This window comes from Spea bombifrons, chromosome 4, assembly GCF_027358695.1.
Source record: "Spea bombifrons isolate aSpeBom1 chromosome 4, aSpeBom1.2.pri, whole genome shotgun sequence".
Classification (NCBI taxonomy): domain Eukaryota; kingdom Metazoa; phylum Chordata; class Amphibia; order Anura; family Pelobatidae; genus Spea; species Spea bombifrons.
The window spans coordinates 81,685,039-81,829,217 of record NC_071090.1 but is presented as its reverse complement, the minus strand read 5'-3'; the positions used below and the strand labels follow the sequence as shown (position 1 = coordinate 81,829,217).

The window sequence follows — 144,179 nt, the reverse complement described above, 5'->3', positions numbered from 1 at the left end:
GTCATATGAATTCATTAAAAGTTTTATATAAAATGGCAAACTGGAAGTAAACACGGATAAAGTTTAATAATGTCTCCAGCCATCTGCTTATCTATGGACACTGCATTGAAGATGTGCTGGAGAATTAGCAAAATACTCAAGCAATTATAACAGTGGCATATCCCTTGGGTTCATTGTACATAATAGTGTAAGAGGAAATGGAGTTAACCAGAACGTAAAGATAAGCAGTATGGAACCCTTCAAGGTCCAGAAAAGTTCAAAGTATAATTTTAGAATAACATTCTGAATGCCATTCAACTGAACTTCAGTAACAATTTCTCCTTTATGTTTCAGTATATGGATTTTTATTTAATTCTGTTGTTGATTAAGGTTGGGTCTAAAGTTAGACTTCAGTAAACAAGTGTCTAACTCACAGATTCAATAGAGCCAACTAGCACTAGTACCCGCAAGAGGGTCCATGCCCCTCCAAAGTTTTTTTGTTTTTTTTGGATATTTTTTTTTAATATTATTTAACCCCTCAAGCACATTGGCATGGGATGGGGAGGGGTTAAACAGGCATGTACAGTTATTACCTCTCATCCCACATTAGGTGAGGGAAGAAGGGGAGAAATCATTGAACTCACATGCCCTTGCATGTAACTTGCAAAATATTGAGTCACAAGCACTCACCTGCAAGCTTTTATGAAAGTGATTTGACTGAAGTCAAGTCTGGTCAGCCGCATAATCATTAACCCTTAAAGGGAAAGTCTGGTGGCCAAAATGTATCCTTAAAACTTTTATCCACATTAAAGTACCTTTAAAGTACATATTTTTTTACATTTTGCATTGCTTACAATTAGAAAAAAAAATAAAACAAAACTTACAGTTAGATGAAGATTGAACTTTGCTAGGTTTGCAGCTATTGAAGAGCGCCAACTCTCTTTGGCTGTGTGAAAGATTTTTTTTTTATCTGGCAGCAGGAACTAATAGAAACCATTTCTGTTTCCATAGTGATGTCACCAGACTGAATCTTGCACTGTCAGGGCCGCCACTCTACAAGACCACAAAAAATGAGATCCCTATCACATGCAAAGTGCAGTTCTCTGCTCCAGTTCTCTGCTTTGAAGCAGAGAATGAGCACTGGGGAGAGCTTGAGCAAAATAATAAAAACATGATTACTATGAAATGCTTGCATCAAGTTCCTTTGTAAAAACAGGTGAATGTCCGCCAAATTGTGGTGCCTTCGGTGACGTCTGATCCGGGGATAAGACATCACCCAAAGCATTGCTATTTTGGTGGTAGTTCGTGCTAGGTTATGTTGATGGAGATGAAAGAGAGAAGATGAAAGAGAAAAGATAGAAGATGAAGAACAAGAAGATGCAGAAGCGGAAGTGTAAGGAGACAGGTAGAGAAGGTAAGGAAACATTTAGAGAGCGTTAATTAAAAATGCCCCCCCCGATTTTTGTCGGAACCAAAAACAAGTTGCTATATATATATATATATATATATTACGGAATTTTTTTATATTTACTATAACCAATATTATAATTCAATCATTCATTTTCACAATTTACAGGGATTTAAATATTGTAGACAAGCACACAATTTCAAACTGATAACATTCTTACAGATAACAAGATCAAAATGAAAAATATATTTGGCTAAAATAAACATTTTCAAACAGACTCTTCCTGAAAAATGTATTTCGGCTTCATGCACCAAAATTACAATCCATCAATCAGTTTTGCTGTGACCTTATGAATTTTTCAGTTCTGCCAATCAACACTGACCTGTAACACAAGCGTTCATCATTGTAGAAATCCTTGTCAAGGCATTGTTGCCTTTAGGGGAATATATACATGAAGAAGAAAGCGTGTTGGCAGAAAAACTACTAACGTGTAAGAAGGTCAAGAAAGTGTTAAACAGCTAAAATATTCATCCAAGCTATACAAAATATTTGTCAAGTTGCATTTTGTAAAAAGTTCAAATGAATGAGAAAAGTACACTGTTTTATTCTGTTTACATATTCTTTATACCTAGGAACTCTATAAATGAGCAAATCGTAAACTTTTAATAGTCAATCACAAAGATCCTGTTGTGCAGATCTGATAACAGTAACAACCAACTAATTGTATTAGAAGTCTACTATCAGCTAGGCAACCTGTATTCAAGCAGGGATTTTAATTGCAATATACCAATGAGAAGCACCCACTGTGATGTTATAACAATAATAATTAGCGTAGACTATAAAAGCATGAACTCCACTACTGACTCTGTGGCATTGAAAATCCATTTGTAGGTATTTAAGGGCCTCGTTACAGCTAATTCAAATAATAGTTCAAATATATTTTTTTTTAAATCTTTTCACATTTCGGTACACAGCACAAGGAAATTATTGGTTCTGTATTTCCGAAAATACATTGCAAGATGAGTCTTTTCAAGCCAAGCATTTTTAAAGTATATTTTATTACAAATATGGTTTGTAACCTCTACTTTCATAAAAAAAGTCATGTATGTTGCAAGTGAAAAGTATATTCAATGCCATAATAAACAGAGAATGAAATAATATGTAAAAAGTATTTTACAATTATGCCTCCATTTCTTTGGCTTTTATTATGGGGATTATTATTATGTGCCGATGGCTTTTTCATCACCAGCATGATTAAACAAGCAGCCAGTAATTACTGGTCACTTGAAGTCCAAAGGTTATGTTTTAAGAAAGAACGCATTTATGCCAAATGAATACTAGTCACGATTTCCTATTTTAAATTCTATCTGTAGAGCTACTGAGCAACAATGTCACTGCATAGGATAAAGATATATCTTTGATGAGAAACATATGAGATTTCAGATACAGTTCTGAAGAGGATAACAAAGACATCATTTTGCCTTCAGTGGCATCCACTGGCTTTGAATCTAAATCTAAATGTATCCTTAGATGGGAAACATGCAGAGCTGCCTTATTGATGTTTCTTCAAATTCCCAAACTTTCTAGTGTAATATTTATTTTCCCAAGCACACTGTATAGAATGGATTTCCATACATTTTCAAAATGCATCTTTTTTATATTTGACATAGCCTTGTGGTTAATTATGTAGGAATGGCGCTATGGTCCCCATCAGTTATTGTAAATGTACTGTTATCGTATCATGTATTCTTTCTTTATTATGATACATTCAATGGACTCAGTTTCATGAATTATGTGCTATCTAGTAACATCGAACTAAGGATTTAAGCATTTTTAATCATCCATAGCAAAGTCCTTAACTACATAGATGAATCAGGGGTAAATCCTAAACAAGAAAATAGATCAGGGGGTCTATCTTAAACTCTTGCACAGGAGGAACGTAATATACACAGCCCCACTTCTTTGCCTTAGCCCTCTGTTACCCCTTCCCCACTATTTTCATTAATCCTTTGTGTGCCATCTCTCTTTCCCCATTAACCATTATATTTAACCCTTGTCTGTTCGCACTTTTTAAAAACTGTCTCTGTCCCAACACTTTAACAATTTCTCATTTCCCCATCCTTCCTCTGCCCTTTATATCTCTTTCACTTCTTTAATTCTTTTGGTTTTAATCCTTCTAATTAACCTTCCTCTATTTCTTCTCCATTTAGCATATTATCCTTAGCTGTTCACCATGCATTCTTTTTCCTCTTTTCCCTTAAGTTTATTTTTTTTGAATATATCTACAGTACTGTGCAAAAGTCTTAGGTGTGAAAAAATGCTGTAAAGTAAGAATGCTTTTAAAAATAGACACATCAATAGATTATTTTTATCGTTTTGCAAAATGAGTAAATAGAAGAAAAATCTAGATCAAATCAATATTTGGCGTAACAACCCTTTGCCTTTGAACAACAAAAGAAGTTCCCCTGTGCTCCCAGGGCAAGAAGAGGCCCTAAAAAATGATCCATGACCCAAGTATGGTATTATGTGCCTGGATCTGTATGTTTTGCCTGGGGATGCTTTCCAAAAGCTTGCTTAACTGGGTCTGGTGGGGAGGTTTAAGCTAATGGTTAACTTGAACTTGAAAAATACTTCATTGTGGGGTCAAAACTTTGTGTGCCTTGAGTGCCTCAAGCCTTTATTTGCCTACCGGATTTACTGGGGAACTGGCCCTTTCTGGTACAGTTAAGCACCTGGGTTTCATTGGAGTGTGCAGATTCCTCATTCTGGTTAAGCTAATGGTTAAGCTGGAAGTATCTGCCAGCAAAACATAGCCAGAGAGGGCTCCATTTGGGAGCTAGGCTTTTATTTTATACATATACCACTTTTGTGGTATCCGTTATGTTCTCTTGCAAACAAAAGTCCCACTTTACCAGAATATTGTTGTTTTGGGGGGCTATTACCCTAGAAGACCTTAGAAGTGACTCATAAGACCTCAGCTACAAGGGAGTTTATCACATATATTTTCATTTGTCAGAGGACCCGAGGACACTGCAAAAAAAAACACCTTAGCGACATGTCTGGATAACTATTAACAGAATTACAATGTTTACCAGTATTATGTGCCTGCAATTAACATTGAATCTTTTTTTCCTCTTTTTTGTATTATTGGAAACTATACAACTGTCAGTCTAACTAGATAATGCCAAGTCCTGAAACAATGAGTATTCTGTACAGCGGTCTTGGTTGAGTTATTAAAAAGGGGTGCTAGACACTGGAGAGACATTCCACAGTTAGGCTATTATGTGGAAAAACCTGTCATGTCAATTAAAGTCCTTGAATTAACAAATCAATGGTATAAAATAGCAGAAAAAAATAAACAGAACCATAAACAGACAATAAATACACCAAAAAAAGAATGAACTGCATACCCAACAAATACTGTATAAAAAACACCTATCTATTCCATAAATATTGGGGATTCCTCACACTATTTGGCCATGTGTTGCTTAGTCCGCCACTACGTCAAAGTACCCCACAGTAGCAGCTCAGAAAAGTAAGCAACTTGTTTTTGTGAATATTGAAACTTAATTATATTAGACACTTAATTATAAAAATGTTAGCTCTTTTGTAATGCCATTTAATTTAAAGTAAAATACAATCCTCTGACCTCCAAAGAACCTCCCGGGTGAGCATACATAACTGATCATCTTTTCTGAAGGATCAATAATTAATTCAACAGGAAAATCAATGACATGAACTAACAAACATATCGTGGTAAAGAAACTGAGGTAATTATAGAAACACATCTTCCAATCCATATTTTGACAGTCTGACAGTGCCTGTCACAGGTGTGCAATGTATTTTTCTGATGTCGGCTTAAGAGCTGTTATATCATTATGAATTTACCACTGATGAAGCTTTCCAAGATGTTCTTTATCCATTCCTATGGCAATTGGTTTAACATAGAATGCTATAAAATAAATAGGGAATTTCCACACTAGGACTTGGCCTTGTCATTTTCAAGTATTTTCCACTATAATATTAAACAAAAATGAGTGCCATTAAAATCATGGACCATTCTCCTTGCGGAGGTGGTTGCCACTCATGGGCTTTGTAAGATCCAGCTTTAGAAACTTCAGTTCCTCCTGGGGAATCCTTGCATATAGGATTATACTTATGGGCCCAACTGGGGTGGGGGAAAATATGTTTCTTTAAATCCTTTAAACACTAATAATATCAGAACTGCTGTAAAACTTAAATGCAAGATTATAAGAAATATCCTTTCTTCCAGCTCCAACACTCTCCATATAGCCTGCTGTGCGCATCCATACTGAGTAATAATTCTGTTTGATTCATCTGTATGCAACATTTTGCACATGCGCCACAGCCATTTTGGTTAGTGGAACTGGCATTACAATAAGTTGCTGTGGCCATTTTGGTTATTGGCTGTGGTCATTTTGCGCATGGCTGATTAATCTTTATACACAGAGCTTGATCCCAAACTCATCTGCTCAACTATACACATGTAACAAAGTACCTTTATACATAATTACCATAAAATAGCACTAACCGGGGAACATTTTTGTTTGTATAACATATGTTTAACAGAAAAAATATTCATGCACATTTTTATAATATTAAATGATTTATGTAACACTATTAGATTAATAATGTATTAATGAATTAGTGTGTACCTGTCATTTTTGGGGGTGCAGTGACAAGTCCTTTAGGTGCAACATGGGTGCAATTGCAATTTATGCAGGTGTAAAGTGGGTGCAGTGGCTGATCGGCCATTTGTATGATTTTTAGGCTCAACAGTGGGCGGCAGCACGACAGTCCTGCCAGGGGGGAATATGTTGTGTTCAGGTCCTTCCAGAGCTGGTTCAGCTGCCCCGGCTGTTGTGTGTGCCAGATGTGTTGGTAATCCACCTGGGGGATGATTTGAGCTCGGTCCCTTTATGGGGGCTATGTGATTACATTAAGCAAGACATGGCCAGGTTGTTGGTTTTGTTTCCTAATGTATGTTTAGTCTGGTCTGAGGTGGTCTAACAGAACTATTTGCGTTGTGCACGCATTCAGAAGGCCTTTGAGCATTGCAGGGTTATGTTGAAAAGACGTGTTTCAAAGTTTGTGTTAAGGGTGTAACTTTTGACATAGGATGTTTGAGTGCCGCGGTTGATTTGTGGCGGGAGTGTGGGTCCTTGCCAGTCTGGGTTAGTCATGGAAGGGGAGGGAATGGTCAAAAAGAAGTATAATTGGGGGATCGGCCCTCCCGTGACCTTTGCATTGTATTGGATGTGCCCACTGAGCTAGCAGGGCCAATTATTGAATGTCTGGCAGGCATTTGTTGTTTATCTTGGGGTGTCTTTTTGATGTTAATTAATTGCGATAAGGGAATTTTGGGAGGTGTGGGTGGTGTGTCTGGGTTTAGGATAACACACTCCCAACTACCCTTATACATGGTGTGTTTAATAAAGCAAATCTGCCTTAGGGAATAAAAATCTACCTCTATTATCATAATAATGGAACCTTACTAGCATTCCCTTTTAGCATATCCTCTCATTTTGAGAAATATTGTAAAAGTTAAGCCGAGCCAATAAAAAAATACTATAAGACTTCTTTTTTTATCATAATATAACTAATTAAACACAGATTTGGAGCTTATTATTAACACCAGCCAACTAAACTATAAACTGAATGTTTAGTGTAATATGTTATAACCCCCCACCTTTATTACTATTTCCACAATACATATTTGCATTTTCTAATTAAGTTAAAGGACATTGCTCATTCTAATTATAGTCCTGTTGGTTTTATTGAGCCCAGTTGTACCTGATAGCCAGTGACAAATCTTTATAAAATGGTGCCTGAATTTTCAGTAATTATAATGCAGTCAAAAAGGACTACAGCAAAGAGATGAATAAGTCCCCTTGAGATTACTCCACCTTCAGTAATCAGAAGAGGTCAATTGGGTCAATTACTGTTTCAGTTTGGCCTGTACCTGCTGAATGTAAATCAGCTTAGTATAAGCCTAGAAAGTGCTTTGATAATAACACTTACTTAATAGTCTTTATCTTTACAATTGCACACATTTCCAGTACAGAATAATGAAATCCACAAGCCGGAAACACACCATTGTAGTTTTGATAGCTCTTAGAAACTCTAGATGTAACTATTTTGTGCATAGATGTCTTCTTCATGTCATGTTGAATGGAAACGTGTGCCATTCTTTTCTCGGTTTGTAGGTTAGTTTATTTCTCAAAAATAAATTAATCAGAAACTGCTCTGTCATCTTGTTGGTCAAGGATTGCATGGGCCACTTATTCATCCTTGTCAACAGCAAAGCTTAAACATAGATGATAATAAATGCATTTGAACATAAACCTGTTCAGAGAAAAATTACATTTGCTTAGGCGAACCAAACTAAATAAAATCACCATGACGTTAATCAATAAATGACCTGTATTAAAATGTGTAAAACTGTTGATTGCTTATTATTGGTTTTAACCTCTTCATGACAAAGCCCGTACATGACAAGACAACCCATTGCAAAGTTATTCAGAGTCAGAGGTTTGTGTTAGCAAATACTAAAATATATATGTGAATGGAAATATCAAACATATCTAAACATAGGTTGACTTAACAAGAAATAACAATAAAACAAAGTGAATTAAGGCGCTTCAAAAAAAATGTGTGAATTAGAATAAAGTTCTATATAGAAAAATGTGCTATGCAATCTTCATTATACTAACACCAATACAACTAACCAATACAACTATACACCAATAGTGAATAAAGTACACTTGAATAAAGAAATTGTCTTCTGTAGAACTCTCAGCAGATTCACATATAAGCAAAATAGAAAATGTACACTAGTGTAATTCTGTATGTGCAAAGAGGGTTCTGATTTCCCCTATAAGATAAGGTATTTAAAAACAGGAATAACAATTTATTGCTCTGAAGTAATCGTATTGGTTATTTTTTGTGCAAGTCCCTCTGTTTATTGGTTAATGTAGTTTAAAGCCTAAGTTAAATAGTTATCCATTGTTTAATCATCCCCCTGTTCTGATTTATATAAAAAAAACATTGTTTTGTACAAAATATACTATAAACATAGACTCTGCAGCAGAAAAGAACCATTGGAACCATCTCGTCTGTCCATTTTTCCTGATTTTAGAATCAGGTCTTAATCAGTCCTTTGTCTTGTCTTAGAATGTGTTTGAATTTGCTTAATGTATTAGCCTCTACCACTTCTGATGGGAATCTGTTCCATTAATATTCCACCCTTTCAGTAAAGTGTTCCAGTATACCTGCCTGGCATGTTTTTCTGTGTGGATGGTCTCAAGAATCCTTTGCTTCCCATCCCTGTAAGACCCCTGATTTGAACCAACACCGCTACCCCTGTAGACAATTAACAGAGAGAAAAAACACAACAATGCCATGGATGTCACTGTAGACCCCTGGTACGCGCAATACTTTTTACACCATTATATTCTTTTAAAATGTTATTTATAATATTTATTATTCACAAGCCAACTCTTTTTTTTTCTATACAATTTGCAGTAAAATTATTAAGTCAGCAGACCTTATGTTAATAAGTCAAAGTTTTTCACCTTTGCAAAGTCTCTAGAAAGAACAGTTTGCTGTTTAATTATGATAATGTTTCATTTGTCTTCGTGAAACGCTTCAAACATTATTCACAACTGTTCAAAACATGTGTTAATTGGGCTTTGTGCAAACATTACTTCTCAATACACATCATTCATTTTGCCTTTTTTTCCTAATCCGCTCATTAATATTTCCCATGTTAATAATTAAGATTTTTTTTTAAAAAAAAACAAGTGTGCGTGTTTAAAGAACATCTATGAATTAATTTCTTGGAACACACATACAAGAATCTATCAAAAATGACAGGCTACAAAATGCAGCAAAGTTTTTGGCCACAAATAACAGCAAATTAGCTATTTATTTTAAGCAGGTTAGCCAGGGGGAAGTAGCGACCCAGTATAAAAATCAATATCATTGAACTTGGACAATTGAGTTTTCATTTTAGTACCAACAAATCTAAGTAACTTTCATTCATTTTGTTAATGCCCTTTTGAGACAGAAAACGGGTCATAAAATGTGCACATTAATATCCCAAAACTTTGTATTCTTTGTGTTATGTTTTCTTTCACTAGTTATTACCCATTGAATCTGTTCTTTACACATTTATTACTAGATGTTTAAGAAATATTACATCTAGATTCTGGGGAACCTTGTGCTGTAATAAAAACTGTGATATAGCAGAGGTTATGACACTGAAACGGATGACCCTTTCACTTCCATGCCTTGCATTATATTTGGAAACTTTGAAGAACTGACTAGAGCCAGTGTTTACGTTTGTCATTAATATTATTAATGACATGTAATGGTCACAGTGTGAGGGGCTGCTGAATAATTAGCCATGAGGGCCTCCCTTCTCAGAACCACTAATGCAGGCCCACTGGTAAAGCAAACAGTCTGTCTCCAAAAGGACAGGCCTCTTCAATTCACCGTATCGCATATGATAGCTGAGAGGTTCCTTTAAATTTTCATGATGCCCCCATTGAAAATACATGGGGGATTCTGCAGAATGCCACCATATGCATTTGCCCCTTTGACCACCTCCCAGCTATTTTCTATGCAGGAGATGTGTCTGGCCAAACATATCTCATGATCTGCTGGCATGCGCAGAAAGCATTCCCTTTGATTTGAAGTAGCCAATCACAGGAGAGAACCATCGCACCATGAGTTGGATAGAAAAAAGGTAAGTCTTATATTTTTTATGTTCAAATATGCATTCTTTTGTAATGAGGTTGCCAGGGATAGTAAACTGTTATTTTACTTATTGTAACATTTACATATTGTAACATTTGCTTCAATCCAAATGTGTGCTAAATCTTTTCCATCTGTTTGTTATGTTCAATGTGTATCTTAACCCTAGCCATAGGGGGGGTTAGAATGGGCACCATGAATCCCCAAACTATACATGTTTGTAGAATTCAAAGGTATCCACTCAGCTGTGCTGAAGTTATACTGAGTGTAAATGCAGGTTGGACAAAATGTGCAAATAGTGCAGCTGCAAATTCTCCTCAACTGCCAACTCCTACTCAACTTTTATTGAATAAAAACAATTATTTCTGTATTTTAACCCCTTAAGGACAATGGGTGGTCCCTAACCCCTTTTAAATCAATGTATTTTGAGCCCGTACATGTACAGGCTTTGTCATTAAGGGGTTAAACTTGCACAGACAGCATTCTAGGCATAGCTGTACCATTATCAGGATCAAGGTAGCACATGAAGTAAAGGGACTTGTAGTTTAATAAAATCAAATGCCCTGTAGTTGCCTCTTTTCTTAATATCTCTGTCAGGTAATTTACTTAAAAAATTAACTTTCCAAAATGATTGAACAATTGCTCATTCCCAGAACACAAATGTCTTGTTCTCGCTGTTTTTTTTTTTTTTTTTTGCAGAGTTTATCTTCCGTGACAATTGCTACATTAATAAAGTCAAGCATCATACAAGGCCCATTGCTATTATAGTTAATGGAATTGTTTCAATGTTAAGAGGAATTCAACTCATTCTACATAATGAACCAGCTTCCCAAGAAATTGCTTCAGTCATTTAAAAAAAATGATAAAAGGTAACATTTTAAAAATCCTCGGATGTTCATCTGAGTATATCGGAGAATATTATACTTCTTATACTTTTTTTTCAATTAAAGAGAGTTGCCACATTCCATATGTCACATTCCATATAACCCCGACCCTACTTCTTTGGGTTAGTTTATATTTCCTTTGTCACTTAAAAATTAATATAAATATCGGCCTGTTGAGCTGTAGAAGGGAGCTACCATATTGCTTCCTTGTCACATGCTTTACTTTGCTGCCTTGCCAAATTTGTAATAATAGCTTTAAAGGGGATCAGTGCGGCTGTAAGTAGTCCCTCATGCTCAAGGCTCACAAGCAGTCTTCTAGAACAATACAAATAGAGTCTAGGATGCATGTTACAAGTTTCTTCCACTAGGTAGGTTTCCACTACAGTCTTTAGGCCATTGAGGGATCATGGGATACATACAAATATTTGCATGAAGTGCATTTGCTATAACTTTGGTGCATGTCACAGCGTGGAAATTCAACTTTGCAAAACTAAGAACATCCTTGGTTTTTAGATCTTATATGACACTTTGCCTACAGTAGCTCACAATATCCCACAAAATCATGGATCATTAATAGAGACAAAAATGTTAACCTTATTTGCATATGCCTAACCAGAATCCCTTGCAATGGTGGAAGTACTACATGTTTAGGATTTCTGGGTGGTGTATGTAGATTAGTTTTTGATAATGTCTCTGCTACTCTATTAATTTCAAGTGGAGGGATTTTCCATCACCCTTACCCCACCATAACTTGTGTGTACCATGGATTGGGTAATAATAACATCTATTATTCAGCTTCTGATTCGGTTATTTCTGTGCGATTTAAGTCCCACTTGGAGAAAGACACTATAAATACTAGTTGTTGTTTTATATGAATGTGTGCATTTATATGAACCTCCACGTCATTAGACATATCATAAAAACTGTGTAAATTGCCTTGCATTATGAAGATACGTTCACACACCACCTTGCACTTCAGTTACCATGAATTAATACCAATTCTAGTATTTCAAGCTGAAACAAATATTTGTCATGTATATGGCAAACATTTCTTCATTGTATTTAAATGAAATGTCCAAAAGATTGAACATGTTTACCAGAAAGAGAATGTGAGTAGAATACTGTATGTAGTGAGATATTCCTTGTATAATTCCTTTTTGATGTTAGACTTCCTTAAACTAGCTAAGAAGAGGCTGTACATGTGTAGAATGCGCGATATCTAAATCAAATCAGATTCCATAATGTACTTGCAGAGTAAAATGCAGATATTATTCATTACAGGATGCCATAAGGATGAATGACCACACTCTTCGATAAGACATGTAATTTTGAAAAAGAACATATATATGAGTTTTATTTTACTTAAGCCAAGGATTTGTTCTTTTTTTCTATACATTTATCTTGATATGCCTGAATGCATTTATGGTTTAATCAGTTACAATGACAGTGGGATTTACTATTTTTCATAGCTTCTTTTTTCTCTTATTAATCCTTAGGAAGCTGATCACATTTCAACAAATGAACACCGTATTCAACACAACATTTGAGATACTCTCTTTGCCCCTGCCTGCTCCTTCATTGTGAGTGTGGCTGAAAAACATGGTATAACTGCTAGGAAAGTTAATTTGAAAATGCAACTAAGCCTTTTAAATATTTATGAATACTTTCATTCAACTTTAACAGAGTTTTACTATAGTGACTGTCTTTCTCTTACTGGTTAATCTGTGAATTTATTTGTAACATTGTTTCTGGAGTTTTTTTTTTCATTCTTATTTTGTGACCTTAAACTCTCCTTAAAGACAAAGCCTGTACATGTACGAGCTCACAATGCATTGTCATTAATGGGTTTAAGGACAACCCATTGTCCTTAAGGGGCTAATCAATTATTAATATTTGGTATGAAACATGTGCAAATGCATCTCAAACTATTTTTTTTCAGATCATTTCAGTTCATTTCAGATAAAAATTAGGGCCCATATTCAGGGAACAATAACCTCCAGGACAACTTTTGGCAAAATGACAGAGCTTCCAGTAACCTCCTCACCCCCAAATCCTCCAATCAGGGGGGAGAGGATGTCACCAGAAGCTCTGTCATTTTGCCAGAAGTCCACACAATGTTATCGTAGTGCAAAATGGCGGAGCTTCCATTGATATCCGTACCCTGATTCTCCAACCCGGGGGAGAGGACGTCACAGGAAGTACGCTGGAATGTTATGCCTGCCAAAATCCCTCTTTCCGACCCTAAAGTCCTTCTTTTACAGGGTTAGGTTCTTATCAGTATATCACAGTGGTCTACATTCCTTAAAGTCATAATAAAGTGTATAGAAATAGCACACAAGGTTATACATAAAACATGCTTAGCGGCATTACTAGGGAACAGTTATTTATGAGGAATTTATAAGAATATATGAGGAATTTAGAAGAATATATAATAGTCACACAATTTTCTTTACAACTGCACATATACATATATTATTATGATTTTTAGGACTGTAGAATACTGGGATACACTCATCCGCTCCAAACATCCTGAAAACCTAGAAAACGAGGACATCAGGGGAGCAAAGAGGCTTTCTGGTCCCTCCAAAAGGCCAGGGATTTTTAGCAGCCCAATTAAAGCAGCTGAAATTGATTAAAACACATGTCCAACAAAGGAAATACAGAATTCCTGGGCTTGAGGCCCTAAAGGCACAGAGTTTGACAGCCCTGCACTACAAAGCTAAATTATTTTTAATTCTTTAAAGAAAAACTTATATTTTATTATACATTATTAACAGTATTATACAATCATTTTTGTGGATTGGATTCCACTAACATTTTAATTTTATAAGTGTAACAAGGGATAGCGTGAGCAATCACACAAGATAAACAAGTCTGTCAAGGCTTTATTTTCCAAGCTGGCGTGTTGGGATTATCTGAAACTTTATCATTCATGCAGCAAATTACCAAGAACTACATTAAAAATGTGTATAGTCATTTTCATTTTAGAAAGATTGAAGACTATACATAATTAAACAGGGAGGACATCTGTTATTTATGAGGTGGAATGACAGTTTTAATTTACACCCTTATTTAGCAGTGGCTTATGTATATAGAATCATGAATAAAAGCAAAATTGGTTCAATATTACAAATTTAAAGGCCCTTAGCATCACAATACAGAAACTAATTTTCATCACCAGTTATTGGTTTAAAGCAACAGTCACATGACTTCTACCCCGCTTCCCTGATCTTTGCAAAAGGTTTTCAGAGCTGCTTGGTTCCCTACCGTAAGATAGTGATTAGTGATAAGTGATAAGTGATTAGTTGCCAGTACTTCCATTGATTTCAATAGGAAAGGTACAGGACTGGTGCTGGAGTTTTAGTTGAGTATGCTTTCTGTTTTCAAGCAAAGAAAATGAGACAGAGAAATATTTTTTTAACTCCAGTACCTTGGGAATGCATGCACCAATTTGCATGCAGTACAATGCATTGGAATCTGTGCAAAATGGACTCTTGTATGTATCTCACATAAAACTAGGCTATTGTGTTCCTTTAATATTCTTTTGTGTGCTGCTTTTGGCAGTCTCAATTACATTACAATTCCTATTTATTACAATGGCTCAGTTGTAGTTCTAAGACCACTTAACCACATAGTTGGATGAGTTCGGTGTGTGAGAACTTACCTGGTTTGCACATAACCCCAACTCCAAACCCATTGAACACCTTTGGGATGAACTGGAAAGGAAATTGCGAGCCTGGCTTTCTCATCTAACATCAGTGCCTGACCTCACAAATGCTCTACTGGATGAATGGTCAAAAATTCCCACAAAATCTTTTGGAAAGTGGAAGCTGTTATAGGGAACCAACTTCATATTAATGTCTACACAGTTAGAATGCAATCTCTTGGTTTAATGGTCAGGTGTCCCAATACTTTTGTACATATGGTGTTTATAAGGTGTATATATATTGATATATATATACAGAGGTCTTATGGAGGAACTAACATATATTTAACAGTAATATTAGCAGAAAAGTGTAAAATGAATGATATTTGGAGTTTAGAAATCAACAGTACAAACGTTATATACTGATTTATTTATATCCAGTCCTAGTTTAATGTTCAACAAACGACCAATTTGTGTCATGAAAAAAACTGTGACTGTCAGATCATATCCATAAACAGTAGGAACATCATAAAGCCATTTACGTGCATTGCTTCCCACACAGATACTGTTTAAACAAGGTCAAACTACAGGGTCACAGGTTTTTCATAAATCATCTATACTCATGCAAGGACTCATTATTCTGCATATAATTTTATTATGTTATTAGAGCTGAAAGCATCAAGTATAAAGATAACGGGGGCCCAGCCTTCTAGATATATTTGTTCCCATTATTTTACCATTCAAATGATTTGCAAAATAATTCTACTTGTGGGTTATCAGAAAATGACTATTATGGTGTGAATCTTTAGAGGTCTTCTGTTGCATCAATAACATATTATATAATGTGTTAGGAACTAATTTCAGCTTATATAATAACAGTGGTTAAGATAACAGCATTCTCTGATAAAGTACATCCTTGGTAATCATGAAATGCTCTGAAACATGATGTTTCCATAATTATCAATATTTTTGCCCATCACAAGGCACATTAGATTTAAGAAGAAGCGGCTAACCATTGGTGAAATTCAAGTCTTTTGCTTGTGACAATGGAGAGCTCCACTGTTAGCCATGATAATAGCACCAGCAGATTAAAATATTAAATAGGGTAGAGTGCAATCTATTAGGAGGTTGAGGTGGAAAGAGACAGAAGGTGTGAGGCTGCTTGGGTGTTTTCGATTTGATTGCATTGAAGGTCATGTGGAGTAATCACTGGACAAGATATCTTGAAGGTGGAGCGAATAGATATCATTATTATCTTTGTATTTATTAAGCGCCAACAAATTATGCAGCACTGTACCATTTAAGTGGGCTAGTTAACATACATTACAAATATACATTAATAGATAAAGACACATCAGGAGAAGAGAACCCTCCCTGTGAGTTTAGCCTGCCCATCTAGTTTTACGGTACTTTATATGGTGGGTTTCTGAGGGCCCCGCTCAAGAGCTTACAATCTAAAGTTTCTATCAGAATGTAGACTGTGGGTATTAGGAGTATTGACTGTATACTTTGAACCTATTTTAGTTAGAAAAAGTAGGGAAAGCCCACGTACTGTCTGTAAGTTAACATGCCACTTTTATATTATGGATCAACGCACTAAATATTCACATCTCAGCTGTTTGTTTAAGGAAACGTATACATGTGACATGCCACCTGACAGCAGGAGCCACACCAGGACTGGCTTCTACATCGTCTTTTCCTATAGAACTGTGTATGTTTTTTCCTGAACTCTGGAGACCTCAATAGTCCTGCACGAGAGTGTGGAATACAATGCTAGTCCTTATGGCTGTGACCCCTTAATGTGGTATCCTACAAAGATGCTATAATAGGCCTTTTTGTTTTCTTTTAATCTTTTAGTTCATCATGTAGCGTTGTGCATCTAAACTCCAAACCTCAGCTCTTCTACATCAAGTGCTATAAAATAGCACTTTGCATCAACACAACTCTAGAAACTTGTTTTGCAATAATAATTTTTTCATGTTTACATTTTTAATACAACTGCTATTTCAAAGTGTTATTCATGCTAGGATTTCTTTCTCTTTAAACTTTGAAACACAAATGCTCAGAATACCTGTCAAAATGTTATGAAAGATGTACGAATATTTTTGAGAAAGGGGTTGTTTCACGTTTTTTTCATTAGGCTTTCATTTTAGTGAATACAATTATTTGTTATAGTAAAATAAGGAAAAGGTAATGTACCATACATATACCAAAAGCTTGATGATTTAGAAATACCTTCCAAGCACAAAAGGTATTTAAAGAAAAAAATATTTTGATGAACTAGGTGTAGATTTCTAAAACTGATATCTCCTAAATATCGGGTTCACAGCAATTGTGGGAATGTGATATTTCACTGAAGGTGTGTTGTTAATGTAGCCGTCTCCAGTTGCAGATTGCTAGAATGGCAATAAATAAAGTTGGTGACAGCTTTAGACTATTATAAAACAAAAGAGAATGAGAGTTCTATACCATATAAACTACAAACCCTTTTAACACCATCAAACATCATCTACTACTTGATGAGTAACCCCACATTGAAACATAACGACTAGATCAATTGTGAGTTGTGTAGTAATGTAAATAAAAATGTTTATATTGTCACCTTACAAAAGAGCATGCTATATCAGAACATGACTAGCATCTAGTTTGTTCCTAGACACAAAAAACAGCTAACGACAGGTTTGCCTGTGGGAGAGTTTAGCAGGAAATTTATAAGATTCCTCTGTTGCTCGACTTGATGGTAAACCATGCACGGCTGTTTTGAGGCCGTTGCTTACAAATCCAGATGAGCCGAAACACGATGCAAAGACAATAATTGTCAGCCAGCTCTGCAGGAATCCCGTACCATTCTAGCACCTAGTGAGGAGCATAGCATTTTGCTTGCTTTGTGTAAGACAATGCGACAAATGGAAACTATCCCTATCAGCTGAGTACTTAAAAATAATCTGCACCATTACAACTTAGATGTAATTGCTAATGGGTTGCACCTGCATCAATAGATACAGTTATCACTTCAGCTGATTTTGTTCTTTTTTTGGCATGATTCAAAATTGTATAAATGAAAGCATTTGGGTAATTTCCAGAAAAGAGCTATTTCTGCAATGACTAGTAGGCATACCTCCCAACAGCAGTTCTAGTTGTCGTGGGATAGGTCTCATTTTCGGGCATGGCCTACTGTTTTAGGTAGCTTCCCCATTGTCCCGTTTTGGAGGCAGTAAGGAGAAAGGTCTGGTTGGAGAAACCCCACGATCCCCAAGGAGACTATTCAGGTGGCCACACCAACCAGCTGTCTTCTTCTGGTACTGACCTTGCCCATTTCTGATGCCTACCTGCCTCTTTGCCACTCCCATAACAGAGGTGTCTGTATTTTGGCACTTTGGTAGATTTTTAAAATGACATTATAATAGGATATTCCAGTGTGCATTTTTATAAAGAGAGATTATAAAATTAGGGAATAAGGAGTCTCTAGATGTTAATGATTCCTTATTCAGAGAGTAAGATGTAGAGTCATAAACGATTTTAAGAGAGTGTTGCTGAATTCGATGTCACAAGGCCTGCAACCAGTTCACAACATTTATACAAAATATGAACGCTTTCCCCAATTTCCTATAATTTAGCGGTTCTTAATTCTAGAAGGACAAAACACGCTGACAGGACCTGTATCGGCTTTTTCTATATGTGCTTCTATTATATGTTTATGTAAGGGCAGTCTCTGATTATGTTGGTTTTGCAAGACAACACTATTGTGTTGCACCTTTCTTTTTTATTTTCCCATATTTGTTTGTGAATTTGAATATACTTGTGGGAAGTATCACATGAAACCCCTACCCACATAAAGGGCAGTAGTGGGAGAATTAGGACAGGAACGTGGTGGAGAACACTAAGCTGCTTGCCAGATTTTAGAAAACAAAGAAAAAAGAAGATCATACATCTATAGATATACACCGATGATCTCATTAAGTCAGTCAATCTCATAAGTACAGATTTACAAGCTGTCACAAAGCATTTGTGAAAATTGGAGGCTACAATTGGTAGAGCAGGAAAAATATAGTAATATACTGTTTGCTTCTACTTATTCTATAAGAGTTTTCTCTGGACTGATTGTGGGTATCCACAATTTTTGGATAGCCCTGGGCACGAGCACAGGCATCTAAATAATAAAAAATCATGAAATTACTTGTTTTTAGGCATGAATACACACAATTCCTGTCCGGTTTGCATACTCAAAGATCATAAAAAAATATGGATATATAAATACTAGCAAAACATCAGACATAAGTAAATGATCTTTTGCACATGAGAAAACTTATTGTTCCATTTGTGTACATCTTCTTCTACATGTCATGAGTACTAAATGTTTGGCACTACTTCATCTAGGCATAGAAGAAGGACAAACAAACACATTTGTAGTAGGATCATCAGCTTCATGGCTCCGTCACATGCCATCGAGGTCCGTTGTAGAGCGTGTGATGTATTTTCCTGTTATTGTCTGCCTAATTTTACTAACCTATATTTATTGATATAGTAGACCTTCATGAGAACTAAATGTTTACCTTGATATTTTGTGTTTGTAACCTATCTGTATATGATACTAATTAGTACTAATTAGTAATAATGGACCTAATTAGTACCTTCATGCAAGCCCATTGGTTTCCCTTTTAAAATATTAAAATACAAAAATCACTCTACCGGTTTTCAATAAAAGAAACTTAATTCTGCAAATTCTCCTTAATAATTGATAGTTCAGCATGACTGCAATTAGTGTAGCAGCTTGATGATACAAAGGTGTATCTTCTTCTAAATTGACCCTTTTTTAAAGTGATCTTAATATGAAATTGGCAATCTTATTTGGTCTATATTTCAGAGCATATTAAAGCCCTCATATCCTATTATACAGTTTTCCTAATGAAGCTCCCGCAGTTTATTCATGCTTCCCCTGGTGAAACATTAACAACAAAGTTGTTCACTTGCAGAGATCTTCTTACAGAAAAAAATGAAGTGTTATCACAGAGCACAAATCTCAGATGCATTTTTCTAAATGTTAAATTGATTAAAAAAAAATAGTGTATATGTGGTTAGAAATATGAAAGTTGGGGAGTAATTCTCCTATGGGAACCTGTTGGGCAATAACTGTGTTTTACAAAGATGGAAAGAAAGGAACTCTAGAATAGGTCTCGCCAACCAGGGAGTTAACAATTGCAGTAAGCCTGTAAGCCAGTAACTCCAAGATATCAATATGCATTTCGAATCATGAGCATTACTGTAGTTGGTCCTTCATTATCAGGCCACTCAAATACTCCACTCTCCTGCAAACTCCGGGTGATAATGAATATATCCACCTTGACACGTTTACATTCTTGACCATTTCAATCCATATACAAGTTTACATTCTTGACCATTTCAATACAAAGTGCATTTTTTGGACCCCACAGGCTGGACTAAACAGCATGCACTCTGTTATGCACTAGAGTCTATGTTAGTGTTTTGCCCAGATGATCCACCAGGCCAATAAATAGAGTAGAAGATACTTTGGAGGCCAGTCCTTGCATCAAGCAACAACTTGCCTGCTTACTCAGCCTTCATATAAATAGCATACACAACATAGAATTTCATGGCTATCTAATCTGCCCATTTTTGCAGGTTTTGCCTTGTTATGATTTAGTGTTGTAATTATGTTTCTGTTGAAGCCTGGAAGGACTTATGTGCCTACCAACCTTCTGCAGAATGATCTTGAACACATATCATGTGATGCCATCAAAGCACTCTAAATTGGCATGCATTCATGGCTCAGGACGCTAACTGGAAATTCAGCATTCTAAATAAAGCACATATGGCCAGCCGAAGCTAACGAGGTTGAAATGCGAAATGAATTAGTGTTCCACAACTTCAATTACTTAATTACTGTTCAACTATCATCAATAATATCAATAACCTATGAAGTGTAACCTTTTTAACAAGCAGGACAGCAAAACATTCAGGCACTTAAATAGTTCACTGCATTTCTATTTAGTGGATTGTAAAACGGCAAGCACCATCTCTACTTTTCCTTCCGTACCAGTATATGTTAAAATTATTATTTTCTCAGCTTTAATCATATGAATAATTTTCACCTTAGCTATATTGTAATAGCAACATTGAATCTGCTGGTGCTCTATAAATAAATGTAATGTACTACACATGTTATTACAGCATTGAGTGGATAACATTACCAGATGCATAGGCCAAGGTTAAACAGGTATCTCATGTTTGTGCAACAATAGATTACTCTTTTCATTGACACAGCCTTAATACATTGGTAATAACATAGGGAATTCTGTATTCTATAGGGATAGCTACCAATTATAACGTGACAATTGCAGTACACAAAACATGTAATGGGAAACTCCTATACTAAGTCATTTACCGACTTTGGGTGCTCATTAGTCACCTGTTCTTGGAACCCTTTATATATGTAGGGAAAAACATGTACCCTGATATATTTGTGTCTGTATATAGGATGTGAATGTCTTTCCAACTAACTAGAACTATTTTTGCTTCCAAATGGATTCCTCTTTGGTAGCTAGAACATCTCCTGTTAGTGGACAAGGGAAAGATTAAAATATAGCAAGAAAAACAAAATAAAGAAGCAGAGATAATACAAACAAAACAGATTATGGATTTTACCAGGTTTATGTTGTTTTTCCTTAGTTTATGCCAAATGTCAAAGAAAATATTTATTATATGACTTAAAAGCTTTTACACATTGCAAAAATACCTTAAATTAAGGCAGCACTATTCAGCAAATTGTAAAAGAATATTGAATGTGTGACCCGATATTATATTATTGGTGTGGAAAGAACAATGTTGGAATTGATTTATTAAAGTACAAAATAAACTTGTTCTTTTTGTTCCATACAAAGAATTAGTTTCTATATTATCTTTTTCTCCTTTGGAGTTTTTGTTTTTCATTTTACGTATACCTTGTTTAACATGCTTCTACTGCCATCTATGGTCCAATGTGTTTGTGCTACTTAGATCAAAGTGTGTGGCATGGGTATGTATTATAAAGGGAATTTGGTTTTACACAGAAAATAAAGTAGTTCATGTTCCACTGTATGTGGAACATACTGTATTTATTTATTTTATTAAGCACAAGAAGTCAGAGATCTTTAAGAACCAATGTCTTCTAGGTTCAGTCAGATCCAGCTCAAATTGAAGTATCTATTTTATTTAATACTGCAGCAAACATAATATACAAAATAAACAAAAAATAAACTTGATTATCTCTCCCTGGGTCTTAAAATTTATTTGTAAGGGCAAATAAAATTAGACACTACTATACCCGACTCTCTCTCTCTTCAAAAAGATCTATATATATATATATATATATATATATATATATAAAGGGTACCAATTTGTTACCTGAAGGATCCTTGATACTCTTTGGTAGCTGTGCTGCAAGTGTTAGGTACAATGTTTCTGCTGTATTGTATCCAACCTGCTGCATCTCCCAGTTCCCCCGTCTTACTACAACTTATTCCTGGATTTCCTTATGCTCTGTCCTGATCATCTGATTCCTTAATTCCAGTCCTGCCCTTAGCTTCAGTGTCTGTTTCCTTTATAAGGTGTGCCCCATCCATTTGTTATGTTTGTCTCAGTCTGAAGTCTAAAGGTATGTGCTTGGTTTTGTGTTTAGATTCAGTGTTTGGTTTCGGCTTATTGGTGATTCAGTAGGCAGGGTTTAGCGATGGGACCCACCTTATATTGGAGTACTTTGGCATAGTGGTGGGCTAAGCATACTATGGCCATAAGATGTGATTGAATCTCCAATTGTTATCATATAGTCCTAGGCTAGTCCTGTATTTATGTTTGTCATTTTTTTATGAGCAGCATCCTGCTAATTTCTCTGTTGAGCTATGTCTCATGCCTGCTGCAGGGTGACTGCAGGATATCACTTTGTTTTGAACTGGACATAATCTGCTGCTATGTCAGGGCCCTGGTATGTGGCCACACAGGAGAGTGTGGTTGCCCTGGACCAGGCCCTGTCCATCTCCGCTACTGCGCAATAACTCCTGAAAACCATCTTTGGACACTCTCGGTCATTAGTCGTCTGTATGGACCCAGTCTCTGACATAGAGCCTCTGAATTATGAAATTAACTTTCCAGAACAATTAACTGTTATTTACAGGGTTGGTGTTCCTGTGTTACTTTATATTGGATACTGATTTATTTTGGGAACCATAATTTATTGTATTTGGATGCACACTGCTTTGTCTGACCAACAACATTATTTATACATTAATCCAAAAAAAGAAAACACAGCGCTCCAGGGATGTCTCAAGTAAATCCACACGTTTAATAAGTGTGATGATGGAGGAAGCACAAGCATTTCGGGCTACACACACCTATGTGGACGCACCTGCAGCCACATTGATAAAAAGGGGTATGTTTGTAGCCCAAAACATTTGGCCTTATTACGTTTGTGGATTAATTTGCAACATCTCTGGAGCTCTGTGTTTTCTTGTCTGGGATTAATGTCTTATTGTGCACTCATTGGAGCAGGAGTGCTTTTGGACATAGCAGTATGGGATTTTCCAGCTGTTTACTAAGGTAAATATACAATTTTCTGTCTTTTAAACATTATTTATACCTTGAACTCGATCTCTTTCTCCAAGGTTTAACCTTGTATTTTGGCCAATCACTTTATAATCCCAGGATAAGGTTCAGAAACACCTTTCCACCGTGTTTAATTCACCTTCAAATAAACCAATTGGTGTTATTGCCATTTATCAGTAATACATTCATTATAATTTCCTCCTATTCCCATAACCACACATTTAGTCTCTGTATATCCATCCTTGTTCTACACCCTAGTTTTAGACTATTGCTCTCTATCCCCATCTTACTTTTACCTACATTACTCTACAGGTATCACCTGCTTTTCATTTTACCCCTCCTGAACTGTTAACTCTTTTTCACACAGTAATTACATTTCTGTAGGCTTGTATAATACTAATTTAAATTTATGAAAAAGGAGATCACTGCAATTCACTTTTGTGTTTTTGCGTTTATTATCTGCCAACTAAACATTGGTAATAAAAATAACTGCAGTTCTGATACACACTGACACAGACAGCCACAATACATCTAGTTCATCAGAAATAACATGCAATTACAAGAAATTTATAGCGCTGTGGTTACATTTAGAAGACTAAACGTTGGGACAATTAAATCTAATTTAAACTTTGAGTAACAGCTCTCTAAAATTAACTCAGCTCTGCTATTCCAAAAATGTCCAAAACATCTTGGCTTCATCCTCTCAACTTTCACAGTTGGTGTTTAGTAGGTTTCTATAAATTGAGAACTTGAACTGTCTCGAACCGTTTGTGTTGCTTTGAAGTGTGAGCTCATAACTCCTAAGTTACATGGTTTCTGCAGGACAGTCCCAATTTCTGTCCCTTGCAGCTACCCCATTACCTCTTTTGTAAGCAGTGAGATGCATTAGGGAGTTCCTCTGGATTCCTTTGACTGGACCAGGGAGCTGGGAAATCAAGCTGGAATTGTCGATAAACAACTGCTATGTTTCTGACAAATGGTCCTATGACTAATTTAAATTTTTTTAAATAATGTTCATACGCTTCAGCTAACTGTCGCGCTATGATCAGCAGCACCTACCCAGCTCAGGCTACTTGGTCACATTAATGTATAAGCCACAATCTGTTCAGTCAGTCATTCTACAAAACACCCTTGATAGCTTTATTTTATGAACTGCTAATGTCCACATAGTCCACGTTGTTCACATCAGAGCATCGCACCCTTTTGACCGCTATCCCCAATAGCATTCCTATGTCTTCCTCATGGGCAAAAAAAAAATATATACATGAAGCAAATTAAAATTATTTCTGGGTTGGTTTGGACATTCGTCTTTATTAGGAATTGTGTTTAGAAGGAGGAACAATGCTTGAAAAGATTTTCATTCCTCACCAAAACTTATCTGAAACTGTGTATGCTAGGAGGACCCATTGTACAGACATTATTTGTAAAAGCGCTGAAAGTGCATCAATCTCCTCAAATATCTACGCATATATTTCATAAAATACTTTATTATTTATGACAACCTGTATTTCAGCAATAACTGCCTTCAAAGTTATATTAATATTGATAACGTCCAAAGGCAGTCATGCATTCGTTAGATATGTACTGTATTTTCAAAGTGATATAATCATTTTTGTTTGCTGTATAACAATTTAATTTATCCCCACACAAAAGTCCCGTTTGCTTAATGTGCCATAAATACTGATGGCTAATAATGTGTCCTAGATACAAGAAATGGGTTTTTATTTTTCATGCATCAAAACATGCATCTGAAGAGCATGAACATGGTCAAACAAAATATAGCTGATAAAAGTTTTCTATTGTTGAACTGTTAACATATTAATTTAACATGTATATGAATTCTCTCAGAAAAATGCCATTAAAAGCAAATATAACAGAACTGGGTGTTACATGAATAGTTCCTAAGATTTCTAAGACATCAGGGACATAAATAATTATCTTTTCTCTGTGCTCTTAAAATGCAATGAAGTAAAATGTCATCTTTTCTAATAAAATGATTAAAGCTCAGCTTAGTCACTGTTGTGCCGTGAGTATTACTGGGAGAAGTGCCATGGGTGGACATTTTATGAGATGAAATAAAACATGAAAGCAGCAGATATAAAACCATGGGAAGGGGGGGGTAATACTTGTAAATGTCCCCTGTGCATGTTTTCATTTAGATATGAGAGAAAATTATAAACTGAACACGATGAAAAAGAGAGTACATTTGAAGGTATTTAAGGAGCATATGGGGGAAATTGTGCGTGTTGCCTGTTAAAGACCCTAGGACGTAACATTACATCCTAAGCATCATGTAATCGATAAACACAAGGATTTAAAAGTATATACCATTGACAGGGACTGGAAATCAGGCTGTCATTACTTGCTCCATAGTGGCAGTTTAAGTTTAAAGGTGCTCAGCACAAGCCCCAGCTACAATTAATTAAAGGTGAATACCTGAACTCTGGTTTGGACATTCTATGCCATTGTTGTCGGTGCTAAAACTGTCAATAATAACAATCTGAGTGAAAGAGTTCCAGCAGGGTTTATTCATGAATCCCCACTACAGGTTGGTCATCATACCTGCAAACTCTCCAGGTTTAGCCCGGATACTACGGAGAAGCACTGACGTCATTAGCTGCAGATGGGATCAGAGTGAAAAGAAGGACAAATAAAGTATCTCCCAATAAATAGAAAAGGTTGTTGTTGTTTATATTAAACTACTAACATTGAAGTTAGGTATAAATAAATAATTGAACAGACCCCAGTTACAGTATCTTTTCTTGACATCAAAATGGTACCATCTGGTTACAGAAGAGATCATAAGGTCTATAAAGAACCCAAATGTATAACCTTATGGCTCTACAACTTCTGATGGAAAGCTGTTCCATTCATCTACCACCCTCTCAGTGAAGTCAAACTTAACTTATCGTATATTAAACCTTATACAAGGCACAGAGAAATGTTCTTGACTAAATATTAAAAAAAATAGAACTTTAAGGTATGCTGCAATGGGAATTATGCAAGCATTTATTCATTAGTATGGAGAACAGTTAAGTACCATTAAGTGGGATTTTAATAAAATGTCAAGTGCATGAAAATATCTTAATGTCACATTACAAAATAAAGAAAATCAGTACTTTTCCTGTTAATTTGCTATAACCCATCAGCTTTTGAAAATTATGATTACCATAATTAATGAATTAGTGTGATTATGTGTGACTCCCCAAATGTTGCTACGTATAAGGCAGAAGTGAGCTCAAACAAGGACGTAAATATGGAGAAATAATATGTTTGGATAAAGATCAGGCAGAATGTTTAACCATTCATAATGCTTAGACATTATCATATTCATCCAACGAAAAAAAAAAAATTGTTGGACTTGTGTGTTACTGTGGTATGTTAGCGTGTGGTTAATAATTGATATTTGCATAGCCTAGGGCTAGTGGCACCTAGGAGAGGGGAAGAGATGGAGATAGTGTGTGTGTGTATGAATTAGACATGTGCAAATGATTTGGATTAATTTTGCAGTTCGTTTTTGGCCCATTGGTTTTCAGGCAACCATTTTCAATCCGTGCCCATTCAGTTCGGCGAAAAATTTGAGCGCATTTTTAATTCAGGAATTAAATTGGTTGCCTTGGGCCCACATTCATTCTTACCACACTCACCATCTCACACTCGTTCACAATCTCTCTTATTCTCATTCAATCTCTCACACTTCCCTGACTTCTCTGCTGATCATTTCTGCAATTAGTTTTGCATCTTCTATCTTCTCCCTTATATCTTCAATCCAAGATGCCTCAAATGCATCTAAACAAAGTGTGGTGAATGGGTGTTCCTGCAAAGACAATCCCCCGTCTGTGGGCTGGCCACACCCCTTCCATGGCTGACCTCTTTCTTCTACATAAACTAACCTGCATAGGTATCTCAATTTGGACAGCCACACTGTTATAACTTGGATTAACATTCCATTGGTGGCCAGTGTAATTGCTCCACTTTTGCTACTTTTCTCCATAATTATTCTTTGTTCATAACCAACCGATATATTTCATACAGCTTAAGCAAACAGAGATAATACATATTAAAAAAACACTTACAGGCTGTGTCCCAATTGAAAATTGTGGCGTAATAGTAAGTACATTTTGTTGCTGTTGCTCAAGAAATAAGTATTTGATGTTATGTATATATTGGATGGGATATTAAGCCACAAGTGACAGCTGGCAGCCTAAATCATACCATCTTCATAACTCGGGACTGGGGACAAGTAAACAGTGAACTCACCCTGGTGTTATTGGGTTATTTTTACTGCATTCCTAGCATGAAGTATAATTTGTCACTCACATTTTGCCTGCCTGGCCTTGCAAATTATTTACTCTTGCACTCAGAAACGTATAGTTGGTAACTTTGCCCATGTGTGTGAACACCACTGAAAATATTTCTGAAGAATCGCACTGGAATTGCTCTCAGAAAAAAAAAACCATGAAAGGAGGACTGAAGGGTTTTGGTGTTCTTTATTATAAAATGACAAAGTCTTGAAGAGTGACTAAATTCTAATTCATTTGGATGAGTGAATTATGGTCTCAACACCTGTGTTCTTAGATTAAAAACAATTCTAACTCATGCCTATGGTACACTGTTCCGGGCTTTTTATGCAGCACTATAAATGAATATATTTGAGTTATATCCTCCATAATAACTGTGTGGGTACTCTGACAAGTTTATACATCTGTGAAAAATGTTTTGTGAGATAAATACTAGGCCTTATTTTTGTTACATTATTTTTTTTATTTCTGTACTTATTTATATTGTAAAGTAACAGAACCATCTTCCAAGTTCTCCTGTGTCTTGTCCCTAGAGATCAAATCAAATAATTCTCCTACATCAACTCACAATCCCCTGTGGGTTTTACACATATTTCTCATATTCCATTTTTTTCAGTGTCTCACAGAAGAAGAGTGCATGTGCTTTACGACATAGGTAGACATCCCAACTCTCCCGGAAGTTCTGGGAGTCTCCCACGTTTTAATAGCGGCTCCCTTACGCTTAAAAACTGTAACAGACATCCCGGAAATAGAGCGAGCACAAGTTCAGTTATAACCATTGAACTCTCTCTCACGCTCACTCTCAAAAAAAAAACTGCTCAGATGTGCCTGTGCTCTGGTCCTCTTCTGTGACACGTCCTGACCAATCAGGACGCCCACTGTGTCACTCGCTCTCCCGGGTTCTCCAGAGCCCATCTACCACAGAAGAGGACCAGGGCACAGGTGCCGGGGGCCGGAGGACCATCATACATGTTTGTTGGCGGGGGGCAGCGGCCAGTATAATCATTTTTTTAAATTTGTGATGTCTGACATAGGGGACAAGTCTCTTGAACACCTCTTAAGCCAAAAGGTCACCATTACATAATGCATCAGAAAAAAAATATTTGTGTGTGTCTTTATTTGTTTACATAACTTTAGCGTATGTATAAAACGCCCAAACTGTGGAGAAAGTGGAGTAATTGTCAGGAAAAGTCCATGTGCTCCACTTCTAACATTTTATGCCATTATTGTTCTATTTATATCTTTTTAGTATATTTTGCCTGTCTAAAAGATCTGAGAGCATTTAGCATATAGCATAATTAAAACAATAAGGGAAATTGTTTTGACTTTTGTTGTGACTTAATGTATAGACAGGCGGAAAATACATATCCATTCAGAAACTAAACAGTTCCCAGTCAGAGGTAATCCAGGCTTCACACGAGATGTATTCTTTCTATATAAATCCTGTTCTAGCTTTTGTCAGGAGATGGCAGTGTAACACAGAAAACACAAGGAATTATACTAAGTAAAAGAGCATTATTTTTATAAGTATATATAAGTATTTTTATAAAGCGTTAAGAGTTTACAGAGAGCTTCTTACAATACAATTATGCAAAGGGTATGACTAAGCCAATACATTAGGTAAAGAGGACCCTGTTTGCAAGCTTACCATCTATAAGATGTCAATGTTAAAATACATAACCTTTGGAAACCTGTCCATAGTAAACCTTACATATTTCATTATATAATCTAGAGTCACCTACAATATCTAACATTAGTTTGCATGCCGATTCACCTGTAGGTGAAAACTAATGTTAGATATTGCTGTAGCTTTTTCCATTGCTCAGTGGTCCAGATCATGTGCCCATTGTAGGCACTTTCGGCAGTGGAGCTGCAGTTTTGGAGATGCCCAGACCTAGTGATGTAGCCATTACAATTTGGCCCTTGCTCAGATTTTTAAGGTGCTGTGGTCCAGATATTTGATCCCAGAGATTGGCCGCAACGCCAGTCCAAGCCTGTAGAAAAGGGACTCGATGTTTCCTTTACCCTACAACTAAATATATTATATATAAGTACAAAATTAAAATAAAAACACAACCAAGAGCATATATTCTATTTTACCACCCCCTTGCAAAAAATAACCATTTAGTGTAATATCCCTTTAAATTGCATGTTGTATTTTCTTTCATATTTGTTTGAAGCCTTATTAATTTTGTTGATGAAAGGGACAAAAATCGTTTTCCTCCAAAACAAAATCATAAACAACGTTGACATCCATGAAGATATTTATCCTGCGACATTTAAAACCTAAGAAGAGTTGTCACTGTATTTTACATACTTCCGTCTCTTTGCATTAGCATTACATCAATCAAATCGCTTAGCAAGACATCAAGTAGACACTGGTAAAATATTCTAATGCAACTTACTTGCCTGAGTTTAGCACCTTCTGGACAAGGTTAATAAATTTATTCTTCTGCAAGCAAATATTTTCAAGTGGGGGATCACAAATTAGGTGAGTTTTATTGAAAATGTTCTTGAAAATTGCAATCTATAATGCAGCACTACATGACATTTTCTCTAATCAAGCCATGAAAGCGATATTATTTTTCAGAAAGAAAACTGTGTGTTGTATAGTGTAATTGTTTTAGATGAAATGTAGATGATTCTACCGTCTGTATGGATAAGCAACATTTTAGATGTATGGAGTTGCTATTAAATGTCATTTAATCTTCTGGTTCAAGAAATGCCAATCATTAATGTAATCTACCGTATTTGCTCGATTATAAGACGACCCTGATTATAAGATGACCCCCCCAAAATCTAAATATTAATTTAGGAAAAAAACAAAAAGCCTGGATATAAGACTATCCTATAGAAAAAAAAGTTTTACTAGAAAATATTAATGCATGTAAACATTTTTTTCATATCTAATAAAAGCTATGATTGAGAAAAATATATATATTTTTTATTTCCTTTTATTTGCCAACCTGCCCCCCCAGTTATGCACATCTGCCCCCAGGGTTGCCACTCTGCCCCCAGAAATGCCTTATACCCCCTATTTGCCACTCTGCCCCATGATGTGCCTTTTAACCCTCTATATGCCAGAGTGGCATATAGGGGGTTAAAAGGAATATCATGGGGCAGAGTGGCATATAGGGGGTTAAAAGGTATTTCTGGAGGTATATATATATATATAACTGCTAACAGCAATCACACTCCTATCAAGCCAAGGCAGCCAGTACATGCTGGAATCTGGGGATGATAGGAGTGTGAGTACAGCCTCCCTATGCCATGCTACCACCACCACCCACCTTACACATCCATACTAACACACACTCATTCACAAACATTTAAATACTCATTCATTCCATTAATCACACAAACTTGCTCAAAAACCCACCCCCTTACCTGAACTGCAGATCTCTCACTCGAAGACTTCTGCAGGGGCCCGGCTGTGCGAGCAACTTCTCTGGCCCTGCCCCCAGAGGAAGGAGGGGGAGGCAGAGTTATGTGACACTCTACTAGCTTCCTGTTCTCCTGCTGCTAGAAGAAGAGACGCTGCTCGCGACCAAAGCACCGGTAAGCAGCCTGGCAACCTAATCGAGGTCTGATTAGAAGACGACCTCGATTATAAGACGAGGGGTATTTTTCGGAGCATTTGCTCTGAAAAAAACCTCATCTTATAATTGAGCAAATATCGGCTTCATGTCATTAAAGGAGAACATTTCGCACCTAAAGATTGTGTTTTCAGTTTTTCAATCAGTCTAACTATTTAACCACAGACAAGCAACAAGTGGAGGCAAATAATAATAAAACTCTTTCCCTTACTTCCCGTACTTTTCCCTTAATATACTGAATCATGTATGTCAGAGATCTTCTTTACTTACCACCAAAAATAGGAACCAACTTTTAACTTTAAATGACTTCCAGGCTGTTAACGCTTGATTGAAAATAAAAATAAAATATTCAGTTTATTCATTTATTCCTGGCAGCTGCAGAAACCTTTCAAACTGCCTAATATTGTTACTTTTGTTTTAGATGTGTGACCTTGTGACCTATTGAAACATATTTACATTATATATACAAAATGCAAAATATATACAATTTAGAAGAACAATGTTTTTTTAGTTACACCGTGGATTATGAGCGCTATGAATTAGGTTGGTTATGAAAAGCGTTAGGTATGACATCTAGTCCCGGTACTCAACATAGAGGATCTGTGATGCAAAGGAATAGAATTCTCTACTAGAAAAAAGTCCAGGAGATGGCTACAGAAGGAAAGCTGAACATAGTCTTTAATAACGCATTCATTTTAAAATATTAATACCGTATTGGCTCGGATATAGGCCGCCCCCGTATACAGGCCGCACCCTAAAAGTTTGGTGCTTTTTTAAAGAGAAAGTTTTTTTCTTTAAAAAAGCACCAAAAAAAAACATGCTGCCACTCTGTCCCCCCCCCCCCCGAGATATGCTGCCACTGTCCTCCCTCCCCGAGATATGCTGCCACTGTCCTCCTCCTCCCCCCCTCCCTCCCCGAGATATGCTGCCACTGTCCTCCTCCTCCCCCCTCCCTCCCCGAGATATGCTACCACTGTACTCCCCCCCCCGAGATATGCTGCCACTGTCCTCCTCTGCACCCCCCCAACTTACCGGAGCAGGAAGTTGTATACGCGTATTGCGTAGATGTCCCCCGCCGGCCCCGGAAGACACCCGGGATTCTGCTCCGGTAAGTCAGGGGTGGGTAGAGGTAAAACGATGCGCTTAGACAACCTCCCGTGCCGGCCCCCCCCCCCGTGGGAAGTGCTGGCAGGGGAGGCTGTCTGAGCGTATCAGACAGTAGGATACAGGTCCCCTGCACCGCTGCGGGGGATCTGTATCCTAACCCCGCTGCCTGCCCGGTGCCCGGGACTGCATGTCCCGGGCATCGGGCGCTAGACCCCGAATATAGGCCGCACCCCCACTTTACAGACTTAAAGTGGGGGGAAAAAGTGTGGCCTATATTCGAGCCAATACGGTAGTTATAAAATATTGTGATTTTTTTTTCTATACACAAACGAGAGTGTGCCTTGACGTGGCGGGTGAGCTTAATTATGCTTTGGCCAATTCATATAACCAAAACCTCTCATTTATATTATGTTTATATATTTGTTGCCAACTTTATTAGGGTAAGAAGCGCAGACAGTTTTTGTTTTTTGTATACATTGTACAGCCAATACACTGTTTTTTGCAGCATGCTTACACATGTTTGGTAGGCCTCATATTATATATTAGCATTATTTGAGCCTGTGACTAGCTTAGCGCACCGACATTTTTTCTTTTCCCTGTTTGCACATATTTGAGGTTGTTGGCTCCTCATCAGTCTGGTTGCAGCTTGCTGTCCAGGGGTTAATAGGGAGGAGGTTTAATTGCACCTCCCCCAACACATTAATAAGGTTTTGGTAGCAGTATAAACTGCTTTGTGTGCCCACTATGTAGGAGGTGAGAGTAGGTTCTCACCCTATTGAGAGTGTGCCTTGACGTGGCGGGTGAGCTTAATTATGCTTTGGCCAATTCATATAACCAAAACCTCTCATTTATATTATGTTTATATATTTGTTGCCAACTTTATTAGGGTAAGAAGCGCAGACAGTTTTTGTTTTTTGTATACAAACGAGAAGATAACTGGTCTACATGGAATGTGCCCACTGGTTTCCTTATATTAGTTCACTGTAAAATATAAGTAGCTAATGTTAAATAGGATGCTCCCAAGAGTCCCTCTTATTACTGTTCAGAAGAGGTAAAATGTATAATTTATATGCAATGAACTTGATTTAAACTCATATAGTTAGATTTAATCATTTAGTGTTTTCTCCTGTTACTTAACATGTTCTTTCCTTTAGTGATGTTATTCTAAATGTAAATCCTAGATATTATGTTTGCTCACAACCCTCCCATCTATATTGGCCATAAACAAATTTGCCAATGGGTCAAAGAAAGTTACAGGAAGACAGCAAATAACATTAGTAAACAGTTGATACAAAATAGAATACTGGCCATGTTTACTGAACAGCTGTGTGCCATAAACATAATTCATGAAAAATAATTCATGTACTTTTGCTAAAGGGAAAAGCCCATGGAGTAAAATATTTATATATAAAAAGTTTTACCCCTTTAAACTAAGATGAGAGAAGTCTCTTACAATTCAACAATATATATATAACGATAAAATGCAAAAGTATAATACGTAAACTTGATGGTATTTGTACTTATATTGCAGTAACATAACAGACATCACAGATATGGGACCATCAGGTAACAGCAGTGGATATATCCTTACCTAGATTGGATACTATTTTTAGTTTAACAAAATTCTCATATGTAGAGTAAATGATTTCCACAGTAAAAGTAGAAAAAATATAAAATATCCAAATAAATCCAAATATTGCACAATTCCAATATCACTATGCGTTTCACCTTTTGGCCAGGCAATGATAAAGAGTCAAATTGTCTAGTAGTTTGGGCTAAGATAACAGACCTAGAACACACATACACTGCTAATATACATATAAAGGAAAACAGCACGCTATTTTGAAAACTTATTTTAAATCTAGTACTAGTAATAAGAAATGGTGAAAAATTAAATTCCCTTTAAGTGACAACCATATAAGCTGATCACATCTCATACTTAGGAAAACCTATATTTTTCAACAGACAAGCAAATCTATATATAGATACCTATATATATATATGTTTAAGACACACCGTACGTTGCCATACCCGCCACTCCCCAAGTTGCGCTATTGAATATGGACATACAGTCTCCTCGTTTGGCGGCCTCCGGTCAGAAGCTGGTTTATAGAATATGTGCTGCTGTCAGGCAAGTCATAGCCAAGAAATGGAAAGGACCTCCTCCCACCCGCTTTGAAATTCTTTCTAATATCTGGTCAGTCCTCACCATGGAGAAAATTACAGCTAAACTGTATGATGAAATGAGCAAATTCGAGGCAATCTGGACTCCTTGGCTTGAGGCCTTTCCAGGCCCTATGGCGTTACCATTGATTCTCCTGTAAGCAGACTCGGCTGGCTATCTGGATTTTTTTCTTTTTCTCTTCTCTTTCTTGGTTTCTTTCTCTCTTTTTTTTTTTTCCCTTTCTCATTTATATACAAAATAATGTGGTATAACGTTAAGTCTTCCTGCTTTGTTTTCCTAGCATTGTACCGAGTTTTATCTCATGGGTGTGCTTCTAGCCAACATATGATGATGATGATACTATCATGATGCCTTTCTTTCTCGTTGCATTCCATTGAAATGTTTTGATTATGTCTTTGACTCGGTGCTTCTTATTGTATTTTTGTATTGCTATTGTACCACTATTAATAAATTTATATAAAAAAAAAAAAAAAGACACACCGTACATCCAATCACAATATAATAGTAAAAATACAAAAGTGTTTCTTTAACAGGTTAGGTTCCATTGCTGAAAAACCCAGTTTATGTTCAGGAACATCTCGGTACAGTAAGGTGCCATGTACATGTTGTTTTGGAGTGACAAAATATATTTTTTACATTTTTGGCCATGGGGCGGCAGAGTGTTGTAATTTAAAATTGATATTTTGTTATATTTCATGTTTTTACTTGTATATTTATTTATAATATGATGTAATTGTATGATTTAAATATATATATATATGTTTTATGTATATTTCTGTGGAACCTTATTGTTTTGATCTCTACTGCAGCTTATCACATAGCTGGGAAGCAGGGCTCTATAGTCTGTATTCCTGATCACTGTACCTGTCATGAGCCACACGGTGGAGTTCATCAGAGATCCCAATAGGGATTGCATAAATCCTCTGTGATTTCTATTATTTTTGTTGCTGGCTGACTCAGAAAAAATCCAAGAACAAGAGGAAAAAAAAAAATTATCCAGCACCTACCACTACAGAAAAAAGCCCTCACTGCCTCCCAAAAGTAGGATAGTATGAGGGGGCTAAGTGGCTCTGGATAACATAAAAACTGTATTGTGGTAATACAGTAATGGAGAGATGTTGATGAAAATAAATTTGATTATTTTTCAGCTGTGGTACCTACCCAATATGTCTCAGTTTTAGCCCTGTCCTTTTTCATTGTAGTACCAATAAATATTATTTTGTATGTATGAATATAGTTTCAAGTAGAGGACAATGTATAACGTGTGAAGGTATGTAAAAGAGGAATCGTGGCTAAACCAAGATTGTAATAACAGCTCCAGTCTTCAGATAGTTCAGCCCATAGTAGAAGCTGGGATCTATCGCCGAATGTGACAAAACTAACGTTATTCAATCAGTTTTCTGTCTTGAAGTTACCTTGTTTCTGGTCACCTCACCATTAGAAGGGGCTCCTGAACAAATGAACAGCTATCATTGACCTAACAATAGGAGAGAGAGTTAACTAAGCAGCTTCATGAGCTTTTAAGATACCTTTTAGCATAGTTTAGATATTAAGTGGGTTTCTGATATATGTATCTATGCTTTTTTAATCATTAAGTAACGTTTCATACATTTAGTGTATAAAACTAAAAATGTAGCATATGGGAAAAGTGTCCTCTTGATAAATCTATGCTGTTACTGGATTATTCATTGTAGAATTATGACCTAACCAACATACTTTAGTTCTTCCTGAATTATTATGAAGTGTTCTATATAGTAATTTCCATGTTTTCTTATGTTAATTATATTCTTCTACATGTCACAAGATCAAACGACTAATCCTGTGATATAAATCATGTTGACAAGATGGAATTCTTGCAAATTACTTGTGGGTTCCATTTTTCATGTGAGGGTAAAGAAATGCCAGTAATTACAATCAAGGAAAAACGAAAAAAGACATCAGAATATTTTACCATGGATGAGTTTAACAGTGTAAACAAGCTGTCAGCAAACTGATTAAGATAAAGGAATGCCACATATTCAATTATATGTCAACATAAAATACAGTAACAATGAATCAAGGCTTGTCACTTGGTTCAAATGCATGTCATTCAAGCCAAGAAAGCATGTCTCATGTGGCTGTGATCAAAGGTAATCCAATAGCACCACCCAGTGTTGATAATTTTTTTTCAGAATGTGGAAACTATTGAAAATACAAAAAAATCCAGCATGGTAATGGCCACTATATATTTTTATCTCTGTGAAATTCCCCATGTAGATTTTTATAAAGACAGTCTACAAGGAAAAGTCGAATTTACATCAGAAATAAAACATCCCTTGCCCAGTTATGTTCTTGTTAATTATAGCACAATACTCTATGACACAGAAGAGACTACAGTTGCTAAGAGGCCAGCACACATTATATGCCATAGGTACCAATTAATACCCATTACTAGACTTGTGCATTCGTCTTCGGGCGAACATGGAAACGAACACGAAGAGTGCGTTTTCGTGTTCGTTCCGAAGACACGCCGAGGAGAAGACGGCGGCGGTAAAACGTATGCGAAGACGAAGACACACACCACGAAGATCTTCGTGATTGTTTTCGCCTTCGTCTACCATTCCCCCCCTTCATCTTACCTTGTCTTGTCTTCGCGGCAGTTCCCGGAAGTGGAAATCCGCAGGTTCGCCGTCACGGGTTACAGGGCAGTGCGAATGAGCCTATTGGTCGCCTACAGGGACCTCCTCTGGCATCAACCAATTGGAAAGACCCTGCAGGTGACCAATAGGCTCACTCGCACGGTCTTTGTTGTCCCTGACAGCGAACCTATGGATTTCCGCTCCCATTAACCCCTTCGATGCTGCGTTATCTAACTCAGCATCGAAGGGGTTAACGGGAGCGGAAATCCATAGGTTAAAGGGCCGTGCAAGCGACCAATAGGCTCACTTGCACGGCCCCTTAACCCTTTAAAAAAAGTTAACCCCTAACTAATTGAACAGGGAGGGAGACCAGTGGCATCGGCAGTGCCGATGCCACTGGTCTCCCTCCCTGTTCAATTAGTTAAATGTCCGTACGAGCGACTTTATTGGTCGCTCGTACGGACATTTAACCCGGCACAGACTAACTAATTGAACAGGGAGGGAGACCAGTGGCATCGGTCTCCCTCCCTGTTCAATTAGTTAAAGACCAGTGGCATCGGCAGCCCAATGCTGCAATTTACCCTGCCGATGCCACTGATCTCCCTCCCTGTTAAATTATTTAAATGTCCATACGAGCGACTTTATTGTTCGCTCGTACGGACATTTAATTAATTGAACAGGGAGGGAGACCAGTGGGATGTGCCGGGTAAGTTGCAGCATTGGGGTTTCAAAAGTCTTTTAAAACCCCAATGCTGTAACTTACCCGGCACATCCCACTGGTCTCCCTGTTCTATCAGTTAAATGTCCGTACGAGCGACTTTATTGGTCGCTCGTATGGACATTTAACTAATAGATCAGGGAGACCAGTGGGATGTGCCGGGTAAGTTACAGCATCAGGAGCCTAAAAGTCTGTACGAGCGACCAACAGAGTCGCTCGTACAGACTTTTAAAATCCCAATGCTGCAACTTACCCGGCAGATCCCACTGGTCTCCCTGATCTATTAGTTAATAAATGATAGAACAGGGAGACCAGCGGGATCTGCCGGACAATTACGGCATCAGGAGTATAACAGTCTGTACGAGCGACCCTATTGGTCGCCAGCAGGGGGCTCGTCTGCCATCAACCAATACGGACATTTAAACTCCTGGCGCCAGAGCGGCTTTAACCCCGTTTTAACCCCTTAACCGGGGAAAACGAAGAAAACCCGAGCACGAAGAATGTCCGCGAATATTCGCCCGAAGAGAAGACAGGACCAGGCGAATATTCGCGGAATACGAAGTTTTTTTTTTTTGCCGAAGACGAGCACGAAGACGAACACGAAGAGCCCCCTGGTGCCCAAGTCTACCCATTACCCACCTTATAATTTCCTAAATATTTATATATTTAGCCTACAGAAAATATATTATTACCAACAAGTAGAAAAGTAAGTTGTTATGTACTTCTGGATAAGTTTATGAAATAAATTATTCAGATCTCTTTCCTGTTCACTATACAGTGAAGTCATAAGCCATCATATGATGAGTCCAGGTTTCATATGAAATATAATCTATGGAATATAGATTCATGTAATTGGTGGGGGGCAGAAAAATAAGTGCTTTTTTTCTGTGGATATGTTATTTATACTGACTGGATACAGGAATTACCTATAACTTCTCAGTTGAATGGGATGGAAATACTGTTTACTCATCTGGGTCACAATGCTCTTGGCAAAATATTGATTTTTGTTTATTGCAAGATAGGATAGGATTTGAGTTATATCAGTATTTCTGGCAAGGTTTCTCGAGAGAATATTGAGAAGTTTCAACTGTAAATTGGCTTGTGTATAATAAAAATGTGGGCAGAATGAGAAGTTGATCTTACAACAGGTTACCAGAGACCATATATTAATTTCATGATAGTAGATAAATACCCTTTGATCTTGGTGCTTGTCACAAATTAATTTGCAAGAAAATATAGCTATATGAAGTGTTTAAAATGTTTATAGGTCATCTATATACTTGGAAATATATTTTATATGAAATTCTAATTATACTACTATATCACTTTTCTCTCCCTTTCTATCTTTGCCTTCTTTCTTTTTCTCTGTCTTAGTTCTTGTCTTTCTTCTTTCGTGCTTCTTCTCTCCCCTTTCCCTTTCATTTCCTGCATTTTCTTTTTTTCTCTCTTTTTCTTTCTTCACAATCTCTCCCTATCACTTCCTTTCTTCACTCTTTCTCTATTTTCTGTCTTCATTCTGTATCGTTCTCCTGCTTTACTCTCCATCTGTTGTTTATTAGACTTGTGCACAATATAATTTGACAAACTTTTCATTTATGTTTTCATTTCGTTTTGCAACTACAAATTTCAGTTCCTGCACTCTTGGTTCGGATGAAATTCAGGGGCTTTTTTTCAGAAAAAAATTAATTGCTCAAAACTAAGTCTCTCTCTCTGTTCCCTGCCCTGTCTGCGCCCCCTGGTCTGTGTAACCTGCTCTTATCCCCCTAGTCCTCTCTTTACCTGTTTCCCACAGCCTTCCCTTCTTGCCCTGTCTGTGACCTTGCCCTTGACCTTGCTCACCTTCTCCAGCCACTCCCACTCAGCTTGTTTTGTAATTGAATTGCTCATGTTACAGGTCACATTAAAGGTGGAAAAAGTTCTGACATGATTTATCTTTGTCTCATTCTTTAAAATCACATGTTAACAGGGGTGTGTATATATCCACTGTATATATATATATGTATATATATATATACATATAGTTTTCCCAGGGTGGGCAGACTATATTTTAATATAGATATTTTAATTTGGTTATCTCATGAATCCAGAATCAAAATCGTGAGTGCTGGCATGAATGCCTTGTTGTCAGTACATACAGGGCCGGATTAACGTAGGGGCTGATGGAGCTGCAGCTCCAGGCCTCTACCTTAAAATAGGCCCAATCATGCACCTGCCCCTTCAGCCTGCAGCAACTGCGGTTGCCGCAACTGTGGTTGCCGCAACTGCAACCGGGCTTGCCACTCTAGGGGACCCAGGGCAATCCCCACAATCAATTCCGCAGGGGCAGGCTACTTACTTGGTAGAGGCGCGCGAGCAACATCTCTTCTAGCGCCAGGGAGACGGAGGAATCCTACGCGCCTGCTTCCCCTGTGCAGTAAAACAGGTTGTTTGCACAGAGTGCAAGTAAACCAGAAGAAACCAGCGGGCCTGGTCTGTGAGCGGCACATACATCTTCAGTTCAGATAAGGGTGTGGAGAAAGCTGTATAAAGGAGTATGTGAGAGGGAGCAAATTATCTGTGAATTAGTGAATGAATATTTGTGAACGAGTGAATGAATATGTGTGTGTGATATCATGGATGTGTAAGTGGGGGGTATGCAACAGGCAGGCTGTTTGGGGGGCAAAGATGCCACAGGCAGGCTGTTTTGGGGGCAAAGATGGCAAGTCCTATTCTTCCAATTTGGGTCCTAGGCAGGTCTGGGTTCCAGATTTGATTTGATACTAAAGGCAGGGTGGCTGGCATAAATACACAATGTGGGGCTCGCTGGGGGCAATAGGCAAGGGTATAGGGGCATTCATTTACAAGCGGGTGCTGGCTGGGGCATCACATAAATCAATACTAAAATGGGACTCTGTGGTGTGATAAATGTACAATGTGGGGATGGCTGGGGGCATAAATACACAATAGGGGGCTCTCTGGAGTGCACAAATACACGTGGGGGCTGGCCGCTTAAATACAAAAGAGGGCCAGCTGTAGCCATCACATAAATCAATACCAAAGGGAGGGGCAGTCTGGGGGCATGAATACACATAGGGCTGGGTGGGTGCAATACACAAGGGGGCAAAAATACAAGTGACATAAGCAGCGTGGAAACCGTCCGGATGCAGGTGTCAGTGTGGCAGAGCCTGCCCTGCTGTGTGTCGGTGTGGCAGCGCCTGTCCTGGTGTGGTTGTTTGGGTGTCGGTGTGGCAGGGCCTGTCCTGGTGTGTGTTTGGGTGTCGGTGTGGCACAGCCTGTCCTGGTGTGTGTGTTTGGGTATCGGTGTGGCAGAGCCTGTCCTGGTGTGTGTGTGTTTGAGTGTTGGTGTGGCAGAGCCTGCCCTGGTGTTTGGGTGTCGGTGTGGCAGAGCTTGTCCTGTTGTGTGTGTGTTTGGGTTTCGGTGTGGCAGGGCCTGTCCTGGTATGTGTGTTGGGGTGTCGGTGTGGCAGAGACTGTCCTGGTGTGTGTTTGGGTGTCGGTGTGTCAGAGCCTGTCCCGGTGTGTGTGTTTGGGTGTCGGTGTGCCAGGGCCTGTCCTGGGGTGTGTGTTTGGGTTGGGGTGTGGCAGGGCCTGTCCTGGTGTGTGTGTGTTTGGGTGTCAGTATGGCAGAGCCTGTCCTGGTGTGTGTTTGGGTGTCAGTGTGGCAGAGCCTGTCCTGGTGTGTGTTTCTGTGTCAGTGTGACAGAGTCTATCCTTGTGTGTGTGTCTGGGTGGCAGAGCCTGCCCTGGTGTGTATTTAGTCATCTGTTTCCTGGCACTTTACTTTCTGTCTCAATAAATTAAATTATTTAATTTTTACTTATCTTATACAGTCCTGAATTTGTAGTCACTTCAGAGGACAAAACTTTCTAGGCCCAGAAATCAGTGAGTACAAAAGTTATATGTGTCTATTTCAACCTGCGTATTTTATTAAAAATGATTAGTGGCACTAAATTGTGGCTTCAGAGGTCCCGTGTATGATGACTTTTTGTTAGTGTACAGATGTACTCACACTCCCATCACATAAGAGTCTATCTTATACTATCTGCTGAGCACTGATTTTCTCTTTATCCAGTACACATGGATCTCGAGGAGTTAAGATTCTGTCCATTCTGTCTATTTTATTTAATTCCATAAAAAGGCCCACCAAAATCCTCCACACCAGGCCCATGATGTTCTTAATCTGGCCCTGAGTACATCCAGAGGCCTGGTGCTATTAACTCCTTCATGCCCACACCCTCCACACTGTCATGGTTTAGCTCAGTGCTCAACAGAAACCCATGAAGGTCTATTCACTGAAGGAGAGTTGAATGGATAGTTTGTATGAGAGTTTTATTTTTAAGTCCATAACTACCACTATACATTATCCTAAGCCAATTCCAGTAAGTTTCTTCTTTAGGAAGAGCTTGGTTGCATAGTTTAATCACTGACATTTCTTCAGTCATGTCACCATTCAATCCATTGTAGGGTCAGCTAGCTCTTCATGCTTAAGAAACCTGCCATTGTTGGTCCTTCATAATTAAACCACAACTCCCCAGCAATCTGCCATACTAGTGCATAAATCTAGTTAAACATATTAGTGCGTTAACCGGTTAAATGAAAATACCCTAACAATAATAATTATGTCCTTCAAGGACCTTCTCGGACCTCACTGTTCTAAGAAATTTGTCAGCTATATTATCTCAGTTATGTACACATGCAAGTAGAAATGTCACCACTGAGTGGTGCTCTTGTTTTTCAAATAGGAAGAAAAAGAACGATTAAACGTGATACTAAAGTTGGCATTGCTATAAGGGTAAACAATATTGCAAGATTGCAAGTGAAAGGAAGGGGACTTTAACCTTGTAGAAGGAACCCCTGACAGTGTAAAAGTTGATCTAACTCTGCAGCTTGTTTTAATTATATGTTGGCCCAAAACTGCACAATCTCAATTATAAGAGACCTCTTTACTAGGTATACAGTGTGTGTTCCTCTATAAATTCACATACTGAGAGAGAGACAGAATCATGCAAGTTGCTTTTTGCTGTTAGTCTATTATGTGGCTTTTCTCAAATTACATTTTCTGTTATGTAGTTAACTGTTCTGTTTTGTGTTTCATGATGCAACTTTCCATTTAGAAGTTACATCTTCAAGAAGCTCTCTAATATACATCCTAAATGACTTTATTTTTCTTCCTTCAAAACAGACAAAAATTAAATTGATAGATTTCACTTAATCTTAGCTTTCTTTGTCTGAATTTCCTTTTTTTGCAAATCCTGTGGCTTACTGTTCAGAAATTTTACATGCAAGCAGCCCTGTACTGACCACAGAGCTAACAAGGCAAATGCCTTGTGGGCCACTAGACAGGGCCAATAACAGACAACACTTATCGACTTAACTTATTGGCCACTTTGTCCTAGTATGGCCCTGTATCTATCCAAGCAGATTTTTATTGCACGTTGGTTGCTGGATATAGCTCCATCTACAGAAACAAAACCTATATACTTAGTATTACAAGCATGCAGACAGACACTTTAAATGCATTCAACTTTATAAAATGCGGAAAGCACATTGCTTAGAGTGTAGTGTTTCCCCAGACAAAAGGCACACAAAGTATTAAGGCCCTGATGGCTACTTTGCATCAACAACAAATTAGATATCTTGGACGGTGTACTACAAAACTATTTAATAAATGGGCCGTATACTATTTAAAATGAAATGCACACTTTTTAGATATGTTTTCCTACAAAGATAAAAAAAAAAGAGAGAGATAAATGCAACACAAGCAAGAAGAAAGTCATAGGACGAAGGCTAAGGAAAAATATAGGTTAATATTGGTGATGGATCCAATGAAATATAATAATCCAAGTATAAGCTGCTATGATGACACATTCTCAATTTCTCCAGCACCGTGCACAATAACATATGCAAGGTTTTACCACTTTGATTGGTTATACTTATGTATATTATACTCTGTAATAGAAACAGCAAGTCCTAAATACTTTTCTGTTGTTGTAGTTGGCACTGTACCCTACTTCTTGGAGTGTTTGTCTTAATTTTGTATACATCAATTTTAAAGTGGATATGATGCTAAAAACATATCCTGATTTATCCATAGAGTTTGTCATATATGACTAATTCCTCATTAATTTTGTAAGAGCTGCAGGTACTGATTAGGCGGGAGTTTCTTTGCAGGGACAGGTTCGGGCTCCAAACTGGTATGGGGCAGGCAGGTATAGAGGTGCCCAGTTGTAGATGTCTGTCTGGTGCCACCTGCAAGAACAGGCAGCTGGAAAACTGGAAGACAGCAACAGGCTTGTTTGATTTGTTTTTCTTTGCTTTGCTTGACCGCTGCCTGCCCGATCTCTGCTTAGTTTTGGAGGTTGTTGCTGCTCTTGACCTTAGTATCTCGCTTCTGATCTCTTTTCTCAACTTTCTCTTCATTATTCATCCTCTTTTACTCTTTACCTCATCTTTTTTCCTATCCCTCCACTTTCCTATCTCTCCCCTTTTCACTTGTATCTCTCCCCTTTTACTTTGATCCCTTTTCTCATTATATCTCCTCTTTTTATTTATCTAATCTCTTCCATTTGTTCTATCGCTCCCTTTTCTCTGTATCTTCCCCACTTTTCATTATCTCTCCCCTTTCTCCTCATCCTTCTTTCGCCTCACCTCTTATTATCCCCCCTCATCTTTTTCTTTATTTCTCCCATTATCTCTTTCCTTTTACTCTATTGCTACTCTTATTCATACATTTGCACATCCTTATGCATCCATGACAACACACATGCATACATACTAACATGCACTTATATATATACAGTTGTGCTCAAAAGTTTGCATACCCTGGCAGACATTGTAAAATACTGGCATTGATTTTGAAAATATGACTGATCATGCAAAACAATCCAGTGTTTTATTTAAGGGTAGTGATCATATAAAGCCATTTATTACCACATAGTTGTTTGGCTCCTTTTTAAATTTGCATTCTGCACGACTGCACATGGGAAGCATTTGGACTTTCCAGGAGGACAATGACCTTGGCCAAGGCCAAGTTTACTGTCCAGTGGTTACAGCAGAAAAAGGTGAAGGTTCTGGAGTGGCCACTCTGGGGACATCTCAAACATGCGGATCATGCAAGAGGACCAAAGAGTTTGCATGACCTGGAGGCATTTTGCCATAACAAATGGGCAGCTATAACACCCGCAAGAATTTGGGAGCTGGTGATGAATGGAAATTAGCCTTTAATACTAGTTACAGACACTATGAATAATTGGTTATGCCATTCAGCCTCTGTAACGCTCCAGCCGTATGTCAGTCGTTTGTTGGTACCCTTTCTCACAATGCTCAGCCTCTCGCTGTTGTGGTGGTTCTCGGCTTACTCCTAGGTGGAGACACTGGAACTGGAAGTGTACTCTGGAGTACTCTGGGGCTCAAACCCCTTGGAGGAAAAGGCTGTCACCGGTGAAACCCATCTGGGCACTGACTAAACTCTGCATCAGCTGAGTCTTCAGTTCTTCGTCTGTCCCTTCCTGAATGTGTTTTTATTATTTTCTTTGGGCACCACTATTTTGTTGGTGGGTTCTCGTATGATGTTCTGAATGCTCAAATGTAATTATTTAAACTACCCTATGGTAACCAATCATTTAGCTTGTTTGATTTGTTTTTCTTTGCTTTGCTTGACCGCTGCCTGCCCGATCTCTGCTTAGTTTTGGAGGTTGTTGCTGCTCTTGACCTTAGTATGTCGCTTCTGATCTCGTTTGACCTCGGTTCATGTCTGACCCTGCTCCTGAGTCTAGCCTGGCTCCTGACGTCTGCTCTGGTTGTATATTTGTTCTCCCCCCATGTATTCAGTACCTTTACCTTCTATCACGCAGCGAGTACTTTGGGCCTCAACCTTAGAGGAAAAGGCTGTTATCGGTGAAACCCATCTGGGCACTGACCCGATTCTCGATCAGCTGAATCTTTGGTTCTTTTTCTGTCCCCATCAGTGCAGAGGATTTTTGAATCTATGCTCTTTGCATTTTAGTACTCATCCTCTCATCCAATAGAGTCACTTGCATCGACCGTTAACTCATGGAAGCTCCCCTGGCCAAGTTTTGCCATCAGGAATTAAAGGTCTGTGCGAGCGACTCTATTGGTCACATTAATGGACCTTTAACTGGGAGGGTTATGGTTATGGTTAAGGACTTTCATAGGTCTCATCCTGAAAAATAGGCTCCTTGTCGCACAAGACACGCTCCTGGAAGAGGAAAGGTCATGTTATACACTTATCTGGTTCCCGTTCCCCTGATGCTCATCCTCTCACTGTTAGGTCTGCCACGCAATGTGGTGGTTCTCAGCTTACTAGTCGGCTGAGGCAGCGGAACCAGAAGTAATGTAACGGGCGGCCGACATGTTTTTAGTATTTCCTTCCATGGGCGCCACCATTTTGTTGGTGACTTCTGGTATGAGGTTCTGAGTACTTGTTTGGCATCAAATTTGACTATTTAAAGACCTGGTTTTAACCCTATGGTACCAAATCGTTGAACTTGTTTGTTTGATTTGTTGTTTCGGTGATTTCTTGTTAATTTTGACCTTGGCTAGTGTGACAGACCGACCAGGGACCTCAGGTTGTCCCTCTCCGGTAAGAGACGACTTCTCCCGCTAGGACGACAAACTACAGAAATCCGTCGGCAATATCCCCAAGCAAAGTAAAGGTATATCGCTGTCCAGTACCCAAATAACCAGGCAAGACTGGTCTTTAGGTACAACAAGAGGAGAACTGATTTATTTTAGACACAGATGGATATATCCAGCAAAACTCACATTAGCATAAAGCAAGATACTGGGATACAAACCGCCCCCTTAACCCCTTCAATCCCAGGCGTTTTTGGTACCTCAAATTGTCTTGATTAGATTATCTTCCAGACTTTAGTGTGCTTTGTGTAAACAGTTAGGAAATAAGGCAATAATAAAATACATTTTTATTAATAACACACAAAAGGGCTTCATGTCACTGGATAACATTAACTGAGGGGTAGGGTGACTCTAGGAACCGTCACAGTCCCAAAATGCAGGAACCCCAAATCTCTTTCCGAGCTTCACAGTCTTTAGAGTCTCTTATGATTTGGATAACGTGGCACTCCTTACCAGGGCCCATAGTCTGTAGGAAGGAGGCTGGCACTCAGTCCTCACCAGGAGCCCATGACACGGAGGCTTCCGTGACAGCTAGTATTTCACCCCACTTGACTGCTGCCTGCCTTGACCTCTGCTTCCTTTTTGGACTTTGTTGCTGACCTTTATACCCCGCTTCTGATCTGGTTTGACCTCGGATTGTGTCTGACCCTGCCCCTGAGTCTGGCCTGGCTCCTGACATTTGCTCTGGTTGCATCTTCGTTCTGTCCTTGTGTGTTCAGCCCGTTTGCTTTGTTTCAGACTAGTGGTTTTGGTGAGGTGTTCCGCGTGGGCGCAGCTAATTGCCGGCGGCTGTGGAGTACTCTGCCGCTCAACCCTAGAGGAAAAGGGGCTGCGATCGGTGAAAACTCCCATCTGGGCACTGACCCGACTCTGCATAGAGAGTCCAGCAGAACTAGTCATAACACACTTATACACTTTCCCTCCTTCCCTCTTCCTGCTTCCCTCACTCACCCACCACAGCTCATCAGTAGATGTTCTTCACTGCTCGCAGTGTGCAAGCAGCCTTTAGCCATGTGATCATGTGACCTCACATTGGATGACTACGCTCTTTTCCTGCCCCCATGGGGCAGTCCAAAATTTTTCACATTCACAGGATGCCCACATTCACTCTCATTCACTCACACTGTCACTCACTCTCATACTATCATTCTCATTCACGCTCTCACACTGCCTAAATGTTTCCATACCTCTCTGCCATCCACTTGTGCTTCTGCCGACCACTTCCGCATATTCTTCTATCTTCTCCATTCTCTTCTCGATTTTATCTTCAATCCTTAATCTTCTTTCTTCGCCCGCATCTCCACAGACATAACTGTGGTCCGGGAGAAAACGTCACTGGAAGTGCCGCCATAATGCCCTTAGGTGAACTGAGGGATATATGGAGGCCCTTACGGTTAAGTCATCTCCACGATTCGCCAACCGGGGGAAAGGACGTCACTGCAAGCACCGCCCTTTCAGGTGAACTGAGGGCAATATGGCGGCCCTTGCAGTGATGTCCTTTTCCCCTTATTGTTGAATCGGGAAAGGACTTCACCACAAGTGCTGCCATATTGCCCTCAGTTGGTGATTTTGGTGGCATCTCTTCCCCCGATGCTTAGTTTTCGTCTGATTCGGGGGGGCAGGCATTTTGCAAATTCGGTAAATTTGCAACATGCCTGCCCATACACACGCACTGCTAAAACACACATATACACGCATACTGTATACAATGCCTGTATACACACATATACAAAACACAAACACACTCGCTCTCCACTTTCTCATTACCCTTATCGATCTCTCTTCTTTCTTTGTATCCCTATCTCTCTTATCCTTCTTTCTCATTATCCCCCTTTCTATTGTTTCTCATAATATTTTCCCATTCTCAGTCTCTCTCCTTCCCATTTTTTCTCTCAATTCTCTTTAACTCTCCCCTTTCTCATTTGCATCTAACCCCCTTTGTCCCCAACCTCTTACCATTCTCCCACTGCCTCCCCCATTCTCCATATCTCTTTCTTTTCTCCATGTGTCCCCTTCTGCCTATCTCTTTCCTTTCTCTATCTGAGCACCATTCCATCTGCACAACACCCGCAACTGCCAATTTTCCAGGGCATGTATCAGGGCATGAAAGTACCGGGACAAGCTCCCAAATGCTGGGACTATCCTGGTAAAACTGGACAGTTGGCAAGTATGAATGATATGTTTTATTTACACAACACAATTTATTGTAACTTTTAGGGCTGTAGAACATTGTTACATTCATATCTCTCAAATACCAGTATTCTGAATCCCTTGAAAACAGAGACAGAATGATCCGAGTCCTAAATCAGGGCTCCTGACCTCAAACGGGAACACATGGAATGCATATATTATATGTGCTGGAGCAACAAGCCACGGCCCCAAATACGACTTAATTTGCCTTAACTGCATTAGAACGTGTATGATTCGAGGGAAAGAACAAATAAGATAGAAACTCCAGAGGATAAGGTGCATGGCAAACATATACGTCTAAGACATACATTGGCCGACTGAGCGCGTGACTATCACACGGTTGCCGAGGCCGCGCTACCGGGCACAGTATAGCAGGAGCGCGCCGCGCGCCCCAGAGTTCTTCCTGCCCACTAGCCCCTCATCCTGCGCTCGCGCGCATCAGGGGAAGCTTAAGAGCTGAATCCGGGTCCTTTGAATCGGTACCGGGAGGCTGAGACTCGCCCCGCGTCATGGACGCAGCTCGTTGGCCGAATACCTGATGGTGACAGCAATTTACATCGCCGAATAAATCAAGGAAAACAAGAGCAGGGACGGACGGGAGGCCCGAGCTGTGTTTCATGGAGGCAGGAGGACAGTGCGCCGGAGTCCATCACTGAGAGATCCCATTGCTGACTACACAACATGCATCTGCACCAGGTGCTGACTGGGGCGGTGAACCCCGGGGATAACTGCTACTCGGTGGGCAGTGTCAATGACATCCCTTTCACGGTAAGAGACTCCTGGGGCTGGGGGATTCCGTAGAGCAGCAGCTGAATGAATGATCTGACTGATCTTATCATCTCTGATGTGTAAACTGCGGCCGATCATATATGTACAAAGCTGCGTATATACAGTATACATGCGCTGTTAACGCTTTCACTGACAACGCATTGCAATATACGTAAAGCCCTTTCCCCCCCTGCTAATTCGGGTGCATCATTCATTCCACTGACAGGCATTTAACTGAAGAGCCAATCGGTCCTTGTGTGTGAGGCCTGATGCAGTAGCGAAAGGGTGTAGGATGTGCTCCGTCATGGGGAGAGGACTGCAGGAGATGGGGGAGGGCAAGCAAGCAGGCAGGCAGGGTGATCATATCTGCAGAGGCGCTGGGAAGGAGAAGGTGCTGCGCTCAGGTAGTGAGCAGTGCACTGCAGTGTGTTTGGGTGTCACATTTCCTGACCAGTGACCTCGGTGGCAAAAGGTTGCACTGCAGAGAGGACATGCTCACCTGTCTATGGTGTGTGATTTACTTTGAAGTGGAGTATAGCTGAGCCATCTGGACATTAACCCTCTAGGTTTTGCAAAGACCTGTAGAGCACTTCTGAAGTGTGTGGCCCTTATCATTGCGGCACCCTTCAGATGCTAATGTACCACAGCGGGATCCTTGATTAGCTTTCACATTGGTAATAAGTTGCGCAATCTAGTATCTGACATGGAGCCAGCCATCCATAGCACTGCTGATTGAGTGCGATAAAAGTGTTAGCCATGGAAAGAAATGGCAAGTTTGGTAAAGATGAGATCTTTTTTTATTAACTAAGTGACAAAGTGAAATATACCGTAATAGATTGCAAGCTTTCAAGACTACATAGGTCTCTTCTTCAGGTATATTATACACCTGAAGCAGGTAGCAAATAGACTTCGGTGGTCTCAAAAGCTTGCCATAGATTGTGTGTGAAATATATAAATACTTTTACCTACAAAGTCATGCTTGGATCTGACATTTATCTGTGCTGCAGTCCTGTTGTGAGCTTCCTCACATAGACTTACGTACAGATGTTGTAATGTTTAGTAAAAACGCTAAACTGCAACAATGAGAACCAAGAAATTCCTTTTTTATTTTCTTTCTAAATGAAACAAGGATCATCATACCTGTGGTCCCTTGTTTCCTTTAAGTCGTGAGGCTGTCAACCTATGCAGCATTTGTACTTTATTTCTGACTTGTCGAGGGGATGGGTTGAAAGTAAATGGCACTGGGCAGGTTAGGAATTGCATCACGAGCTGTGCTATAACTTAAGAGGTTGGCGGAATATGTATTGTGCCTTTGGCTGCTTAGACTAGTATTTGATGCACTGCAGCACACGGCAAAGCATAGAAGTTATATAGTGAAATGCCATTGTAGATTGAATACATTATATATTGAATTAAAACAGAAAAACTACTAGTGTTTTTCAAATTATTTGGGTATGGGGTATTTGTAAATAATAAAAAATAATAAAAAAAAAAGACTTGTGTCGAATCTAGTAATTAAATTCTGAGCCTGGAGTACTAATGACTTTCTTTGAAAATGCATTAAAGTGAGTATGCTGCATGGATACTTTCTCTACCTCTTGAAACCCTTGAATGCCACTGGGCTGAGAAAAAACAATTGCAGTGTTACATATTCGGAATAATTCTGGAAAATATTTATATAAAAAGATTAATAATTAGTAGTTTCTGCTAATCCTGTGTGGAAAGGGATGCTTCAGCCACCATATGTAGATTGATACATATGATAGCACAGTATCCCCTCTCAATTAACATTTTAGCACTTGAAGTGTGTGTGTGTGTGTGTGTGTGTGTGTGTGTGTGTGTGTGTGTGTGTGTATATATATATATATATATCAGAATACCCTGTTTGAAAATGCATATTTTCGTGAAACCCCCCCATCTCAACAGCAATGGATCTATTTTAGTTGTTTTAATTTTTAGTTTTGTTTTTATATAAAAACAGTTTTTGACATCGCCTAAGAACCATTTGGCACATCTACTCTAATCTAAGACATTGCTTAAAAGTCACCTGATGTATTGATCAAATGAGATGTACAAAAACATGTCAGTATAATTGTTTTAGAGATTTAAAAATGAGGAACTACTTTACCTTGGTAAATGTTCAGTGACATGGGATTAAAACTGCAAACCTGATTACATGTTCCAAAGTCTCTTCACTGCTCTTCTAATGCTGTTGGAGGTAGGCTTTCACCAAGAGAGGGTGAGGGGCTACTTAATGCGTAATGATGCTTTACATCTATACGTTATATGACACTTTAGTTATAATGTACCAATATATTCCATAACATATTACAGTAGAGAATATATAATTAACAATAACATTATAACTACCAATCTCATGATGCTCTTGTGAGCTTTTAGTCTATTAGCAGTTAATATAATAATTCTATATCTTCTTTGTGGGTATTCCTCCTGGTGGCTCCCAGATTTATCTATCTGGCCACTAACATATTTGCTAATATGGTCTAAACAAAGAAATGCAGCCTGGAAATCTGATGGGTCTTTTGTAAGGGTATATATTGCGTACAAAAACCGGTTAGCACCAAATAGACGGGGAAGCCCCTTGATTTCCAGCTAACTGCTACTCAAGGTGAGTAATAATAATCATTTGTAATGATGGTGTAAGCAATCATCTGCTCTTTGCTCTTTTCTATGACGGATGTAATACTGACAGGTTTTACAGTGATATATCAGGTTTATTTCAAAATGTATTAAAACTACTTAACTGAGATTTGGCAAGCATTTTTTTTTATCCTTTTTTTTTTTTTTTTTTTTTTTCTTACGAACATGTCCATTCAGCGCAAATTAATGAGCATAAAACTACCACGTGTTACTGCAGAATAAATCTTATTTGACACTAAAGCCAGTACACAAAAGATTAAGACTTAATGGAAATGTTTGGGTTCTTTTCTACGTACTGTTTCTACCTGATCCTGGCTGCCCTTAGAGGAATGCCTAGGTGTTCTTCAGCACTTGAGCCGTGTTCACTTACTGAACCGATACAGTTAGGTGAGTGACGTAGCTCTATTTCTCCCAAAAATGCTGGTTGATGTTTAGAGCAGTATAGAAGTCTGAACTGTATTTATCCTTTTAAAATGAGGTAGGCGTAGAGGAAGCTTCCACATTTTACTTGTTTTTGTATCTTGTTTTGTTTTACATCCATGGTAGAATCTTGTCAATATTGCTATTTCGTAATGTGTAAATATAAACACTAACAGGGTACATCTCAAGGTGTGCTCTTATCTAGATTGGTAGATAAGGCCAACATGGAATAAAGTTCTTATTCTCATTATGCGTTTCCTTGTGGCAGTATAAAAGCTAATATACAGGCTCTTCCTCGTTGTAGTGTTGCAGAAAGAATGAGGAAGCAACCTGTTGGATATTGTTTTGCTCCACTTGCTAAGCAGAATTTTTGGCTAAGATGAATCCTGTTGCAAATCCATTCTATTCATGTTTAACTTCTGGACAGGGACTTAATCACACTGATTAGCATAAACGTGTTTTTGTTTTATGTTTTAGAAAGTTTCTACAATATAAGTGATTTGGGAAGGGAGGAACAAATTCTTGTTGAGTAGCCCCTCTCCTTATTGTCCATATATATGAAAATCATAGAATTAGTCCTGTGGTATTAACTGGATGATTTTATCAAAATCGCATATTGTCTAAAATAAATGCATGAGTCTGACTCTTACATTTGTATTACTATATTATCTAGTATCAGGTTTACAGATGGGTGGTAGATGAGTGGACCAGCCCCTAGCAGAAGTTGTAGGGGAATTTAAACATGCATGAGATAGGTATATGGTTATCCAGAATCTAAGACATGACCACAGCCCATTTAATATTAACAATGATATCTTGCTTTCATTTTTTAAACCCATACACTGTTTTAGGCAGCTGCACATTAGGCACTTGAATGTGTTCTAGCTCTGTCATCTTAGCCTAATCTACTAAACACCCAGACTCCTTATCATACTGCCTTTTGGTAAACAGCAGAAAGTCTACATCTTTATCAAGCAACCAATCATAATGAATAATCAAAGTCTATGGAGAAAAGGACTTGCCATAAGGAATCGGCTCAATCTGGTGTTTGAGCACAGAAAATCACAAGGCTGACAACAACGGCAGGTCTTCAGCTCTGCAAATAAGACATATTTATTGGAGCCAAAATATATAAAACCAGGTTTGTCAACGTTAACCTATGTAACTGTATCCTGTATAGTCTATGTTCAAATCATAGTACATAATTACATGATGTTGTGTAAAGAAATTTACTGTAACGGGGAGGTTTTCATTAACTTTCCACATTACAATGTAGCAAATTAATCTTCTCTAAAAGCTTCTAATCAGGATTACATCAAAGGTATTTAAGGTTATCTGCGTTGGAAGAATCTTTCACATGGAGTTGCTTTATCCTCAGAAATAATTCCTACGGTTCCTAGAAGAAACCCTCTAATAGCGTAAAATATACAGAACCTTTTTTTTTTGTTTCAAATACGTTTTTTGACCACGTAAAACAGGAATAGTATTTAGATAAAAGTATTTATAGAGTAACTTGTGTTTCAGGTTCTTCCCAACACAAATTCTTATACATAATATACGGTCTACCTAAATCATTGTTATGGGTTTTTTTTGTTTGTTTTTTTTCCGTGTCTTAGGTATTAGATCTGTTGTTTCTCTGTAAGACGCTACCGTGTCACATGCTTTAATTTCAATTATGAGACTCGACAGGTTAGACAAAAGGAGGCAGTCCAATATATAGTGCTAGAAGTGTATGACATACTAAAAATAGAATACAGGATGTCAATTATAACTTTCTGTGTTAGATTCTTAGGCCGACTTCACTGGAAGATTATGTGAAATGAAGGGCAATTTCTGTGAAAAGATACATAACGTAAAAATAAAACAAAAGGATGGCAACCACAAAACAAATGATAAAAGAGAAAAAAATAAAAATGATGATTGGTGGCTGAAAAGCATCTGCCCCTTATGCAGTGGAAACAATTTCATGGGCCTAATGCAGTTTAGTTTTTTTTTATAGATTTCTTATCCTATTTAAATTTTTTTGTATCTTTTATATGTTTCTTTTAACATTTTGGACAAATTGTTTTGTCCGTTAGTTTTCGGACAATGAATTGTTACCTGCCCACTTGGTTCAGGGGCATTTTTAATTTGGGAACAAAATTCATTGCCAGGCGCCCACATTCACTCTTACACTCTCATTCTTGTTCACTCTCTCACATTCTCCAAATGTTTCCCTACTTTGTCTGCTGACCTCTTCCACATCTTTTTGTTAACCTCTCTTTCATTTTCTATCTTCGTCCGCCGACATCACCTGGGCAGATATCTGCAATTGTAGTGACATTTCACTTCACACTTCTATAATCCTATTTTCTTTCAAGTATAAAAGGTACACATCAAAATGTTATATCGCCCCTTTGGGTATGGGTTATTTTGCTCAACAAATGCTTTAAAACCACTGAATGTATATAACATCACCTGAGGCTCTTTCGCCTATGGCTATGGCTTCCTCATATGATCTTTAGAAGATCTTTGTAAAATATATAAAGATACAGCCACCATCTTGATACATACTGTTGCAATGTTAATACATAGGAGAATACTTTATAGTCTGAATTATTTTTACCTTCTGGACTGATGGTGAGATGCTTGTTCTCCACGGAAAGTTGTCTCATTGTCGACCTTTTTATGGTAGATTGATTCATAAGTGTCTCTTCTTGGGGCCCGCCATATTGATCTAGTGTAGCCTTTGGCTTCTATGGGATCTAACTTCTGTGTGTTTTATATCACATTTGAAGGTTGTGTGCGTTTATTTCTCTTATAAGAGAAATGACCAGAAAAGCTCTTATGACCAGAAAAATAATACTTGTTAGTGGATTTTTTTTGTATTTTTTTTTTTTTAGCAAGTTCATCTTCATGATCTCCTCCTCTCCATCATTTCTAGACAGTACAGATGGCCATGAATCTTAATTCTCTGGGATCTTTGCTGGCAAACAATGATTTTTACTCCCTTTTCTATGTTACTAATATATTCCCTGAATCTTGTTCTTGGGCACCTTTAAGTTTTCCCCACACTTTTATTTACAAGCGCATGTAAGTGAATATATCACATTGGTAGTATTACTTTATATTCTACTGTTTTGGCATTGTATACATGTTATATTTGCAGTCAATTCTCTAGTTGAAAGGAGTTTATGGTATTTTAAATAATGGGTAAGTAGCTTTTTATCAATTTATTTCTTAGAGAAGCCAAAAATAGTGTTTAAACTTGGGGCACCCCAGCCAATTTCCCCTATAACATATGTTGGGTCTGTTTTTACAATTTCCCAGTGTTTACTGATTGTTTTTAAATATAATTTTCCCTGATGTATCCTTTTTCCTCAAATCTTTTTGGAAGGTTTGTGAGTAGAATTTGGTCCCAATGTTTCTACAGTTGTCCTTTGTGACGGCTTTGTAGGAAAATATATCTATTTACGTCCTCAAGTTTAAAGAACAATTTTGTTTTTATATTTTCTGTGTAGATTTCCAAATCTAAAAAGGTGTTTGTGTTTTGTTTTTGTTTTTTTTTTCCTTCTCATTATGCCAATCACACTTTGGTTTTACATTCCATCTGTTTTGGTTTAAATGCCCAATTGTATCTTAAGACATTCTAGTCCTTTCTCATTGTCATTATTATATACCGATCTTAAATTGTTGTAAATACAATAAAGGAAATGTGTTTTTAGCCTTTGCCTGTTTTTAACATATTTGCAAAGAACAGGAACGATAATCTTAATCTCAAATTAAAGGGGCACTACTGTCATTATAGCTTTTTAGCTATATAAAAAATACAATTGTTCTTTTTTACGTTCTTTTCGCCAGACCTTTTTACACTTACCACTGAGGAAGCCGTAGCCACAGGCGAAGTGTTGTTTTTTTTAAAGCATTTGTTGAGCAAAACAAGCGAAAACGCAAAGTGCGATATTTGATGTATATCTTTTTTTTTTTTTTTATACGTGTCTAATAATTTTTAAAACATGTTGTTAAATGGTGTATTTTACATTAAAATTGTATACATCTCCTGCCAATATTTTGAACCTATTAAGGACTGTCCTGGGTAAAGCTTTTTTTTAAAACGCCATAAACTGTGACTTCAAAAGGGTTTAGAACTCTCTAAAGCATTCCCACCATGTTTTTATTACAGTAGAGAATGCTGCTGATCTTTCAGAGTCTAGTTGGCAGCTTCTTTAATGTGCTATTATCATTTAAAAATGTAGGAGTATCCTTTCACCTGAAAAGGTGAAAGGATATACTTTATTTCAATGCCGGCATAGTGATTAAAAACTACAAATGTGGCTGCCGAATGGGTTATCCCCTGAGTGATCATCGCGCGTATGTGTAAAACACCCAAGCAGCCATATTGGAAAATCCCAGGAATTCCCCAGTGAGAGCATTCAGGTTATTATAACGTTTTATATATGAATTTTCTAGTGACTTTTGCAGTGTATATGCACTATAATATACATAACTTCAGAGAAAAATAATATTCTGTCATAACCTATGACTGGGCACCATCTTTGGGCCTGAAACGCATAAGGTGTTCACCTATGTATGAGGTGACATATCCCTCACTGAGAGAAGCCAAAATGAAGTAAATACATTAATAATTAAACATCACTTTGTCTGAATATTATTTTTCTCTGAAGTTGTGGGCCCAAATCTTATTGTTTGATTTTGAAGTGTGTCTAGTGGTTGAAGTGTTGAGTGTTCAAGCAACGGGGAGGCTGTTGATTACATGTGTTGTGAGCTGAGAGGAAACGGTATTCGAAATTTTTTTTTTTACATTTTTGCCATCTGATCTGTGATCAATCATCACTCATAACAACCATGATGTTAATGGGAGTTGAAACCCTTAAAAGCGGGTGATCAAAGGGTGTAAAACAAAAAAAAAAACTATCATCCTTGTGGATATTTGCTGGTGTTTCTTGTTTGGACTCGGCTTGGCATGTACCATCACTGGCTGGCATTCACCCAGCTTGCTAATGCAGCTCCATCAGAGCTATGACATCATCGTGGACAACCACGACATAAGTTGAAGCTGGAGTCTTCTGGTGAAGTTGCCTTTGGTAGTAAAGTCTTCCAAGCAATTGTGAAGATTTAACCCTCCTTCTAGCAATCTCCTTTTCTCATAACTGCCGTTTGTACATTGTACATGTTGATGTGAGGGATAGAAAAATGTTACTTCATGTAAGTTTGTTTTACCTTAATCCACGTGGCAGCCCATTATCCACTACAAAGGTAAAGGTTGTTCTATGAGTTTCTGTGTAAATTGGCTCCTTGTCTCATAGGTAGGCATTTAAGGCAAGTATGAGGAGTGTATGTATTTCAACACAGATATGGCTCCTGTGAGCCAAGAAATGTTTCTTTTCAAGCTAACCGTGGCAGCATTACTTTATTGGTAATTAATAACGTTGGACAATAGAGTAGGCAACGCAAACACACCATCGCACAAATGTAAACTAGAGCAACAGGCATCCTGCAGCGAACGGAAGGTTGAGCCATACACATCCAACTGGTTAATGTCTCCAAAGGATGGGGAAGACACACCACTTTGCTACCCTGCTAATGCCTTGATCGCCTGTACCTCTTGATATTTATGATATTTGCCTAGGATAAAAGGCATCACAAAAAACTTTGTGCAGGTAGAATTTTACATTTATGTATTGTTGTGCATAACATTTTTACTCTTTTATTTTGTGACTTTACAATGTCCTTTTTTCTTTCTCCGTAGGCCTATGGATCAGGGTGTGACATTGTTATACTAGCCAATGATTTTGAGTGTGTCCAAATAATTCCAGGTGCTAAACATGGAAACATCCAGGTTAGCTGTGTGGAGTGTTCCCAGCAGCAGGGCCGGGTAAGACTTTACAACGGTTTTTATCTTATGATGATGTCTGTTAGTGGTTTTCTTTTATTTCTCTCCTTTGCTGTATCTTGACAAGTGAAATATTTTTTTATTAATGGTTAATGGGATCATCAGCTATATTCTTACTCCAATAACTAAATGTTTATATGCACCAGACCTTGGAAAATAGACTCCGCCATGCATAAAAAAAAATTTGGGGGGCTAAACTGTTACTTTGAGATAAAGACGATGCAAATCTTACTTTTAATAGAAGTAATGTTTGTTTATTTTTTCTTAAGAGTAGAGAAACCTGTCTTGGTTATAAGCCTTTTTGCATGAATGTAGGAGAATAAATTGTCATTAAGGTTTACTGTATAAATGTCCTAGTATATGACTCCCGAACCACACACAAGTGTGCCAGAATATTTGATATATATGTTTGTCGTAGCAAAATTGTTACTGCGCTTTATTGGAATAGTAGTCTCTTGTTGGATGCTTTATTTAGCTTTTCATGTCCTTCTGTATGCTCATATCAGTATAAGCCATATTGCAGTAATGTCATACAGCCTTTATAAATATATTCACTAGGGCTGCAACTAACGATTATATTAATAATCGATTAATCGGCCGATTATTTTGTCGATTAATCGATTAATCGGATTAAAAAAAAGCAATATATTCTCTCTCTCTCTCTCTCTCTCTCTCTCTCTCTCTCTCTCTCTCTCTCTCTCTCTCTCTCTCTCTCTCTCTCTCTCTCTCTCTCTCTCTCTCTCTCTCTCTCTCTCTCTCTCTCTCTCTCTCTCTCTCTCTCTCTCTCTCTCTCTCTCTCTCTCTCTCTCTCTCTCTCTCTCTCTCTCTCTCTCTCTCTCTCTCTCTCTCTCTCTCTCTCTCTCTCTCTCTCTCTCTCTCTCTCTCTCTCTCTCTCTCTCTCTCTCTCTCTCCCCCCCCCCCAGAAGCGGAGGTAAGTAAAAGGAGCCTAGTGCTCCAACGACGAATCGATCACTCGATTAATCGATAACGGAAATCGTTGTCGACGATTTCCGTTATCGATTTTATCGATTCGTTGTTTCAGCTCTAATATTCACAGACTCTATATGTCATAACTTTGTTTTTGTCTTTAAAAAGAAAAGCGAGAGAGCGAAAAACCATGCAATGTATTTTACTCAATTTGTTTTGCCTCCCAAAGATTGCAGCCTCGTATGGAAATACAGTTTGCATTTTCGAACCTCTTGGTATAATAAATGCCCAAAAACGCAACAGCGTAAGTATAACATTTCTCCCTATTTTGTGTCATTCACATATCTTATTCTTCCATGTTGGAAATACAGCACATATTTTAACATATGTCTGTGGGGAGAAAACAGCACATCATCAACACCTTCCCAGTCACAGAAATAGACTTGTAGATCAAGATTAACCCTTTAACTTCTACATCCATTTGTCAGCAGGGATTAAGCTTTTTCCTATCGAAAAGGCATATGTGTGATAACCAATAATTTTACTGTCATATTTAATGAATTGCATTTTAAGCAATAAGAGGTAATTTGCACCAAAGCAGAGATTTGGTAGAAGAATTAAAGCTACTATGTATTACAGGGCATTTTAAGTAGCTCAATTTTGTTTCTTTACTTCTGCGTCCCCCAGCATAAGTTTTGTACGTACGCTCTCAGCATGTATATTGCTATAATTTGTCAAGTACGATGTAATGTGGTAGTCACCTTTTTTATAGTGAAAATTATGATGATCTCATCAATAGCATGCGGTGGGAGGTGAAGATCAAGGCAACGCGATTACTATTAACTGACTCTACAAATGAAAATTTGTTAGCATTGTATTTAATTAGAAAGGATTTTCCTTGTTGGATTTATAACGAGAAGCGTTAGTGTTTGTTTGAAAAGCAGTAGCTTTTATATTTTTCTCTTTCAGCAGTTAAAATACCAGTGGGTGCGAACCGGCCAGTTTTTTCTTAGTTCTGTGACGTACAACTTGGCATGGGATCCTCAAGGTAAGCGTGGCATTTGCACATTTTTCTGAATATTTATGTGCAAGAACATTGGAGAATTTTGCTAAGTTTTTATTATACTTAAGTGGGTCTCTTTCTTTAGGATGTTGTATTTCACAATGGAATTTTTAGGATAGCAGAGTAACATTTGGAAAATGGGTTGCTAGTTATCAGTTACGTCATCTTAGGGATCTAGATATTTTATCACCATTACGTTTTTTGTTTTTTTACAAATTGTCTATTGATCTGAAAATTATGATACCCAAATGATATATTTGTTTGTTCTGTAAACCGTTTTAAAGAGCTTTGCATGGGAAAAATCGGCACTTGCTTATTCACAATAATCCTTGTTGGAAATTGAGATTATTGACTTGTTCTGTAACACGTACATAACCTTCTACAGGTAACAGGCTGTTGACGGCCACTGATTGCTTACAATTATGGGCTCCACCATCAAGCGATATTCTAGAAGAGGACGAAGATGATATTGACAACCACGTCACACAGGATAATGTTCATCCATCCCTGAATGACTGGAACTGTATCTGGCAATGCAAGTAAGCTGAGAAGAATCAGTTGACAAGCTGCTTGTTGCAAAGGGAGCCAGTGTGGTCTAAAATGACAACATAACGTTTCTTAGGTGACTGTATATGTGGGGAAGTTCGTGACTCTTAGGCTTTCGTTCAGTTCGCTCGTTTTTAAAGAAGCAGTCATGCCCTCTTCGTTTTTCGATACTAACATGGATTGGTTTTACTGATTGTTTTCATGCAGGGTATCTGGGTGCAGCACTGATCACAGGCTTATGCACACAAATGCTTTTATGTGCTTTGCTATAAGAAGCTTCAGATCCTTTCCTATTTAAATAAAAGGCTAGAACATGACTGTTCTGTAAGCCGACAATGCCGAGTGTTGATAATACTTAGCAGCTTGCTTTGCAATTGTGTTCAAATTAGAGATAAATTCCAAAAGTGGTCTAGAAGAAATAAGTGCCGTAAGGGCTGATACATCTAGGAGAAGTTGCAGCTCCAAAGCTCCTTCCATGGTCATGTTTTTATGCCACTGATTGGCTGCTTGACGTGCTTATGATGGCTGTAGAGAGCCGTTTTTAATGGACACTAGACTGTTTGCATGACAGGTGCATCTCTATTATTTTAACTGTTTGAAAACTGGGGCGTTTAAAAGGATACTCAATCCATCATTTGCTCTTGAATGAAAACCTTTAGGTTTTCGGGATGTCCATTTTGCAAATGCGAGAGGGAATCTTACAGAATTCCCCCATATGCATTTACCCCTTCTCAGGTATTTGCAGTGCAGGGGATGTGTTCAGCTGAATATACCTCCCTGAACGTGAAATACTTACCGCCAGTCAGCTCATGGGCCGGTTTGACGAACTATGTAGACGTGGGTCTTGGGGTGGCAAGCGTTCCCATTGGCAGCTTAAACAATTCAAGTCAATCGATAGGAATAAATGTCGAACCCCAGCAGAGGAGGGGAGCTCCTGCAACTTCTAGGTCAGGTATGTGCTTTTTTTCATTTTGGAAGAAAGCATATTAAAGTACAGAGAGTACTTTGAAACTTCTGCTAAATGAGAATGTCCATTTTAACATATAGCCATTGTTTCAGTGCTTTCAGTTAGGTTTATTCTGCAGAAACGTTACTCTATTTCAGAAGTCTTTATTTCACCTCCGTACTAACGCAAGACAATGTATATGGGAAATGAAGCAACCGTCTCATAGAGATGTTCTAAATTAAATTGAATATATTTTTCTGTACTAAAGTTTAAGGCCTGTGGCTCACCTTAGTGTTCAGAAAGGGGGGTAACACTATATTTTAGATGTTGTGTTATACTTTTGTTGAAAACTATTTCCAACGTACATATTAAATGTAATGAAACAATTACTGAATATGTACTGCCAGTCCCCGTCCATGCCTGTGTATGCAGGCAAATGTCAGCAGATGACCACCGGTCAAGCAGATGCTGTTGATATTTCATTATAACAGGCAATGTAAATGTTTTTTGTCTCATAGATCACTGACATGAAATGGGCATTTCTACCTCTAATTACAGTGGCTTAACCCAGGCTGTTTTATCTAGTTACTATAAACTATGTATATGAATCCAGTCATATCCTAAATTATGGTAGACTGAAATATCAAAGCATAAACTTTTTTACTTTGTGTATAGTGTCACAACAGATTTGAAATAGAATTGAGAGTTGGACTGCTTTATTTATTAATCTGATTTCCATATTCCTTAAATCATTACATCCAGGCTATAAATGATACATTTTATTTTTTAACAGGACTGCAGTGTCTGTACACTTGATGAAATGGTCCCCAGATGGTGAATACTTTGCCACTGCAGGGAAGGTAAGGCATTTTAAATAAATAATGATTCAGCTACAGAGGCAGTATTCTTAAATAAATTATTACTTGAAAGGTCTTACGAAATACATAAGAGTTTCTAAAGTAATTTGCTTAGTTTCTTGTGTGGCTCCCATAAAAACAGGTTTTCGTTATTACTAGATAAAGCACTGTATTTTACACTGTAATTTATATTTTAAGTAGAAAAGTCCTAGTCGCTTTCCCTTTAACCAGTTAATGGCCCTCAAACAACGCCGTTACACTGTTCTATAGGGAATTCCTGATCACGCATGCCCTTCTGGGATCTCTGATTGCTCCTCCTGGCGAATGATTGCACGTATTGCAATCAGCAGAATTGTTAGGCCAGTGATGTCACCTTGACCCTACCACTACAAGTTAATATACATATAATATATATATATATATATATATATATATATATATATAACACTACCTCCAAACCCCTTAAGCCAGTAGTATTCATAAATGTTTAATATAGGGAAATAGGTAATAAGTACGAATGTGACCCTTTTGAACATATAAAAAACATGGTATTACTGTAATCGGGGCATGTTGCCGAACATAAATCGGGTCACTGTTCATCTGTAGCACCTATAGTGAAGAAGAAATTCTATGCACTTTTTTTTTTTTTTTTTAGTATAGTTTTATTTATTTATTTTTTCTTATCAGTGAATGTAGAATAGATTTTATGGAAGTAGCGATAGTGCTTTATATCTTACCGTATAATGGTCTGTCATTACTCCCTTTTCACGATGCAGCGCCCAGGCCCACATTTTTTCAATGGGCACTTATTAATTGTAACTGTGTAATCAAGATACCAGCTTGGCTTGAATTGGAGGGGGGGGGGTTGACTGCGCTAGGAACCTTTTTTTGTAGGGATATTTTGATCTTTAGGGGGATACACTATATACACTGCATTTTGCCTTGAAATACTGAGGCTTTTAAGGTACAACATTTTGTTTCTCTATATCCGACAAAGTCATGTTTCAGATCCCACGATTATCTGCTGTAGGATTTTGTAACAGATGGTATAATTTGGAGACTTCCAGCTAGAAGGCGTTTGCTGCCTCCGCTTCAGCTGACAATTTGTTTCCATTTTCATCATGGGTGTGACGCATCTGTACTCGTCTGGCTGCCGTTGTATTTTGACCTTGGGAATCACCCTGGTGTTTAATACATCTCAAGTTCTCTGTGGATTAACAGGGATTTATACCACAAAATACAGATGTTACCTTCTGTAGAGTTAATAATTAGAAGACCTGTTGTGCAATAAGGTCACCTTATGCGTACATATAATGTATGGGCAGAATTTATGCGAAAGAAGCACCCAGTAAAGTATCTGGATTATGTTTGAGTTGGGTACCTTGGCCCTTTAAAACCAATACGTTAATTAATAATACATTTTTAATGCTTTTAATAAGTGTTTTTCTATTGTTGATCCATTTTATTGCTTTATAAGCGTATTACGTCTGTGTTGGATACTAAGCTGATCATGATGGGATGATTTACGGTTTTCTCTAAAAATGTGCTCTTAAAGTTGTCTGTTTTTTCTTTATATTAGAAAGATAAAATTTTCCAACAAACTATTAATATTATTTATTATTGTTTCATATAGCACCATCAAATTCCGTAGCGCTGTACAATTGGTAGACAGCACGTAACAATAGTATAAAACATAACAAATTGACTTACAGAAACAACAAGTGAATAGTACCCTGCTCAAATGAGCTTGGTTTATATCTTTTATACAGTTTACAGATATATTTTCTCTTGCTGTATGTTGTAATCATCGGTTCTTTTCAGTGTTTGCCTTGTAAACCTTTTCCCAGTTTATATTCAACTGCCTAAATGGTATCGGTCCTCTGGAGCTCATAATATGTTTATAAAACCAAAAACATACGGTAGTTCAGTCCTAGATATACTATGCGCTTTCATTTTTGGCGTTAGTTGTACCTGATATGCTGGATGGCTCAGATTTGTAAAACCATGATTTGTATGATCTATTTAGAACATGCCCTTTTCTCTCAACAGGATGATTGTCTCCTTAAGGTGTGGTATCCTCTCACTGGATGGAAATCCTCTTTCTTACCACAAGAAAGTGAAGAAAAAAAGGGAATTTCAGTGAACCCACACTTTTCATTTGTGTACTTGGCACATCCTAGAGCTGTGATTGGGTTTTCTTGGAGAAACACAAGCAGGTTCATGCCACGGTAGGAAATAATACCCTACAGTTACTGCATGGGATCATTTTTTTTTAAAAAAAAAGGGAATATTTCATAAGCGGCTAGGGTAAAACTGAACTTAAAAGATCATACCCTTATGATTCTAAGTCAGGGGTGTCCAAGTTTTTTCTGCAGTGGGCCACTTCATCAGAATTGTATACGTGCGCGGGCCGCACTCATTTTTCACTGTGACAAAAAATATGGCCTTTAATAAAATATGCAGATTAAAATAAAGTAAAATGACACAAAACCTTTACTCTTCCTCTCACTGATTTCTAGAAAGTTTTGCGACTACAAATTCAGGATTCCCTAGATTTATTCTAGGGATGAACTAAAATGAAAATTCTGGACCAAAACATTCAGGGTTCACTTAGCCAAAACCGAAAATGGCCCCCACCTTTAAAAATAATAATAAAAACTCACATTTTTAATAAAAGTAGGTAACACACAACTGGACAAAATTAGCAATATGACTTGGCAACCAGTAAATGCTGGCAACCCAGGCAACCAGTAAATGCTAGGCATGATGGGACTGTGCTCGCTGTAATTGCTGTTAGCAATCACACTCCTATCATGCCAAGTCAGCCAGTACATGCTGGTACAAGGTGGCTGTAAGTGATGTGCAGACCCCATACTGCTGGCAGCATCAATACACAAGGGGGGCAGCTAGCCAGGTTTCAGCATGTACTGGCTGACTTGGCATGATAGGAGTGTGATTGCTAACAGCAATCACAGTCCCATCATGCCTAGGTTCCAGCACTTACACATCCATCCAGTAAATGCTGGAACCTAGGCATTATGGGACTGTGATTGCTGTTAGCAATCACACTCCTATCATGCCAAGTCAGCCAGTACATGCTGGTACAGGGTGGCTGTAAGTGCAGACCCCATACTGCTGGCAGCATCAATACACAAGGGGGGCAGCTGGCCAGGTTTTTAGCATGTACTGGCTGACTTGACATGATAGGAGTGTGATTGCTAACAGCAATCACAGTCCCATCATGCCTAGGTTCCAGCACTTACACATCCATGCTATCACACACACTCATTTATTCATATAATCATTCATTCACAGATTCATTCCCTCAATCACACACACTCATTCAAACACCCTCCCTACCCCCTTACCTGCACTGCAGCTCCTCGATGCCGCTTACAGACTTCAGCAGGGGGCGCGGCCTCCCTCTGCCTTCTCTGCTAAAGCACAGAGGAAGTAGGATGTCACGTGAACTCCGCTTCCTCTGTGCAGTCCAGAAGACCCTCCCACAGGTAAGTAGCAGGGCTTGAGATGCGGCTCGCGTAAGATCGGTTGCCCTGGCTGCCGATCTTACGCGGGCCTCACCTTGAGGTCTCGCGGGCCGCATTTGGCCCGCGGGCCGCATGTTGGACGCCCCTGTTCTAAGTAATTCTTTAGGGATTGAGTAGAGACTCGCATGGATTTCTTTTTCCTTCAAAACATAACATTTTCCTGCAGAATGCTTCTTTAATGACCATTTAGTAGAGATTTCAAACAAATGTATATATTTGTAAGGCCAAGGAACCAGTATATGTTTTCAACAGAAAGCAGATTTCAAATATACAGGCATTGTAATATTTCTTCGTTTATTTCATATATCTAATATAATTCCAAAATGGCTGAAATGTCATACAAACTAGGAATGTGGGTAAAGTGGTTCTCAAATGTATTTGTTTTTTTTCTCTGCTGTAACCCATGTCTTTAGGCTCAGAATTGTAACGTGTGACATAAATACACGCAGTAAGGTTAAAAATGCACAAATCCATAAAATTAAATCAGCTTTTAATTGAATTAATTCAGATAAAGGCAGAATGGATACAAATTCCTTCAGCACTCTTAAGGGAAGTTAGACGCGTTAATTGTCCAAATAAAATGTAATATGTGTACCTATAAAATTCCTTACTTCCCTAAAAGGAAGCCTGCTCATTCTTCTAGAATATCTACCCTATTCATGGGTTGGAGGTTATGAGATCCATATACACACCTCAAATAGAATATTCTAAATAGTTCACTCATTTCTAGCTTTAATAAAAACAATGTTAATACTTTTTGTAATTGGAATCATGTTATCTTCATGAAGTTACCTTTTTTTACTTTTCACAATTCAATAAACGAAATAAATTATGCATTGGCACCCCAAACTAAGTTTTCCTATAGAGTTAATAATAGTAACACCCACCACTCTTTTAGTTATAAACTATGAATTTGGAATCCACTAGTACCACCAGCTGTGGAACTCTGAGAGCTCAGTATTGATTTTACATATTATACGTTATGTGACATACGCTCCTTTCATATATTCACAAGTTTCCATGCTTCCAAAATCATGGTGGCTGCCCCATTTCAAATGTGTGTCTCCTATTTTTTAGGGGCTCTGTTTGTAATGTGTTGCTCACATCCTGTCAGGATGGCATTTGTCGCATCTGGTCGGAGACCCTGCTGCCAGAGGACAGTTTGCTTGGTGGTCAAATTATTGAGCATAGCAGCTCTAGCAGCAGCCTGACATATGCTGGGAAGAAGGACAAGATTGAGCATGCGCTTGAGGTAAGATTCACTCATTTCTACACCTGCAGTACAGGAGCAGATAACCTTATAGTTAGTTCTATATTTACCTTTGTGGCTGCCTAAGCCCTCCACTTCCATGGTTTGTGCCTTTTTAACGAAGTCCATGGAGGCTGTGCTGAGCCGGCATGGCTTAACTAGACCAGTACTAACTGTCCCTACAGGGGTTTGATCTCCTGAGAGGGAGCTCTGTCCCCTGGAGACTGCTGCCACCCTAGGCCCAAGCTGGGATACGTCGCTGCTTATAATTTTGAATTTCCTTGAAATGTATTTGCAAATTATGCTTAATGTATTGGGACAATAGATGCAATAATACATCAGCATATCTGCACTTCTAGGATAAATGGTAGAAATATTTGATACCTATGATTCCGAACATGTTACATTGTGTCTCTGTACAAGGATTGTGGCATTGTATGACAACTCTTCCAAGGGCTTGCTTTTTTTAATGTACTGGAATTGTAATTCATTTCCCCTCTAATTTTGCTTATGTTGTGATATGTGTCCTGGGGCAAGCCAAAATGTATACTGCATAGGAGTCAGCTACAATGAAAGTACTTGTGTACATAATCTCTAATCTACACATCAAGGTCTGAGGTATATAGGTCCCACACCAGGAGTAGTGTTGAAATGGCTGGATGATACCGCTGGTATCCTGGGTTGACTAGTGTATTTGGCAATAAAGGAATGAAACAAATTACGTATCGCCCCAATGCAACACAAAGGGTTAAGGCACTTATTCCATGTCAATATACTTCTAGGTTTAATATTCTCTTGTAGAATGTCCCAAGCATGAGGAACAAAAGGTTTTTTAAATGTGCATTTCTGTTAATATGTCTGCATTCTTTATTGTCCTCATATTTTTTTTCCCTGAATTAACATTATTATTTTTTTTTTTTAAAATATGTAATTTTTTCTCTCTCTACTTTAGACAATTCATCATTTGAAGCATTTAAGAAGGGGCAGAAGGCGATCCTCCGTCCTTGCTGCTCACACAGAATTACTGCCTAGTCAGCCAAGCCAACATGATACCCATCGCCACATCTCTCATCACGCCAATTCCTTATGTCACTTCCATATAGCAGCAAGTATAAATCCAAACACAGGTGAAGGCCACTTTCTTCTGTCTATTCTTGTGAGCTTAACACTTGATCTGTAGGTCATGCCAACCTGGTCACAGATAAATGCTTAGATTAATATTTCATTGGTATCTCATAAGTAGTAACAGGTGTAATGTGCCACAGATTTATTTTCAGTGTCCATACAGTATATCTTGCCAAAGGTTGTTTTGTAACTACACATTCTTGGCACACAACCTTCTCAACAGCAATATTTTATCATTATGTCTTCGTCATCAAATATTTAATCCTTGTCAGTAGGCCAAGCACTGTATGTAACTTCCCATTTTGCACTTGAGTTATTAAAACATGTGGTGGTCATATTTACTAAAATTCCTTTTGTGCATCATAAATAGTAAAAAATATAAATTACTTCTTAAATGTGTCCTTGAAACAAAGCAGACTTGCTAAGTTTTACATAATAATGTTTCTTTTCATTCATGCAGATATTCCATCTGTGTTGGCTGGAACAGCATTTAACCTGGAGGAAGGATATGGGGGCTTTGTTGTTCACTGGCTAAATAATAAGGAATTACATTTTACTTCATCAATTGAAAAATTTATTCAGTATTTGAAAACAATTGTGGAACAAGAGACTAACAACGGAGAGGAGGAGGAGGAGGAAGATGAGGAGGGCCTGCTCATGAATCTGGATAATGGTAGGCCTTTTATACTTTTACACTTGGTCTTGCATTTTGAAGTAGGTCAAATTGTGTAACCGTATTCAGAGTTGCTTACAACAAACATTTGCTCTTAAAAAATATGAGGTTAGTGCGATCACCTGACAAATGTTTTTCGTAACCAGTGTTTGTTCTTTGAAACTGCTTGTTTCATGCTTATTCTGTTATTCTAGGAGAGCCTGAGGGTGGAGGATCATTGTCTGGCTCACCTGAGCATGAAGAAGCAGAGAGAGACTTGAGCACCAAAAGTACATCACCTTGTACCGCCCTGCCTCTTCCCACAGTATTATTAGACCGGAAAATTGAATCGCTCCTCTCTGAGTGGAACAAGAATGCCGATATGCTCTTCACCATTCACCCAGTGGATGGTACCTTTCTGTTGTGGCACGTTAACTATTTGGATGAGTACAATCCAGGAATCTTTAGACAAGTACAGGTATATTTCTATAATGTGTAGATCTTTTACATTTTTTTATAACTTTCCTTCTGACCAGTCAAAAAAATCACCTAGAAAGCCCCAAAAATGTCCATTGTTGAACCTTGTGGTATAGTAATTTTGTAGTAGTATAATAATAGTAATTGCTCAGATTTTATAGCATTGGGTTGGTTGGTATTAGGTTTCATTCTAGAAAGAATTAAAAAACCCAAAAGCCTATTCCAACCAGTATCTGTTTGTCATTAAATTAGTAGCAAGAACATAACGAAATATATTTTTTTTTAGGTTTCCTTTTCTTCCCGGATTCCTGTTGCTTTTCCTTCTGGAGATGCCAGCTCTCTCAGCAAAAATATTATGATGTACGCTTGTATTACCTCTGCCAACGAGCCTGCTTCAGCCATCTTGAGGGAAGAAGGAAAGATTATTTCAGGTGTCCCATCTGTAAACTCTTTGAGAGATGTTCCAAGTGTGGGTTCCTCAACAGTTATGATGGTGTCAAAGCATATTGATGGCTCGTTAAATCAGTGGGCAGTTACCTTTGGAGATAAATCTGCCTTCACCAGTGTGCTTACAGTGACCCACAAGTTTAGGTATTGTGGGCACAGATTCCACTTGAATGATCTGGCTTGTCATTCTGTTCTGCCTCTGCTGCTAACCTCCTCTCATCATAATGTCCTGGTAACGCCGGACTCCGAGGGTCCATGGGAACTGGAGAAGAAAAATGAAATACAAGATCCAGTGAAGAATTTGAAAGGTTTCCCTAGGCAACATTTTAGAAATGCAGCAACTCAGACATTTCACGACCCTAATGCGATTTACAGTGAACTCATATTGTGGCGCGTTGATCCTATTGGGCCCTTATCATACAGCGGGGGAGTGTCTGAACTGGCCAGAATCAACTCTCTCCGTACTGCTGCCTTCTGTAACGTTGCATGGCTTCCAACACTTATACCAAGTTATTGTTTAGGTGAGTTATCTTTTTTACTTTCATTTTATCTGTGCAATTTTAAAAGCATTTCTGTATCTTAAAGCTAGATTTGCATGAAATATTTTGTATTGCTGGTCTACTCTATACCAGTGTCGGTATCAGTTTAATGTGAGTTCCCATTGTTTTACAGGTACTTACTGCAATTCTGCCAGTGCCTGCTTTGTAGCCTCTGATGGGACAAATCTGAGATTATATCAAGCGGTTGTTGATGCAAGAAAGCTGCTTGATGAGTTGTCTGATCCTGAGTCTTCTGTAAGTTTACATTGGGAGCTATAGTTCATTCAAACAAAAAGTTCGTTTTTTGGCAAGGAAACTATAGGAAGTGAGATGTACCGGTTGTTTCTGGAGTTTATTATTATTATAATCTATAATATACCATACTGGCCTAATTATATGCCACACCCTTATAGTTTGGTGCTATTTTAAAGAAAAAAATACACATTAGTGGAATGGTAAAACAGTATTTTGCCTAATGAATAGGCTAACATGTATTTTAACATTTTTGGTATCTATTCTGCAGTTAGTCGGCATATGTTATATACAAACAGAAATTTGGAAAACCAATGGCCATTTTAAGGTCCTCCCCCTTAATTCATAATGCACCGTACTTATGCCAGTCTGCCCCCCCCAGATATGTTTTTTTCCCCCCTGCCCCACTTATATGCCACCGTCCCCATCCCAGACTTGCCCATGCTCCAGACTCCCTGGTGTCTAGTGGGGGCAGCTCCGTCATTTTATGTATATATGCTAATGTATTTAATTTGTGTCGTTCTAGAGACTTATCGGTGAAGTATTTAATATAGTCAGCCAGCAATCCACTGCTCGACCTGGGTGTATCATTGAACTTGATGTAATAACAGACAAGGTATATAAATCTTTGGTCATTTACGTAAGTGTAGATTTATCTATGTTCTACAAACATTGTATCCTGTACCATGAAAATATTTGCTTCGATAAAAATTCATATTATGAAAAATGCTATATTAATAGATTTACTAATAGCGTACTTTATTCCTGAATCCAGGAAAAGGTTACGTACAATTCTGACTGCTTGAATAGAACTGCATTTTCAGGTTGTGGAAGTAGCTGCACATGTCCTCAGATGCCCTTGATGTCCAATCCTCCCTCTAAAGTTGGATTATTTGTGATGCTCTTTTCTCCATTCATAGTGTGGCTCAAGTACACAGTTGCTTCACGTTTTTCAAGAAGATTTCATTTTGGGATACAAACCACATAAAGAGGAAGTAAAGGAAAAGGAATCCGAGGTCTTCTTCCAGCCATCTCAAGGTAGCAGCTAAAATAATAACTTTACATGTTTTTTATATATTTGCCCAATAAAATGTATCAATCGTGTGTATGTGAAGAAGAGTATAAGCCTAGAGTTGAACGTTTATGATCAGCTTGGCTATTATTTGTTTTTCTAATCGACTGTAAGCTTGTGTTAACGTGTTAATGTTGTGCATTTTGTGTATTGACAATTTTAATATTTCATTCTCGCCTATTATTATAGCCCTACTGAAACGGCTGGCACTTAATAAATTAAAATGTAATTATATTGATGATTTTAAATGGCAGATTAGATAGTCCAGCTGTTTTTAATGAAATGACCCACAACGTAGGATTGAGAACTATGGCATACGGAAATATTTTGGATATATTTCTAATTAAACTGTTACCTTATTTTTCATCATCTGAATCTAGTCCTTTTTTTTTACCATTTTTTTTTCTTCTCCTCCAAACAGGTTATCGACCACCACCTTTTTCAGAAAAATTCTTCCTTGTGGTAATGGAGAAAGACATTGAAAACCGCTCTGTTCTAAATATGTGGCATCTTCATTTGAAGTCTGTCCAAGCTTTTGTAGGTAAGCATCTGCCCTTTTGGAAGAAACTATGTTCGAACCAGTCTGAGTTTATTTACGAATATGTTTGCTTCTAAAGATATCGGTGTCTCAATAAGTCACTTATGCGCCAGCTAAACTCTGTGAACCATGTAATGTCTACATTTGTGTGGCTTAAGTCAATATATTAAGTACATATGTAACCAACAGATAGCACTAGCAGTCCTTACTCCCAAAGCCTGGCTGAAAACTATGGCATTTGGCTTCTGCAAGATTTGGAGAGAGGACAATTGGTTAATCATAGTCTAGTCTTCCAATAATTCTGCTTCCGTGGGATGGGTAGACATGGCTGTGGAGGGGGCGGGTTAGTCTGTAGGATAGGTAGACGGCTGGGGGGATTAGTTTTTGTAGGATGGGTAGATGGCTGGGGAGGGGGGGGTTAGTTTGTAGGATGTGTAGACGGCTGGGGAGGGGAGGTTTAGTCTGTGGGATGAGTAGAGGGTCAAAATCCAAATAATAAGCAGCAGGACCGCAATCCAGGATAGAAACAAGGACGTAAATGCAATTCTGTAGGCCTGAGCTAGGAACATGCCCGGGTATTAATAGGCCCTTGATCACTGTAACAAATGACAGGAGCAGTCCGGTATATATTGTAAATGGCAAGGCAAAGAGACAAGCAACCCATAAGCCATCTAATAGGCAGGGTTGCTGGTTCAAACTTCCATGGTTCCTGGCAATTGGAGTAAATTAGTGACCTTTCATATTCAAACACTGCTTTGTTTTCACTAGGATATGGACAGTTATCCAAATGTTTACTGCCTCACTGATTCCAGGATAAAAAAAAAAATTGTGCTACATGCACTTTGTCCTCGATTCTATTGTTTAGACTTCTCTATTCCCACCCCTTGCCTTTAGCAGTGTCCCATGTTTCAGAGTCATTTCCAAGAACATTGGTTCACAACATAGTTTTATGCATTTTCCTCTTTATGAATAGATGTAAAAAATTTTCATGACTTTTCTTGGTGATTTTCTCTTAAGGGTAAAGGAATTTTTAAATCGGTTATTTTGTCTTTTTTCATTTTTTTTTTTTTTTTTTTTTGCTTTTGCAGCAAAACCTGCAGAAGATTCCGCAGCATCAGAGAACTTGCTTTCTGTTCCTGGGCAGCCAACTGCTGTCTCATCACCTGATGCATCCCCAAGCACGAGCCCCATGACACGGTCGGCATCAATTGCTAATCTCCAAACTGCCAGCAAACTAATTCTAAGCTCCAGGCTTGTGTACAGCCAGGCCCTGGATATCCCAAATGGTGTACAAGTAATAAGAGCAACACCATCTGCAGGTATGATTAATAATCCCAGAGAGGCTCTTCTTAAATAGAAGCCATATGTACATGGAGGAAAGAGGTGGCACCCGTGGTTCTCTGTGCTCTAATATGTAATCAATAAATTCATGATGAGAATTATCATGTAATTCTGTATATAACCTTGTGTTCTGGAAATTGTATTCCAGTCCCTGGAAACAGACAAGGATGTGCTGTACTCTAGTTAAAAAATGGAAGACAAAAGTAGAATACTAAGAATAGTGTTAGTTTATTACTCCTTGCACTACAATATATGGATATATATATGTTTGTTTTTGCAGGCCACCTTAGTTCTTCTTCAATTTACCCAGTGTGCCTTGCACCATACCTGCTTGTTACAACGTGTTCAGATAACAAAGTGCGATTCTGGAGGTGCAGTGTGCAGAAAGTGGAAGGATGTGGGAGCAGCGAGGACCAACACAGCTATTGCTGGAAGGAATGGTCTTTAATGAATGATGGGCACGTTGAGAGTGCAAGCGCAGTAACCGTAGCAGGGAGACCAGTAGCAGTAAGCTGTTCTTACACGGGCAGACTTGCCGTGGCCTACAAGCAACCAATTCAACATAACGGCTTTGTCTCCAAAGAATTTTCTATGCACGTTTGTCTTTTTGAATGTGAATCAACTGGTGGATCAGAATGGGTCCTAGAGCAAACAATTCATCTCGATGACTTAATTAGAGTTGGGAGCATGCTCGATGCCCATATTAGTGTGGACAGCAATTTGTTTGTATACAGTAAATCCGATGTGTTTCTGAACCACGACAAGCATTTAATGCCCAATATCAAGCATTTAGTACACTTAGACTGGGTTTCAAAGGAAGACGGTTCACATATACTAACTGTTGGAGTTGGTTCCAGTATATTTATGTATGGACGACTTTCAGGCATTGTTACTGATCAAACTAACAGTAAGGATGGGATTGCTGTCATTACTTTACCACTAGGTGGTAGTATAAAGCAAGGTATAAAATCTAAATGGGTCCTTCTCCGATCAATTGATTTGGTGTCTTCTGTTGATGGCACACCTTCATTACCTGTATCTTTGTCTTGGGTAAGGGATGGGATCTTGGTAGTTGGGATGGACTGTGAAATGCATGTTTATGCACAATGGAAACACAGTCTGAAGTGTTTTGATAATGAGAACTTTGTGGCTGAAGACGAGGCGGACCAACCTCAACCGGAGTCTGTAAAAGCACAGTTAATCTCCAAGAAAACCAGTGTAATTGATGGGGCTGCAATTGTAGATGATGTCTTTGGGAGTCCAACTGTAATACAAGATGGTGGTCTTTTTGAGGCTGCCCACGTCTTATCACCAACACTCCCTCAGTATCACCCAACTCAACTTCTTGAACTCATGGACTTGGGAAAAGTTAGGAGGGCAAAAGCCATCCTTTCACATTTAGTAAAATGTATTGCAGGAGAAGTCGCAATTGTGAAAGACTTGGATACCGGAGACGAAGCCGCACCTAAACGTCATCTTTCTCGAACTATTAGTGTTAGTGGCAGTACTGCAAAGGACATGATTATTACCGGAAAAGATGGAACACGAGAATACACTGAGATCGATTCCATCCCGCCATTACCACTCTATGCCCTGCTTTCAGCAGATCAAGATGCAGCATATTCTGCTTCAGAGGAAACAATCAAAATGACCCGCAGCTCTAGACGCAGTTTTGACAGTAAGGCAGGTGATCAATACTCGGATTTATTTCAGGTACAGAATGTGACAACTGATGATTTCATTGGTTTCGAAACTGAAAAAAGAGAGAGCAAATCGAAAGTTATCAACCTTTCCCAGTATGGTCCCACCTACTTTGGTCGTGAGCATGCCAGCGTGCTCTCAAGCCACCTCATGCATTCTAGTTTGCCAGGCCTGACACGGCTAGAGCAGATGTTCCTTGTTGCCCTAGCTGACACCGTGGCCACAACGAGTACAGAGCTTGGGGAAAGCAGAGACAATAACTACTCTGGTAAGTAGGTTACATTTGGTGTTCGCTTTTGTAATAAAAAACACTAACAGTTTTCAAGATGCACTTTTGTGAGTATAAAAACTGAAGCCACAGAATTGATAAAGGAAGGTTGATACTTCCGAAAGCTTGTCCTAAAAGCGTCATAAAAGTAGGTATAGCATTACTGCAAAGTGTGTATTATTATATATTGCAAAACACCAAGATAATTTTTCTGTTTTGCTGATAAAGGTATAGAATTGTACCATGTTAGTCCTAGAAATAAAGAGCAAATCTGGTAAAGATAATACCTTTATTGGCTAGCTAAAGTATAGCCATTGATCATGTGAACAGAAAAAGTATAGACACATTTTGTAGGAGAACATTTCTCCCAAAATGGACACAATATTAAAGATCTGATTAATTGTAATCATTTTGCTTGTGTAACCAATTGAGTGCAATGGGTCTGAAAAATTAGAAAACCCATCATCATTACCGCTCACATGATTGTACCGCTTTTGAAATATTAAAAATGTCCTGTTACAAGTGGTCTTTGTAGTGTTCCGTACAATGTTTTTTAGGCCTATGTTTAACACATTTTTGTGTTTTCAGGGGGCGATAATCTGGATGAGTGTGGCCTGAGGTATTTGCTGGCCATGCGTTTGCACACTTGTCTTTTGACATCCCTGCCACCCCTGTATAGACTTCAGTTACTCCACCAAGGTAAAAGTTTTTATTTATTTATTTTACATGGTATGGTGTGTATACATTTACATTTAAATCAGCACGGGAACTGCTTTTTTTTTTTAAATTTTTCTTACGTTTTACTTTCCGTTCACCAATAATGACATCCTGGGTTGTTTAAGCTGCTTTACCAGAGTCAGCATTGTAGGAATGACCAATATTGGTAGGGTTGATCAATCTTGGCTATCCCTACATACTTTTATTTATTGACCTGTTACTTGGTACTTGACAGATTTTCTGGAGAAGCACCAGACTACATCCATTGTTAATAGGACTGTTTTACACTGATCTCAAGTACAGTTTTTATTTTGCATATCATGTAAATGCAATCCATTTGGAATGTTATTATAATACATGCATATGTTAAGATGAATCTGTTAATATTTTAGGGCTATCTACTTGTCATTTTGCCTGGGCATTTCACTCTGAGGCTGAGGAAGAATTAATCAATATGATTCCTGCTATCCAAAGAGGTGACCCACAGTGGTCAGAGCTGAGAGCAATGGGAATAGGATGGTGGGTCAGGAATATTAATACGCTCCGGAGATGCATAGAAAAGGTATCTTGAATTTTTTGAAATAATACAAAAAATACAAAAACCCTGCCCTTAGCTTTATTCCTAAGAATTCTACTTTAATGTCTTCCTTGTACATGCTCTAAACAGTTTATAGTGCAATTTGATATATGTTTCATATGCTATGTAAGAAAATCTCTCAATTGTGATTCTGTGAACCTCTGTTAACATAAGCAACCCCTCAAAAGCTATAGGAATATCATGAAAGAGTTCTTAAATTTTTCTCTTTATGCTATCCAGATGCTTTTTTAATGTAGCTAAGTAAATTTCTGTTTAGGCATACTTTTGTGGCTATAATAAGCTACTTAAATATATTTCTTAATAGAGCCTCCCTTTGCCATGGCCAGCCCAAGGGTTCCTACTGTCCCTCCTCCTGCAAATGCACTTGAATCTTAACACTGTTAAAAACCCTATTACTATCAACTAGCAGCTTTGTGCATAGTATGGCAGGGTCATCCTTGCAATGTCTCTATGGCTCACACATTCAAATTCTATACCACTACACAATTAATGTATGTTCTACCATCTTGCAGAACTTGAATATGGATATTTGCTTAAAAGGATGTGGAGACAAAATGAGTCTCTCTGGTACACCAGACGTTACACTACTTTTCATGATAGATTCCCTTTCAAATTACCATTGCAGAATATGCAATGTGTGTTCCTGTCTCTTACTATTATATACAAACTTTTATTGAGTCCAGGTCCAGTATGTTGATTGATGTATTTTCTTTTAACTACTAAATGTATTCGTAAAAAGCTTACTAGTTTCTAATGTTTTTCGCTTTATTTTACCTTTTTACCAACAGGTTGCAAAAGCATCCTTTCAAAGGAATAATGACCCGTTAGATGCAGCCGTTTTCTACCTTGCAATGAAGAAAAAAGCTGTGCTTTGGGGTTTATTCAGGTAAAAACCAGTAATACAATGTTTTAAATATATATAAATAGACAACAACACGATGTAGCATCTTGGGATGAACAGATTTTAGGAAGCTCCTAGATGTCTACTGTTGGTGTGTGTGTATATGAATATGTGTGCGTGTGTATACACGCTATAGTTTAAACATTTATTGGTAGATTATCTTGTGATAAATGTGTAAATGTACATGAGACATAGTATAGCAATGGACGATCCTAATCCTGTGTTGCATCAACGTATTCAGTGAACAAATAGGCTATGTTATACTGACCCATTTAAGGTTTCAGCAAAACAAGCATTGTTCACTTAGTAAGTATTGGCAGTTCTGTCTCTTGGCAGCTGTCATCCTAACATTAGTCTTGAAGCACCACTGATACTCAGCATATGGTCGTTAGGGATACATGTTCACTTAAAGTGTTCATAAAAACATATGACACTCCGCACTAGCCTAGACTTGCTATAGTGTGTGTTGAAAAAAGTGTGATGCATTAATATATGGTGATTTAAAAAAAAAAAAAAAAACAGAAGCTGGAACTAGTACATGTGTTGCAAACCCTGCGCTGCCGATTCCCTATCAGTTAATAATGAGACATTTGTCACATCTTAGCTGAAGGCAGATTTTATATATTGCTACATGGTTGTGGTAGATTTTTTTTTTCGTGGGCAGTGCAGTAGTGTGAAATCTAAAAACTCCTTCACAGAGAGGTCCTATTAATGGGAAAGTGAGTGACACATGATTGGTAGAGAGTCTTCTTCATACTGGAACCTTTTAAACTTTACCATGTGAATGCAAATATTTTGTAAAGCCTTCAAGCATATGCGTTTTCCTTTTGGAACAAAAATACAAATCTGTGAGTCTTTCCATTAGTGTACAGGCAAGTAATGTTTGCTTATCAAACACGAAAAAAATAAGGAAAGATGATTTATTCTGAGATTAATACATCAGAGATTGTATCATTTGTATAGCAGATTACTGCATGTGTTATACATATAGTTTAAAAAGCATTGGTCTGCTGGTTGGCTGTTGAGTACTTATACCTTGTATGTGTAGACTAGATAATAACTGATTGTTTTGTATGGTAAATCTTGGGTAGCATAAGTATACCTGTGATAGATATTATGTTACCTTACATTCTAAAATAAGATTATTCTCCAACAGATCCCAGCATGATGAAAAAATGACCCAGTTCTTTAGCCATAATTTTAAGGAGGACCGATGGCGAAAAGCAGCACTAAAAAATGCCTTCTCGCTGCTTGGAAAGCAGCGCTTTGAACAGTCTGCTGCTTTCTTCTTGTTGGCTGGATCTCTGAAAGATGCTCTTGAGGTACAGAAACAAAAAACAAAACTGTCCTGTTCAGGCCTTTGTACAGTTATTTCTGAGTGTAATACAGACATTTCTTATTCTGTGTTATAGGTCTGCCTTGAAAAAATGGAAGACATCCAGTTGGCCATGATAATTGCTCGGTTGTATGAATCTGAATTTGATACATGTTCGACATACGAGTCTCTCTTGTATGAAAGAGTTCTGGGTTGCAATAAAGATGGCTCAGGTTTTTGTTGTACAAAATTGCACCCTGATCCATTCTTGAGAAGCATTGCTTATTGGATAATGAAAGACTACACGAAAGCACTGGATACCTTACTGGAGCAAACTCCAAAAGAAGATGATGACAACCCTGGTGCGCACATATGCTTTTTTTTTGCCCCCCTTACATTTATTTATGTTTTTATTATTTTGTTTATTTCGTTTTTTTTACCTTCAACCGTTTACATCCCCCAGTGTTCAAATGAATTATTAAGATCAGGTGACACAAATCAACATGATTAAATATTTAAGCTTACTTTTTTGCATTGTTAAATGATCACATGTTTTGCAAATTGATGAAACAGTGTAGTTACTTATTGTGTTATAATATAAATGCTATAATATACTTGGTATAGTATTCACAAGTGAAACTTTTTTTTGTCAACCCCTGATTTAGATTTATAGTATCTCACAAAAGTGAGTACACCCCTCACACAGCCATCAATGTCTAAACCTTGGCAACAAAAGTGAGTACACCCCTAAGTGGAAATGGGCCCAAAGTGTCAATATTTTGTGTGGCCACCATTATTTTACAGCACTGCCTTAACCCTCTTTGGCATGGAGTTCACTAGAGCTTCACAGGTTGCCACTGGAGTCCTCTTCCACTGGTGGATGTTAGAGACCTTGCGCTTCCCCACCTTCTGTTTGAGAATGTCCCACAGATGCTCAATAGGGTTTAGGTCTGGAGACATGTTTGGCAAGTCCATCACCTTTACCCTCAGCTTCTTTAGCAAGGCAGTGGTCGTCTTGGAGGTGTGTTTGGGGTCGTTATCATGTTGGAATACTGCCCTGCGACCCAGTCTACGAAAGGGAGGGGATCATGCTCTGCTTCAGTATGTTACGGTACATGTTGGCATTCATGGTTCCCTCAATGAACTGCAGCTCCCCAGTGCCGGCAACACTCATGCAGGCCCAGACCACGACACTCCCACCACCATGCGTGACTGTAGGCACTTGTCTTTGTACTCCTCACCTGGTTTCCGCCACACACGCTTGACACCATCTGAACCAAATGAGTTTATCTTGGTCTCATCGGACCATGCCCTTAGTCTACTTGTCTTCAGCAAACTGTTTGCGGGCTTTCCCGTGCATCATCTTTAGAAGAGGCTTCCTTCTGGGACGACAGCCATGCGGACCAAGGTGATGCAGTGTGCGGCGTATGGTCTGAGGCCCCACCCCTTTAACTCTGCAGCAATGCTGGCAGCATGTGCACTCAACTTCTTTGGTCGACCATGGTGAGGCCTGTTCTGAGTGGAACCTGTCCTGTGAAACCGCTGTATGGTCTTGCCCACCGTGCTGCAGCTCAGTTTCAGAGTCTTGGCAATCTTCTTACAGCCTAGGCCATCTTTATGTAGAGCAACAATAATTTTTTTCAAATCCTTAGCGTTCTTTGCCATGAGGTGCCATGTTGAACTTCCAGAGACCAGGATGAGAGTGAGAGCGATAACACCAAATTTAACACACCTGCTCCCCATTCACACCTGAGACCTTGTAACACTAACGAGTCACATGACACTGGGGAGGGAAAATGGCTAATTAGGCCCAATTTGGACATTTCCACTTAGGGGTGTACTCCGTTTTTTTGCCAAGGTTTAGACATTAATAGCTGTGTGTTGAGTTATTTGGAGGGAACAGCAAATGTACACTGTTATACAGGCTGTACACTCACTACTCTACATTGTAGCAGAGTGTCATTTCTTCAGTGTTGTCACATGAAAAGATATAATAAAATATTTACAAAAATGTGAGGGGTGAACACACTTTTGTGAGATACTGTACAAAGATTTTGATACCTTTTTAATATTATTATATAAGTATTATTCTGTTTTTATTTCAGTCAATATCTTTAATTCAGTACATATAGTACATACCCACCAAGTTAGTTTTCTCCCTTTTTACAATAATTTAATTGTGATTAATTAATTGTATTTGTCTCCACAGTGCTCATCAAGTCCTGCAATCCTGTAGTGTTTAGTTTTTATAACTACCTTCGGACCCACCCCCTGCTTATCCGCAGGCACTTCAGTACTCCGGAGGCCACTTTAGCTACTGTAGGCCTGAAGACTGAATGGAATTATGTGGATGAAATCAATCTAATTGAAAGGAAGTTGTTTTTTACTACTGCAAATGCCCACTTCAAAGTAGGATGCCCAGTCCTTGCGCTTGAGGTTCTTTCGAAGATCCCAAAGCTGACAAAAGCCGCAGCTGATAACGAAGAGGACCTGAGCTTGGGGTCGGTTGGCTGGAGCAGTGTGAAATCCTTATCAAAACTGGTCCATACAGAAGAAAGAAGCGGGTCAGACTGGTTGACTCCAGTATCAACAAAAACATCAAATTATGAAGACTCCATAACAAACTTAGACTGGGGAATACCAAGTTTTAAAATTGAGGATGAACCACTTCAGCTTGATTGGGGAGAGGATAAAGGAAGCGAAGACGAAGATGACAGCGGTTTAGTGTTAAAATCATTTGATTCAGAGGAAAAGAGACCGAACCAAAAAGAAGCTAGTGTTGAAATTCTGCCTGTCGAAAATATAAAACCTAAAGGTAGTGAGGTGGACGTAATTGCTGAACAACTAAAATTTAGAGCTTGTCTAAAGATTCTCATGACTGAGCTTAGAACTTTAGCAACAGGACACGAAGTCGATGGTGGAAAACTAAGATTTCAGCTGTATAACTGGTTGGAAAAGGAAATTTCTGCAATGCACAAGATATTTAACCACGAGACTGACAGCAAAGAATACACATCTGAAACACAATCTTCAAGTGACGTTTTAGACAGTCCAGTTTTTACAGACAAGACGGATATTGGTTCCTACGAGCGTCACCAAATTGAACGCCGCAGATTGCAAGCTAAACGTGAACATGCTGAAAAACGAAAGTGGTGGTTGCAGAAGAATCAGGCACTTTTAAGGGTGTTTCTCAGTTACTGCAGTTTACACGGTGCTCAGGGAGGTGGTCTGGCATCCGTAAGGATGGAGCTCAAATTTTTGTTGCAAGAGTCCCAACAGGTAATCCCATTAGGGAACTCAACATCTGCCAAAAAGTACATTCTTTAATTTATATTTTTTCTGATATGTAGAGCAAGATACTTTGCTGTAAAGTTATTTGTAAAATATCAGGGCATACGCTTACCTATGAACAGTGCTCCTTTTGTTTTCATACTCAAGCTGCGTTAGAGCAATAAAACTACTTTAGAGCCAGTTCTGCAAGTGCAATCAGTTAGGCCAGTAGAAATTAAAAATTATAAATTTCTATTTAAAGTCATTTTTCCATGCACAGTGATTTTAATAGGCGTGATAGACGATAATTAAGCACTAAAAGAATCAACTATTTGTGGATGAAACATGAGCCTGATTCTGTGATGTTAAGTTTTGAGTGATCTGAATGCGTCAATTTCCTCCCTTCGCAATGTATTAAGAAGACCCAACCCCAGTGAGCTTTTCATGTAGACTAGTCCTATACACGATAATGGTGACTGTGATATATATATATATAGAGAGAGAGAGAGATAAAATTTGGGTGTAAGTTGTTTGGTGGCTTATCGGATGGAACCCACGTGGCTGCTGCCACTGCCCTTTTCATTATTTAGATATGAGAAAAGAATGGTTATAAGTGTGTGTGTTTTCTGGAAGGGGAAGACGCTGCACCATACCAGAGGTAGGCCCCAACATGCAGTGTTGGCTCTATAGGGCCTACACCTTGGTTTTACTGAGGCCCAAAAACATTTTATGATCACTGTCTGATCCCAATCTACTAGACAAAGACCCTAACTCCTTATCATACTGCCTGTGGAACAATAGGATGGCTAACCCACTAGGAAACTCTTCCATGGAGGAGCAGAGTTCATTAGCTTTTTCATACAAATGTAACTCGGTCTGTTGTCTAAGCAGAGAAAGTCACTCAAAATACATACAAACAACTTTATTTTGGAGGTCAAATAGTTGTTGATTAGGTGACTTAGATTTCAACGATCATCTAAGTCATTTTAATTACTACATTGAATTTTAAAACATTGTGCTTTTTGTTATTTTTCACATGCAGAATTGAAAATTACATTTTAATTAAATACATGTAGCATTTTGTATTGTTTCAGGCCATATTAATTACATATGCACATGCTTAATTTTCCAATCATTTTAAACCACAAAATGCAGAGCACTATGTCCATTTCAAGCCATTTTTTTATTTATTTTTTTGTAAATAATGTGTCCATTGGCTTCCGTCTGTGATATCTTAATTCTTTAGATATTCCATTTAGAAAATAAGATCTGACCTAGAACATTGTATTATCTAGTAGGGTAGTTATACAGGACAACACTTAATCCACCTGTGACCTAGTTTGCATTATCACAGGTTTACCCTGGTCTTTTGGAGGTTTTTATTTTTCGTATTTGCCATGCTGCTTTTCACTCTGCATTCAAGCACTTGGTAATTAATAGTCCTAATAGTCGCAGGAATATGGAACAGCTAAGTAATTACATTGGAGAGATATCAATAACTGTGCTTTTTCCCCTCGATAATTTGTCAGGATGGCTTGTGTTCATTAGAACAAAAGGAGAACAAAAAGAAGCAGATGCAATTTTTAACTGGGACAGAGTCACTAAAAGTGACCTAAAATGCTTTTTGTAATTTGTATCGCCGTAGTCTGCCATAGGTTTATACAAAGGATTAGATACAAGATGTAATTTCACTAGTGTGTCATGCTGCTTTATTTGTGTGTTACTGATTTACTGGTGTGTGTGTTAATGTTTTGGATGTTTTTTTTTTATTTTTTTTTTTTTTTACATTTTCTCAACTTCTTTTCTACTTAAGTTTATCATATCAGAAGTGATAGGATCTCCTGTATGAAGCAATAGTGAGATTTTATAATTGGCATTATACAGCCATCTAGTGTTTTTTTTGGTTTTGACCTCGCACGCACATAAGAAGTGCACATTAAAAAGAAATGTTCCGTCTTTATGGATATCACCGCTGTTTGAAGTATCTGCACTTGAGAAATTTGAAAGCTAAGTAAAAAGAACACTACAGATTTGTGATAACACATCCATAAAGTTATTTAATTGACCTAGTTTTCGATAATGCAGTGAAAGTGATGTACCTCGCTTGCATAAATGAGAGGTCTAGGCCTTCAATCACTATTATTAAAGTCTTAGTAACGCAGGGGAATATGGAAACGGCGCCACCGTTTCTTTATTTTTTCAGCATAGTTATTCTATTTATTTATTTTCTTTTTTATATGTAATATTTATTGTATTTTTATTTTTTTTTTACATCAAGGAAACAACTGTGAAACAGCTTCAGTCTCCTCTTCCGTTGCCTACAACCTTACCCTTATTATCTGCAAGCATTGCTGTGACCAAAACTGTGATAGCCAACCCTGTGCTCTACCTAAATAACCATATTCATGATATCCTCTACACCATTGTACAGATGAAAAGCCCTCCACATCCGGGTAACAGAGATGCAAAAGTAAGTGAGAAAAATGCAATATCCCACTGGAAACTCACTTGTAAAATGGAGTACCAATTTTGGACAACATAGAGCCCAAATGAGAGGCTGTGAGCAAACCAGCATTTCTTGCACGTAAATTGTTTATGGACCTCACACTTAACCACAAGATATCACTAGTATATTATTTATTTAATATGTATTATATAAAATATGGATATCCAGATATTCTTTTTGTTATATAAAGGCATATTTACCATATATCCAAGAAATACAGAGAACATCATGATTCTAGAATACATGTGTGTTTACAATATACTATAGGAATAACAAGTCATGTTTGTATGTCAAATAACAGTGTTTTGTATAGCTGTCATATATAATTAATGTCTTATTTAATATTGCTGTTGGAGTACAGTACTCCGTTTCCTATGGTGGTTTTACAGTATTTTTTCTTCTTAAGGTATACACTCTTCACTTGTTGGCAGCATCCCTATCTGCTTCTATTTATCAAGCATTATGTGACAGCCATAGCTACAGGTAACAATTCACATCTCTCATCTGTGTAACGCATGTTCATTTTCTAATCTGTAGATGAGTATTTACTAAAACTGCCGTTACTATATCACTAGGGAATTAGTTCACTTATAGGAAGGACCGATCCTATATAATGCTTTGTGAAATTTGGTTTGATGAATTTCAAAAATATCTCCCCTATTAACTATTCATTATAAAAGGCCCTTGCTTCAAGGAAAACCTTTGTAGGATTGTAACTGCAGAGTGAAAAGTTCACATGTCACTCGCTTCACAACGCTTCAAATAGCCAACAAGAGAGGTTTTTGTTTTAGGGGTTGTATCGAGAGGCACGACGAGGGAGCAGGTCTTTACAGACTCTCTTTCATATGGCACTGTGACCTATTGATAGCTATTTATGCAAAAGAGTAAGGCATCTAGAAAAAGAATATATAATATTTACACTATTATATTTTATGATTTGAGTTATAAACACGTGCGCTGCTTTTTCTTTGTACAAAAATGAGGCCTTTACGGATGTAAAATACTATGTTATGCATACTCTGCAAACAAAGGATCACAGGGAGACAAAAAGGAACACTTAGATGTGATACCAGCTTCCAGATTAGTAATTACTGTATTGTGTGGTTATAGGCCCCGCTTTCCCCCCTAGTTTAAAGTATTTACATTAGGGGCTTGTCCATATATCGGGATTTAGATATTTTCAATGTCCCCCTACTTCATCCACAGACCACTTCCGTGCCCCTGTCTATCTTCTTGTTCTGTTGTCCGCTTATCCCCGTGTGTTCAGTCTTCACTCCTGGCGCACTTCTGCAAAAGGGTGGAGCTTGTGGCCACACCCCTTCCCCATTGGAGAAAGGGGGAGAGGCTGTCCCTGTGGCTCAGTTCTTTTGCAAAAGTACCCTAAGAAACCCCAATAATGCGAGAAAGAGTTGCGTTTTTGCACCTCTCTTTCTCTGCAAAGCTGTATGCAATGTTAGGCTTCTTGGGGTTCTTCCACAAAAGAGCAGCGTTTCGGGAACAGCCTCTTCCCTGTTTCTCCAATTGAGGAACGGGTGTGCCTGTAAGCTCCGACATTTTGCAGAAGTGCACTGGGAGTGAAGGCTGGACGCACAGGGACAAGAGGAAGACCGCGTATAGGGTATGGAGACATTAAGAGACTGAGGGTGAGTGGAAAAAATACTGTTTTACCTTTCTAGTAATTTTTTATTATTACATTTTATTTAAATTACCGTATTTGCCCCACTGGGGGGGCAGGTGGGCAAATAAAAGGAAACAAAAACAAAATATATTTTTCTCAATCATAGCTTTTATTAAATATGAAAAAATAGGTTACATTAATATTTACTAGTGAAACTTTTTTCCTATAGGGTAGTCTTTTATATTCAGGCTTTTTCTTTTTTTCCTAAATTAATATTTAGATTTTGGGGGTTGTCTTATAATCGGGGTCGTCTTATAATCGAGCACATGCGGTAATCTCAAACTTTAGGGCTGCTGCCTATATTTGGGACAGTATGGTATATCATGTGTTTTGCCTAACACTAAGGACACAAACCATAGGAGAAAACCTGGGGTTGTTGTGTCTTGTAAATATTCTAGATATGAACACTCATCCCTCTCTACTTGGCTGATCCAGTCTGATTAGCTTGCAGGTGCAGATGCAAAAAAAAACTGCTGTCTATAGAAGATCAAGATTTTTTTTTTGTTTTAAGTTGTCCTAAACATAGTTTGTTTTGAAATCCTTTAATCCATTAAATTGAAATGCAAAGTGCAGACCTCAGAAGAAAGGGAGTATCATAAAGGCTTGACCTTCATGAAAGGATCTGCTATCTGAAATACTTCTCCTTTCGTATTACATCTGCACTTGTATTTTAATAAAGTGGTTCGTGATTTCTCTTAGGCTGAGGCGTATCTTAAGTACTGCAAGTTATTTGCCGTATAAAAATAACTTTGTGATGAAATATACAGTAAAAAAAAAAAAAAAGGATCAAAGAAGGCAATATGCACAGTACTTGAAAAGCACATCATAATTTTATGTTCAATTAACTAATCCTGCAGTTTATGCCCAGAGAGGACTGAGGCCACTGAATTGTAACTCCGCTCCCTGAGAAAGTCAGAACTGCAATGTTAAGAGTCATCCAGAGTATTAGACAGTATTCAACCCTAAATATTATGAAGGCATTCCCAAAAAACCTTTTAATGTCTCTCTACCTTCTCTACCAAGTCCCTATTTCCTTTTCTGAAGCTCAGTTTCTTGTCCTTTTTTTTTTTTTTTTTTTCGCTCTCACTTGTTCTTCTCTTTTGTATTCTTCTGTCTTGGTCCACTTCTTGCTCAAGTCTAGTAAACATATATTATCTTTGCATCTAGTTTTCTGAGTGGGTGCTCTAATTTGTTTTGTGTAGCTCTCAGACTGCAGCAAATCAGTTTACAGGAATGGTATACCAGGGACTCTTACTTAGTGAAAGGAGACGACTGAGGACAGAAAGCATTGAGGAACATGCCACCCCAAATTCATCTCCTGCTTCGTGGCCAGGTATGATGCTACTATGTAAACATTATAATCTTTTAGTTAGCCTTCATGGTGCTTGAAGTGTGTGTGTTTTGTGTATTCTTGTCACTGGATTTTTTTTAATGTATTTTTTTTTACCCTTTTGCAGGAGTTAGCTCTCTGATAAACCTGCTTACCACAGCCCAAGATGAAGATCAGCCTAAGCTGAACATTTTGCTCTGTGAAGCAGTTGTTGCCGTCTACGTCAGCCTTTTAATAAATGCCCTTGCTACGGACTCGAGCACGGAGCTGTTCCGGCTTGCGGCTCATCCACTAAATGGCAGAATGTGGGCAGCTGTTTTTGGAGGAGGAGTGAAACTTCTAGTGAAACCAAGAAAACCACCTGAGGCTATTCCAGGTATTTTGATGTCTTATTTCAGCCATTTACTAGCTGTCATGACGATATTTACTGCAGTACTCCATTAAATATGTTGTGTAAAGACTGATCTCTTTATCTATAAACACCAGTTATGAACACTGAAAACATTTTAAGCCTAGGATCACAAGGTCTAACAAGAAATGCTCTCCACGCCACCATTCTCTTTCCAAACATGTCGTAAGATGTGTAAATGCCCATTCGGACAACATTCCAGAAATCCTTGGTCATTTAATATAGGATATATGATACTGTAAATGTCGGTTTCATTCTGTTCCTCGTGGCAAATTCATGTATTTCATCTAGGTAGCACAAAGGCATTTGATGAACACAAAACACAATATTCTCTGTCAGTGCCTAATGAGGAGCATCCTTTACCCGAAATTGTTATACCAGGCCGAAAAGGAAGTGCTCCTGTCACAGATATGGGACATGAGTCTCAGTTGTGTGGTGAGAACCCGGTGTTGTGTGTGTGCAGTGCAAAGAACCTGCTATGCGTTATATTCCTCACTGCTGACATCTCTACTGAGCGCATGTTACAAAATCAAGCCAAATGAGATATGATAGTGACACGGCACTGCACGTAGCCCACAGGGTTAAACTTTGTAAAGGAAATTGGTTCCTTGATTGGTGTGTAATTCTGCATGCAGATTATCTCATATAATAAGTTAATCAAATATTACTTTGTAATATGATCATGCACACCTTTTTGCAGCAGTCCCTGTACCGTCTGAGGAGATAGATAAGCACCGTCGACGATTTAATATGAGAATGCTGGTTCCTGGAAGACCAGTAAAGGATATTGTTGTTCCACCTCCAGTTCCCACAGAGAGACCGACTTACAAAGAGAAATTCATCCCCCCAGAGCTGAGCATGTGGGACTATTTTGTTGCTAAGGTACTTTATCAACCCTTTTTTGTTATAAATTGTGGGTGATGGAATTATTTTTTTTTTTTTTTTTTTTTTTACAAGTGGCAGAAGTATGTGTTTGGAGTCTGTTTAATTTGCACTTTTATCACATCTTTTAGCATTTGAATGGTTCTCAGCTTTTGATGTTCTGAAATAGGAGGGCTTGCTTTACGAGCTAAAAATTATTATTATTATTATTATTATTACATAATTGTTAAAGGACAAATATAATGTTTATTACTGTAGTTTGTGGGTAGCTGAGCTTGTAGCAGCTGCTATTTGGACTATAAAGCAGCATTTTTTTTCTCCTACAATCTTTGTTTGAATTGAAGTAATATTACATCATAAGTTTAAAAAATAGGAGGCTTACTGAAGTATATCATTGTCTGCATCTATACAGACAAAATATCTGAAGGACATTCAGTTGCAGCTTTCACTTTGCCCCGTTTTTTATGCATCAGACAAACTGAACCATGACATTTAGAGGTGACAAATTAAAGGTTACCGAAACAGATGCAAGACTGAAATTATGTGACATACTATTTCATTATTTTTTTAACATCTGTATTTGGTGTATTTTTCTTTAGTCCTGGGAAAAATGGTATAGTAAGGCCTGTTCAATTAAAACTTTGTTTATTAATACACTGTTTCATTTTTTTTAATGTCAAGTGGTGCAGCGGAAGCTATTACCCCGGCACTTGCATGCCCAGCCAGACTATATCAGTTAAAAAGTTTTCATTTAATACAGGATGATGCAACTTTTTAAAAAATTATTTTTCTTATTGCAATATATTATTTTTTTTTTACTATCAATTATCAATGGATGCCTTTGTTTGATCGGATTACAGACCCCTTCACATTAATTATTGACCTCGGTAAATAGTCTTTAGTGGAAATCTCTGTGCAGTGTTCTAACGCGATGAGTTGCTTTCTCTTTCAGCCCTTTCTTCCTCTGTCTGACAGCGGCTTTATCTATGACTCAGATGAAAGTGTTCCAAGTGACGACGATGAGGATGATGATGCTTTTCTTTCAGACATTCAGATACAGGAGCACACAAATTCAAGCTCCTACAGGTACAGTTAGAAGCTACGTAACATTGCTTGTGCATCTCAATCGCTTCTTACGGAGGCTGTAAAGAAGAAGTTTGGTAATACTTTGTTCCCTGATGCACATAACATTGATGCTGTCAGGATCCACACTTTATATGCATCCTCTCTGGTTAATTTTTACAACTGCTATCCAGTTAAAATTTATATTGCTTATCAATTTGGAAATAGATTTTTAGATTTTAAATATATTTTAAGATAAACTTTTGTTCAGCTGGAAGATGTTGCATGCTTCTAAATGCACTCAGAGTTTACTTGTGCATCACCTTGTTATATGCACAGTGTTCTGTCAAGTAGAGTACCAGGGAGCAAAACTTGGTATAAATGGAGACCTGTTATAGACTTGTGCACGAGGTTCAAAATAATTTCCGCCAAATTTTTCCTTTTGTTTCTGTATTTTTCGTTTTCGGACAGCGAATTGCGTTTCATATCCTTTTGTTTGGTTACATTGGGGGGGCAAGGAGAAGGGGGGGCAGTATGTGAGACAGTGTCCTGCTGCATAGAAAAAAAAAACAGGAGAAAAGAGAGGGGCCACACATGCGTGTAGTGCACCACACACACAGTGCCTACAAAAGAAGCAGCTCTAAATGATGATATAATCCTTGTTAGTAGAGGTAAATAATGCACAGCTTTCCTTTCAGGCACTGAAAAGGGTAATTGTCATTTGTATGTTAATTATGCTCCTCTTGGGATTTTTACTTTAATGTAAGGAAGCCTTACTTTAAAGAGAGGGTGGTGGATGTGTGGAATAGCCTCCAAACAGAAGAAGCTTGAAGTCCACAGAACCCCGGAGATTTGTACTTGTATTTCATGTCAAAGTCTTAATATAAAGAAGGTTGTACTTTACTAAGGGGGTGGTGGATATGTGCAACAGCCTCCCAGTAGAAGTAACTTGAGGTCCACAGAACCTCTGAGATCTTTTTTCCTTTTCCTTATTTTACACCTCTATAATATAAGTTAGTGTTTTGGTTGAGATTTTTAAAGATTCATTTGAGATAGGATGATTTCAGTATAGATATCTCTGGCATTGCAATGGCTGTAGGTAACCCTTTCCTCCCTGTCCTTGATTGTTTCCTGTGTAGTTTGTATTTGCTAATACTTAATAAGCAGCACCTGTTAGATGTATTGGGCTGAGTGCTTAACACATGTACCTACTTTGAACCTTAACCACAACTTATGGGAATGCTTCCAAAAATGCTAAGCATAGCTTGTTTAAGCCTGTATGACCCCAGATAAAGCAACATCTTGTAATTTACTGCCAACCATCCCAGAAAATGTGTGAGAGGAAGAGATGACTCATCTATAGCAGGCCAACAAATAAACAAACTGGAGTCAAACTGGTTTTCAGAGGTTCCTAGGAATGTGTGAAACAGGCAATGTTCGATAAAAACAAAGTTTGTACGGATATGAATGTTCTAGTAATGATTCTGAATCATGATGCTATGGGAGCTTTTAAACTACACACTCTACTGGTGTATCTTGCCTCTAGCTGTGAACTATAACATGTTTCATTAGATATGCACATTGTTCAATCTCTGTTTTGTTTGCAGCTGGACACTAATTCGTTTGGCAATGACAAAACTTGCAATTCACAATCTGAAGAATTTCTTTCCAATTGCTGGTCTGGAGATGTCAGGTGGATTTTGTTTTTTATGCATTTGTTTGCTTAGTTGATGTAGCTAGTTTAGCTAATTGCTAGGGGATTAGAGTTCTAGTACGATGTATTTCGTCATTGAGTTTGTCTGGTCTGTCTCCAATAATAGCACATAATGGTACTTCTTTAGAAAGGAGGGGTATCAAATGCCATCTGTGATACACTTCTTTACAGTAAACATCTTAATAGCAAAACAAATTATAACCCTGTAGAAGCCTTTCATTTACATCTGTTTATATTTATTTAGATCTTCCTGTTACATCTCCTTTGGGGATTGCGGTTGTCAAAAATCTAGAGACCTGGGAGAAAATACTCCATGAAAGAATGGACCAATTTGAAGGCCCTCCACCCAACTACATAAGCAACTATCCCAGTGACGTATCTGCGGGTGCAGGACCAGCTATTTTACGCCACAAGGCTATGCTGGACCCTGAAAACACGCCGTTTAGGTAAGAGCCATCTTTGATGTTTAGTGTCTATTGGTCTGCCAGAAGTATAGGCTACTTTGAAATACAAATTTTCTTTTGCAATAATGAAAGCTTTGTTGTGGTGTATGTCTGCCCAGCAATGCAAGTGATGTATAGGTTCCTTATCTAGACTGTACTGCTGAGCTCGCTGCTTGCAGCCATCGGAAGAGAGAATCCTCTATGAAAAATGAATGGATTTTTTATGCTAACAACGAATGTGAGAAATTGGCTAAAGGGAGTGGACCCCTCTGGATGCTCCAATAATTAAGTTACTTTCTCAGAGCAAGTTCACATTCATGCATTTCCTTAAAAAAAATATACTTATGCTACATAAGCCATATTTTATTTTTTTCCTTTTACCTCACTGTAAGAAAACAAGAACATTAAAACGGTAAAAAATGTCTGTCAACAGAATAAAACACCAGTCAGTATATATGTTTATAAAATCTGATACAGCACAAGAAATACCAGACAGCTCTAAATAACAGGTGATTTAGTAAATATAGTATATAACATTCCATTGAAGACCAAGCCTGGTGCAGCAGTCATAAGGGGGGGTGGACCAGTACTCTACTGGTCAGTCGGGCTCCCTGGTGCCGAGCTGATTAAAAAGGGCCCATGTAACCTCCATGTGATGTTCCTACATGCCCTAGACAGTGCTGAAGTAACGACGACAACTGTTCTCGAATATCACTTACTAGTTTCTCTGTGTATGAAAAGTTAGTAGTAATGGTGGTATTTTTTTCCTTGCTCATTAAAATGGTTTTTTTTTCTGTAAAATTGTAACGATGCAGTCTCACTGGGATACAGAATGAGATCAAACTGTATCTTCTTATTGCAGGTCCAAAGATTACTCTGCACTTCCTGTGAAGAGGCTTTGGCATTTTCTAGTGAAACAGGAGATTCTGCAGGAGTCCTTTATAAGATATATATTTACAAAGAAAAGAAAGCAAAGTGAGGTAAACTCGGAACACCAGATTTAAAAACCCTTTGTTTTGCCGACAAAATAATTGTAAGCGCATTGCATATGGAAGGCAGCATGTCTACCATGAATGAATGAATATCACATTGCTCAAATAACGCCGGGTTAACAGGTCATCAGCAAATCTTCATTTAAACCATGGCGTGTTTAATGCTAATTACCTCTTCAGTGACGGTAATCTTGAGAGCAATGTAACTATGTTCAAACGTAATAATAAAAAAGAAATGGTAAAAAATCACATGGAGGCAAATGAAACGTCCGTGTAAGTATGATGTTTCGCTTGTATCACTTGTCTGTTTATTTACCATTTCTATATTTTCTTGGATCCATCTAGTTGCTGTAAACTTGCATTTAAAGCGCAAGACAAAACATTTCATTTGTCACGATAACAAGATTCGTGATTAATAGCATTAAGGAACATATCATTTATTTATTTTCTTGTTTGTTTCTTTGTGCATGTTTTTGTGTTTGTGACTGTGTGTTGTGATGTAGTCTGTAGAAGAAAATGCAGAACGTGTCAAAGTAAACTCCATAGCAGATCTCCAGACAAACAAGGTAGTATGTCTTACAAAGCCTCCTCCTCTAGTGCACTCTTTCATGTTCACTGGTGCCAGCACTCTCTGGACTCTCTAGTCTTACAAGTATTAAGCGAACAGTCTCTTTTCTAAACCACTGACAGGCTTCAATGCATTTTATTAATAATTTCTGGGATCACTAAAATATTTTATATATATATACTCTATCCATAACATTTCATATTATGGTTAATTGGCTTAGGCTCTTTGTAGCCTTTTGTATTTTGGCCTTATCTAACTAATAGATTGATTCACTTTACAAAAAATTGCTCATAAATCCAGTTTTATGCACAATGCCTCCAGCAAGGTTTAGAAAGGCAAGCACAGATATTTATCTTATTATTTATTATACCAAATTCACATTCTGTACTAAATACTAATATTGGTTATTTCTTTTTTTTTTCTTTTGTGGTAACCTCCTTAAAAATAAATGAATTATACTATACTGACTTATACTTAACCATTCTAAATGAACCATTGCTGGAACGATTGAACATGTTTCTGCATGCGGTTTAAATGTGTTCTACATGTCTTCTCCAATTAGTTTGCAATTGTAACATTAGAAATGTCTTGCAGGTTGAAGCCGATCTTGGTTACCCAGGAGGAAAAGCAAAGATTATCCACAAGGAATCTGATATTATAATGGCTTTTGCAATTAACAAGGTATGAATAATGACTGTAATCTTATTCTAACTGTAGCATTAACTATCATATAATTCACTAATCAGTGTGTCTGTTGTTTCAAATAAATTTATTATTCTAGGCTAACTGCAATGAAATTGTGTTGGCATCAACACATGATGTACAAGAACTTGATGTATCTTGCCTCCTTTCTGCCCAACCTTACATATGGATTGGAGAAGAGTGTGACCGAGAATCTAAAAGGTTAGTTCAATTATTTAAGTTGTAAAAGTTTTCCTCTCAGATCCTGTATGCAATAGGAATCAAGATGATTTAAACATAAATGTCTTTGTACTTCCACAGTTCTGATGACCTTGATTTTAGGGGCTCGACCTCTGCAATCCCTCAGTCAAGCGTAACTTCCTTTAACCTTGGCCATATGCAGTCCTCCTCATCTATGCCCTGGCTGGGTAGTGGTCAGACAAGCACTGGAGCTGGGGTGGTACGTTCGCTTTCACCGTATTCTTGTTTATTGTTTCCACAGTAAAATGTATTTACTGACATTTAAAGTGCATATTTTTGAGGATTTTTTTTATCTTATACTTCAAATACAAATTTTTATATTGCTTCTTAATATCATTTGTCTATTTTAATCTGAGAACTGTTTGGTCATTTTGGTAGGTCCCATTCCGTTAGAAAGATATTTCATTAAAACTATTCTTATATTCTAACTAAATATATGTGTGATGATTTCAGTTTTTATTCTTCTAGGCAGCACTAACGTTATTATGCGGAGATGCGACTGTTTTCGCTTCTACTCTGTAAATGTGCAACTGGGTCCTTGTTAAGCAGTTTTTCGCATTTGAGTTTCCCATACCCTGTTCAGTGTACCGAGCATTGGCTAAATTGGCATTGAGCATTGCTATACTACTTTTCCCATTAAATGTCAATAATTTGGACAGTTCTAAGGCATTTAGAAGGAAAATGGGGTGAGAGGTTCAGGTTTTATGCAATTTAGAATAACATGAAGATTGTAAATCTGACTGGCTTGTATTCCATTGGTACAGGGATAAGTTTGATTGTGCTTTTATTTATCTTGGGAACACGCATAGCTTACTTATACTTATTTCCTTCTTGAAGCTTATTAAACGGAATCTTAATAATGTGAAGCGGATGGCCTCTCACCCGGTTCACCAGTACTGTAAGTATAGACTGCTTTCATCTCATTATTGTGCCTTAACATTTGTGATGAAGACTAGTAAAGGTATCATCTTTGTCTTTTGGATTACACTAGATCTTACTGGTGCTCAGGATGGCAGCGTCCGTATGTTTGAATGGAATAGGCCCCAGCAACTCATATGCTTCCGTCAAGCTGGAAATGCTCGTGTTACAAGACTGTACTTTAATTCCCAAGGAAATAAGGTTTGTTGTATTTATGTGTACATACAGATATGTTGTAAACTAGTCAGTGTGACAACAGTTGCCAAAAATAAAGGCCTATGTTTAATGGCCTTTTGTCCCTTGTAGAAGACTTAGAAATAAATTGCACTGTTTGGATTTGAATGTTAAAATAGTTGAATGGATAAGGCAACCAGGAGATGCGACATAAATGTTTAAATACTTAAAGGTATTTAAAAAAGATACAAGGGAAGTCGATTTAAAAGTAGGAGAAACGTTAGAACAAAATCTAGGTCACAATCTAAAATTAGAGGGTCATAGGTCTAGATGTAATGAAAGCCAGTTTTACTTTACAAAGAGCTAAACAACCTCCCGATGTGGTAGATGTGGTAGAGGAGAGTATAGTGAGGGAATATAAACATGCATGGGGTAGACATAAAGCTTTCCTTAATCAGTCCTTAGTCTTGTCTGAGATTAAGTCCTGAGCCTTTACATCAGGAAAAAATGGGTAGACTAGATGGGCCGAATGATTCTTAACTGCTGTCAAATTATGTGTTTACTGGGGTTGTCATTTACAATACCCTAGAAGGGAATGGTTTGGTATCTGAGAAGATAGTCTTACGTACTTGGGAGCCAACCCGTTAAGTGCAGTGCACACAGCATGCAGGCATCACAATACAAAACAATAATGCCTTTCAGCTTTTCTCTATCTAACATGACAGCCCATAGCCATGTTTTTTTTTTGTAAGTTATAAATTCTCCTCTACTAATCTATTTCATAATGGCTTACTTGAATTGTACAATGATATATTTTGTTTTAGTGTGGTGTTGCTGATGGAGAAGGATTTTTAAGCATCTGGCAGGTAAACCAAACCGCCTCCAATCCAAAACCATACCTGGTAAGTTCATTTGATTGTGTGACATTATATGCATGTAACGGCTTCTTAGCCTCTACAGTGTCCGGGGTTATGAACTGCACATCACAGAACACATTAACCACTGCACTACCCTTTCTTTATGCTTCTTTGAGTCCCAGACTACAGTGTTTGGATTAAAAAGAAAAAAAAATCCTTGGGCTCACCGATACCATAGAACACCGCTATAAATAATATATCATATGCCGTATTTAAAACTACATTATACGGTTCAAAGACCCTTGGGAAAACACTGTCCCTCAGACTCCTTTTTTTTAATCACCTCTCATGGACGGTCTTATTTAGATGTCTGGCATGTTTCCCAGAGTGAACAGTCTCAACTTTGATCTTGGCTATTTGATTACGTAAAGCACATATTCATGTATACACTCTAACTATACGTGACTATTTCTCCCTAGTGCCAGCATTACCCAGTCTTAGTGGGGGGGGGCTACTGTTTCTTTCATTGTCATGTAAGACCTTCCTAATTGTCACTGTGAAATGCCACAGTATACTTAGAATATGACCGGTAATTCCACATGTTTATCACTGCATGCAAGAGGACACTGAGATGATGCCTTTTAGTTATAATTTTATTTATATGTATATTTCACACCAAATATATATTTTTATTTAAATTGCAATCATGGAATTTCTCCAAACCTTAAATTGCATCTATTTTCATGTTTCAATTTGCCTATATTATGAAAATAATTTGCCTTTCAGCAAAATTCTAAGCAATCAGGTAATTTTGACTTGATTTTGTTTTTAAATTGTACTGCTTTACAGTGTATGACTACTGATTGCAAAGTTACCTTTTGCAACCTAGACTGTATTAAACAGACTGAATTTAAAGGATTAAACTGTATCAAGACTTGGCTTAGTAATGAAATACAGCAAACATTTTGATGTATAGTTTTTTTTATGAAGAATGTTTTTAGATTACTTAAGATACCGTATGCAAATAACAATGTACCACGTAAATTAATAATGGTGATATACATGTAGAAACAAGGTTACCAGGTAAAAATACACCTGTTTTCATATGAGTCTACTGTAGAGCATCAAACAATTTTACGTTGTAACATAGTGCTTTTCATAGGATATTAGTGAAAACAGGTTTTCAGTCACCACATGCACATCTATTTTTGTGGTGCATGTTCAGTGTTCAATCTATTCAAAACATTTTACTGGATATTTGTTAAATGAGGCTGCCAAAGTATTTTTTTGGACTGGAGACTTGCAAGGTTAGATTTTCGTAGTTCATAGCTTTCATGGGGTGAGATGGTAATGTTTCATCCATGACAGCTTGCTCTTTGGGCTTGAGAGGTTCTTAACCAGAGTCAACAAACAAGATACTATGTTCACTGTTTCAAGCTCCAGGAAAGACAAATGTATCCCCACAATCAACATATTTGACTGAACGTGTAGGCTTGCCCAAGTTTTGGAACATATGCAGTTGTTACAGCCCAAAATGTTCTTGCAGCTTCTTAAATTGCAGGGCAAAAAATGGCAAGTCTGCCAGTTGACCCAAGAAAATCAATAAAATATTACACGTATTACAAGTTTTTATTATTGTTATTGTGGATTCATATAATGCAATCATATTCAGCCAAGCTGTACAATAGGATGCTATATGTTTCCAAAGATCCAGCCTAAAATAAGCTTATACTTTAGATTGAATCGAAAAGAGGTCCATTAGTACTTAAGTTGCTTACTGGACAAAATGTTGATGCTGAGTGCAAACATTAAAAGAAATCTAACTAATTAGTGCCCTGGAATGGCACTTAACTCCTACTGTGATTGTAATCTTTAATTTACATGCATCCAGCCAATTTACAGATTAGTAGTTTTGTTGTGTTTATTGCTGAATGTTGTCAATTTTCTACAGAGCTGGCAGTGTCATACCAAAACCACAAGTGATTTTGCCTTCATTACCTCTTCAAGCTTAGTTGCTACAGCTGGACAATCCAGTGATAACAGGTATGTGAAAAATAAACAGCTGAACAATAGCAGAAGGTCTCCTTGGTTAAATCCTTTGGGAGGGCGAAATGTTACATTGCGTTTTACAGCAGGTTTTGTAACCTTTCCTTCTTTAACTAATGATACTTGAAGTATACATTTGATATTATATCACGGTTTCAAAGTGTTCTACAATCTCACCCACTTCACCTGTTTTTTCCTGTTCAATTCAAGGTTTATGCAGGTCACAATGTTATTTAAAACCTCCTGATACATGATTATCTGAAATCATTGGCCTGTTTCAGTATTAAGTGTGTTTCATTGGGTGGATTGGAATTGGATATAATGTATATTTCCGCTAACTTGGCTCTAGTAAATGCTGTTTTTTTTTTCCTTTTCCCACCATTACTTTCTGGGCACTGTGTAACATAAACGTAAAAATGACTTGTGTGTTTAAATAATTCCTTGTCCTTCGGATGTCCTGGCACACCTGCAATGGCATGCGACAAACATGCATCCCAGAACTATATTCTTTTCAATTCAAAGCAAAACATATTTCCATTATCTATTTTTGAAAATGAAAATAAAATCAAACCTCTTTCACACAAACACACAATCTTTTGAGCTGAGTGCATAAAAGTTTCTCTTTCGGTGAAGAATAAAATCAAATTTTGTAACGACAGAAATACATATTTCGAACTTAGACCAGGAGACAGAATGTATATTTCAATATCTAACTCCACGCCTTTCTTATGTTTTATTTTGTTTCTGTTTTCCCATGAAACCAAAAAAACTGTCCCATACCAAAGTTGGACATACAGATTCTAATAATGGACCATCTTTTCTCTACATTTCTGCGTAATAACTACATCATTTTATAAACTGCAATATTATAGAAAATGCATCAGCTGGCAAATATGATCATAACGTTTCCAGTGTTTCCAAGAAGCTGCCCATTATCAGATTCATTCAAAAATAAGCAAAGGGAAACTTATGGAAACTTTTCTTTCTTTCTTTCTTTCTTTCTTTCTTTCTTTCTTTCTTTCTTTCTTTCTTTCTTTCTTTCTTTCAAGCAGTTATAAAAGTATATATTTATGTTTTTCCTACATGGTGATAAGATTTCTCCCAGTCATGCAAGCATTGCTACACCATAACGGTGAATAGTGTTTCTTTTTGCAGTCTTGTCTGTAGGAAAAGCTCCTCAAATTTTTTGCTGATAGTTTAATTGAAATTTACCATCCAACAATTGTCATGAAGTGCAGCTTTGACCTTCCTTACCCTTAAGCGCAATAGTGTTTTGTTTAAAATAAGTTGTTTGAATTACCCTTATAGGAATCCTGTAGTTGCAGATGTTTTGGTAATTTGCCCTGCAAATATTCAGTTTACTTGGTGTCCCTCTGGCCTCATTGTACCGCTTTTTCATTTGTAATCTGTTTTTCTTCTAGAAATGTTTGCCTATGGGATACCTTGATATGCTCCAATAATAGCCTTGTACATGGTAAGCAGCTTGCTTATATGGGTAAAAATGTTTCCCTTTTTGAATTGGGATATTATATTGTTCCATCTTTTGTATCATATACCTTATTTATACACATTTATCTATAGTTAAACTGTAAGACATGTACACTAAACTGAGCGGACAAATAAAATCTCACCATATGTTCTGCGCAATAGACGAGAACATCAAGTATTTTTTGTGTGTGCATCTAGTGCAATATCAATGAATTTTAAATCATATGCACAGAATGGACATTTCAAGACAAATGCAAATAAGTTCTTCGGATTTAGGTACTCTTATGTTTATAAAAACTTATAGAACTTAAAGAATAAGGTAACGTCGTTATTGACATGATTGTTTAGATGTACATAGACTGAGAATTATAACAATATTTTTGAATGTTACCTAGCAAGGCAAGTATTTTAATTGTTTTAAACAGTTTACTGACTTAATTTTATAAGTACATGGAAACTAATGCTGCATGCTTAATCCATACTACCCAACCGAGGATGATAAATAAAAATGTACAACTCACACTAGTCTTTTCTCTTTGCGCTTACCAATGTTTCTTTGGTTTTGTATAATGTAGCTTTCAATTGCCATGACAATGGTGCCACTGTACTCCAGTATGCACCAAAACAGCAGCTATTGATCACCGGTGGCAGGAAAGGATGTATCTGCATCTTTGACATCAGACAGAGGCAAATGATTCACACGTTCCAGGCTCATGATTCTGCAGTGAAGGCCTTGGCCCTGGACACATCTGAAGACTATTTTGTTACTGGCTCAGCCGAAGGCAACATGAAGGTAACGTGCAAGTCTGTTCACATAACCCAAGCATTGGGATCATTTCAGACGAAATAACCTAATCTTGATATACATATAAAGTGCGCCAGTACCTGACAGACTAATTGATTATATTTGTCTTCATTTGATTTAGGTGTGGAAACTGACAGGACACGGCCTAATTCACTCATTTAAAAATGAGCATGCAAAGCAGTCCATATTTCGCAACATTGGAGCAGGTGTCATGCAGATTGAAGTGGGAGATGACAGACGCATCTTCTCCTGTGGAGCAGATGGCACTCTAAAAATGCGGATGTTGCCCACTGCTTTCAAGACCCAACTGGGCATTTTCGATATTATCTAACAGTTTGGATTGCGAAACCTATTTCACTTCCAAATCTTGAGCTGCTGCTACGAAATGTGGAGAAAGAGGTAGTCGGCCTCTCCGCAGTTACTGAAGAGCTAGATGATGGTATACACTGAGGATTTTTTTCTTTCTGTTGCTGTATGGGAGTAGACATGCATGTGTTTCTTTGAGCGAACCTAAGCAGAGGCCAGTAAGAGAGCTTTAAGTTGTAGTCTCCGCATCTTTCTAATTTGGTGCACACACACACAATTTGCTGGACCGTTCTAATAGTGGTGACAAATTCATGATTCATTCTACTTGAGACACTGTAAAATATTTCTTGTCTTCAAATAGATTAAACGATGTAGGTTTTTGCAGTTTTCACTTTACAAGTATTGACACCAAATGTTACTTGCTCTGCCCAAGAAGATCACTGGGGCCAAGCAGTAGGAAAGACGGCTGAGGGTTTTGGAGGAGTTGGGAAAGACTTCCATTCTTTTGGTGGTGTAAGGCTTTGCTTCCAGTTTCAACAGCTGTGTCATAAGAAAGCATGTCCATATTTTTCCATCTGTAGAAGCGAAGGTGGTGCATTTCATATACTATCACTTTCAGTTACCAAACCAAGTATATTTCCAACAAAAATGCACCCAAATGAAGGCTAGACATTGTCCTCCATTATTTTGAGGTAGTCATTTTTTATTCTTGGTGGGGTATCACTTTTTTCTTTTGTATTATTTATTATTTTTTTTGTTTTTTAATTTGCACAATTTTTAACTGTGTTTACTTGTTGTACTTGCACATTACCTCTCATTCATTTGATCGTTCCAGAATTAGCTCCTTGGTTTTATTATAAACATGAACATATAAATGTTGATTGTTGTGGTGAACTTCCTGCAGCCATGTTTACTTTTTTCTTTTCTTTTTTTTTTTAATGCATTTCTGTTTTTTGGTACATCATTTTATTTTAGCTTCTCTAAATACCCCTAGATCAGTGGGAGAAAAAAGCATAAACCAGAAACTCCCCAGAATCCAGATACTTCAGTAGACAATGAAGCACCACATTTTAACATGAATGTCAGGCTTTTTTGTGGCCACATAGTGAATAGCTCAAAGTGATAAACTAAATTATTATACAGCATATGTATAAACTATGCAGAGTTCAATATTGTTTGCTTGTAATATACTAGACAGTGTTGTCCTTTTTGATGTATTTTCTCCGTTGTAAACAAACACATTCTTAATAAGCTACAAAGACTGATTTGTGTGTATTGTACTGTCATTTAGCAAATTGTCCTCCTTATTTTCAGTGCAACATCCAATGTGTGTGACGTAATGTAAATTATAATGGCATTCCATGCACCTTTCTCTTGTAACTTTGCCTTCTCTGAAAACATTTTACAAGTATGTATAGAAAGAGGGAGTCACTTGTCAAACCTTTGTAAGTTAAATAAACACCTTTTATTTCATGGAATCCTGATGGTCCACAATAGTTTTTACTCGGCGAAACTTGCAAATTTCAACATTATAATTGTGCAATGTGTGTCCTTTTATAGGTTTCCATCGTCATTGTGGCGGTTACACACATGGTCATCATCAGTTAATATTCATGTAAACAAGGGTTGTGTTTAAGCAGAATGATCAGTAAGAGAATGTTCTCAACTCAGGAGGTCTAATCGTGCCATGCGTCTAGTTGTCCTTTTCACAACTAGTTTGCGGTAATTAGCATTATTAGCAGTATGCAAAATTTATGTTTTACCAATGCGATTTTATGGTATGCTACACAATGAGATGTAGTCACTAAAAAGAGAGTTCTGGTTTCAACTCCATCAGTTTCAGTTTCTCCATAAATAAAGATATAGCTGGCCCTACATAATGCCTGATTCAATGGGTTGGAAGACTTTTAGAAATCTAATTTACAAAAACATATTGGTGAGAGACGAATGTCCAGTCATTGCAGTTATAAACTGATACTAGAGAAGTTCTCCTCACCTTTGCTTATATGAAGGGTACCAATACTGCCAACCTCTGTCATTCAACAAAAATTAAGGGTGAACTCTCACAATTTGTAGTTTGACATTACTGCATCTGCCAGGCGTGGTATCATGGAATTTTTACTGTGACTAACTGTTGAAAACATTAGAAGCATAACCAGCATATGTGAGATATTTAGTGTTATTGCTTTCTGTCTAGGTCAGCGGTTCTCAACCTGTGGGTCACGACCAATTTGGGGGTCGAATGACCCTTTCACAGGGATCGCCTAAGACCACTGGAAAACACTATATATATTATATATAATTACATAATTTTATGGTTGGGGGTCACCACAACATGAGGAACTGTATTAAAGGGTCACGGCATTAGGATGGTTGAGAACCACTGGTCTAGGTAAAGGTAGTAACACAAATAAGGAGGGGTACAAATGAGTGTGGGGCAAGGGGGCTGATCCTTGGAACAGTTGTGTCCTGAAAGCCCTCATATTATGCTATTTTTGTATTGTTTTAACCCAAGGTGGCGAGATGCATTTGGGCGAAATAAGACATTGGATATTGATTAGTATATAGATGATGCCTTTATTGACAAACTTGGTAATACATTATTTCTGTTCATTTTTTCTACTCAAGAATCTTGCTTTTCAATGTGCACATAAATGCAGCCGGTTGTCAATTACATTAGCCTCTTTTGGCTCGGAAAACAATCTGCTGCTGAGAACAGTGGCCTATGTTGTAGCACCAAGTGTATTACATTTTACCCATCTTTAGATATGTTATGGTTCTCTGTAAATTGCTGTCTTTGATTTTTGTGTGCAATTACTTAAGATTTTGATGATGATAATAAATAACACATTTCTGTACATTCAATAAATTTAAAGTCCCCAATGCATTTTATTGCATGTAAATTGGGGTATGCGTTCTTTAGTTACTGCAGTTATAAAATGAAACTCTTATTTAACTCCTATCCTGGCTGTCTCTAATAAAACCGGGAAGCATGGATATATAAAATCTTGCGTATGCTCAGTACTACTCATTCCAGTCACTGAAGCAAAAGTTTTACTGTACATACGCAGGAAGAATACCATGCTATTTGCTCTCGGTAGAGGAAGCTGGAGGGGGAGTTAAATGAGACAGAACTCCAATAACTAACGAATGCCTGCATTTGGGACAGTCTTTTCCAAGTTAATATACATAACATTATGTTTTAGAGAAAAAATGTACAGGATACAAAAGTAAATATCCATCTTCCCATGCATACAAATGTCGGTCCTTAGGGTTATAAGAAAGCATTGAAAGAACTGATGTTGATGACCTCAAATCAAAACTAACTTCAACCTGCTTCCCTTTTAGGAGATCAAACGCAAATGTCACCCTCAGGTCCTTTGTATCTGTGACGTAAAGGATCCCACATGCAATAAAAGCATTCCCAGCTTTTGTTTTTGGATATGTTGTATTTATGTGCTGGGTGATGGTGAATGTTTTTTCATCCAAGTGAGCTACCATTATGGTTTTGTCTGTTTCGGACGAGTAGATTATCCATAAGTCTTTCTCATCTGCCGCTATGTGAAAGTAAGACTTTGAATTTGAGAAGAGGTAGCTCCGATTGTGATAAGCTGCATTGTTTATGCTTAGAGTTTGAACTGATTCTGTTTCAAGATCGTACCTGGGAAAAAAAACATTAAAAACTGGATGAGGTTTATAAACCATGGTATTTAAGTCTTCCCTAGATCCCAATTCCATCAGTGAATATATTTCCTTCAACCACTGATAAAGTGTGAAGTAAATGTGGTAATTGGTGGACAACTACAATTTACCGTAGCCTTATACAATACTCGGAGTATACACATACAGTAAGATCAACCACATTTGAAGTTACTCATAAGGTCTAATACGAGATCTGATCATGTCATTGTGATTTTTGGGGGGCGGAGGGGACAACAGGCTTACTTACCTTATAATTTTATCCGATCCACCTTTGTGATAATACATTGATTTATTATACACTAGATGTCCGCATCCATGGTAGAACCAACGCAGTTTAATAGGCTTGTAGTTGTCATTCAGTAGCTCAGTTAAATTTTCATATTGTTTTACTATGAGTCCTGCAGACAGAGAATAACACTGATAAATAGTAGGGTGTTCCAAATAATAGAAATATTAAAATGCCCCTTGCATAATCTAGCAGCATACTGCTCGTTGTCTAATATCCCAAGAGTCTCACTAGACAAATAGTGTCATCTAGCATTTTTTCCTCTTACAGTACCCATAAGACTTAATTTCCTTTCTTCCAAGTTTCATGTACTACTTTATGGTATATTTTTATTCTATTAAATCTTTTATTTCCATGGGACATTAAGTTTCCCTAAAACTGTTCCATTGCATGAGTCATGGTGAAATGTATGTGGCACATGATATTTATAGTGAAGCATTGACTGGAATTATTAAATGCATTTTTATTGTATAAATAGCTTGTTTTACCTATTATATGTCACTGTACCCTAAGAGAAACTTATAATAGGAGTAATATATATATAAAAAGTGCTTCTAGTGCTATGTGGACCAGTTACATGGTCCTTTTCTTTGACTGCTATAGTGATAACTCTGCTTTTTGACACTTTTAGTGTTTTGTACTTGACCTCACTAGTTTTGATCCTAGGACTTTAAGAGGACATGTGAAATTTCTATAGTTTAGTATTCACTGAGGGGAAACAGAAAATTACCGTGCAGCACCTGTTAACCATATGGACTTAAAAATACCTGAAAAATGACCCGCAATCCAAATCCTGTCATCGCTCCTGTTTGAAGTTTCCATCATCCATGCTCCAAATGTATCTTTCACTTTGGCAATATGAGTTGGACTGTCTATTGTTTTTATAGTACAGTCTAGTGTAGACAAGAATACAGTTTTAGTACTTGCCACAAACCTCTTAAAATACTGTCAAAAGCATTCCATTTTTTTTACCTCCTAGCTTCAAAGGCTGGGCATTATTTTTCTCACTTATTTTTCCCACCATGGTGTCATCATTGGGCACTGTACACTTTTCACCTTAAATACAATAAAAAGCATCATTAGAAGTCATTTTGCAGTGGCCTCAATTTAGATTTCAAAGAGTTGAGACAACTATAAGCTGCTTTTGTTCGCACTAGAGTATATTCAATAAAAAGGAGGTTGTGGGACAGCTGAACAACATACTGTGCATTATGAAGTGTCAGCCTCCATGGGCTCAGATAGTTAAATTATTGACAGTTCTCCCTATAAGAACTATGCTTTATGGAGACTAGATGATTCCTTCTTGCAGGAGATGTTCACTGGGGGTTGCCCAAGCTCCGAGTATACCCTATTATGGTTCCTATATCCTGTAAAATATATCTGCAGTAAGGAGCATATCCACACAAAAAAACAACTTAACGGGCCTTTTTGATTTTTGCCTGTAATACCAGTACTTATCCTAGGCAATCTTAATGGTGCACGCAGACAGGTTTTCAAACCAAGGTTAAAAAAAATAATTTCTTTAAAGTTAAGTGCTATTTGTTATTAAGGAACGCTATGAATATATATAATATATATATGTGTGTATGTGTATATATATATATGTATATATATAATATATATATATGTGTGTGTATGTGTATATATATATATATGTATATATATATAATATATATATGTGTGTGTGTATGTGTATATATATATATATTTGTATGTATATATATATATATATATATATATATCCTCTAAAACTTCAAACATGATCCTTGATCCTTAGCCTTGTGTTATGTTCACATGTAGTCATGCTTAGAACTAGACCTGAGGCCCTCCAGCTGTTGCAGGACTACATCTCCCATAATGCTCCCATAATGCTCTTTTAGCTAAGTGCCTGATAGAGGAGTATGGGAGATGTAGTCCTGCAACAGCTGGAGGGCAGCAGGTTGGACAGCCCTGAGCTAGACTGTACTGGATTTCACCGCGCTTCAATTTTCCAAAAAAAGTTATTTTGCAAGTATTTTATGTATTACTTAGAATAACAGGGTGTACGTTTCACCACTAATTTAAAACTTAGCAAATGCTTGCCTACCCTAAATCATCATGTAAGGGTGAGAGAATTTACTATTTATGTGGATTTTCCTATTCTAGAAAATTGCACATAATGCAGTTGCTAAGCCAACATATTTGTAATTTTAGAACAGGTTTTGTAGTCTACAAGAACAATTGTAAAAATGTAGATGACGAGGGTTCTCTCAAGACTTTATCTGTTCCAGTGGAAGAGTCAAGGACAGTGATAGCCCAACTTAAGTCATCTGTGCGTATTTGGGTTTAAGGATAGTATCTACATCTTACTGAAATAAACATACATACAGTAGTCAAGTTAACTCTGACTTAAGGGTATTGATTGAGATTCTTAGTTTATAACAAATACAGTGGCATTGAACATGTAGTTATTCACAACAGTGGAATAAAATGAGAGCTGTTTATAGACATACCTAATTTGAACGCATCTCTGACTGAGAATAGGTAATCAAGGTCCACTTACGCACCTGCTGCTACAGATGTGGACCTCCCCTACAACAAAGTATCTGTTCCTATGTTTTTTCTACTTATGTCAGTTCCATCATTGTCTTCACTAACCCAACTGTTGCATAGTATACAGTTATTTTCTACCATGTTGCCCAAAGTCCTGTACTGTTGAGGCCTAGCTCTTTAATCATGATACAAGACTTCAACTGTCCTCCAAAAAATAAAAAAAGCATTTTTTACATTTCCTAATAAGAGCTGACCTTTCTCCACACTGCACATAGAGTTCCACATCCTACGTGATTCTAGTCCGTGAGAGTTCCAAGTTGGATTTCTGTCCAGCAAACATTATGAGGCTTAATACATTAATACATTCATATTTCCTTTTCATCTTAACTATGTGATTTTGTATTTTGTTGATTATTGTGTAATGAATTTATTAGTCAGTATCCAAGCATTCCTATGTTTTTCTACAAAGTATAAAATACAGTACACATGTTATGTACCTGAACATTCATTAGTATTAAATTCTTGTACAGTCTTCTTCTGTGGCTTTTCCTTCTTCCGACCTGGAGGTCCTTCAGGTCCTGGTGGACCAGGGGGTCCTGCTGGGCCTGGAGGTCCCATATCGCCCTTAGCACCTACAATGAATGTTGCAGATTTCACTGATGAAATGTTTATACAAAATACCATCTTCTGGGAAGGCTTTCCACACGATTTTTGGAGTGCTTCTGTGCTTTTCCCCATTCATCCTGTAGTACCACAATATGTAATACCGGTAGTTTTGGTTCTCTATTTCAAAGGTTGTTTACTCAGAAATCTATTTTTCCTTATACCCTGTTACAGGGAATTAGTTTTCAGCATACACAGATTCAGCCAGCTCTGTACCCAAGAACACTTGGTAAAGTTTCATACTGAAAATATATTAGTCATTTCTAGTCTACACAATCCTATACAGTATAAACCATAAGGTCACAAATAAATGTTTGCTTCCATTAAGGGCAAACAAAAAAAAACAAATACATCTGGCTAGATAAAAAGTACAATATCTCTTTTTTACAAACTATTCTTTTAAGCATTCTAATAAATAAGCCATTACCAACATACATAATACATACCTTCGACAATAACATCATTTGGTGTATCACCTTTGTCTCCTTTCTCCCCTTTTTCACCCATCTTGCCAGGTGCCCCATCATCTCCAGGGGGTCCTATCTCACCAGGATCTCCCTTCTGTCCTACTGGGCCTGGTTCACCTTTTGCTCCTGGTTCTCCTAGACAATGTAAAAGCCAATCATGAACAGCAGTTAGATGATTTCTTAATTGAAAATACAATAATTGCATTTATACTTCATCAGCATATCCCATAGCTACATAGTTACAATGGCAGAACAGTGAAAATATTTAAAATTGACTAATTACATATTGGCAGAGAAGGAGATGAGAGTCCTGTGCTTACAAGCTTTTCCACACAGGCTTATTCAAACAAAGCTGAAAATTAACAATCCCAGAAAATCTGATACATTTTCTGTACCTGCAATGATTGTAATAGCTGTACAGTGGCTTTTTGTTCTAATTCTAGTTATTTTATCTTGGCTCAATCTTCTAAACAGCCATGTGTATGGTGATATGCATACCTGGGAACAGGCCTGGACTGGGACAAAAAATAGGCCCGGGCATTTAAGCCTGAGCAGCCTATTTTTATTTATTTATTGTTAAAGCTCACCCTTCATTTACCTTCTTTGCATTTACTCACTCATTCACACAAATCATTAACACATTCATTAATGCAGTCTCACAAATCATTCAAGTAATTCATCCACACATGAATTCATTAATTGTCATACGCATTCACACAATTCATCCACACATTTATTCATTCATTCTCATACGCATTCACACTACCCCCTCTCCCCAGCTTATCTGCCCCTTCTCACTATGTACCCCCTTTTCACTATGTACCCCCTTCCCCACTTCTCAATATGTACCCCCTCTCACTATCTATCTCCTCTCCCCATTTCTCACTATCTAACCTCCCTCTGCCCCTTCTCACTGCCCCCCCTCCCTCACCCTACTTACCTTGTTGCCGGAGCAAGCAGCAACTGCGACCGGGCCCCTATCTTAAAATAGGCCCAGTCAGGACCGGACTGACTGGGCCTATGCGGCCTCTACGGCCGCATTAACGCAGGGCCCCTTAAGCCCGCCGCAACTGCGACTGGGTCCGCCACTCTAAGGGGCCAGGAAGACTCTAAGGCCGGCCCTGTTGGGGGCTTCCCGGCCCCTTAGGGTGGCGGACACGGTCGCAGTTGCGGCGGGTGCCCCTTATGCCCTGCGTTAATGCGGCCGTAGAGGCCCATAGGCCCAGTCAGTCTGGTCCTGACTGGGCCTATTTTAAGGTAGGGGCCTGGAGCTGCAGCTCCATCAGCCCCTAAGTCAATCCGGCCCTGCCGCGGCCCGGCCCACCGGGCAAATGCCCGATGTGCCCAATGGCCAGTCCGGGCCTGCCTGGGAACTTCTGGGCTCTGTCTACCCAGAGCTTTCCCTTGCGGGACGCTGCCAGGACTGCCCACTGATGTCAGTGGGAAAATGGGCGGGGAGCGGGGCGTGTCAAAACCCCGCTCCCGCGACCCTAAGAATCAGAGATGCGGCGCTTCACCCGGCAATCTCCGGAGAGTTCCCAGGTATGGTGATATAGAATAAACCAGGGCAGGACTTTATGGAATAAAAATTACATCATTATCATCAGGTACAATACACTATCTATTTTAAAGAAACCTGATAGAACCTCTGCACATCAAAAGCATGGGTGGTCTGAAATAGAGGCTGTTAAACTCTGGAAAGGCTCCATATGCAAATATCCAGAAGGGTCCATTTATGTGTTGATAGGTTTAATGTCTCAACAACATTAGAGTGGCAGCATTCTAGATTTACAAAGACAATAGGGATAAGATGGTTGTGTAATACAGCTGTTCAGTTACCTGCTTTTCCTCTTCTCACGTTTTTCCCCGGTTCTCCTTTTTTACCTGGTAGCCCAGGTAAACCATCTGAACCATTGTAGCCAGGCAATCCATCCATTCCATCAATACCTGGGGGACCTATGTGAACGATATAAATAATGGGAATAACATATTTATATAAAGAATAACAAATCTAACAGGTTCATGTTCTATGAAAGCTTTTTTTTTAATCTTTGTGTGATTTGATGTAAGTGTGCATTACATTGTGCATTTTTCTGTTTTATTATGCTGAGATTTAAAAACAGCCACAGGCTGTTTTTTTCCTGGGCTAATGCATTACACCTCAGAAGAAGAACAATTTAGAGAGTGGCATGTGGAGCTAGTGTGAAACCTATTAAACAAGGTGAAGTATAATTGATGAATGCACACGTTCCTGAAGAGGTAACTCCCATTCTCCATAATGATTGTCACTTCCAGAAGGTAAAACTAGGCTACTGCCATGGGCTAGAAGACATATAAGGTACTTCTCTGAGCTCAACTACTCTCAGTGCAAGTTTAATGAAATGAGTTTGTTGCTACAAAACTACAAACTTCATTTGGGGAAATACTTCTCAAATTAACTCACTGGAGTGGAAAATACACGTTTGTCCCATGAAAAATTTTAAAAGCAAAAGGTGTGTAACGTGTAAAGCAAAAAGATCTTACCTGGGGGTCCAGGTGGCCCTATGGAAAAATAGAAAAAAGAAAATATCAGTCCACTGGCTTGTCTTGGGAAGAGGTATGTAACACAGAAAACACAAACTTTGTCAATTGGCCCTGGTGGAGATCTTACATGGGGGATCCACTTTTCTTGAACATGTTGTTACCGTGACTCCTGTATTTATCTTTAGGGGACATCGTTTCTAACAGTCTATTGTGCTAGCCTTTATCCAGATACATTTTTGGAATGTAAGCCCTTGTTTAACATTTTCTCTTAATTTTTTTTCTTTCATTTATTTTAGTGGTAGAAATCTCATAAATTATTGTCTAGAAAATCATTGATTATGAAACATCAGAATCTAGATAAATAGGCTAGAATATATATTTTTTTATCCACAACACATACCAATTCTAAAAAAAAAAAAAATAGAGCAAGTTAAAAGGAACTTTCTGCCACCATGTTTCATAGCCTTAGTGCCAACACAAAATCTAATTCCAAAACTAACAAAGTCAGCTACATTATACAAAAGTATAATGTAAATATTTCTGGGGGGAACATTGGAAGAATCAGCTTTCATTTATGTTCTTTAGAAGATAAGTAAATGTTTCCACATACCTGTTAAACAAATTCCTTTTGTGCTGTTACATAAGTCTAGCATGACACGTACCTATATAGACAGAGAAAGGGAATACAACATTCTCAAAAATAATTTTTAGCATTATTATCATTCGGTGTCTTTAGGCTCTGACACTAAATACGCTATGGGATTTTTATTCTTTTATACGGGGGGGGGGGTGTTAGTAACATGTGTAACTGTGGCCGATGTAGAGCAAACTGTAACAATATTACAGCTTATATTTGTCTCTTGAATAACATGTCTAATTCCCTGCAAATACAAAAGGTGAACCTGGAAACACATTACAATTAGCTAAAATAGCTCAGTAACCTTGTACTGCACTGATGGCTGAGCTTTACAACTCCAGATGATGTAGGCAATGGCTATCATGATGCTCGGCCAAGGAGTTAAATAAACTACAGCTTGCAACAACTGCATACAAACTCTCAACTACAGTCCTATACTATAGGATTAAATATATGTGGAAACCTGACCATTACACCTATGTGAGCTTGTTGCAAAACCATGGGTATTTATATGGAATTCACCCCCCTTATTTTGCCACCATAGCAGTTTCCACTCCTCTGGCATTCCACAAGATTTTGGAGTGTGTCTGAAGAAATTTGTGCCCATTCAACCAAAAGAGCATTTGTGAGGTCAGGCACGGACGTTGTACAAGAAGGCCTGACTCGCAATCGACATTCAAATTCATCCCAAAGGTGCTCAGTTGGATTAAGGTTAGCCCTCTGTGCAGGCCACTTGAGTTCCTCCACACCCAAGAGATTACTGAAGTACAAAAGGTTTATAGGTGTTTTGGTTGATCACAGCCTAAATAAACAAACTCTGGGATTACTGAAGCACGAAAGGTTTATAGGTGTTTTGGTTGATCAAAGCCTAAATAAACAGCCTCGGTGTGTGCTGGACACCATTGCCTACCGGGACCATGGAGTAAGTCATCATCATAAGCATGTCTTCATTTTCAGCTCTGATGTAGTTATCTTCTAGCTTGTGATGGTGGCTCCTTTTGTTCCTGGATACTTGACCAGCATCTTCTTCAGAGTCTTGCTCTTTTAATTCAGAGATTAGCTGGGTCAGATGGGATGCCATCAAGTTCTCTTTGTGTGGTTTCCCATATGATTCCAAAACATTAAGTCTAGAGGCAATATCTCTCCATTGCAGCAAGATAAATATTGTTCCACCTGCATTAAGAAGAATGAATAGTCCAAGTACAACTATAAAAGCTTTGGAAGCCACATTGATGTTCTCTCTTTCAGAATGGGCCACCAAGCTCACAACCTTCTGTGCCCCCATGCCACAGCCTGCCGCAGAGGAATATGATGGAAGCAGCCAGTCTCAGTTCTCCCTCTTCTTTTCATACAATCCACAAGGGATACAGTGCCTCATTCTTGGTACAAAGTCCTTTTCATATGCTGGGAAGACAGCCTGCTATAAATGCCTTGAGATGCCGTGGGCTGTTAGACCATGATTGTAACTTTAGATCCAAATTAGTCATGTGAAAGTAACAGCAAATGCATTTCTATGGGAGAGACAAGGAGGGGCCCATTTTCTACTTGTAGCAAATTATATTTTGCAGAACCAACACCCAGTTGAGAATAATAAATCAATGCTTACATTGATGAACTATATAAAAGACGTGAGCTGAAAAAACTACAATCACGTGTCACTTAGGTAAGGTGCAAAAAAGAAATAAAACTTGTAAAAAATACTTCCCTTCTTGAACCGCAGCTGCCCAAACTACACTTTTTCCTCAAAGTGTAAGAATACAAATAAACCAGGAATGTATGGGGCGCAGGAACATATATAGGGAGAAAAATAAAAAACAACAGAATATAGTGCAGACCGTACTTCAGTGTAAGTGGTGAAGTAATATATTGCACTCACAAGTGTACGAGGCAAATCCAACCCATCAACATGGACTGTAAAAAGGCTTTTAATATTCTTCAGAGAAAATCTAAAAAAACAAGCTTAAAATGGTGCAGTATCTAAGGTAAACCGAATATACCAAATAGAAATGCACTCACATATTTTCCATGCATAAAAATGCATATACAGGCGTAAGTTAAAGTCCAATTGAATCTTTTTCTACGCGTTTCGCCCTCAGGCTTCTTCAGGAAAACAATTGGTGCGGGTCTCTGTCTGTATCAGCAGAATCAGCAATCCGTAAGTATCTCTGTCCGTCCTGTCTGTTCTTTTATAATGATTTATGTGTGAACTTCCGGATGTGTCATCGCGTATTTGACCTTTGTTCTCTGTAGTCATCACGTTTTTTTCTTCTGTTATTCAGGTTGTTCTCTCGTTGTTCAATAAAGTTTATCGACGAGATCATCGAGAAGAACAGGGACCGCGTCATCACCCACGCATGGACGTCTCCATGTGTCACTCAAAAAGCGAAGAAAAGATGTTTATTTATTCAGAGCGACCTACATCGGGCGATCGCGGCTTATATCTACCGAGGAACACCGTCAGCGGGGAGGAACATGAGTGAGATCTGAAAGATCGTATATAGAAGAATTCAAAGGAGGTCACGACACCTCCACAAAGGGACCGCGATACCCCCAGGACAGACAGGATGTGCAGAGATCCAAATCGAAAGAATGTGCAGAGATCCAAATCGAAAGAGATGAAAATTCGGAAGAGATAGAAAAACGGGGAACCGATCTATGAACTCAAAAATAAATACTATGGTATTGCTTTTGTGTTATGAAAATTATAACTTATTTAAAATTATGTGCAATATATATAAGAAACCAATAGGGATACATAACTCTCAAAGTTCATTGCTTATTGGATACGTGTATGATTCAATGTTATCGAAATAAGCTTTAATTCAGAATGAATCGCGGAGATAATCAATGTGTATTTATATTATCCTAATGTCAGAATATTGATGAGTATTAAATGGTGAAATGTTCTAATTATTATGAATTAAAATATAGCTTATTTATTCATTTTAAAAGATTATTTTTAATAAATTTATTACTATTAAAATAATTTTAAACACAATTTATTTTTATTTCTAAAATTATAAATACAATATTATATCCACAAACTCTTGTGGGATGTCCCCAGGCTGCAGTGGTCAATACCTATCAAAAGTTGTCCAAGGAAAGAAAAGCTGTGAACTGACAACAGGGTTATGGGTGGGTAAGGTTTATCAATGCACGCTGGCCCATGTGGTCAAATCAAACAGACAAGCTACTGGGTCCTGCCATTCATGTGGATGTTCCTTTGACACACAAATTCCCCAGATCTCAATCCTATGGATTGCTGGCCAAACAAATCCAATCCATGGTTGCCCCACCTCGCAAATTACGGGATTTAAAGGATCTGCTGCTAACCTGTTGGTGCCAGTTAACACAGCACACCTTCTGAAGTCTAGTGGAGACCATGCCTCAACGGGTCAGGGTTGTTTTGGCATCAGAAGGGAGAACTACACAATATTAGGCAGGTGGTCATGATGTTATGGCTGAGCAACTAAACATAGTTGCTGCTTTGAAAAGGCTATTGTCTTATTGTCTAGTTCGGAATGTTCAAACTCATAAGTCACAGAGTGACTTAATCTAGAGGACATGTAATGAATGCTGTGTCACAGATAACATTGTTTTCTGGGTCCTTGGGTCAGTCTGTGTGGGCTATCACTCAAATAAATGTCTGAAGCACCAATATGACTCTCTGCAAAAATGTATGAATATGTAAACATTATTGTGGGTATTCAGTATCTATCAGCAAATCAAATAACTGTTATGTTATTATGAAGTTGTAACAGTGTTTCTCCTCAGAGGGACCAAATACATGATTTAGGCTGAGGTAATTGAGAGTACTAAGAAGGACATTCAAGGGCATTACCTCAGTTGTCTAAAATTTAGTTCGGCTCATAAAGCAGAAGGTACGTCTGATGCCATAGGTTTGAGAAGAACTGGATCTTATTGAAGCTCAAAAAAGTTTACTTGGGATGCTGGAATTACTGCTTGCCTCAATGTTACCCAAAATAATGGTGTCAATAGCACTTCAAATACTTAACACATCAAATAACATGTATTCAGGGCTGCCTCTACCAAACAGAGGGTTTGATCAGGGATCAACATAGCTCAAGTATTTTAGCTACCTGAGAGTCCTGGATAGCTCATTTGTATAGGGGACTTTAGGGGTAAGAATTTTAAACATATTTTATCTCCTTGTTTTAAAGCCAAATTTCAACTGAATTTATTTAAGTGGAAATGCCACTTAACTGAATAAAATACAGACTATGTAACGACAGACTATTACAAAAGCAGAAGAGGGCACTGCTCTTGTGATCTTACAATCTAGTTTTGTTGAGGGGGAAACAGTAGGACAGTACGGCTTGGATGGAAATTATTTGGTCAAGTCAGGGTTGGTCATTCAGATGCTAGAGAATGTTATGAGGAAAGCTTGTATGCTTATCCAAAGAGGTTATTCCAGAATTCCAGAGAATGGGTACAGCATGGGACCAATAACAAGTTGGATTGAGACTTGTGGGAGTAGGCTTCCTTCATCTGATTTTGGTTAGTGGGGGGAGAGTTTGGAGGAAGTAGAAGAGGGCATGTGAGTTGAGGTGGGGTGATGGCAGAAGGTAAGGAGAGGTGTGGACTGTGGAAGAGTCAGGAGAGATGAAATCTGTTTGAGGAGTAGGAGTATAGATAAAAGAAGTAAAAACAAATATGGGGTCATAGTGAGGATTAGGGTGAGTAGGATAAAAGGAGGGTTAAGTGATGACTGCAATGGTGAATGGTATGCAGTTCCTGCAGGTTCCCTCCAGCGTAACACCTATTATCATACCTGGGAACTTCTGGGCTCCCTTCCCTTGCTGGATGCGGCCAGGAGATGAGAGGTTCCTATCAGATGCAGGCTTCAGCAATAGTAATCATACCAGGTAACTTAACAATGAGACAATCTGGGGGGAAAATTGTAACATATGCAAGTGAATGTAAACATGAAATTTTAGGTGTAACAATAATCTTGTAACTCTGAGACATCTTTAATAAGTACAGAAATAAGCAGTAATGGTTTTGGAGAATGTACATGATTTTACAATGGAAAAGTTGCGCTCCTTGAATATATAACTAAAATGTTAAGTTCTGGAAAATTATTTTGTATATTTAGTGTTACTTCCGATGAGTTGTGATTAGCAGTGGCTTCTTTTTCAAACTTCTGTGGAATTTACCTTTTTTGAAGAAGGTTTGTGATATTGCCCAGTAATATTTCTAGATAATTCTATATTTTTTTTAAGTAATAGTTTCTTATTCTTCAGGGTAGGACTGAATGTTAACATTATTAATCCTTATTTTGCCGTTATAATTGTAATGACACCCTGAATCTCTGTTAAAAAATGGACATCTTAACAAATTGCATTTGGCATTTGTCAAGGAGCAGTGAGTAATTATCAGGTCACTTCTAAAGCTCTCTATGCCTTAAGGCTTTCAACTATCCATAGTTGACCCAGTTTTTCCTTTTTGTTTTGTTAAACTAACAAGAACAAGGCATGCACATTATTTATTCACTACAAAAATTGTAATGGCCACCCATTAATGGCAATGCATTACTATAATTTTAGAGAACTTGGATGTTCACAACATGACACACACCCAAGCGTGCTCATTTAACACATATATTTGTAGAACATCTGTATCCCTTACAATGCAAGCTTATAAAAAAAAAAAAAAAAAAGAATTTGATGGTGGATGAGAATCACTCAATCTTGTCTCCCCATTTTTTTCCCCAGCTGTAAAGACCTTGCCCCAAATGAGTACTTGGCGTATTTTAGATTCAGGACAGATTTATACCTATCCCATGCATGTAATCATGCGTAATCCCTATCACTATACATTAAGCCAGACATTGACAATAGTGCAGCATAACCCCTATCACTATATAACATTGATGTGGTGTAGACCTAACACTTCAGTGTCTGGCTTAGTGTAGGGATACACCGAAATGATAATTCTGGACCTAGACCGAAACCATTAAAAAAAAATTCACACTTTTATTTAAAGTAAGTAACACACCAAAATCGGACAAAAAACATTAAATAACAATATATTAACAGTAATCACACTCCTATCATGCCCAGGCATACCCAGATTCCAGCATGTACTAACTCACTTGGCTCCTTTTATGCCAAGGTTCTAGCATGTACTGGTTGCCTGGGCATGATAGGAGTGTGATTGCTGTTAGCAATCATATATATATAATAATATTGTTATTATTATTGTTCACATATGAACTCAGCACTGGAGGCATACAATCAGACATACAAATCCATATTTGCAGGTATACAATAATAATGTATGGAAACATTGCATTGCAGGTATTGATCAACTGGAAATCACATTTAAAGGTTTAGATAAAAACCCCTAAATTACAGGCATAGGTTTATATATTTGTTGCCAACTTTATTAGGGTAAGAAGCGCAGACAGTTTTTGTTTCTTGTATACATTGTACAGCCAATACACTGTTTCTTGCAGCATGCTTACACCTGTTTGGTAGGCCTCGTATTACACATTTGTATTATTTGAGCCTGAGACTAGCTTAACGCACCGACACTTTTTCTTTTCCCTGTTTGCACGTATTTGAGGTTGTTGGCTCCTCATCAGTCTGGTTGCAGCTTGCTGTCCAGGGGTTAATAGGGAGGAGGTTTAATTGCACCTCCCCCAGCACATTAATAAGGTTTTGGTAGCAGTATAAACTGCTTTGTGTGCCCACTATGTAGGAGGTGAGAGTAGGTTCTCACCCTATTGAGAGTGTGCCTTGACGTGGCGGGTGAGCTTAATTATGCTTTGGCCAATTCATATAACCAAAACCTCTCATTTATATTATGTTTATATATTTGTTGCCAACTTTATTAGGGTAAGAAGCGCAGACAGTTTTTGTTTCTTGTATAGATGATAGGTTGCACAACTCAAAGCCAGTCCTGGTGTCCACACTGCCCACATAGAACCTGACCAGCACCCAAATTACACACATAGGATTTAGCATCTTTGTCCCCAAACAGCCCGGCCTGTGCCATCTTTGTCCCATTAACACCCTGCCTGTGTCATCTTGGTCCTCAAGGCTCAACCATCCTGCTTGTGCCATCTTTGCCTTTCCACAAATCCATTATATGATACACGCAAACACTTTTACAATCACTCACTAATTCACACTTTCATTCACATAATTAATTTACACAATAATTTATTCTCTCACTCATTCACACAAATTTACACATTCATTAATGCATTCTCACAAACCCATTAATTATCTCCCTCACTCAGACAATTCATCCACACATTCATTCATTCTCTCACTCATTCTCATTGTTCATTTATTTCAATATACTTACTACTCCCTTCTCCCTATCTACCCCCTCTTTCTTCCTTCTCCCTATCTATCCCCTCTCCCTCCCTTCTCCCTATCTACCCCCTCTCCCTCCCTTCTCCCTGTCTACCCCCTCCCTCCCTTCTCCCTATCTACCCCCTCTCCCTCCCTTCTACCTATCTACCCCCTCTCCCTCCCTTCTACCTATCTACCCCCTCTCTCTTCCTTCTCCCTATCTATCCCTCTCCCTCCCTTCTCCCTATCTATCCCCCTCTCCCTCCCTTCTCCCTATCTATCCCCCTCTCCCTCCCTTCTCACTATCTACCCCCCCTCCCTCCCTCCCCACTATCTACCCCCTCCCTCCCTCCCCACTATCTACCCCCTCCCTCCCTCCCCACTATCTACCCCCTCCCTCCCTCCCTCCCCACTATCTACCCCCCTCCCTCCCCACTATCTACCCCCCTCCCTCCCCACTATCTACCCCCTCCCTCCCTTCTCACTATCTACCCCCTCTCCCTACCTTCTCACTATCTACCCCCCTCCCTCCCTTCTCACTATCTTCCCCCTCTCCCTCCCTTCTACCTATCTACCCTCTCTCTCTTCCTTCTCCCTATCTATCCCCTCTCCCTCCCTTCTCCCTATCTACCCCCCTCTGAATACCGCCTCCTGTGTGATAGATCTAACAAAAAAAACAGTTGATCTTACTGGATCTAACGAATATCTACCAAAATCAATTTTAAAAATTCTAAGTTTCAGTTGGGGGGCAGCCTCCCTCATTAAATTTGCAATATCTCAGTAATTAGACTAGATCTAACAAAAAAAAATGTCTACTCAAACCTGATCTTACGTGAAGCTATCATAATCAAGGACAGTTTGTTGAAATTTTTTTTTGAAGGGGGGCTGGCTACGGTTAATACATTTTAGAGTAGATCTAATGGGGAAACAAACAGTTGATCTAACAAATGGAATGATCTTTTGTTAAAATTCTTAATATGAGGGGGCTTACCCAGGGAGGCGTTGACTGGCATCAGCGGGCGGTCCTGTTGACATTGGTGGGCGGTCCCATGACACTGGATTGTGAATTAAATTTTAAAAACTGAAAGAATGAAGAACCAAAATGGAAATACCAATCAATAAAGTCAAATAAAGTAAAACAATATCAGTTAGTACAAGACCAAAAAACTAGGGCTTTCAAGAAAACTAATTTACAGTGTCAAACTGAAAATAATTGGTATATTAAAGGAACCACTAAAATTGCAAATATAATTATGGATTATTCTATTAAATCATTATCTTCACCGAAAAGTGAATATGGACTTGTCAACAAAGAGGTGTTTAATTATATAAGTGTTGACTGAAGATAAGTGTACTCAGCTGAGTTTTTTTTTACAACATCAGATTTAAATATATACAAAAAAGACCCCTCTGCAATAAATTTGTAGAATAAAGAATTAGACAAAACAGTGTCTATAGTTGAATAGAATAAGTGCCTTTAGAAAGTTAAGAAATCCATATATTATTTATCATTTTTCAAAAGGTTCCTGCCAAGTTTAAACAGGTGGTATTTTGTTCTAAGTAGCTTCGCCTGTATGTACCCAAACACATTATCAATATCATGGAGAAATGGTATAACATAGAGCACATACCTACATATCTGATGGTCATAGAGTAAAATCAAACTGCTGTCTAATTTCTCTTGTCTCTTTCCAGGTCTAACAGGCTCATCAATGAAGGTTGTTCCAGAAGAATTGTTACCAGCCTAAACCCTCCTGGAAATATACCCAAATTATCATCCATATAACAGTAAAACAGGGGTGTACCTAGAGTATTTGGCACCTGGGGCGGATCCTGTATGTGGCACCCCCCCCCCACACACACACACTTTAAAACTGCATTGCTTCTATCCTTAGGCAAACATTGACAGGGGTATGGCATAACTGTTATCATTATATATCGAGGCAGACATTGAGGGTGGTACAGCATAACTTATCATTATATACTGAGGCAGACATTGACAGGGTTACAGCGTAATCCCTATCACTACATACTGAGGCAAACATTGACGGTGGTACGGCATAACTGTTATGATTATATACTGAGACAGATATTGCCAGTAATCCCTATCACTATACATTGCGCCAGACATTGATAATATTGCAGCATAACTCCTATCACTATATACTAAGCCAAACATTGATGTGGTGTAGGCCTACCACTTCAATGTCTGGCTTAGTATATAGTGGGGATGCACCAAAATGAAAATTCTGAACCGAAATGAAAAATTCAGCATTCACTTGGGCGAAACCAAAAATGACCCCCCAACTTTTAAAAAACAAGTAAAAGTAAAAAAAACTACGTAAAAAAAAAAAAAAAACAAGTAAAAGTGTGGTTAACACACCAAAATTGGACAGAGAAAAATCAGTAACTATACTATATATATATATATATATATATATATATATATATAATTGCTAACAGCAATCACACTCCTATCATGTCCAGGCAGCCTGTACATATGTCTTTCTTTTTTGCATTTTAATATTTGTTGTTCACTATACTTTTAGTAATTTGTTATAAAGAAAAAACAAAATCAAAAAACAAATTGGGCATATAATCTTGGGTCCGGTATTCTTTACTAGTGTGGGTTACTTTATTATATGATGTAGAGATGGGAGAAACGTATGGAAAAGCTAAGTCTTGCATGGTCAATACACATGATGGTGCTTCGTGTACTTTCCAATCCCAGTGTTAATACCCAGGAATAAAATATTCCTTTTTCTGCACTTCAGCAACTTTGTAACCTTTATTTTTTAAGCTAAGTCCATTATAAATAATAAATAATAATTGGTAATTAATAAACATAATGAAATAACATGAGCACATAGATGTCTGGGAGCAGAGTGGATTTATGTTTTACAGGTATTTTATAATTAAATATTTTTTTATTGATGTGTATATTACCCATACAGAAAAGATTTCCCATATGCCACTGGTGATTGTGTACAACATAAATAAATAAAAAATAAATTACTCTTCATGTCAGCTTGGCCTCCATTGCAAACAAAATGCTTTATGTTTTAATGATATTTTTTTTCCATGAACCCTCAGGGAAAATACATTTTTCGATTATGAATGGTTCTCTTTTTGTGCATTAGCTGCACAGCTGAGTATCAGAGACTATTTTTTAATCTAGTTCTGTGTAAGGGACGTCTCTTTGTCATTTGTTTTTCAACAAGCATTTGGTGGCTGTCTTTGTCCTTTGCATATGTGACTCAGAAGGCCAGGAGAACACACTGTGCCCAAATGAAAATAAGAGTGATATAAACATGCAATGAACAAATCTACTTCAGACATTTGTACCAGTAAATTGTGAAATTTCATTTTTCTACTCTATTTCTGTCCTGGTTTCTCAGAATTGAAAATTGACAGTTTATGCCTAATTCTGTTATCAGCAGACTGCAAACATTCAAAACCAATTTTAATGTTTATATCAAGGGCTTGTAGGTCTTTTAAAAAAATATTGTAATATAAGATTTTCCCATCCCACCTGTTGTGTAAAATACTGTTATTATTGCGAGATTTTTTTTCAGTATGTACTTAAGGTTTGCAACAGTTCCTGGGGTGTGAGTGTGGATTCTTTACCACTGGGAAATCAAAGAAAATTTAAGAAAACTATTATATTCTTATCCCAAAACAACTTAATTGGACTACAGTTTGGCAAATTAACAATGCAATACTAGGTCTACAGGCATTATCATTGATATGGAGATTTTACCCTAGTTAATCTATATATTTTTTAACAGCACTACAGAATCTGATGGTGCTACATAAATATAATACATGTAACATTTACCCATTTTAATGCTGGCCATGCAGCAGGATTGTTAGACTTCAGCTACATAAATACACTCATCTACAACATTGTTAGACAGTTGAAAAAACAAATAAAATAAAAGAGCTTAGGAAATATAGATTTGCGACCAAGTTCTTTGTAGGGAGAGCCAAAAGACCTAATAGTGAATGTCTTTACCCATAACCTAGTGTACGGGACATTAGTGGGCATATACTTGAGCGTAGATAATGCTTAAGTGTTGGCCCAAAATTGTAACTGAACGTTATCTTCAGTACAGTTAAATTTGTCAATAAAAAAATAACACAATACCATAATTAATTCTTTACTTCTTAGTTCCCAGTTAGAAGGTATTATTTCTTTAATGTATTGTCATTTGTATCAATCTTCTCGAAGTTCCTCATACATAGATTAAAAACATGCAAGTCCTATAAAATGTGTAAGACCTATCCAGATGCAAGGGGCGAAAGGCAGATGGGAGCACAGATGTTTGGCTTTATTGTAACATTTTCAGCAGCTGTAATCAGGCAACAGTTATAGCTCTGCTCTTCAATTCAGTAGCTGAGATAATGGAAGATTGTTCTCTAAAGCTGTCTCCTAGGCATCTTACTGCTGAAGAGGATGGTGCAGGGGTAGACAGTAAAAATGTCAAAATAGTTGGATTGCAGAAGAAAAACTGACAGACTAGTTAATTCTAAGCTAGATGTAGACTTTTTTCAAGGGCTGAAAGTGAAAACAAATCAGTATATCCAGAAAATAGTTATCAATGAGTTTACTGGAACAAACAACATAGAAATCATTTTGTAGGCTACTTAACCCAAAGCTGAGTACATCAGGTATTAAATGCAAACTGTCTAGAATTCTTGCATTTTAATATAGAAATATATTGAGTTGTCCAGGTACATTCTGCTTGCTGTGTGAACCATGAGGATGAATCTGATTACATTTCTCAACATTATTATTGCCATGAAGGTCTATACATTGGTACTACCCAAAATCTAGGTATAGTTGGAGAGTCATGTCAACAGCCATGAAAGTAAATGATTGGAAAAGGCAACCGTTATGATAAAGATAGGCAACCTTGAACTACACCAAACATTGTGCTGGGGCTGTCACTTAACTTACTCTTGAGAGCTAAAGTTCAAGAACAGCTGGATAGTCGTGGTTGGGGTCTTGGGGAGCAGGTTACATAAGTATGAACTGTGACAACAATTTCATATTGTCCATGATGACCACTTTGTGCTTGTTGCAGAATGTTCATCAGATTGTGTCTCTCAACAAATCTCAACAAAGTTGTTATGTTTGTTTTTAATAATTCTAATGAGTTCATTTATGAAATAAGATTGTCTATATAATGTGGTCTGCTGGGATTCAGTATAACCATGGCATATGCACACAGTGGTCTTTAATTTAATTTTAATTGTATTCGAATACAGAATGTATTATCATACTATATGTGGAGAATGTCAACGCATAAAAATATCTACATGGAAAGGAAAATAGCTACTTTTTGAAAAAGAAAAAAAAAGGTCTAATCATTTAAAATAGCTGAATACCTTCTAAAAAGCAACTTTTAAAATATGGCTTAAAAATGTTACAGTCTGCCCCATATATATATATATATAGTAACATTAAGATATTATACAATTGGGTATATTCACTAAAGGCACAATTATTAGTAGAGGTTGCACGAGTGGTGGCCAACATCAGCACCCTATTAAATTGAGATCTGTGAAGTGTTTTATTCTCATCATAGAAACATTGAATTCCATATGGTTTTATCTGGTCCATCCATTTGTCATCTGTATAAGATATTATTTTAAGATCCGATATTATGAAAACTTGTTATGTGTTGCAAAAACAAAGACACTTGGATCCATTATGCTCTATAACAGAGGTGGCAAAATGATTTCGTAGACTGACAATGAAATCCTGTGAATTGAAAATGCCAGGTTTTTCCCATGAACAAAATGTGTCTCATTTACACACACACAAAATATTTGGCGATACTGAATCATGTTGGTGTTTTGTGCTGCGAGACTTACTTATTCATCTTCAATAAATTATTGTAATTAGTTGTGAACTCTACTGAAAACCAAGAAGGAGTTCATTGAATAAATTCTTCTGTTAGAATAGAATTAGTTAAATGTGGCAACCATTCCTGTCAAATAACATTAGGTCTGTGGCATGAGTTCAATGTGTGGGATATTATTTGAAGCCATATATTGTTACAACATGCCAAAGATTTTGAGATTCAGCCTCTTTATGCAAAGAATTCCCGGAACTTTCTATAAAACAATGAAAATAATCCGCCTTCTTCTCGTCCCCTAGTAAAATATGTGATATGAAAAAATGTTTAATGCCTTAGTAGGAGTTAAAAAAATTAACAACGTTCTTTCTCGTTAAAATCAGATAATTTGCTGATAATGTATTGCTGATAAGTTGTAACTGTGGCACCATAGTGTTCTTGTCTGTATATGTGTTTGATGCTGTTAAATAGTTGCATATCCCCCAAACTTGTTGGTAAAAGCACCATAGAAATAATAATAACAGTAATAATAATAAAAGTAAATCCTATGGTTTTTGCACAGATGGGGACTTTTCCCCGTCGGCACATGAGAGATCAACAATCGACAACCTGGGGTCTCCCCTGTTAGCAGGGGCTAGCATCGCCAATCTTATGATATTCCCAGAAAAATCAGGGCCGGACTGGCCCACCAGGAAACTGGGAAATTTCCCAGTGTGCCGGCCGGTCCGTGGTCTGGCAGACCAGCTAAAAAAATTAAACCGACTGCCGCAGTGAGGCTCTTCATCCCCTCCGACGTAGCGATCCTCTCCTTGACATAAGGAACTCTTCTGTGACCCCGCCCCCTTGAGCGTCATGCTTTCAAAGGGGCGGGCTCACAGAAGAGTTCCTCGTGTCAAGGAGAGGATGGCTACGTCGGAGGAGAGCGGGAAAAAAGAAAAGCCAAAAGTAAATATTTCCCCCAAAAAGTTAGGTGTTAGAGTAAAGGGGACCCATATTCAAGGTAGGGGGATTGCCTTGGGACATCATTAAAAATTAAATAATACTAAAGGGGGGGTTAGCTGGGTTTTGACACTACAAAATCTATATTAAAGGGGGGTTGGCTGGGGATAATATACATGGCAGTGGGGGGTGGTTGGGCATCACTACATCAATAATAAAGGGGAGGCTAGCTGGGGGCAATACACAAGTATATGGGGAGCATCACATTAATCAATACAAAAGGGGTGGGGGCATCAATACACAAGGGAGGGGGTTGGCTGGTAGGCATCACATAAATCAATACTAGATGGGGGCATCACATAAATCAATACACAAGAGTGTGGGGGCATAAATGCACAAAGGAGACGATACACAAGATTGGGGGGGACATTCATCGATACAAAGGGGGGCCTGGCTGGGGCATTAATACACAAGGTGCAAAAATATAAAAGGGTTAATGAGAAAGCAGTGTAGAAAATGTTTTTTTATGCTTAATTGTGGATTATGGCATGTGTGTTTGGGTGTTGGTGTGGCAAAGCCTGTCCTGGTGTGTGTGTGTGTGTTTGGGTGACGGTGTGGCAGAGCCTATTCTGGTGTGTGTGTGTTTGGGTGACGGTGTGGCAGAGCCTGTCCTGGTGTGCGTGTGTTTGGGTGTCGGTGTGGCAGAGCCTGTTCTGGTGTGTGTGTTTGGGTGTTTGTGTGGCAGAGCCTGTCCTGGTGTGTGTGTTTGGCTGTCTGTGTGGCAGAGCCTGTCCTGATGTCTGTGTTAGGGTATCGGTGTGGCAGAGCCTGTCATGGTATGTGTTTGGGTGTCGGCATGGCAGAGCCTGTCCTGGTGTGTGTGTGTGTGTGTGTGTGTTTGGGTGTCGGTGTGGCAGATCCTGTCCTGGTGTGTGTGTTTGGGTGACGGTGTGGCAGAGCCTGTCCCGGTGTGTCTGTTTGGGTGTCGGTGTGGCAGAGCCTGTTCTAGTGTGTGTGTTTGGGTGTTAGTGTGGCAGAGCCTGTCCTGGTGTGTGTTTGGCTGTCTGTGTGGCAGAGCCTGTCCTGATGTCTGTGTTAGGGTATCGGTGTGGCAGAGCCTGTCATGGTATGTGTTTGGGTGTCGGCATGGCAGAGCCTGTCCTGGTGTGTGTGTGTTTGGGTGTCGGTGTGGCAGATCCTGTCCTGGTGTGTGTGTTTGGGTGATGGTGTGGCAGAGCCTGTCCTGGTGTGTGTGTTTGGGTCTCAGTGTGGCAGAGCCTGTCCTGGTGTGTGTTTAGGTGTCGGTGTGTCAGAGCTTGTGCTGGTGTGTGTGTTTGGGTGTTGGTGTGGCAGAGCCTGCCCTGGTGTGTGTGTGTGTTTGGCTGTCGGTGTGGCAGAGCCTGTCCTGGTGTGTGTGTTTGTGTGTCAGTGTGGCAGAACCTGTCCTAAAAAACCACCAAATTATATAGGTACCTGTAGAAGCACATAAGTGGACATTGGCACGCTAAAATACTAATAGTACCCAATATCATCAGGGCCCCATTCATTTTGCCCATTCTCTGTCTTAAACACTAGTAGAAAAGCATCAGGTTTAAGAGAAACAGGTGGTTTTATTTCATCTGAAACTATAGCCCCTATGTCAAAACAGCAATACCAGAAAGAAAATAGAGCACCAAAAATGAATTCCATGAGCACTTTTGAAATATTTCTTGTTGGTTACTTCATATACAGAATCTTGCCACTGTAAAAAAAAGTCTGTAATCCCAGTATGTTTTAAATTTGTATAATCAAAATAGTTTAACTTTTTTAGATAAATCAAGAAAATGAATTAGTGAAAGCTTTGCAATATTTTATACTAATGAAAGTTGATGGTAGAAAACCAGTGCAGACGCAGGTTTGGTTACAAACTTCTGTTTTTAAGGTCCTGCTGTCTGTAATAATGACTCTGATGAAATCAATCACCTGTATCTAAGCAACTGATCTCGTAGCAACTTGAAGCACCTTTTCTAAAGATGCCGCACAATACAGCGCTGGTCAGAAGAAAAATATTTTTTTCTCTCTACTTTAAAAAGGTAAGTATCTCAGGGTTCCTCACAGAACTCAGAATTATCCTGAAGGGACAGGTAGGTTTTTACTAGCTATATCAAAGAAGTGCTTTATGTATACAGTATAATGCATGGTGATAGAAAGACAAAGGACTATGATTGTTTAGTACAGTGTATTTTTAATATACCTAGTGTATGTATCTTTATTTATTTCAACTATTTATTTTACATTTTTTATTTTATTGATAACAATAACAAACTATTTTGTTTTTTGTTTTTTTTACTAAAATCCTAGAATGTATCAAATCGTAAAACCATATACAAGCTAGTATTTCATATTTTTACTACAACTTTGAGAAATTGTAGAATGTATTGAATCTTAAAACCAAGTATACATGCCTGCATTTTTGATGTTTTTTTTTTTTAAACGGATTACAATTATTTTGTAATAACATTAACAATGTATCATTTTTTGTATGGATTCACTGTCATGCATGCTTGCAATGGGGTACCAACTGACAAAGTAACTGAACCCCATTATTTGGTTTATCAAATAATAATTTCTTTATTAGTGTATATATATTGAACATTATTATATAATGATTATTAATTAATATAATGAACACTATTATATAATGATTAGAAATAACAAATTTAACAAAATTAGTTTAGTCATACAAATTGGATGTTCGTTTGCTTTATATGGAAGATTATTATTTTATTACTACTTTTAAAAGATTTATGGTATAATTTAGAGAGTCCAACTTACTCCTAGAGACTTAAAAGCTGCCAAATGTTAGGATTTCACTAGCTTTAAAACAAATAACACGTTGCATCATTGGAAAATGTGTTGTGTATCACTTCAGAACCTGGCCATTTTGTGTCCCTCAAGCATTGTCGTTGGACAACCCTGACACAGTTGGAATGGAAGTGATTCCTATTTCTGCAATCTATAATTAACCCAATGTTCTATATTAATTAGATTATTTTAACATACACCTGAAAATCATCTAAAATGAAGTTTCTTTTAGGTGCTACTTAAGTTTAACCCTTGTGGTGTGCCATGACAAAATGCTGTTAAATAACATGCAGGTCTTGATTGTGGCACATCGGGATCATTTAGAAATCAGATCCATTTCTTTCCTGGCACAGAAGAGATCATATTGTCCCATGATAGCTTATAGTCATCTCGTCCAAATAAGAAATGGTTTTACAAGCTAGAGCTAAAACAAGTGTGTAGGTTAATTAAATGGGGGAAAAAATCTCCTTGAGCATACAATACATTGCTGTATATGTATATTAATCATTTTATCCAGGTCAGCAGACCTGGATGAGGCCATTATTGTCTGCCATGATTTTTGGGGTGACTTTCCCTGCTCAAACACAACATTGAATTGATTATTTATGGCAATAGATTGATAATTATGTCATGGTTGTACAACAAAACAATTTTCCCCATAGACTTCCATTAGTATCCACCAGGATGGTAATGCAATTCCATTGTATACTACAAGGCAGTATGATAAGGAGTCAGGGTGTTTTTTCTGGTAGAAACAAAATATAACACAGCTAAAATATGTAAGTTGACTAATATGCAGCTGAAAATATTACATGAAAAAACTAGAATTGTTTTAAAAAAGAAAATACAGTACAAATTTTTTTCAAACTTTCTTTTTATTTGACACTAGAAATTAGATCTTGCAGTTTAAGATTATGTGGGCCCTGACAACACAATTCAGAGGGGTTTCTCCAATATAATTACATATAATATTTAAGGGCACCTGAAGGGGAGCACTGCCCACACTAGGGTGATAGCCATGCGAAGCACAAAGCTAAATTAAGTATAAATTTGACTAGCTGAACATAATCAACATGTCATAAAAATAAATCTTTCCTTATGTCATTATGGCATGCAGCTACTTAAGAGGCACAAACTATACAACCTATACCTATGCATCCCTACAAAAATATATAGGAACGTGCATTGGCATAGACTTCCATTCTTCTGAGATCCTATCTGCATAGGGTAGGGGCGCCCAACCTGCAGCCCTCCAGCTGCTGCAGGACTACATCTCCCATACTCCTCAGTCAGCCCCTTAGCTGAAAGAGCATTATGGGAAATGTAGTCCTGCAGCAGCTGGAGGGCCGTAGGTTGGACACCCGTGGCATAGGGTATCTCTGCTCCTGAGACTACATGTTGCTTGCTTGGGGATTCCGACAAATTAAATTTAAGCTTTTCTATTTCACTAAAAGCTTCCACTCGAACAGAATTATTACATTTGACTCCAAAATAAGCTTTTTATTGGCCTGCCTATATCTCTGTAAATACACCTGATACATGAGAGGAACTACAGCGTAACGCATACAAATATACACATTTTGAATTTTACAGAATTGAAATGACCTTTTTAATACAACCATCCCATGTGTGACGCTTAACACATTTTTTTTACCATACGAGTGAGATATAATAGCTTCCCATATCTCACAGGATCACACCGTTGCTACCCCCGCCAGTGACTACAAAGCCATGTCCAATGTCAAGGACATTACGCCACATGAAGTTGTCAAACACATACAATCAAAGAAGGAAAGTTTTATAACTCCAAGTTCATTAATCATTTCTACAAGAAATGGTATCATCTTGTTTTGACTAAATTTGCTCCTATCTAGCAGATTCTCAAAATATAAAAAAGGGTAAATGCCACAAGACTAGTCTTTAGATCCTCATACGGTATTCCTTGTGTTCATTCCCCTGGAGATTTAAACAACACATGGTTTTATAACTTCATTCTCTGGTTACCTACAGAGGCAAAGACATGATTTTGGAAGCTTTTAGCACAATGCAATATAACATCACTGAAGTAATGCCCAGCATAGCTCCAGCAACAGCCGCCTCTGTACTTGTCTTTATTTTCCTTCTTATTGTGATCTGGAGCCATGAAGAAACATCATCAATACCAGGTAAATAATTGTGTTTTTGAGTGTTTTTGTTAGTTTTGCAAATTATATAATTAACCAGTCAGATAAATTACAATTATTGAACAAATTATTATATGAATTTAATAAATGAATTAATGTATTGATTTGTAACACAAATTTATATTGTAATGAAGGTGCACAGCTCATAAAGAGACCATTTCAATAATGGACTATTTGCCCCAAAACTAGATTTTGAATGTAATTTCTAATGCGAGCAGTTAAATCTGTACAATGTATATCGAAAAGGCTTTGATCTAATGAAGGACGATGCACAATTGTTATAGTTACCAGGCTGAGTGGGGAAAATATATTTATTGAAAGTGTGTCACAAATTCTGCGCAAGTGTTTTTTTTTCATACTTTTAAAAATACTTACAAATCTATAAATTAATTTACTAATTTAAATTTACTAATTTATTAATTTAAGTATCAAGTGTGTACATATTATGTATTTTTTGGGGGGGGGGGTTGGTGTGTTTGGCTACATCTTTTATAATATCAGGTCTTCTTTTAGTTTAATTTTCATCCATACATTGTATATTGCATATCTGTATACCTTTTGCATTTAGTCAATGAGTTGATGTGAGACTATTACCAAAATTGTGAATCATAACATTTATAAAATCACAATTTATGGCCAACATTAATTTGTGTTACTGTAACATTATATCAGGGAAACATATAGGTTCATTTTAAAGGAGGCCTGTCTTGGGGAAAGTATGTTTTTTATTTTAACCAATTATTCCATTGTCCTATAGATATTTTATTTTACGGCTATTAATTATTCTGTCTCATTTTGCTAAATCCCATTATGTTCCTGGCTTCCCCTTTAAAATGTCACACAGGATCACTTTTGTGATGGATGTGTACATTGTCAGGGTGTGTCATATACTGGTTTCACCCCAGTGGGAGAAATCCCTTTAACGTCTATGTTTTAGTTTACTTTGTGGGTTTTCAGATATTATGTATATACTAAATTATTATTTATTGCTTTATATAGCACCACCATCTTCGGCAGCTCTGTACAGTGGGTAAACAGAACATAACAAGTAGTATAGAACATAACTTTTCAACTTAGAGAAACAAGAGGTAATGAGGGCCCTGCTCAAATGGGCGTACAATCTAGAGGGAGTTAGGGTGTATTACACAAAAAGGTCAAATATTAAATTGTATGTAGAGTCTCACATTTCAGTACATAGACTCCAGAAAATGGCACAGGTATGTATAGCTTAGCGTCACTGGACTGAAGACTGATCAGTTATTTTTTTCAATGAGCTTAATTTCTGTTGACTTCAAAATACCCACTGCATTATCTGAATTAGGAAGGTAGCTGAAAATGCATAACTATTATAAAAGTAAATGAAATAGGACGGTATAATTAAAAAATTCGTCCCCGTTTGACCTTCAAGCATCATCCTTAAAAATTTAATTTGTCCATATTACTAGAATATGCCCACAGGCATAGATAAGACAGGTATTTACTATGTATGCGGTAGTAAATGAAGATCTCTAGAGAGTAAATTGATCTCTCTAGAAAGTTATCCCACTGGGAATGCTTCTCTCTCCAACCAAATTACTCTAAAAAAAGTTAGTTATACCCTTGTTTGGTGTATTCACGTTTTAGGTTTATACAAAAGAGAAAGGGGGCCTTATTTATTTTGTAAGATATATTTTATAAGGGTTGATAAATACACTGAAGATGTTTTAGTCACATAGCGTCTGAAGGAATCTCTTAGACCATTACATCTAAAAGGGGAAAACTGAGGTCCTGAAAGCTTATGGAACTCTACAACTTACTATATTTTGATCTATTTATGGTAAAGCAGTGTGTGGCGTATTGACTACCATGTCTACATTTCTGTTAGGGTATAAAATGCACCTTGCTGCAAAACAACAATGAAACTTTCATTTTATATTCACAGGTCCATCATACTGCATGGGACTCGGTCCACTGATTTCCTACTGCAGGTTCCTACGGACAGGAATAGGCAGCGCCGCTAACTATTACAACAAAATGTATGGGGAAGTTGTAAGAGTCTGGATTAATGGTGAGGAAACTCTGATTATCAGCAAGTAAGTGTAAATCTACTATAACTCCAGATACTATGTACATGATATGTGTTATATGAAAGACTAATAGATAAATGAACATCAGGTGAAGCAATAGGTAGCTCACAGCTGCTATAATGCCTATGGCCTTCAGTCTCCTGTGGCTTGCCACATACTGAAAGATCATATCTCTAGCATAGCTGAGCATGCTGTGTTCATGAATGCCTTATATTGGAATTGAGGGGTATTATCAATACTTTTATCTTTACTTTTTCTATACTTCTACCTTTTGTTAAGATTTTTCTTTTTTTAATAGAGACCATAATGAATTTAGTGATTAGATGCATGTATATAATAGCTGAGTCTCACTTAATCATGTCACCTCTATAGAAACTGTGTCAATAAACGGATATCGCTTATTAGAAGTAGCGAATCCCAACCTACAGAGCCATTATGGGGGGCCTTGGATCATTTAGATGAGTCCTTGAATATGCTTTCATGTTTTATAAGTACCTTATGCATATAAGTGGATTAGCCATCATTAGTCTGTCTTGTTATGAATGGAACTGGTGTGATCCCCAGGCCAGCTCAAACGCCTCCTAAATATATAGCTTATTATCATTGTCCATAAGGATGTTACCGTGAAGGTTCATACATATTTATGTTGGAAACAAGTTTAATTTGGTTTCACAAGCCAGGTCACCCACCACTACATGTGCAGCTCCTGTTTGTAAGATATTATGAGATTTCAGGGTTTTCATAATGATTTCAACATTATGAAGTCTGAAGGTCTGAATATATATATGTATATATATATATATATCATATCAATGCATTATTTCACAGTAGATATTATAACACAAAAGAATCCAACCACACTTTTCACAAATAACATGATACTATAAATATTGTGGTATGTATAAGGATCTCATCCTCAAAACAGGAAAACTCCTGTAAACTTGTATACTTTGCATGAAAAGAGTTCTACACAAGCCCTTATATTAAAATATGTTATTTTATTGTACAAAAACATATAAATAAAAAACATATAGAATATTTCATAATATAGACAACAGGTTTCTGGGAAACTAATCAGAGCATATGGAGGAAATATGGCTATATATATATATAAAGTGTCTCAAGTGCATGTAAACCATCAAAAAATCATAAAGTGCTGAGTCATTCAAGTATAGTTGTATATTACTCTCTGTGGAGTGCACCTCTTAATTTTGTAAACATCATAAAGTGCATAATCAATGTTACTCACTATGGAGTGCACCTTTAAATTTTGTAAACATATAAATCACTATCGACATCAATAATAAGTATACAGGTAATCCAAATAATCAGAACAATATCCTGAGAGCATTGTGCTCCTTACCCATATTGTCCTCCACTTCCCCAACGCCGTTTTGGTTCTCCTTTCTCAAGGTGCACTCCATAGTGACTGTATATGTTTTTTATTTATATGTTTTTGTACAATAAAATAATATATTTTAATATAAGGGCTTGTGTAGAACTCTTTTCTTGCAAAGTACACACAGTAGATATTAGTAGTAACTCCAAATATAGAAACACTACTAGTGTTACAACACATCCTGCTGCTGTTTAGTGCATACAGTATTTATTGTCAGTGTACTTTCTATTTTCAAATACATACATTGCTGTTAAATATTCTGTATTTATAATAATAATGCAACAGTGCAGGGGGAAAATCATGTCCGTGTAACGACTGTAATGTAGGAGCTCCCTCTATAGGACAAAACACAAAAAAATATAGAAACATTTGTCCCCTTTCAGTAGTTATTGCGGCATTCAGGAGAAATCAGGAATTACATATCAGTCGGCTAACACATGCAACCTCCATGAACCTCAGCCGTTAATACACATCATTTTTCGCCATTGCAAATGTGGAACTACTATAGGCAGAGCGCTAGATTACCTTGAAATTTGCTGTTTAATTACAGACATAAGAAAACCTCAATTTGTTGGCTTTTCATTCCAAAATTCAATGTTGAAGATGCATGCAAACCAATAACTCAAAACATATTTCTTTGGTCTCTTTGCTGTGCAAGAAAACCACAAATGTTTTTGCTATGAGTTGTGCCAACATTTCCTAATATATTCTATGTGTGATTCACTGTAATTCTCTGCCCCTCTCTCTCTGTTTTGCTCTGGAAGAGTTGGTTTTAATGAAATGTGTAGGGAGTGCAGTGCTGGGTTGTGTAATAATAAATGACGTCTTGCTGTACATGTACATGGTACTGTTCTTGTGGACCACCTTTCTCTCTCTAGGTTTGCGCAGTACAATTCTGTAGATGTTAAAACAGGCACATCATCCCCCGTCCAATTAATGAGTAACATGCTGTTCTTGGTGTCACTGTGTCCATTTTGAGAACCCTTTACATACCCTGCTAATTTTTAATTGCCAAATAATCTTTTAGGGGCAAAGTTACTTGGCAGGGATTTTGGTACCTATTATTGGCAATAGATATAACTAAGTAAGGCACTTAGAAGAAGGTTGTTCTTGTTTGATTGTGTGTGCAAATGGTAACTATTATTTATTGTTTTATATTGCGCCATCATATTCCTTGGTGCTGTACATTCGTTAAACAGGACATAACAAGTGTAGTGTATAACAACAATTTAACTTTCAAAAAGGTTGCAATGGTTGCATGACCCTTAGACAGTAAGCTCGTTTGAGCAGGGCCCTCCTCACCTGTTGTCTCTGTTAGTCAATTTGTTATGTTACACACTACTTGTTATGTCCTGTCTACCCATTGTACAGCGCTATGGAATTTGATGGCGCTATATAAAACAATAAATAATAATAATAATAAGGGCCCCTTTGGCGAAGGTGAAAATCAGCCCCTGCATGTTAAGGCCAATGGTTGATACATGTATTTGGATCCAAAAATAGGATTGTTTCTCCTAAGCATGGGCACTTGGGAGGAATGTTTTTATATGAAATTATATTGAAACTCCAGTTATATGTACATTTCCCCACTACAGATCATCAGCTGCATGCCATGTAATGAAACACGGCCATTATACTTCAAGGTTTGGTAGCAAACGTGGGTTACAGTGCATCGGAATGAATGAAAATGGAATCATATTTAACAGCAATCCATCTTTATGGAAAGTGATTCGCCCATTCTTCACAAAAGGTAAATACTTTTGTAAACTCTTCTTACTGGAAAATTCTTGGGGACTCACCAAAGGAATTTGTAGTTGTTCTAATGTGTCGTGTCATTGGCCTGTGCCATATGAAGCGGTAGGATGGTTATTTTTAAAGAGCAGCTTAAAAAAGCAAGTATTTTTATGTAGTGGGGAATCTTAAAATCACAAATTGCAAAAGTTGTATTTTAGTGAATGCAAAAGAGGAACATGCACACAGAAAAGCAGCACTGTGTGTATTCTGAGTGTGTATTTTGTACTCCTTTGTCCATCTGTTTGCTGCTCTTAGACTTTCTCAGCCTTCTTCCTGGAGATTCTCATGTGTTTTTCTAAATCTCAAACCAAAGAGGGGCGATACATCCGAATTTCAGATTTTTCACAAATTGAGATAAATCACGTGTGATATCATCAAAACTCAGTATAAATGGGCTTTAAAACCACAGTTTTTTCATTCAAGAAAACAAAACAGATGGTATATTTTAAAGTGTTGTACCATGTCCAAAAACTATTGCATTGTTGTAGAACAATTTCTGTAGACACAACTCTTTCACATTTTAACTGTACTTAATAATAAGTCAAATGTGAGCTTTAAATACATATGCAAAGAGGCCATCTGATAGACGCTTACAATCTTATGACTATAAATCTGCACCACTATTTGAATTTAATTACTGCAGTCTGGCTTTTTCAGACTCTGTTAGAAGACATTGCTATGGGCAAAAGTACAAACAAAATTATTATAATATATAATATATATATTGTAAAATAAAATATATTATTGTAAAATCTACTATGGATGCCAGTAGAAGGCCCTACCAAACAGAGACAGCCTGATGCAATTGACACAGTTCTTCTACTACTTTTAATTTAAATTATCAAACAACTATTAAATGAATTATTAATTCATTTTTTGGGTTTCTACATATTGGCAATCACTTGTGTTCACCAAAATAAATCACAAATTACATATATATATATATATATATATATATATATATATATATATATAACAAGACTGAAACGTTGACTTAAAAACCGAAGTTGTTTGTGTGGTCATTTGCAAAGTCCCTGGAGTGGCGGTAACTATTTTTGGACTTTATATTATTTACTGCTGCAGTTATTTGGCACCGGGCAGAAATTTGGCATTTGGAGTGCAATTGTTAATTTTGGACTTTATATATATATATATATATATATATATGTGTGCATCTGCAGTTGCGAGGAAATGCACTACTTCTGATATTGAAGTAGTTGAGAATAAATGTGTACTTATTTAGAAGCAATCTTGCAATCTCCATATTTAGGAGTCTACAGCTTCACAAAATGTACCACTTAGCTTTTTGCTCATTGCATGGAATAAAATGCTTAGTTGTCTGTTTGGTAGGAATGCCATTCAGGTGCACTGCCACTCCATCTGTGTGAGTTGCCTCTTTCAGAGTGTTGCGTGCAGTCTAATGATCTGTATCAAGGTCAGTAAACAGAGGTCAGTTCATAAGCAGACAATACTGTAGACTATTTTATACTAAATTGGAATATATTGCTTTAAATAAAAGAGGAACTCCCACAGTTTTCATCCCTTGAGGTGGAGTATTTAATCACTTGTACAGCGCTACAGAATTTGATGGCGCTATATAAAACAATAAATAATAATAATACTTGTAGCAGAAGAGTAGGAGAACTTATATAAAGTTTTGCATAGGTGTTCATTAGGTTCAGTAAATCCGTTCACCGTTCACCATAGCTTTGTTCTGTCTTTCCTTGCCGGGCGTTGGACACTAAGGGGCAGTACTAGCCTGAGCAGACATCAGACCCACAGAAGATGAAGCCTGCCAGGCCGTTTGGCTATTTTTGCTTTGCATGGCTTGCATAAGGATGTTTTACGCTATTAGAGGCATAAATATTGACATGTATTAATTTCCCAAAGGCATTGAAATCGGGTAACAAATAGAAATAAATGATACTTTTGCTATTAATGAGACATTTTGTGACAAAAACTACATATACATTAGACTTGGACGTGGAATTTTTCATTTTGTTTCAGGTTCATTCATTCTTGTACAACAAATTTTGTTTCCTGAACTTTCGGTTTGGAGAAATGGATGGCTTTTTTTTTGGAACTGAAATTCATTGTTGTTACTCACTCTCTCCCTATCTTCTCCAACAACCTGTTCCCTGTCTCTGATTCTGCTGCTACGCTGCTCTGTCTTGGCTTCTCCATCTGCATTCTGCTGTCCTCTTCAGAGGGCCTCTGCAACAACCTTTGTTGCGGAAGTCCTGCTTGTTTAATTAATCCTTCGCCTCAATGCACTTCATTAGTCAGGTCATAAATAAAGAATAACAGTGTATTACATATTTAAAATATGAAAGATGTTTCAGACAACCGTGTTGAATTATAACCCCTATTGTCTTTAGCTTTGTCAGGACCTTGCCTTATGCAGACCACCGAGCACTGTATTAATTCAACAAAACACTTCCTAGGAAAACTGGAAGACGTGACCAATGACTCCGGAAATGTAAACGTGTTGAAGCTAATCAGGCTAATTATGTTAGACACTTCTAACAAGCTCTTTCTCAGAGTCCCTTTGGATGGTAAGGCCAGCTTTTAACCACAATGAATTCAATTTATCTGTAATGCAGTTCATTTCATTTGTAAAAAATAGTGTATTGTAATTATTTCTTACTTAGCGACAAGTCTAAACAGACCAAAGCACAAAAAAACCCACATAGGGAATTGGTAGAAATAAAAGATTGGGAGAATATTGATGGCGAGAATTTGGTACATATTTAATAATACAAAACCATAGAAAACATTTGATGCAAAGTGTTAGTTTTAAAACACTCAATAGATAGATACTGCTTTCGTTGAAGTTGCTCCATAATTTTGCCCGGAATTGTTCTAATGAAGAATTATATGATTCTACCTTTTATCTGAATTGAAGTAAACTAGACAACTTCAAAGAACATCGCACAATGAAATCTAAAAATATCAACTGCTAAATAATTGCGTTGATGCCAAAAATGCTCTTAAAATGTAACAGTGTCGAATTTGTATAGTACAAATCAATTAACAACGGAGATGCATATCTCAAAAAAAGGGACAAAAGATGGGGAGCACCCTTTGGCGACATTTCTAAGCAGCTCACATGTACAATATACCATGAATACATTTGAAAATCCTTGTTGCTCTGTATACGTGATGATTTCAGGAAAGGCACGCTATATAACAGCTAAGAATTATAAAAGGTAGGGGAAACGCATACAGCCATTGCCTTTTGATCTAATCTTTGTTTGTTGTGATGCCTTATGGTCTCCTTTTATAGCATCAACCTTCCTGTTCTTTTCAGAAAATGATATTGTTCTGAAGATCCAGAAATATTTTGATGCATGGCAGGCACTTCTGCTGAAACCAGATATATTTTTTAGAATTTCCTGGCTGTACAAGAAGTATGAAAAGTCAGCGTAAGTTCTTAAATGTTAAAGCACATTCACCAGGCTGGAGAAGTAATTACATGCAGTATTTTTCATTTATACTACCTTCTTTTTTGTGCAGCAATGATTTGAAAGAGGCCTTGGAAACACTAATTGAACAAAAACGTCAGGAGCTTTCAACCTCAGAGAAGCTGGATAAGAATATGGATTTCGCATCAGAACTCATATTTGCCCAGGTGCGCGGTGTATGGATTTCAAATTTAAATATCTTAATGCTTTCAGAATCATATTTAATCTGTTACCAGAAGTACCACAGAAAAACATTCTAGAGAGCACATAAAGCAGTGGTGTTGTGTTCCCTGTGTTTTATTTTTAATGCAAACCAATACAGTACTTTTTGTAACTTTTATTTGCATTACTGAAGTTTAAAAGCATTTGAGAATAATTAGTGTTCTCAGGGTTCACTGTAACACTTCATTTACCTTGAAGCAAACTGTAACACTGTTTACCCCAAACCAAAGCAAAACAGAGGAACCAGATCTTGACCTGTGATGTGGGAGTACTTGATGCAAATTGAGGTACTTGGTCATCAAACTAGCTATGATCAGCACAGGTTGCAAGTACAAAGTACCACAGATGTTTAGTCATTAAACGAATTGTAATAATGACCATATAACTAATTTTTAAAAACTGTATTGCAAATTAAAGAATGTCTCTTATTTACAGAGCCATGGAGATCTCACTGCAGAGAATGTCAACCAGTGCATCTTGGAGATGTTGATTGCTGCCCCTGATACCTTGTCCGTGTCTCTCTTCTTCATGTTAGTCTTGATTGCTCAACACCCAAAGATTGAAGAAGCGTTGATGAATGAAATCAACACTGTTGTTGGTAAGCAACAACAAATGATTGCATTTTTATGTATGAGTGATGAAATAGCAAAACAACTCAGAGCTACCTACATTTTCCCTTGCCAGACTTTTACCTTTCCAGCCCAAAAGTATCACAACAGTTTACATTTTTTTTATTTAAGAACACAGGTGGCAATTTAACTGCTAATATTGATCCATCTAAACACATCTGATATCCCATAGACATAAGCTGTTGGAGATACTTGAGGGCCAGCACTGGATAATTTTATATTTGTCCTATATGCTACTTTTATCAAAGTAGCTAGAATGAAACTTCTTGAATATTATTAATGTTTGAGTTAATACGTTAATATCAAAGGCTACCGTGATTCTGTTTTTGCTTTCATTTTGTGACCTCTTAAAGATGTTGCACTTAAGATGTGCGTGACATCAGTGGATAGAAGCTGGCATGTTAGAAATTATGGGTAAAGAAGAATACATACAAAGTGTATTTAGAGATTGTCTAAAATGTTTATTCAACTGTGGCATGTGCGTGTATTCCAGCAAATTGTAATGAGATAGAAACAAATCTGCTCAATACACTTTGCTTTAGGTCAGATCAAATGCAACAGGCACAATTGGGGAATGGTGCTGGGGGGCTCTGTTTCTTTTAATTACACAGTATTTCCTCTGGGCATCTATAATATCTAAGCTTCAGAGCATCAGATGTGACTTTGTCCAGTAATGTGCATCGCAGAAGCCAGTGCATGCCATTTTAAATCAGCCTCATAGTTTCCATATTAGCGCTGTCCTTGATTTAGTTTCATACTCAATGACACAAAACACCATTTCTGTTTGTCTTAGGGGACGCTTCATGTGAACAACAGTGCATGCCCTATTAACTGAAACAAAAACCACAAAAAAACCAAAGTCATTATAGAATGACTTTGTAGAACTAGAAAGCAAAAGTAAAAAGTCCATGGAAATACATGGCCAACTTACAAGGCCAACTTACAGTGTTTATGTTAGTGTTAAGATGTGAACTGTTCATAGTGGTAGGAAGCTCTGTCTGGCTATATTGTAAAATATGAAGTGTTAATATGAATAGATCAATTCAAGATGATCATTTATACATTTTGTGCCACTGAATAGGAGATAGGGAAGTGGAGAGCAGTGACATGCAAAACCTCAAAGTTTTGGAGAACTTCATCTACGAAAGTATGCGGTATCAGCCGGTTGTAGACTTGGTTATGCGCAAAGCTTTAGAAGATGATATCATCGATGGATACAATGTGAAGAAGGGCACTAACATCATTTTGAACTTGGGACGCATGCACAAAGTCGAATATTTTCCAAAGCCCAATGAATTTACCCTGGACAATTTTGAGAAGACGGTACGTTCAGCTATTTGAGGTTTAGAATTGTTGCTCTGTTTTACTCATTGACTATTTCAAGGTTAGATAGATATGACTCTTCAGCTACTGAAAAACTACAGTTCCCACAGTGACCTATTTATCAGAAGACCTATTGATGATATAGGATCATGGGTGTTGTAGTTGATCAAAAATGTGCCTACTCCTGCTGTCCAATGCATTTAGAACTATTCACACAGAAAAATGTTAATGTGTGACCTCTTTTAAAATATGTTCATATCTAAAACAGTTTATGCATATTTTATTTACTCTTTTTATTAAACTTTATATGTTTTATGGACGAATTTGTTAGATGTTTAATCTGCTGTTTAAAGTAACCACTGTTAAATACATGCTAATCTTTAAAACCTTTCCTAATTTCAAGCTCAAATATGTTTTATTATGACTAAAAGTAATTAAACTCAGAGGATTTTCTCCCAGGGAGAAGCCTAATCACTATATATTCACTAACAGCCTAAATCAGTGCTCTATATATAGCTTTCTCAACACTGTAATTCAGCAGCATTATACACATCAACCCCATTTTTCCGCGGATGTTTTAGTTTCTATTTTAAATAAGTTAGACCAGCAAATTAGGATAAAAAGCAGATGGCCTCATCTTAAAAGTATATAGTCTGCAACCCTTAATTGCAAGACCTTTTGTATGTCAATTGCCAACAAGCTGTCAAACTTTGGAATTTTAGATTGGTAGTTAAACCAGCCGACATCTCTGGCTATGGTAATTAAAAACCACACCACTCCTACCTTAATATTAATGCATATGTGAAGCCTAATATTGTTAAAGTTGGGTGAGATGGTATGGGTTTAAACAAGGATATGGCCTGGTAAAGCTGGTAAAGCTACCAACTAAGTGCTCAAACATCGGTTTATCATATGCGGAAACAAGTAGGCTTAAATCCATCCACAAAGCTGTTTCTTTTCTATACACTATGGCTACAATTTTCATTCTCCTGTCCTATATAGGAGGCAGGAAGGTGGTGTGGCTACAAACACAAAGGGGTAAGGCTGGCCCACCTAGACTATAGAGCGGTGGAAGTGGGCAGAACCTGGACTGTGAGTGGGCAAGATGAAAATTCCATTCCCCAATCAGAGATTGAAGGTGGTAGCTTAGAGCCCGGTGTAGATTAATACATTGAGGGAATTCAAACTTGCATGGCATAGTCACTAAGTTATTCTGAATATAAAACACAGCAGGAATACAATAAGCAGACTAGATGTCCCAAATGGCTGTTATGTGCCATCACATTCTATTTTTCTATTGTTACTGAGACTTTTTTTGTAGCTGTCAGACTGATCAAATACTGGACAATTGTTCTCTCAATCTCTTGCAGTGGGGAACACTTGTTTTGGCTCACAAAAGGTATAGAGAGGATTTAGTTAATCTAGGTTCACTTTTGGGCGCATTGA

The 144,179-nt window shown here is 37.7% G+C and overlaps 3 protein-coding genes and 1 long non-coding RNA gene across 4 annotated transcripts in view; 3 read left to right on the top strand and 1 right to left on the bottom strand.

Moving 5' to 3' along the window:
* The first annotated feature begins 49,049 nt into the window (after positions 1-49,049).
* On the top strand, positions 49,050-102,762 carry DMXL2 (Dmx like 2). Its single transcript, XM_053462221.1, has 45 exons — positions 49,050-49,428; positions 58,259-58,384; positions 59,559-59,633; positions 60,299-60,377; positions 60,778-60,931; positions 62,678-62,744; positions 64,791-64,969; positions 67,367-67,541; positions 68,491-68,665; positions 69,124-69,336; positions 69,531-69,793; positions 70,079-70,760; positions 70,912-71,033; positions 71,557-71,646; positions 71,951-72,068; positions 72,524-72,643; positions 73,729-73,959; positions 74,262-75,950; positions 76,539-76,649; positions 77,060-77,229; positions 78,054-78,151; positions 79,323-79,488; positions 79,579-79,843; positions 81,691-82,760; positions 85,030-85,221; positions 85,664-85,740; positions 88,138-88,268; positions 88,393-88,641; positions 88,966-89,109; positions 89,375-89,556; positions 90,509-90,642; positions 92,226-92,311; positions 92,577-92,778; positions 93,638-93,755; positions 94,271-94,333; positions 94,930-95,016; positions 95,117-95,238; positions 95,338-95,476; positions 96,115-96,175; positions 96,269-96,396; positions 97,194-97,271; positions 99,178-99,269; positions 100,694-100,746; positions 101,336-101,553; positions 101,687-102,762. Exons 1-45 carry the CDS (start codon positions 49,342-49,344, stop codon positions 101,894-101,896), a joined length of 9,291 nt encoding a protein of 3,096 aa, XP_053318196.1. The 5' UTR covers positions 49,050-49,341; the 3' UTR covers positions 101,897-102,762.
* LOC128490367 (uncharacterized) lies at positions 86,746-87,695 on the top strand. The gene is made up of 2 exons (XR_008353941.1): positions 86,746-86,789; positions 87,295-87,695. It is a non-coding gene; the product is annotated as an uncharacterized LOC128490367 (long non-coding RNA).
* A 1,986-nt stretch (positions 102,763-104,748) lies between the features above and the next one.
* Positions 104,749-114,073, bottom strand: GLDN (gliomedin). The gene is made up of 10 exons (XM_053465192.1): positions 113,592-114,073; positions 112,655-112,706; positions 112,045-112,062; positions 111,361-111,477; positions 109,501-109,656; positions 108,889-109,023; positions 106,832-106,915; positions 106,627-106,752; positions 105,821-105,971; positions 104,749-105,532 (listed from the first exon to the last, which is right to left on the bottom strand). The coding sequence occupies exons 1-10, from the start codon at positions 113,964-113,966 to the stop codon at positions 105,067-105,069; spliced, it is 1,680 nt and encodes a 559-aa protein (XP_053321167.1). The 5' UTR covers positions 113,967-114,073; the 3' UTR covers positions 104,749-105,066.
* Positions 114,074-131,673: 17,600 nt separating this feature from the next.
* The window catches only part of LOC128492595 (aromatase), a 13,813-nt gene continuing 1,307 nt past the window's right edge, over positions 131,674-144,179 (top strand). The window contains exons 1-8 of the mRNA XM_053465194.1: positions 131,674-131,818; positions 133,758-133,908; positions 136,897-137,051; positions 139,474-139,650; positions 140,406-140,520; positions 140,612-140,726; positions 141,217-141,379; positions 142,492-142,733. Coding sequence (XP_053321169.1) covers positions 131,674-131,818; positions 133,758-133,908; positions 136,897-137,051; positions 139,474-139,650; positions 140,406-140,520; positions 140,612-140,726; positions 141,217-141,379; positions 142,492-142,733 — 1,263 coding nt within the window. The remainder of the gene's footprint in view (positions 131,819-133,757; positions 133,909-136,896; positions 137,052-139,473; positions 139,651-140,405; positions 140,521-140,611; positions 140,727-141,216; positions 141,380-142,491; positions 142,734-144,179) is intronic.

What these genes read in the sequence shown, in the direction of transcription:
- GLDN (XM_053465192.1), bottom strand. Translation starts at nt 113,966, where the DNA reads ATGGGGGCACAGAAGGTTGTGAGCTTGGTGGCCCATTCTGAAAGAGAG. An exon ending in AAATGATGTTATTGTCGAAG is followed by an intron (nt 109,024 to 109,500) that starts GTATGTATTATG and finishes CATTCATTGTAG; the next exon opens with GTGCTAAGGGCGATATGGGA. An exon ending in GATTGCGGGTCATTTTTCAG is followed by an intron (nt 105,972 to 106,626) that starts GTATTTTTAAGT and finishes CTCTGTCTGCAG; the next exon opens with GACTCATAGTAAAACAATAT.
- DMXL2 (XM_053462221.1), top strand. Translation starts at nt 49,342, where the DNA reads ATGCATCTGCACCAGGTGCTGACTGGGGCGGTGAACCCCGGGGATAAC. An exon ending in AGAAGATGATGACAACCCTG is followed by an intron (nt 79,844 to 81,690) that starts GTGCGCACATAT and finishes TTGTCTCCACAG; the next exon opens with TGCTCATCAAGTCCTGCAAT. An exon ending in TGTGACCGAGAATCTAAAAG is followed by an intron (nt 95,239 to 95,337) that starts GTTAGTTCAATT and finishes GTACTTCCACAG; the next exon opens with TTCTGATGACCTTGATTTTA.